At 44.4% G+C, this 144,179-nt stretch overlaps 2 protein-coding genes and 1 pseudogene across 4 annotated transcripts; 1 reads left to right on the top strand and 2 right to left on the bottom strand.

Annotated features, from left to right (window-relative positions):
* Positions 1–84,588: 84,588 nt before the first annotated feature.
* LOC139263539 (U2 spliceosomal RNA) lies at positions 84,589–84,823 on the bottom strand (annotated as a pseudogene).
* A 7,219-nt stretch (positions 84,824–92,042) lies between these two features.
* Positions 92,043–98,478, top strand: cdkn2aipnl (CDKN2A interacting protein N-terminal like). 2 transcript variants are annotated; one of them, XM_070878198.1, is made up of 4 exons: positions 92,043–92,363; positions 93,276–93,375; positions 96,555–96,606; positions 97,113–98,478. In XM_070878198.1, exons 1-3 carry the CDS (start codon positions 92,155–92,157, stop codon positions 96,558–96,560), a joined length of 315 nt encoding a protein of 104 aa, XP_070734299.1. In that variant the 5' UTR covers positions 92,043–92,154; the 3' UTR covers positions 96,561–96,606; positions 97,113–98,478. The 2 variants fall into 2 exon arrangements, with proteins under 2 accessions (XP_070734299.1, XP_070734298.1); XM_070878197.1 differs by lacking the exon at positions 96,555–96,606 and having other exon boundaries at positions 92,048–92,363.
* Positions 98,479–113,041: 14,563 nt separating this feature from the next.
* LOC139262912 (ubiquitin-conjugating enzyme E2 A-like) lies at positions 113,042–142,473 on the bottom strand. 2 transcript variants are annotated; one of them, XM_070878195.1, is made up of 6 exons: positions 142,229–142,471; positions 136,509–136,589; positions 130,768–130,793; positions 128,799–128,888; positions 122,433–122,521; positions 113,042–115,781 (listed from the first exon to the last, which is right to left on the bottom strand). In XM_070878195.1, exons 1-6 carry the CDS (start codon positions 142,270–142,272, stop codon positions 115,653–115,655), a joined length of 459 nt encoding a protein of 152 aa, XP_070734296.1. In that variant the 5' UTR covers positions 142,273–142,471; the 3' UTR covers positions 113,042–115,652. The 2 variants fall into 2 exon arrangements, with proteins under 2 accessions (XP_070734296.1, XP_070734297.1); XM_070878196.1 differs by lacking the exon at positions 136,509–136,589 and having other exon boundaries at positions 142,229–142,473.
* Between the last annotated feature and the right edge of the window lie 1,706 nt (positions 142,474–144,179).

Genomic DNA, 144,179 nt, shown 5'->3' with positions numbered 1-144,179 from the left:
CAACTTAGTGTCATCCGCAAATTTGGAGATACTACATTTAATCCCCTCGCCTAAATCATTAATGTACAATGTAAACAGCTGGGGCCCCAGCACAGAACCTTGCGGTACCCCACTAGTCACTGCCTGCCATTCTGAAAAGTACCCATTTACTCCTACTCTTTGCTTCCTGTCTGACAACCAGTTCTCACTCCATGTCAGCACATTACCCCCAATCCCACGTGCTTTAACTTTGCACATTAATCTCTTGTGTGGGACCTTGTCGAAAGCCTTCAGAAAGTCCAAATATACCACATCAACTGGTTCTCTCTTGTCCACTCTACTGAAAACATCCTCAAAAAATTCCAGAAGATTTGTCAAGCATGATTTTCCTTTCACAAATCCATGCTGACTTGGACCTATCATGTCACCTCTTTCCAAATGCGCTGCTATGACATCCTTAATAATTGATTCCATCATTTTACCCACTACTGAGGTCAGGCTGACTGGTCTATAATTCCCTGTTTTCTCTCTCCCTCCTTTTTTAAAAAATGGGGTTACATTGGCTACCCTCCACTCGATAGGAACTGATCCAGAGTCAATGGAATGTTGGAAAATGACTGTCAATGCATCCGCTATTTCCAAGGCCACCTCCTTAAGTACTCTGGGATGCAGTCCATCAGGCCCTGGGGATTTATCGGCCTTCAATCCCATCAATTTCCCCAACACAATTTCCCGACTAATAAGGATTTCCCTCAGTTCCTCCTCCTTACTAGACCCTCTGACCCCTTTTATATCCGGAAGGTTGTTTGTGTCCTCCTTAGTGAATACCGAACCAAAGTACTTGTTCAATTGGTCTGCCATTTCTTTGGCAACGTCCAGTCTAGGATGACCAGCTCTCTCGTTTGTTCCTCGATATATTCCCTTACACACTCCAGGAAATCCTCCTCCACCGTATTGCTACCAGTTTGGTTAGCCCAATCTATATGTAGATTAAAGTCACCCATGATAACTGCACCACATCGCTAATTTCCTGTATGATGCCATCCCCAACCTCACTACTACTGTTTAGTGGTCTGTACACAACTCCCACTAGCGTTTTCTGCCCGTTGGTGTTCCGCAGCTCTACCCATACAGATTCCACATCATCGAAGCTAATGTCCTTCCTTACTATTGCGTTAATCTCCTCTTTAACTAGCAACTCTACCGCACCTCCTTTTCCTTTCTGTCTATCCTTCCTGAATATTGAATACCCCTGGAGGTTGAGTTCCCAGCCTTGGTCACCCTGGAGCCATGCCTCCATAATCCCAATTACATCATATCCATTAACAACTATCTGTGCAGTTACTTCATCCACAATATTATGAATGCTCCTCGCATTGAGACACAGAGTATTCAGGCTTGTTTTTTTAACACTCTTTGTCCTTTTAGAATTATGTTGCACTGTGGCCCATTTTGATTTTTGCCTTTGATTTCTCTTCCCTCCACTTTTCCTTATCTCCTTTCTACCTTTTGCTTCCGCCCCCATTTTACTTCCCTCTGTCTCCCGCCATAGATTCCCATCCCCCTGTCATATTAGTTTAAACCCTCCCCAACAGCACTAGCAAACACTCCCCCTCGGACATTGGTTCCAGTTCTGCCCAGGTGCAGATCGTCTGGTTTGTATTGGTCCCACTATTGTGTTCCTAACACAGATGAGACTACACACAGGGAGGTTGGCGTAACAGTGACCTCAGTCTTTATTAAGACACTCCAGAGTGAGGAACAGGCCTTAGGATCGGCTTATATTCAGTGCTCCCAAGGGATGCTGGGATCCCTTGGGACTTCAGGGGATGCACTCCCTGGTGGCGGAACATGGGAGTGCATGCTTTATAGATACACAACATCACTCCCCCACAAAGTCAAAGTGAAAACTATTTACAAGGTGAGGCGGTCGGGAGCCATTCTTTCCCTGGTGGACCGCCTCGGTACAAATGTCTGTTCTGGTGTGTTGGCTGTGCCCTCGCTGGGCTGGCGTGTTGTTGGCCCTGCAGGGCTGCTGGGTGAACCTGGCCATGCTGGGCTGTTGGGCGTGATGGGTTCAATTTCTTGGTCCAGGATGGTGTCGTTGATCCTTTGGGTGTGTGTTGTGGGCTCGAAAAAGGTGGTGTCTGCTGTGGGTTGTTCAGGGCAGTCTGTGAACCGCAGCCTTGTTTGGTCCAGGTGCTTCCTGCAAATTTGTCCATTGTCTAGTTTAACTACAAACACCCTATTCCCTTCTTTAGCTATCACCGTGCCCGTGATCCACTTGGGACCATGTCCATGAGTGGGGTCTCGTGCAGTAGCTGAGCAGTACTCGGGACAGGCGGGTTTGGAGTGAGCCTTCTGTGACTCGTTTAAGGCTCTGTTTGATGGTTTGTACTGCCCGCTCTGCCCGCCCATTGGAGGCTGGTTTAAACGGGGCCGAGGTGACATGTTTGATCCCATTGCGGGTCATGAATTCTTTAAATTCGGCACTGGTGAAACATGGCCCGTTGTCACTGACCAGTATGTCAGGCAGGCCATGGGTGGCAATCATGGCCCTCAAGCTTTCAATGGTGGCGGTGGTGGTGCTTCCCGACATTATTTCACATTCAATCCATTTTGAAAAAGCAACCACCACCACCAGGAACATTTTACCGAGAAACGGGCCCGCATAGTCGACATGGATCCTCGACCATGGTCTGGAGGGCCAGGACCACAACCTTAGTGGTGCCTCTCTGGGTGCGTTGCTCAACTGAGCATACACGCGGCATTGCCATACACAGGACTCTAAGTTAGAGTCGATACCGGGCCACCACATGTGGGATCTGCCTATCGCTTTCACCATTACTATACCTGGGTGTGTGCTGTGGAGATCCGAGGTGAACGTCTTCCTGACCTTTTTGGATAGCACTACGCGGTTACCCCACAACAGGCAGTCTGCCTGAATGGACAGCTCGTCCTTTCACTGCTGGAACGGCTTGATTAGCTCTTGCATTTCAACGGGGATGCTGGCCCAGCTCCCATGCAGTACACAGTTTTTTACTCAGGACAGCAGAGGATCTTGGCTGGTCCAAGTTCTAATCTGGCGGGCCGTGACAGGTGATTTATCATTTTCAAACGCTTTCATGACCATCAACAAGTCTGCGGGCTGCGCCACCATCAACAAGTTTGCAGGCTGCGCCATTTCCACCCCCGTGGTGGGCAATGGTAGCCGACTGAGAGCATCCGCACAGTTCTCGGTGCCTGGCCTGTGGCGGATGGTATAGTTATATGCTGATAGCGCGAGTGCCCACCTTTGTATGTGGGCTGAGGCATTAGTATTTATCCCCTTGTTTTGAGCGAACAGGGATATGAGGGGCTTGTGATCGGTTTCCAGCTCAAATTTGAGGCCAAACAGGTACTGATGCATTTTCTTTACCCCGAACACACGCTAATGCCTCTTTCTCAATCATGCTGTTGGCCCTCTCGGCCTTAGACAAGCTCCTGGAGGCATAGGCGACAGGTTGCAACTTCCCCGCAACGTTAGCTTGTTATAATACACACCCGACTCTGTACGACGATGCATCACGTGCTAGCACAAGTCTTTTACACGGGTTATACAATACAAGCAGCTTGTTGGAGCATAAAATGTTTCTGGCTTTCTCAAAAGCAATTACTTGGTTTTTTTCCACATACCCGGTTCTCACCTTTACGCAATAACACATGTAGGGGCTTTAAGAGGGTGCTTAACCCTGTTAGGAAGTTACCAAAATAGTTGAGGAGTCCCAGGAACAACCGCAGCTCCGTGACATTCTGTGGCCTGGGCGCGTTTCTGATAGCCTCTGTCTTGGCTTCTGTGGGCCGAATGCCGTCCGCCACGATCTTTCTCCCCTAAAACTGCACTTCTGTTGCCATGAAGATGCATTTCGACCTCTTCAGCCGCAGCCCTACACGATCCAGTCACTGGAGGACCTCCTCCAGGTTTTGTAGGTGCTCGACGGTGTCCCGACCTGTGACCAATATGTCATCCTGAAAAACCACCGTGCGTGGTACCGACTTGAGTAGGCTCTCCATGTTTTTCTTTAAGATCGCTGCAGCCGACCGAATTCCAAACGGGCATCTGTTGTAGATGAACAGTCCCTTGTGCATGTTGATGCAGGTGAGGCCCTTCGAAGACTCTTCCAGCTCCTGCATCATGTAGGCCGAAGTCAGGTCGAGCTTGGTGAACGTATTGCCTCCTGCCAGCGTCGCAGTTAGGTCGTCTGCCTTAGGTAGCCGGTATTAGTCCTGTAGCGAGAAATGATTAACAGTTACTTTATAATCACTGCAAATCCTGACCGTGCCATCACTTTTGAGTACTGGAACAATCGGGCTGGCCCACTCGCTGAATTCCACTGGGGAGATGATGCCCTCGCATTGCAGTCTGTCCAGCTCCATTTCCGTGCTCTCCCTCAATCATGTGAGGTACCGCTCGCGCCTTTGTGGTGAATGGGTCGTGCCTCTGGGACCAAGTGGATCCGCACCTTCGCCCCGAAAAGTTTCCAATGCCTGGCTCAAAAAGGGAAGGAAATTTGTTGAGAACCTGGGTACATGAGGCTTGATCGACATGTAATAGCGCTCGGATGTCATCCCAGTTCCAGCGGATTTTGCCCAGCTAGCTCCTTCCAAGCAGTCTGGGGCCATTGCCCGGGACAATCCAGAGTGGCAGTTCGTGCACCATGCCCTCGTAGGTGACCTTGACCATGGCGCTGCCGAGGACAGTGATGAGCTCTTTGGTGTGGTTTTCAGTTTCGTGTGGATGGGGCTCAGGGCTGGCCTGATTGCCTTGTTGCACCACAGTCTCTCAAACATCTTTTTACTCATGATGGATTGGCTACGGGTAAGCCATTCAATTTTACATTTAGCATTATAGGTGGACATTTCGTCGAAAATGTGCGAACCCCGTGTACTTCAGCATCTACCTCCTCTCTCTGAGGCTTGAAATTGCTTTGATCCATCATGGACCGATCTTCCTCTGCCACGTGGTGGTTAGCAGGTTTTGCAGAGCTTGCAGACAATCGTTGGAGGTGCCCCATTGTTCCACAGCTCTTGCAAACATACCCTTTGAAGTGGCATGAATAGGCTGAATGGAAGCCTCCACAACGCCAACAAACTCGCGGTTTCTGCCCTGTACATTTCTGCTCGCAAACACAGTTCCAGTTCATTTATGAACATTGCTAGCACTTGTGTGCTGAGAGATTTATTTGGTGTTGTCACTGGTGGACATAAACGCCTGTGCTATCGCAATGGCCTTACTGAGGGTCGGTGTCTCTAAAGTCAAAAGTTTTCATAGGATGGTCTCGTGGCCAATGCCCAGTACAAAAAAGTCTCTGAGCATCTGCTCCAGGTCGCCATCAAACTCACATTGTCCTGCATGTTGCCTTAGCTTGGCAACGTAGCTTGCCACTTCCTGACCTTCAGATCGCTGGCACGTGTCAAACCGATACCTCGCCATCAGCACGCTCTCCCTCGGGATAAGATGCTCCCGAACCAGTGTACACAACTCCTCATATGACTTATCTGTGGGTTTCACCGGAGCCAGAAGATTCTTCATGAGGCTATAGGTCAGTGCTCCGCAGACCGTGAGGAGGACCGCTCTCCTTTTTGCAGCGCTTCCTTCTCCGTCCAGCTCGTTGGCTACAATGTACTGGTCTAGCCATTCGACATAGTCTTCCCAGTCCTCACCCTCCGAGAACTTCTCCAGGATGCCCACAGTTTGCTGCATCTTTGCGTTGGATTCGTATACTCGTCGCCAGTTATTGTGTTCCTAACACAGATGAGACTGCATACAGGGAAGTAGGAGTAACAGTGACCTCAGTCTTTATTAAGACAATCAAGAGTGAGGAACAGGCCTTAGGGGCCGGCTTATATACAGTGCTCCCAAGGGATGCTGAGATCCCTTGGGACTTCAGGGGATGAGCTCCCTGGTGGCAGAACATGGGAGTGCATGCTTTACAGATACACAACACCCACCTCCCCCAGAACTGGTTCCAATGTCCCAGGAATTTGAATCCCTCCCTTTTACATTACATGACATTACATGACTGCAACACAGACCAGGGATTGTACTGAACTCCATGCGCCACTGATGAGCTGCTATTGCAGATGTCTTCTTCTGCAGAAATGAAAGTAAATGAAAGTAAAAATCTTCAATCCATTTAACATCGCACATACACAGATTCTCACACACACACACACACACAAACACACACACATCAAAACACTAGTCCTTATTTTATTCTACCATTAATGTCCAAGCAATGTACAATGAAGCCTCATATGGTTTGTGAGGCAAAACCCCAACCTGCTTAAGCAAAAATATATCGCCGTAACCTTGGGATAATTAACATCATCCATGTGACACTTAACCTATATTTACATGGTACATGGCACATGGGAGGAGCATAAATAAAATCATTACTTACTCTTGCTACCCTCACCAGGTTGTTCCACCTCTTACGACACCTTTCTCCAGTGCATACCACAGTACTTGTGGAGGAGACAGCCTCCCCGATCTCGTCCCATGTTTTGTTATACAGCTTTGGGGCGGGCTTTCCACGACTACCCTTGATTAAGTCAGAGTATCTCACCATGATGGTCGCCAGCAGGGCAGGTAGCTCCATTTCATTGAAGGCGGGCACCCTCAACCTCCCGTCCTTCTCGATATTCCGGCGCATAGACTTCTTTTTAAGTATTTCCACTGAGTATTGAGTATTTATTATATTTATAATATTATTTGTTATTTATTAAATATGTATTATTATTATTGATATTCTTATATTATTTGTTACTAATATTATTTGATTATGGAATTTCTGATGAAAACAACTAACCCTCGAATACTTTGCTGCTCCTTCTCACTCTCCTGCCCTCCACTCTGACTCTCTGCACGTGCACAGGTGATCCCTGACCTCCGAAACCGTGGGGGAAAAGGAGCTGTAAAAACAATGGCAAAAAAATTTGCGCATGCGCAGTAATGTAGTACAGTGCTGTGCCATCCTTCGAGAACAAAGTCAATTTTGATCGACTATAATGCTGAATACCACCCACTGCACACCGCTCGCATACTGCCGAAAAAAATATGATGAAACTAGTGGACTTTGATCTCGGTGGTATTCTGACAGTTCTAAACCTTGCACCGCCGGAATACCACCGAGAAGTGAGTGGACCTTAAGTCTTGATGAATTTCTCCCCCATAGCACTGGAGAAATTAATAGGACTAAGTGGCAACAAATCCTCTGGACTTGACGACCTGCATCTTGGAGTTTTAAAAGAGGTAGCTGCAGAGACAGTGGATGCTTTCGTATTAATTTTCCAGAATTCCCTCAATTCTAGAACAATCCCCAAGGATTGCAAGGTAGAAAACATAACTTTAAAAAAGAAGGAAGAGAAAAAAACAGGGAACTATAGGCCAGTTAGCCTGACATTGGTAATAGGCAAAATGTTGCAATCTATTATTAGGGACGTGGTAACAGTGCACTTAGAAAATCGTAATATGATTAGGCAGAGTCAACATGGTTTTATGAAAAGGAAATAGTGTTTAACAAATATGTTAGAATTTTTTGAAGATGTAATTAGTAGGATGGATAAGGGAGAACCAGTGGATGTAGTGTATTTGGATTTTCAAAAAGCATTCGATAAGGTGCTACACAAGAGGTTATTACACAAAATTAGGATTCATGGGATTGGGGGTTATATATTGGCAAGGATTGAGAATTGGTTAATGGACAAAAAACAGAGAGTAGGAATAAACAGGACTTTTTCTGGTTGGCATCTGGTAACTAGCGGGGTACAACAAGGATCAGTGCTTGGGCCTCAGCTATTTGCAATTTTTGTAATATGAAGGGATTGAGTGTAATGTATCCAAGTTTGCTGATGATACAAAGTTAGATGGGTAAGTAATCTGTGAAGAGGACGCAAAGAGGCTGCAGAGAAATATAGACAGGTCTACTGAGTGGGCATGAACATGACAAATGGAATACAATGTGGGGAAGTGTGAAATTATCCACTTTGGTAGGAAAACCAAAAAGCAGAATATTTTTTGAATGGTGAGATACTGGGAAATGTTTGCATTCAGAGGGACCTGGGTGTTGTTGTACATGAATCACAGAAAGTTAACATGCAGGTACAGCAAACCATTAAGAAAGCAAATGATATGTTAACTTTTGTTACAAAGGGATTAGAGTATAAGAGTAAAGAAGTATTACTACAATTATACAGGGCATAGGTGAGGACACACCAAGAGTACTGTGCACAGTTCTGGTCTCCTTACCTAAGGAAAGACATACTTGCCTCAGAGGGAGTGCAACAAAGGTTCACTAGACTGGTCCCTAGGATGAGGGGATTGCCGATGAGGAGAGATTGAATAGACTAGGCCTATATTTCCTAGAGTTTAGAAGAATGAGAAGTGATCTATTTGAAATAAGAACATAAGAAATAGGAGCAGGAGTAGGCCATTTGGCCCCTCGAGCCTGCTCCGCCATTCAATAAGATCATGGCTGATTTGATCTTGGCCTCAACTCCACTTCCCTGCCCGCTCCCCATAACCCTTGACTCCCTTATCGTTCAAAAATATGTCTATCTCCGCCTTAAATATATTCAATGACCCAGCCTCCACAGCTCTCTGAGGTAGAGAATTCCATAGATTTACGACCCTCTGAGAGAAGAAATTCCCCCTCATCTCTGTTTTAAATGGGCAAACCCTTAATCTGAAAGTATGTCCCTTAGTTTTAGATTCCCCCATGAGGGGAAACATCCTCTCTACATCTACCCTGTCAAACCCCCTCAGAATCTTACACGTTTCAATAAGATCATCTCTCATTCTTCTAAACTCCAATGAGTATAGACCCAACCTGCTCAACCTTATTTCATAAGAAAACCCCTTCATCTCAGGAATCAATCTCATGAGCCTTCTCTGAACTGCCTCCAATGCAAGTATATCTTTCCTTAAATAAGACCAAAACTATACGTGGCGTTGGTGACACCACACCTGGAGTACTGCCACTTTTATACTCCATCCCCCTTGCAATAAAGGCCATATAATTATATGAAATTCTTAAGGAAACATTTAAATTCTTAAGGGGCTTGACAGGGTTAATGCTGGAAAAATGTTTCCCCTGGCTGGGGAATCTAGAACACAGGGTCACAGTCTCAGAATAAGGGGTAGCTCATTTAGGACTGAGCTGAGGAGAAATTTCTTCACTCAAAGTGTTGTAAAACTTTGGAATTCTCTACCTCAGAGAGTTGTGGATGCTCAGTCGTTGAGTATATTCAAGACAGAGATCAATAAATTTTTGAGAGCTAAGAGAATGAAGAGATATAGGGTTAATGCGGGAAAGTGGAGTTGAGGTAGATCAGCCGTGATCTTGTTAAATGGCGGAGCAGACTCGAAGGGCCATATGGCCTACTCCAGCTCCTATTTCTTACATTCTTATGAAGTTTTTAATTCAATGTGTGGAAAGACCTTGTTATTTTAGAGAATGAATACTTTCACTGGGATAATTACTGTGATATTATTTGTGAATTCTCTTGGACTAGACTTGGTGCAATTAGATATTCCAAACCTTGGACTGCATTCACGGCTTTATTAGCTCTTTGTAACATCTTGACTGTCTCTTTTGTTAGATTACTGTTTGTATATGATGAGTTGTACTGCTTTCATTAATCCAAACAGATTACAAATATTACAAAGTTATGTAGCTTGTATTCTGTTCAACAAGGATTTGCCATTCTCGACCTAAGAAATGTATCAATAAATTAAATTGTCAACAGTTTCAAATTGAGTGTAGCACCATCAGTGATGTGGAAAGCAGAAAAATGCCACACTGGTGCAGTAGGGTGTCTTCTTCTGAATTGGGTCTGAAGCTCTTCATCTCACTGTGCCTATACCTGACCTTGGAATACTTGATGCTGAGATTAGAACAGCAAAAATGGAAAATGTTCCATACCACAGCACTTAACTCCTGCAGTTTGATGAGCACAAAATCACAAATTAAAAAATAAACAATTTGCGGTCTCACAACTGGGAAAGAGGGTGCAATCGTTTTATCTGTGCAATGCATCCAAGGCTGCGTGTATAGTGGCAGTGAAATTGTTTTCTGTAACTGCACTGTAAATTTTTGGGAGAATTTTGTCTCCTTGGGAGAGACAGTAAGTTATGCAGATGAAAGCAGGAAGTTGCAAAGGGACATCGACAGATTAAGTGAGTGGGCAAAAGTATGGCAGATGGAGTTTAATGTAGATAAGTGTGAGGTTGTCCACTTTGGATCGAAGGAAGACAACTCAGAGTATTTTCTAAATGATGAGATACTAGGAACTGTAGAGGAGCAAAGCAATTTTGGAGTCCTAGTACTGTACACAAATCATTTAAAGCTAGTAGACAGGTACAAAAAGCAATCAAAAAGGCTAATGGACTATTGACCTATATCTCAAGGGGGCTGTATTACAAAGTTGTACTTTGGTTTTATCGAGCCTTGATCAGAGCCCATCCGGAGCACTGCATTCAGTTTTGGGCACCACATCTCCCTATCTCTGTAACCTCCTACAGCCCTACAATCCTCCGAGATATCTGCGCTCCTCCAATTCTGCCCTCTTGAGCATCCCTGATTACAATCACTCAACCATTGGTGGCCGTGCCTTCAGTTGCCGAGGACCTAAGTGCTGGAATTCTTTCCCTAAAACTCTCCACCTCTGTACCTCTCTTTCCTCCTTTAAGACACTCCTTAAAACCTAACTCTTTGATCAAGCTTTTTGTCATCTGTCCTAATATCTGTTTATGTGGCTCGGTGTCAATGTTTATTTTATAACGTGCCTGTGAAATGCCGTGGGATATTTTACTATGTTAAAGGTGCTATATAAATGCAAGTTGTTGTTGTTATTATATTGGTTTGGAAGGGGTGCAGCGCAAATTCACCAGAATAATATCAGGGCTTAGAGGGGTCGATTATGAGAAAAGGTTGCATAAACTTGGCTTGCATTCCCTTGAGTATAGTAAATTGAGGGGTGATCTGATTGAGCTATTTAAAATATTAAAAGGATCCAATAGGGTAGAAAGACAGAAACTATTTTCTCTGATGGGGTAATCAAGAACGAGGGGACAAAGGGCTCAATTTTCCCCAGTTATCTGCGCCGTTTTTTTGGCGTGCATCGTTTTTTTTGGAGTAAATTTAAATCTCCAAGTTTCCCCAAAGTTTCTGTGCTTGCGTAATTCACTTAGGTAGGATTTTTTTAGGCTACGATTTTTTTACCTCATTGGGGCGTAACCTGCCACCTGTGCCAATTCTGGCCATTTAACCAAGTGTGGCCAGCTCTGATTTACTCCAATTTTTCTTAAGACGGCGTATGTGACCACTCTGGAAAAACCTTCTTGGCAGTTAACAAAATCGGCACAGGTAAGAGAATCAGCACAGCAGATGCAGTTTCACGGCCTGGACAGCAGCGGCAGAGAGGGACAGAGAGGGGGAGAGGAGAGAGGGAAAAGGTGGGGAGAGGAGAGAGAGGCGAGAGGAGAGAGGGGGGAGAGGAGAGAGGGAGGAGAGGAGAGAGGGAGAGAGAGGGGGAGAGGAGAGAGGGGCGAGAGGAGAGAGGATAGAGGGGGAAAGGCCTTTAGGCCAGGGCTATCAGCGGCAACCGGCACTGGGAGGAGGGAGGCCTTTCGGCCAGGGCTGGCAACCGGCACCAGCAGGAGGAGGCCTTTTGGCCAGGGTTAGGAGCGGCAACCGGCACTGGCAGGAGTGGGGAGGGAGGCCTTTTGGCCACGGTTAAGAGCAGCATGGCTCCGGGAAGAGAGGGCCTTTCGGCCGGGGTTAGGAGTGGCACCGTCCCCGAGGGTGTGTTTGGGGGGGTGGGGGCAGAATAGATTTTTGGCATAAACTCTTTAATAATTTTATGCTGGTAAGCTACTGCAATGTGCAAGGTGCTTGTGCAGGTTGCTATGAGCTGGCCAGAATGTGTTGTATGTTTCACTTTCCAGCCTTAGCCCGCAGTGTGTCCCTCATTACCCTGGCAACCCGATCTTTTTGATGCAGATCTTAGGCTCCATCCCAAAAGCTAAAGGACAGGCTATGTGGCGCCAAAATCAACAATTCAAACGGGGAAAGTTGGATGATTTTTTTTTTGCGTAGTTGGGCCCCCAAAAAATTGGTATAACTCTTCAAATACGCCAAAAAACGGCATTGGGGAAAATTGAGCCCATAATCTTCACATTAGAACTAGGCCATTTAGGAGGAAAATCAGGAAGCACTATTTCACACAAAGGATAGTAAAAATCTTGAATTCTCTCCATTAAAAGGATGTGGATGCTGAGACAATTGGAGCTTTCAAGATTGAGATCGGTAGCTGTTTGTTGGGTAAGGGTATCAAGGTCTATGGAGCTGAGGTGGGTAAACTGGAGTTGAGGTACAGATCAGCCATGATCAAATTGAATGGTCAAGCAGGTTCGAGGGGCTGAATGACCGGTCTACTCCTGTTCCTATAATCACAACATGTTTTTCTTTTTCTGCATGTTTTTCTTTTAAATAAACCAAAATTATGCAGAAAGCTTTACAGTAACAAGTGTCAAACACAGGCTGCAACAGTGGTGTTATCGTTTAATAATATACTACAGAAAGGAGCAACAATGGTGTTACCCTGGAGATTAAACTATTTTGTTATAGCACAGCAGCACTTTAGCAAAAACACTCAGCAGAAGATTTTGTTTTTGAGTATACTACTGAAATGTATTATTTTAAAACTGTTGTATTTGGAGAAATAATACTTGCATCACATCTTATTTCATCAAAACATCTCAAAGTGTTTCACATAATAAATTACTTTTGGATTGCACTTGGAAAAAGTGTTTGCTCAACAACTTTTATTTTAATAGCACTTTTAATATGGAAAAACAAAGTTCCATGGCTCTTTACAGAAGAATAAAAACAAATTAATAACAGAGCATAAATGGGGGAGTTAAAAGAGGAGACCAAAAGCAACGTTTGGAGAAGGCATTTAAAAGCAGGAAGTGAGGAAGTGAAGCAGAGTGTTTTGGGAAAGAATTCCAAACAGTAGGATAGGGCCAAGACAGATAAAAATTCAGCCACCACTAGTGTAATGGAGGGAACTGGGGTGCACAGAAGGTCAGGGTTAGAAGAATCAAGCTTTTTGTCATCTGCCCTAATATCTGCTTATGTGGCTTGGTGTCAATGTTTATTTTATAACGTGCATGTGAAACTACGTTAAAGGTACTATATAAATGCAAGTTGTTGTTGTTATTATATTGGTTTGGAAGGGGTGCACCGCAGATTCACCAGAATAATATCAGGGCTTAGAGGGGTAGATTATGAGAAAAGGTTGCATAAACTTGGTTTGTATTCCCTTGAGTATAGTAGATTGAGAGTAGAGTGGGAGAGGCCTTTTGATCAGGGCTAGCAGCGGCAACCGGCACTGGGTGAAATAATTCACTGAGGTCGTTTGGATCAAAGTTTACAGATGATGAGGATGATTTTTAGAATTATGCGTTGGGGACAAGGACCAGGAATTTGTACAATGGGCAAATAGGACTTAATGTGGGACAGGATATGGGCAACAGAAGTTTGGACCAGTTGAGTGGCATTTGGGAAGCCAGTGTGGAGGTCATTGCAGAAAACAAATATGGAATTGAGAACAATGTGGATTAGGGTTTCAATTGTGGATAGATGTAAGATAGGGGTAGAAGCAGATAATGTTCCAGATGTTCCTCTGTGACACTCTGGTCCACACCTTCATCACCCTAACAACTGCTCTCCTTCAGCCTGCACCTTTCCATGCAAGTGCAGGATATGCAACATCTGCCGTTTTACTTCCTCCCTTGCCATCGTCCAGGCCCCAAACATTCCTTCTGGGTGAGACAGCTTCTGTGTTCTTCCAGCCCAGTATACTTTATTCGCTGCTTACAATTTGGTCTCCTCTACATTGGGGAGACCAAACGCAGATGGGTGATTGTTTCACTGAACAGTTCTGCTCTGTCCGCAAGTATGACTCTGACCAGCTTATTTTTCTACTAGACACTTTACAGCCTTCCAGCCTCAACATATAATTTAGCATCTTCAAACCTTAACCATAGCTCCTGTTTTCTCTCCTACAGCAGTCGCTGCTAATGTAGGATTGGCGCACCAGAGTTATTGGGTATGTGGGAGATGTGGGCTGATGCTTGGAATGGAGATTCCTTATTGGTACACAGCCTACAGGATGGTCCGCACTGTCTACCTGCCTTTCCTCCACAATATACCTGTGCTACAGGAGCTTTCTTCACTGATATGTCCTTAATATACAGTATAAATGCACACGAGGCCCATACTTGAGAGAAGGTCATTCTGTGACCAGTTACCTTTATCACCAAGACCTCAAGTGATGAAGGTGGGTGGAGCTTCCCCTTTTATACCTGAAAGTCCAGGTTAGGAGTGTCTCCCACAAGTTCACCCCCTTGTGGTCAATGTTCTCAAGGTGTACAACTTAGGTCAGTTTATACATGGGTTACAATGATAGTTGAATACATGACATCACCTCCCCCCCAAAGTCTTATTGGGATCACAGGTTAAGTCTCTCTGGTGGTTTACGCTCCCTTGTAGAGCGCCTGAGTTGGGGCTCCGGTTGTTGGGCGCTGGCCTGAATGTCTGCTTTTTGCAGTGCCTCAGGCCTGTCCGGACTGCCCACAGTGACTGGGCTCTCCTCCACTTGGTTCCGGTATTCGGTCACCTGTGGTGGAGTAAACTCGACATCGTGTTCTTCCTCTGCATCTTCTATGGGGTTGCTGAACCTCCTTTTAGTTTGATCCACGTGTTTGCGGCAGATTTGTCCATTGGTAATTTTAACTACCAAACCCTATTCCCCTCTTTGGCAATCACAGTGCCTGCAAGCCATTTGGGCCCTGCAGCGTAATTAAGGACAAAAACAGGGTCATTGACATCAATACATTGCGCCCTCGCATTCCTGTCATGGTAGTCACATTGTGATTGACGCCGGCTCTCAACAATTTCTTTCATAGTAATGTGTATAAGGGATAACCTGGTTTTGAGCGTCCTTTTCATTAGAAGCTCTGCAGGTGGAACCCCTGTGAGTGAGTGTGGTCGGGATCTATTGACCAACAGAAGGCGTGATGAGTGGCTTTGTAGGGAACCCCCTTGGATTCTGAGCATCCCGTGTTTGATTATCTGCACCGCTTGTTCTGCCTGGCCGTTTGAGGCCGGCTTGAATGGTGACATGGTTGATTCCATTGCCTGCCATGAAGTCCTGGAATTCAGTGCTTGTGAAGCATGGGCCATTGTCGCTGACCAAGACATCCGGTAGACCATGGGCGGCGAACATTACCCGTAGACTTTCTACCATGGCAGAGGATGTGCTTGAATTTAAAATGGCACACTCAATCCATTTGGAGTAGACATCTACTACAACCAAAAACATTTTTCCCATGAAAGGACCTGCGTAGTCCACATGGATGCGTGACCATGGCTTGGTGGGCCAGGACCAGGGGCTAAGGGGGGCTTCTCTGGATGCGTTGCCCAGCTGAGCACACGTGTTGCACCTGCGAACACAAAGTTCCAGGTCTGCTTCTATCCTTGGCCACCAAACGTGTGACCTGGCAATTGCCTTCATCATGACAATGCCCGGGTGCTCATTGTGAAGTTCTCTGATAAACACCTCTCTGCCCCTCTGGGGCATGACTACTCGGTTTCCCCACAGTAGGCAATCGGCCTGAATCGTGAGTTCATCCTTGCGCCTATGAAACGGTTTAAATTCCTCAGGGCAAGCCCCGTACATGGCTGCCCAGTCCCCATTCAGGACACATTTCTTAACTAAAGACAGTAACGGGTCTTTATTTGTCCAGACTTTCAGTATCATGCTCAGTTGTCCCCTCAGTGGTGGCGAGTGGGAGCTTGCTGAGTGCATCGGTGCAGTTTTCAGTGCCCGGTCTATGCTGAATTGTGTAGTCATAGGCGGCTAACGTAAGTGCCCACCTCTGTATGGGGGCCGATGCTTTCGCATTTATGGCCTTGTTGTCGGCCAAAAGAGACGTTAGGGGTTTGTGATCTGTCTCCAGCTCAAATTTCTTGCCAAACAGGTGCATTTTTTTACTGCATATACACATGCTAGCGCTTCCTTTTCTACCATCCCGTAGCCCCTTTCTGCCTGGGACAGACTTCTGGAAGCATAAGCTACCGGCTGTAACTGACCATTGGCATTCACATGCTGCAACACACACCCGACCCCATAGGACAACGCATCGTACGTTAGAACAAGTTTCTTACACAGGTCATATAACGTTAACAGTTTGTTGGAGCATAACAAGTTGCATGTTCTATCAAAAGCCCTTTCCTGGCTGTCCCCCCAGACCCAATCACAACCTTTGCGTAGGAGCACGTGTAGCGGCTCTAACAGCGTGCTCAATTTGGGAAGAAAGTTACCAAAATAGTTCAGGAGCCCCAGGAATGAACGCAGCTCTGTCATGTTATGGGGTCTGGGTGCTCTCTGGATCGCTTCCGTTTTGGACGCAGTGGGTCTGATCCCATCTGCTGCTACCCACCTCCCCAGGAATTCTACCTCTGGAGCTAAGAAGACGCACTTCGCCTTTTTCAGTCACAGCCGTACCCGGTCCAGTCTGCCTAGCACCTCTTCCAAGTAATGGAGGTGTTCTTCAGTATCGCGACCCGTGATGAGGATGTCGTCTTGAAAAACCACCGTGCTTGGAATCGACTTGAGGAGGCTTTCCATATTTTGCTGAAAGATCGCGGCGGCCGAACGAATCCAGAACGGACATCTGTTATACTCAAACAACCCCTTGTGTGTCATGATTGTGGTCAGCTTCTTCGAATCACGCGCCAGCTCTTGGGTCATGTAAGCTGAGGTCAGATCCAATTTTGAAAAAAGTTTGCCACCGGATAGCGTCGCAAAGAGGTCCTCCGCTCTCGGTAGCGGGTACTGATCTTGAAGTGACACCCGATTGATGGTGGCCTTGTAATCGCCACATATCCTGACCGACCCATCCACCTTGAGCACCAGTCACTGAATTCGACTGGCGAGATGATGCCTTCCCTCAGCAGGCAGTCCAATTCGCATTCTATTTTTTCCCGCATCACGTACGGCACCGCTCTGGCCCTGTGGTGTACTGGCCTGGCATCCGGATTTATGTGAATCACTACCTTGGCCCCCATGAAAGTGCCGATGCCGGGTTGAAATAATAAGTCAAATTTGTCCAGGACCTGTAAGCATGATACTCACTCGACAGAAGAAATTGCATTAACATTGCCCCATTTTCAGTTCATGACAGCAAGCCAACTCCTCCCCAGTAATGCGGGACCGTCCCCCGGGACAATCCAGAGTGGCAACCTGTTCTCCGAATCTTTGTGGGTCACGACTACCGTGGCGCTGCCTAGCACCAGAATGATCTCCTTTGTATATGTCCGTAGCTGTGCGTCAATCGGCAATAATTTTGGCCTCCTGGCCTTGAACACTCACAACCTTTCGAACTGTTTGATACTCATCAGGGATTGGCTGGCCCCCGTGTCTACTCCATTAATACTGGGATGCCATTGAGGAGCACTTTCATCATTATCGGTGGCGTCCTGGTATATGAACTGTATATGTGCTCCACATGAACTCGCTGAACTTCAGCTTCCAGCGATTTTCCCCAGTGTTCATTTGGCTTCGTAGGGCTTACATCGGGCCCGTCCTCCTCGTACAGCAACCTGGCTGCAGGCTTCCTGCACATACGCGCCAAGTGACCGCTGACGTTGCAGTTTCTACAGGTATATTGCTGATACCTGCAAGCTCTGGCTGGGTGTTTGCCTCCACACCTCCAGCATGAGCTGGAGGCCCCGTTGTTGGAAACAAAAGGTCCATTACCAGTCGATCGTCTCTGACTGTCTCTGTAACTGTCCTTAAGCGCACCATTAACAGGTGTTGATGGCTCCATTACTGGCCGCATTGTCCATTGTGATGGCATGAATCGCCGTTCAGCTAGCCGTTGCCTCTGTTGAATTCCCCCTTTGGGTTTGACTGCATGCTGGGGCATGTCCGATTGCCCTTGTCTGCCTAGAGAACTGTGTGCTGCGTTAACAATGTTGACTCCCTGGTCGTTTGCCGCATTTGAGCCAAGATTTTTGTCATACATCATTCTGGTCTCTTCCTCCCCTGAGATAAATGTCTGGGCTATCAGAGCCGCCGCTTCCAAGGTCAAGTCTTTGGTCTCAATCAGTTTCCTGAAAACCCCAGCGTGCCCGATGCCCTCAATAAAAAAGTCTCGCAGCATCTCTGCTCTGCATGCATCTGGGAACTTACATAGGCTCGCCAGTCGTCGGAGATCTGCCACGAAGTCAGGAACAGTTTGCCCTTATCGCCGCTGGTGCGTGTAAACCGGTGTTTCGCCATGTGCATGCTGCTCGCAGGTTTAAGGCATTCCAGATCAACTTACTGAGCTCTTCGAACATCTTGTTCGTCGGCTTCTCTGGCGCTCGAAGGTCCTTCATCAGGGAATATGTTCTGGATCCACAAACCGTCAGGAGATGAGCCCTGCATTTGTCAGCTGAATCCTGTCCCAACCATTCCTTAGTGACAAAACTTTGCTGTAGTCTCTCAATAAAGTCTGTTTCTCTCTCCACTGATGCTGCCTGACCTGCTGAGTGTTTCTAGCATTTTCAGTTTTTATTTCTTGTCATGTATCCTACAGGGCTAATGTTGGTACTAAGGTGTGCCACCAGAGGGCACAGCAGTGAGAGACTCGTAGGTTACCTGTACAGGTGCGCCTGGCCTAGTATAAAAGGCAGGCCACCAGGTGTGATCCTCACTCTGGAGTTAACTAATAGAGGACTAAGGTCACTACAATTCAAGTACAACACACTGCCTCATGGAGTCATTGTTAGAGCATCTCAGGACATAACAACTGGCGACGAGATTACGAACTTTCACGTAGAAATGGCCACCCTTGGTATGTTGCAGCAGTTCGCTGATGGTGATGATTGGGACGCCTTTGTGGAGAGGCTAGAACACTTTTTTACAGCAAACGACCTGGCAGGAGATGGCCCGGCCACACTGGCTGATAAGCACCGCGCTATCCTGCTAACCAGTTGTGGGCCCAACGTCTATGACCTCGTCAGGGACTTGCTGGCACCAGCGAAGACAGCGACCAAGTCGTACAAGGAGCTCGTAACCCTGATCTAGGAGCAACTCAAACCTAAGGAGAGCATCCTCACAGCCAGACACTGGTTCTATACCCACCGACGGCCCACAGACCAGGAAGTTGCGAAGTATGCCGCAGACCTCAGGAGGCTGGTGGCACCGTGCGAGTTCGGCAACCACCTCAACGAAGCGCTGTGGGACATTTTTGTCATTGGAACTGGCCATGAGGGCCTTCTTCACAAGCTATTGTCCGGGGATACCACAGTCACACTGCAGAAGGCCATCTCTGTGAGCCAGTCATTCATGACCTCGACCTGCGGCTCTAGATGTCTCACCCTCAGCATTCAAACCCGGCAGGTACTGTGCACAGTGTGGCGCCGTTTAGGAGCTGGACTTTAGAGCGTGAATCCTCTCAGGGAAGAGAGAACAGGCCCCCAAGTCCCTTAACTCAGAGGCTGCCGAGGGGGGCTAATCGAGTAGCACCATGCTGGTGTTGCGGAGGGAATCACAGGGCTCACCAGTGCCGTTTTAAAGACTATATTTGTAAAGGCTGAAGTATAAAGGGCCACCTCCAGCGAATGTATAACAGAAATAGGACTCACTGTGTCGATGAGGAGTCGCAGATGGCCATGAATCCAGCGTGGATTATGAATTGTTCGACAGAGAGGCAGCCCAGTCCCACGGGAAGGTACAGCATGTTTACCTGCACCACCGAGTGCTCCCCGCTGAAGATGGAAGTCATGATAGAGGGAAGTCCAGTCTTTATGGAAGTGGACACGGGGGCGAGCCAGTCAGTGATGAATCAAGGAGTCTTTGAGAGCCTATGGGACAATCCGGCTGATGACCCGAGTTGGCCCCGGTTCAGGCAAAGCTGCGCACCTACACTAATGAAATCATCCCAGTCGTTGGTAGTGTGAATGTAAAGGTACTCTATGATGGCGCGGTGCACAAGTTACCTCTGTGGATAGCTGCAGGTGATGGACCAACGCTGCTCGGCAGAAGATGGATGGAGAAGATCCATTGAAAGTGGGAAGACTTCACCCCTCCAGCGATCGAAGCCCTCTGCGCTCAGAGGCAAAGCAAGCCCTCACCTGAGGGTGGACCCAGCACCGGTGAGCTGACCAGCACGGCACCCGAGACACAGACCACTCAGCACAACTGCGTGAAAATGATCCAGCTGAGACGGCCTGAACGCACGTTCCAGGCTCCAGTGGCAGGACTCAGGAGGGAGAAAATCGGATCCAGCAGCGACTTCCTAACTGCGGAGACAGAACCCGGGGAGAAGGGGATCACCGCAGTCGACATCGTCAATGAAGAAAAGATGGCGCCCAAACCACGAGGTGATGCACTGAAGACAAAGATGGCCTTGGGTAGACCACGAGATGCAGCACTGATGGAGCAACACGTGGCAGCAAACGGAGAAGCGGATTGGGGTAAAGCAAGCAAGGCTCTCTTAAAGGAGGCCTGCAACCCACTACAATTAAAGGGACAGTTCCACACATTTAAGCAATGTAACAGTAATTGTAAGTTAGAGACTAAAGGTGTAACGGATTATGTAAAGCGTGTAACTGACCATGTAAAATGTATAACTGATAATCGGAATTGTATACATGCAACCAGCGAGGAAAAGTCGCGTGATTATGTACAATGTGTAATTGATGATCTGAACTGTGCATATGCAACCAGCGAGGAAAAAAAGTCGCGCGTTCGTGATCGGAACTCCAGAATGTCCATCATACGTAAGGAAAAGCTGTGCGATGCAGGATTCCCACTGCACGCAGCCAATGCAGCGGGCAGACACCCATTGGGTGCACACAGGTCCAGCGAGCTACCCAATGCTGTAGCCAGCATCCCGGATCCCGGGGACCAGAATCATGCATCACGAAGTGTGGCCACAAGCAGCCAACACACACGAGCTGCGAAGCAAGCCACCTCAGCAGGGCAATGGCAACGGTAGTGATACCATGCCCTGGGTCGGCTCCATCTCTCAGGCAACTAATGGCACCAACGGCCACGAGCCTGAAGGAGCAGACTGCACCCTAGATGTAGGGTCACCTGCCATGTTCCCCCAGAGGAAACAAGCACCAGCCAGGATCCCAAACTAAGCGACGCTCAGGCCAGCGAGTCAGCAGTTCCCTGTGCACTCCTTAGAGAGCAGCTGGGACCCACGATGTAAAGGAAGGACGGGGGAGGGGGGTCACAGACATCTGTAAACCTGTCTGACCCTTGGGACCACGGCAACAGCCTCAAGAGCAGGCTACGCGAGCCAACTGGCTCCCCACTGTCAGCACCGGGCACTGAGCTACCACCAGACTGCAGGGACACCGTCCAGCAGCTCCGGAACTAGCTCGTCCTCATGCACCGGTTACCGCATTGACAAGGCACTTAATGCTCTTGTCGCACCACGGAACCACAAAAAACCCCGCAAAAACCACTTACCTGAACTTGAATGTACATGAATGTTAGGAGCCCCCGCCACACCAATATGGGAAGGAAGGGAGAATGGAGTGGTCAGGAACACACACACACACACACAAACAACAACCACCATCACGCTACTCCACGCACTACCCACCCAAGGTTGAGCTGGCCCACCAGAGATCTACCAGACAAAACCCATATAGAGCTAAGCCCAGAGCACAGTTAATGCAAGGGCGATTTGCACTGAGGGTTCAGGGGGGAGTGATGTCATGTATCCTACATGGCTACTGTTAGTACTATCTTAAGGTGTGCCACCAGAGGGCACAGCAGTGGGAGACTTGTAGGTTACCTGTACAGCTGTGCCTGGCCTAGTATAAAAGGCAGGCCACCAGGTGTGATCCTCACTCTGGAGTTAACTAATAAAGGACTAAGGTCACTACAGTTCAAGTACAACACACTGCCTCGTGGAGTCATTGTTAGAGTATCTAAGGACACAACAGACAGAATGGTAGATTTTGTGTTGTATTAAATTCAGTTCTGCTCCCTGTAGGGTATATTTAGCACTAGGCCTGCCCACATGCATAACTTTATATTTGTCTCAGTTAAATATTATTTACCAAATGCAGGCCCATTTTTCTAACATATCTAGATCTGCTTGCAGTAATTTGGTCTCCTCCAGTGTTAGTATTGGCACATATCTTGATCTCATCTGCAAACTTGTAGATCATTCCTCCAGCACTTACATCTAAGTTATTAATAAAGATAGTAAACAGCAAACGCCCTAACACTGATCCCTGCGGGACACCACTGATAACTGGTCTCCAAACAGATCCACAACCATTGACAACAACTTTCTGCCGACAGGCATGCAGCCAATTCTTGATCCATTGTTGTAGCTTCCCAGCAATTCCACAATATTTTACGTTTTAGAGTAATCTATTTTGAGATATCTTATCAAAGGCTTTCTAAAAGTCATGTAGACAATGCCTACTGAGTTACCGTCATCTGCTAACCTAGTGACCTTCAAAAAATTAAATCAAATTCACAAGACTCAATCTTCCTTTCTAATAGCCGTATTGAGTGTCCCTGATTACTCCTCAATGTAGGTTAGCATCTGTTATGATCCCTTTGATCATCTTATCTATTACTGAAGTCAAACTAATGGGCGTTTGGTTCCCTGGTTCTGCCTTGTCACCTTTTTTTTAAATTTGAATTACATAGGTATTTTTCTAATCTGTCAATGTTGAACAGTTTAGTTTCTAATTTCATCAAAAGTATCTTGTTATAGAAACCCAAATAACCGTATAGACTCAGCCACCCCTTTTTTCAGATCACCTACCACCATTTCTGTCATGTATGTAGACCATGTATACTAACTGTATAGTCACATAATGTGTGCCACCAGAGGGCATTGTGGTGGGAGACCTGAGGGTCACCTGCATAGGTGTGCAGGTCTCAGTATAAAAGGCTACCCACCATGCTTGTGCCTCACTCTGGAGTTACAAATAATTGGACTTAAGGTCACAACAGCTCAAGTACAATACTAGAACTCATGGAGTCATTCATAAGGGTATTAAAGACATAACAACTGGCGACGAGATTACGAACTTTCACGCAAAAATGACTAACGTTGGTGCATTAGAAAAGTTCTCAGAGGGTGAAGATTGGGAAGCCTTTACGGAGCGGCTTGACCATATTTCATAGCAAATGACCTGGTAGGCGATGATCCAGCCACACCGGCAGATAAGTGCAGAGCTATCCTGTTGACCAGTTGTGGGCCCGCAGTCTACGGCCTCGTCAGGGACTTGCTTGCACCAGAGAAAACAATGGCTAAGTCATACGAGGAGCTGAAAGTGCTAATTCGGGACCAACTCAAACCGAAGGAGAGCATCCTCACGGCCAGGCATCGATTTTATACACACCGCTGTCCCGAGGGCCAGGAAATCGCGAAGTATGCTGCCGACCTCAGGAGGGTGGCAGGACCGTATGAATTCAGCGCATCCCTCGCCGATGCGTTGCGGGATGTCTTCGTAATTAGCATCGGTCATGAGGCCCTTCTTCACAGGCTACTGCCTGCCGAAACCACCGTCACTCTGCAGAAGGCCATCAGCATCAGCCAGGTGTCCATAACCTCAAGCTAAAGCTCCAAGCTGATGATGACTCACTCTCGGGACTCAAACCCGCAAGTACTGTAAATAGAATGGCGCCTTTCACAGGCAGAACTGTTGAACGTGAATCTGCCCAGGGCAGATTGTACAGGCCCCCGAGTCCTTTAACTCAGAGTCCGCCGAGGGGTGCAAACGTAAGTTGAGTAGCACCATGCTGGGTTTGTGGAGGTAATCACAGGGCTCATCAGTGTCGGTTCAGAGACTATGTGTGCAAAAGTTGCAGCACAAAGGCCACCTCCAGCGAATGTGCAAAAGAGCTGTGACTCACCACGTGGAGGAAGAGTCAACAGATGGTTGTGAATCCAGCGCGGATTACGAGGAGATGGCTAGAGAGGCAGCTCAGTCCCAGGACGAAGTGTATGGAGTATATACCTGCACCACAGATTGTCCTCCAGTGATAATGGAAGTCGAGATAAATGGCGTTCCAGTCTTCATGGAAGTGGACACGGGGGCGAGTCAGTCAGTAATGAGCCAGGAAGCCTTTGAGAGGATATGGAACGATCAAGCTGAACGACCCAAGCTGGTCCCGGTTCAGGCAAAGCTGCGCACCTACACCAAGGAACTGCTATCAGTTGTTGGTAATGCAGATGTAAGTATATCCCATGATGGTGCAGTGCACAATTTACCATTGTGGATTGTTTCAAGTGATGGACCAACGCTACTTGGAAGAAGATGGATGGGGAAGATTCATTGGAACTGGGAAGACTTCATCCCTCCAGCGATCGACGTCCCCCGTGCTCAGACGCAGAGCAAGCCCCCACCTTCGGTTGGACCAGGCATCGGAGAGCAGTTCCGTGCAGCTCCTGAGGTACAGACCGCTCATCATGACTGCGTGGCGATGATCTGGCCGAGACGACCCGAATGCGCCTTCCCAGTTTCAGTGGCAGGACTCCTGGGGAGGAAGATTGGATCCGAGGGCACCTTCCCAGCTTCAATGGCAGAATCCCTGGGAAAAAAGATCGCGGCAGTTGACATCATGGACAGGGAAAAGATGACATCCAAACCACGAGGTGCAGCGCTAATGGGGCAATGACACATGGTTCCACGCAAGGAAGATGATTGGGGTAAAAGTAGTAAGGACATTTTAAAGGAGGCCAGCAACCCGCCATTTTTGAATGAACTGCTTGAAATTGGTAACCAATGTAAAAGTCCAGCTGTAACGAGCAAAATGTTGTTGACCGATGTCGGGTGCAAAATTGCAATCAGCCAATGTAGCGGGCGAACACCTAACGGTCGTATACAGGTCCAGCAGGCTACCCAATGCTGTAGCCTGCATCCCCGGGACCAGAACGATGTATCATAAAATGTCCCCACAGCTGACAGAAGTAGACAAGCTGCAGAGTAAACGATCCCCGGAGAGCAGAGGCACCGGTAGCGATACACTGCCTCAGATTGGTTTAACATTGCAGGCGCCCGATGGCATGAACCGCCATGGGCCAGAAACAGTAAACTGCGCCTATGCTCGCAGTCGGCTACCGTTGCCCACCACCCGGGTGGAAACAGCGCAGCCCACAAACCCACTCGCCACCACGGCAAAGCCCACGAGCGAAGGGTCACCCGCAACGGCTCCTCCGAATGGGACCTGAACCAGCCAGGATCCCAAACTAGAGAGTGCTCACAATGGTGCCCTCAAGGAAAGCGAGTCAGCAGTCCCCTGCGAACTGCTAGACAAGATGAGGCAGCCCCACCGTCGCTCAGACGAAACGCTCACTCGCTCAGACCGCTTCCCAGGGAGCAGCAGCAACACTGTGCAAACGAAAAGGACAGGGAGGTCACAGACATATCAGCTGTCTTTGGGCTTGCCCGACACTAGGAGTAACAGCAAGAGCCCTGAGCTCCGGCAACTCGAGCAAAATGAGCTCGCCTCGCCCACAGACCCATGAGCATGGGGCGCTGCGCCGCCACCAGACGACCCCGATCTCATCTGGCCGTGCAGGAACTAGACTGTCCTTATGTACCTATACTGATATACTGTACTGATCATGTGAATGTACCACACAAAAAGAAACGCAACTGTAATCCACCCAACAAATGTACCAAGATGTAAATGTAAAACCCATGTGATGAACTTGAATGCAACTTGCATGTAACGGGCCATTAGCATGATCTCTGTGTAGGGGGTGGAGAATGGAGTCGTCATGGACTCACAACCAGAAACCACAGGGACCTCCACTGGCAACAAATCTCACTACCAACCAACCCAAGCTAGAAGCGACCCTCCAATGGTCAACCAGGAAGAGCAAAGCCCAGGCCACCGTCAATGTACGAGTCAATGTGCATTAAAGACTTGGGGGGAAGTGGTGTCATGTATGTAGACCATGTATACTAACTGTATAGTCACATAAGGTGTGCCACCAGAGGGCACTGCGGTGGGAGACCTGAGGGTCACCTGCATAGGTGTGCAGGGCCCAGTATAAAAGGCTACCCTCCATGCTTGTGCCTCACTCTGGAGTTACAATAAATGGGACTAAGGTCACAACAGCTCAGGTACAATACTAAACCTCGTGGAGTCATTCATTATTAAAGACATAACAATTTCTTTAGAGTAGAATAGGGGCCTAGATAGCATGGACAGGAAGGACCTATTTCCCTCATAAGAACATAAGAACATAAGAATTAGGAACAAGAGTAGGCCATCTAGCCCCTCGAGCCTGCTCCGCCATTCAACAAGATCATGGCTGATCTGGCCATGGACTCAGCTCCACTTACCTGCCCGCTCCTCATAACCCTTAATTCCCTTATTCGTTAAAAATCTATCTATCTGTGATTTGAATATATTCAATGAGCCAGCCTCAACTGCTTCCTTGGGCAGAGAATTCCACAGATTCACAACCCTCTGGGAGAAGAAATTCCTTCTCAACTCGGTTTTAAATTGGCTCCCCCGTATTTTGAGGCTGTGCCCCCTAGTTCTAGTTTCCTCGACCAGTGGAAACAACCGCTCTGCCTCTATCCTGTCTATCCCTTTCATTATTTTAAATGTTTCTGTAAGATCACCCCTCATCCTTCTGAACTCCAACGAGTAAAGACCCAGTCTACTCAATCTATCATCATAAGGTAACCCCCTCATCTCCGGAATCAGCCTAGTGAATCGTCTCTGTACCCCCTCCAAAGCTAGTATATCCTTCCTTAAGTAAGGTGACCAAAACTGCACGCAGTACTCCAGGTGCGGCCTCACCAATACCCTGTTCAGTTGCAGCAGGACCTCTCTGCTTTTGTACTCCATCCCTCTCGCAATGAAGGCCAACATTCCATTCGCCTTCCTGATTACCTGCTGCACCTGCAAACTAACTTTTTGGGATTCATGCACAAGGAACTCAAAAGAGTTTTATGCACAAGGAACTCAAAAGAGTTTCATGCACAAGGACCCTCAGGTCCTTCTGCACCGCATCATGTTGTAATTTCTCCCCATTCAAATAATATTCCCTTTTACTGTTTTTTTTCCCAAGGTGGATGACCTCACATTTTCCGACATTGTATTCCATCTACCAAACCTTAGCCCATTCGCTTAACCTATCTAAATCTCTTTGCAGCCTCTCTGTGTCCTCTACACAACCCGCTTTCCCACTAATCTTTGTGTCATCTGCAAATTTTGTTACAGTACACTCTGTCCCCTCTTCCAGGTCATCTATGTATATTGTAAGCAGTTGTGGTCCCAGCACCGATCCCTGTGGCACACCACTAACCACCGATTTCCAACCCGAAAAGGACCCATTTATCCCGACTCACTGCTTTCTGTTAGCCAGCCAATTCTCTATCCATGCTAATACATTTTCTCTGACTCCGCGTACCTTTATCTTCTACAGTAGCCTTTTGTGTGGCACCTTATCGAATGCCTTTTGGAAATCTAAATACACCACATCCATCGGTACACCTCTATCCACCATGCTCGTCATGTCCTCAAAGAATTGCAGTAAATTAGTTACATATGATTTCCCCTTCATGAATCCATGTTGCGTCTGCTTGATTGCACTATTTCTATCTAGATGTCCCGCTATTTCTTCCTTAATGATAGCTTCAAGCATTTTCCCCACTACAGATTTTAAACTAACCGGCCTACAGTTACCTGCCTTTTGTCTGCCCCCTTTTTTAAACAGAGGCGTTACATTAGCTGCTTTCCAACCCGCTGGTACCTCCCCAGAGTCCAGAGAACTTTGGTAGATTATAACGAATGCATCTGCTATAACTTCCGCCATCTCTTTTAATACCCTGGGATGCATTTCATCAGGACCAGGGGACTTGTCTACCTTGAGTCCCATTAGCCTATCCAGCACTACCCACCTAGTGATAGTGATTATCTCAAGGTCCTCCCTTCCCACATTCCCGTGACCAGCAATTTTTGGCATGGTTTTTGAGTCATCCACTGTGAAGACTGAAGCAAAATAATTGTTTAAGGTCTCAGCCATTTCCACATTTCCCATTATTAAATCCCCCTTCTCATCTTCGAAGGGACCAACATTTACTTTAGTCACTCTTTTCCGTTTTATATATCGGTAAAAGCTTTTACTATCTGTTTTTATGTTTTGCGCAAGTTTACTTTCGTAATCTATCTTTCCTTTCTTTATTGCTTTCTTAGTCATTCTTTGCTGTCGTTTAAAATTTTCCCAATCTTCTAGTTTCCCACTAACCTTGGCCACCTTATACAGATTGGTTTTTAATTTGATACTCTCCTTTATTTCCTTGGTTATCCACTGCCGGTTATCCCTTCTCTTATCGCCCTTCTTTTTCACTGGAATATATTTTTGTTGAACACTATGAAAGAACTCCTTAAAAGTCCTCCACTGTTCCTCAATTGTGCTACCGTTTAGTCTGTGTTCCCAGTCTACTTTAGCCAACTCTGCCCTCATCCCATTGCAGTCCCCTTTGTTTAAGCATAGTACGCTCGTTTGAGACACTACTTCCTCACCCTCAATCTGTATTACAAATTCAACCATACTGTGATCACTCACTCCGAGAGGATCTTTTACTAGGAGATCGTTTATTATTCCTGTCTCATTACACAGGACCAGATCTAAGATAGCTTGCTCCCTTGTAGGTTCTGTAACATACTGTTCGAAGAAACAATCCCGTATGCATTCTATGAATTCCTCCTCAAGGCTACCCCATGCAATTTGATTTGACCAATCGATATGTAGGTTAAAATCCCCCATGATTACTGCCGTTCCTTTTTCACATGCCTCCATTATTCCCTTGATTATTGTCCGCCCCACCGTGAAGTTATTATTTGGGGGCCTATCAACTACGCCCACCAGTGACTTTTTCTCCTTACTATCTCTAATCTCCACCCACAATGATTCAACATTTTGTTCATTGGAGCCAATATTGTCTCTCATAACTGCCCTGATATCATCCTTCATTAACAGAGCTACCCCACCTCCCTTCCCTTCTTGTCTATCTTTCCGAATTGTCAGATACCCCTGTATGTATAATTCCCAGTCTTGGCCATCCTGCAACCACGTTTCAGTAATGGCCACCAAATCATATCCATTTGTAATGATTTGTGCCGTCAACTCATTTACTTTGTTTCGAATGCTGCGTGCATTTTGGTAAAATATTTTAATACTAGTTTTTAAACCATGATTTTTAGTTTTGACCCCTCCTGCAGCCCCTTTATATTCATACATATTGTCCCTTCCTATCACCTTGTGGTTTACACTTACCCCAGTGCTACTCTGCTCTGTTGCCTCCTGCCTTTTGCATTCTTTCTTGGGGTTCTGTTCATCTGAGCTCTCATCCACCCTCACTAGCTCAGAGCCCTCTCCTGGGTTCCCATCCCCCTGCCAAGCTAGTTTAAAGCCCTCAGCAGGGGGGTCAACAACCAGGCGGCAAAGATTTAATGTAATTGGTAGGAGGTTTAGAGGGGATTTGAGGGGAAATCTTTTCACCCAGAGGTTGGTGACGGTCTGGAACTCACTGTCTGAAAGGGTGGTAGAGGCAGAAACCCTCACTATATTTAAAAAGTACTTGGATGTGCCCTTGAGGTGCTGTAACCAACAGGGCTACGGACCAAAAACTGGAAAGTGGGATTAGGCTGGATGGCTCTTTGTCGGCCGGTGCGTACATGATGGGCCGAAATGGCCTCCTTCTGTGTTGTAAATTTCTATGATTCTATGATTCTAGACTAGCTGGTACACCTCAACTTTTTGCCAGCCTTCTATTATATTTTACTTAAATATAAAATATTTATGTTCATTATTTCTATCTATTGTATTACATTTTACTTTCTGGTTCAATGTTCTCACATTCTATGTTGCAATTTTTAATCAATCTCAAGAGTTTTCAGAGACTTAATCTACATTACTTTCCACATGAGAAACTGTGTGTGGAGACTGAGGGAGGGATGGGTAGGGGAGGGGAAGGGAGCGATTGCGGGGGGACAGTGTTCCTCGGATCGTTATCAGAATTATTAATTTGTGATTTTTACATGGTGTCTACTCTGGTTGACGAGGGAGAAATACTGAGTAAGTTCCCTTATTCTCCTTCTACAGAGCCCTGAAATATTTACAGAACTAAAACAATTAACATTGATAGATCCAGTCAGAATGCTTCAGTCCCCATGTCATTTTAACTGTATATTAATCCAATCTCACCAATTCCTCATTATAGATGCTTGTCGGGTTACCCATGTCTGTCCTATACATTCTCACATTCAAGAAAATTCTAGAACTCTTGTGATCTGTGAAATCCTATTGCTGTATTGAATACGATGTCTTTTTTCTTTGTGGTGGAAATATGAGGTTCTTCCCACCTCCATTAGTGCCAATGCTGGCAGCAAGCAGTGCTCAACCACAAATATTGAAAGTACTGACTGGGTTACTCATACAGTTTGTTTGGACTTAACACTAAACCTTACATGGTGAAGGAGCTCACATAGTGAATGCCAACGAGCCAGATGGCAGGTCCTGTTGATCAGACTACTTTCAGAGCACGGTCTTGTGAGGGTACGGCAAAAAAACAAATGTGAGATAGACAAGAGCAAAGGATGGCAGAGGTGGAAACATTTAAACTTTAAACTTTTGAAAGAATAATTTTAAAAAGAAAACCTTTTTTTATAGCTTTTCAGCTATCATGTCACTGAATTCTAGAATTCTAAATCCATCGCATTGTTCCATCAATACAGGCCAGAAAGGTTCTCGATTCAATCCTTGGTCTCTGTTGATTTAGATCATTCCAGCTCGGATAGCGATGATGGCAGAACATAAGTTTTAGTTTGCTTGGGCGAGAGATAGAACAAAATGACAGTCAGGATTCTTGTTCCTGTTCATTAGAATAAGGTCAGGATCTTGTGTGGCTATAATAGAACATAAGAACTTAAGAAATAGGAGCAGGAGTAGGCCATAAGGCCCCTCGAGCCTGCTCCGCCATTCAATAAGATCATGGCTGATCTGATCATGGACTCAGCTCCACTTCCCCGCCCACTCCCCATAACCCCTTATCCCCTTATCATTTAAGAAACTGTCTATTTCTGTCTTAAATTTATTTAATGTCCCAGCTTCCACAACTCTCTGAGGCAGCGAATTCCATAGATTCACAACTCTCTGAGAGAAGAAATTTCTCCTCATCTCAGTTCTAAATGGGCGGCCCCTTATCCTAAGATCATGTGCTCTAGTTCTAGTCTCCCCCACCAGTGGAAACATCCTCTCTGCATCCACCTTGTCAAGCCCCCTCACAATCTTATATGTTTCGATAAGATTACCTTTCATTCTTCTGAATTCCAATGAGTAGAGGCGTAACCTACTCAACCTTTCCTCATAAGTCAACCCACTCAGCCCCGGGATCAACCTAGTGAACCTTCTCTGAACTGCCTCCACAGCAAGTATATCCTTTCGTAAATATGGAAACCAAAACTGCATGCAGTATTCTAGGTGTGGCCTCACCAATACCCTGTACAGCTGTAACAAGACTTCCCTACTTTTATACTCCATCCCCTTTGCAATAAAGGCCAAGATTCCATTGACCTTCCTGATCACTTGCTGTAGCTGCATACTATCCTTTTGTGTTTCATGCATAAGTACCCCTAGGTCCCGCTGTACTGCAGCACTTTGCAATCTTTCTCCATTTAAATAATAACTTGCTCTTTGATTTTTTTTCTGCCAAAGTGCATGACCTTACATTTTCTAACATTATACTCCATCTGCCAAATTCTTGCCCACTCACTTAGCCTGTCTGTGTCCTCCTGCAGCCTCTGTATGTCCTCCTCACACATTACCCTTCCTCCCATCTTTGTATCATCAGCAAACTTGGCTACGTTACACTCAGTCCCCTCTTCCAAGTCGTTAATGTCATGTATTCAACCAGCATTGTAACCCATGTATAATCTGACCTTTGGCATTGACATGCTGCAACACACACCTGACACCATAGGACGACGCATCGCACGTTAACACAAGTTTCTTACATGGGTCATATAGCGTTAACAGATTGTTGGAACATAACAAATTGCGTGCTCTATTAAAAGCCCTTTCTTGGTGTATGAACTGTATACATGTTCCACATGAACTCGCTGAACTTCAGCTTCCAGCGATTTCCCCCAGCGTTCATTTCTGCAATTTCTGCAGGTATTTTGCTCATCTCTGCAAACTCCGAGTGAGTGTGTGCCTCCACGCCTCCAACATGAGCTGTTGTTGGAAACAAAAGGTCCCTTGCCAGTCGATCGTCCCTGACTGTCCCTGTTACCGTCCTTGAGTGCGCCATTAACAGGTGTTGATGGCCCCATTACTGGCCGCATTGTCCCTTGCAATGGCATGAATCGCTGTTCAGCTTGCCATTGTCTCTGTCGAACTCCCCCTCTGGGTTCGACTACAGGTTGGGGCATGCCCGATTGCCCTTGTCTGCCTGGAGAACTGTGTGCTGCTTTAACAATGTTGAATCTCTGTCCCAACCATTCCTTAACACAGTACCTCTCGTCTGTTCTGCTAGTGGCTATGCTCGCGTGGTTTAAATCCCAGTTTCTTGTCGCCATTGATATCTTCTTACTATACAGTATAAATGCACATGAGGCCCATACTTGAGAGAAGGTCAGTCTGTGACCTGTCCTTTATTCCTTAGCACTCAAGTGATGGAAGTGGGTGGAGCTTCCCCTTTTATACCTGAAGGTCCAGGTTAAGAGTGTCTCCCACAAGTTCACCACCTAGTGGTCATTGTTTTCACAGTGTACAACTTAGGTCAGATTATACATGGGTTACAATGCTGGTTGAACACATGACAGTTAATATAGATTGTAAATAGTTGGGCTCCCAGCACTGATCCCTGCGGCACTCCACTCGTTACTGATTGCCAACCAGGGAAGGAACCATTTATCCTGACTCTCTGTTTTCTGTTTGTCAGCCAATCTTCTATCCATGCTAATATATTACTCCCAACCCCATGAACTTTTATCTTGTGCAGCAACTTTTTATGTGACACCTTGTCAAATGCCTTCTGGAAGTCCAAATACACCACATCCACTGGTCCCTCTTTAGCTACCCTATTTGTTACATCCTCAAAGAATTCCAGCAAATTCTTTTGCAGTTAAATACTCTATTGCCTCTTAATGTGTAAGCACACACATGAATATGGCCATTGGGATGAGAAAGCAAAGGATTGCGAACGCTTGTGGAACTGTTCCTCAACACGAGGGGAGGATGAAAAAAAGGGAAAAAAGAGAATTATGGACATCATCAGGACACTGCATGCCTTTAATTTAGATATTTATATGTATAGCATGTATATTGGTGATTTTTTTTCATTCCAAATAAGGAATGTCAGTGCCAGGAATGGAATATATTTTACTTTTTAAAACCCAATGTTAGCATCCAGCTCTTCCAGGACAGGAATATAACAGGCTAGAGTAAAGCAACAATCCAGCTTTTTAAAAAATTGTTCATGGGATGTGGGTGTCGCTGGAAAGACCAGCATTTATTGCCCATCCCTAATTGCCCTTGAGCAGGTGGTGGTGAGCCGCCTTGTTGAAAAACTGCAGTCCGTATGATGAAGGCACTCCCACAGTGTTGTTAGGAAGGGAGTTCCCACATCTTGACCCAGTGATGATGAAGGAATGGCAATATGTTTCCAGGTCAGGATAGTGAGTGACTTGGAGGGGAACTTGTCGGTGATGGTGTTCCCATGTGCCTGTTGCCCTTGTCCTTCTAGGTGGTAGAGGGCGCGGGTTTGGGAGATGCTGCCGAAGAAGCCTTGGTGAGTTGCTGCAGTGCATCTTGTAGATGATTCACACTCCAGCCACGGTGCACCAGAAGTGGAGGAAGTGAATGGGGTGCTAATCAAGCAGATTGCTTTATCCTGGATGGTGACAAGCTTCTTGAGTGTTGTTGGAGCTGCACTCAGCCAGGACAGTGGAGAGTATTCCATCACACTCCTGACTTGTGCCTTGTAGATGGTGGAAAGGCTTTGGGGAGAAAGGAGGTGAGACACTCGCCGCAGAATACCCAGCCGCTGACCTGTTCTTATTTCCACAGTGTTTATGTGGCTGGTCCTGTTAAGTTTTTGGTCAATGGTGACCCCCAGGATGTTGATGGAGGGGGGGGTTCAGCGATGGTAATGCTGCTGAATGTCAACGGGTGGTGCTTGTTGGAGATAGTCATTGCCTGGAACTTGTGTGGCACGAATGTTACTTGCAACTTATCAGCCCAAGCCTGAATGTCATCCAGGTCTTGCTGCATGCGGGCATGGACTGCTTCATTATCTGATGAGTTGCGATTGGAACTGAACTCTATGCAATCATCAGCAAATGTCCCCACTTCTGACCTTATGATTGATGAATGTCATTGATGAAGCAGCTGAAAATGTTTGGCCTAAGGCATTGCCCTGAGGAACTCTTGCAGTGATGGTCTGGGGCTGAGATGGTTGACCTCCAATAACCACACCCATCTTTCTTTGTGCTAGGTATGACTCCAGCCAGTGGAGAGTTTTCCCCCTGATTCCCATTGACTTCAATTTTCCTAGGGCTCCTTGATGCCACACTCAGTCAAATACTGCTTGGATGTCAAGGGCAATAACTCTCACCTCACCTCTGCAATTCAGCCCTTTTGTCCATGTTTGGACCAAGGATGTAATTAGGTCTGGAGCCAAGTGGTCCTGGCAGAACCCAAACTGAGCATCAGTGTGCAGGTTATCGGTAAGTGCCACTTGATAGCACTGTCAACGACACCTTCCATCATTTTGCTGATGATCGAGAGTAGCCTGAAGGGGCGATAATTGGCCGGATTGGATTTGTCCTGTTTTTTGTGGACAGGACATAGCTGGGTAGTTTTCCAAATTGTCGGGTAGATGCCAATGTTGTAGCTGTACTGTTACAGCTTGGCTAGAGGCGCGGCTAGTTCTGGAGCAGAGGTCTTCAGCACAACAGCCGGGATGTTGTAGGGCCCATAGCCTTTGCTGTGTCCAGTGCGCTCAGCAGTCTCTTGATATCACGTGGAGTGAATCGAGTTGGCTGAAGACTGGCTTCTGTGACGGTGGTGAGCTCAAGAGGAGGCCGATATGAATCATCCACTTGGCACTTCTGGTTGAAGATGGTTGCAAATGCTTCAGCATTGTCTTTTGTATTTGCTTGACTCCTAAACTCAGCTAACAACCCCAACTGTAGCCATACCGATTTCCATTTCCCACAGGATGCACTTATGTGGCCTCCCTGAGTGAGATTACCAGTTTAGTGTCATTAAGCGCTAAATTACGGACAGCTTTTTTGATACGATCTTATGCACATAAAAAACAGGGCTCGAACTGCTCCAAACTCATTTCCCTTATGACTATTATAGGAGTTGGGAGGCGTTCATTCTATCAATCTGGGCCGCATTCCTATCAAGCTCTCAAAGGTGAAAAGTCAATGTGCTAACAATGAGCCATGCAGTCTCTGATAAAGGCTGAACTGATGGGACGGGCTCCACCTGAACTGGGATGGGACCCGTGTCCTCGCGGAAAGGGTAAACAGGGAGGTGCCAAAGGCTTTAAACTAGTAAGATGAGGGAAGGTATCTACAAGAAACGTAACCAGCCTAAATATAAACAAACCAGGAAAAGAGAGCATAGGAAAGCATAACATAAGGGAGGATATTGATGGCAAGGGAATAAATAGAGTTATAGAACAGGAGTCTAAAAAGATGGTTAAACATAAAGTGAGAGGAAATCCTATTAAAAATGAGTTAAACTGTCTGTACAGCAATGCACAGTGTCTGAAATAAAACAGGGGAGCTGGAGGCAAACGTGTTGCGAGGAACCAGATATAGTAGGGATTACTATGACATGACTACAGAAATATCAGGACTGGGAATTAAACATTGCAGGGTATAGAAACATAGAAACATAGAAAATAGGTGCAGGAGTAGGCCATTCGGCCCTTCGAGCCTGCACCGCCATTCAATGACTTCATGGCTGAACATGCAACTTCAGTACCCCATTCCTGCTTTCTCGCCATACCCCTTGATCCCCCTAGTAGTAAGGACTACATCTAACTACTTTTTGAATATATTTAGTGAATTGGCCTCAACAACTTTCTGTGGTAGAGAATTCCACAGGTTCACCACTCTCTGGGTGAAGAAGTTTCTCCTCATCTCGGTCCTAAATGGCTTACCCCTTATCCTTAGACTGTGACCCCTGGTTCATATTTAGAAGAGATAGAGAGGGAAAAAGGGGAGGTGGAGTAGCTGTACTTATTAGGGATAACATAATGGCAGTAGAAAAAAGTGACGCGGCCATCAGCAAGACAAAAGCCGAATCCATGTGGATAGAGCGAAAAGATAATAAAGCATCAATCGCACTAATAGGTGTATGATACGCTCGTAATAAAGGATAAAACTGAGTACTGTGAGCAATGAGTAAGTGTGACCTTAGCTCCTTTAATAAGACTCCAGAGTGCAGGTACCTCGTGGGTGGCCTGCTTATACACTGTGCTCCCAAGGGATGCTGGAATCCCTTGGGACTCCAACAGGTGGTGGTGTGATACAGGTTACCAAGGGTAAAATACATGACATCACTCCCTTGTAAAGTCAATAGTACACTTATTTACAGGGTGAGACGATCTGGGGCTTTTTGCTCCCATGTCAATCGTCTCGGTACAAATGCGTGTGTGGGTGAGTTGGTTAGTTCTTCACTGGGCTGTTGGGCAGCCGGCCTTGCCGGGCTGCTGGGGATGGTGAGTTTGGCTTTGTGGTCAACCATGATGTTGGTTGCTACATGTGTGTGTGTTGGAGGGTCAAAGTTGGTGGTGTCTTCTTCCGGTTGTTCGTAGCTGTTGGTGAACCGCAATTTGATTTGGTCCAAATGTTTTCTGCATGTTAGTCCATTGGCCAATTTGACCTGAAACACCCTACTCCCTTCTTTGGCTATGGCCGTGCCAGCGAGCCATTTGGGACCATGTCCATGATTGAATAAAAACACAGGATCATTGACCTCAATATCATGTGACAAATTTGCGCGGCCATAATACATACTTTGTTGATGCTGCCTGCCCTCCACGTGATCATGGAGATCAGGGTGGACAAGCGAGAGCCTTGTTTTGAGTGCCCTTTTCATGAGCAGCTCGGCTGAGCGAGTGGGGTCTGGTGCAGTAGCTGAGTAGCACTCGGGACAGCCGGGTCTGCAGGTAGCCTTCTGACACGCGTTTAAAGCTTTGCTTGATGGTCAGAACTGCCAGTTCTGCCTAGCTGTTGGATGCGGGCTTGTACAGGGCAGATGTGACGTGCTTGATCCCATTGCGGGTCATGAGTTCCTTTTCAGCACTGGTGAAACACGGGCCATTGTCGCTGACTAGGACATCAGGTAGGCCGTGTGTGGCAAACATAGCTTGTAGACTTTCGATTGTGGCCATGGACGTGCTTACAGATATTATTACACATTCAATTCATTTTGAATAAGCATCCATAACCACCAAGAACATTTTGCCCAGAAATGGGCCCGCATCGTCCATGTGGATCCTCGACCACGGTTTGGAGGGCCATGACCACAAATTTAGCGGTGCCTCTCTGGGTGCATTGCTCAGCTGAGAGCAAGTGTTGCACTGGCGCATGCATAACTCTAAATCTAAGTCGATGCCGGGTCACCACACATGGGATCTGGCAATGGCTTTCATCATTACAATACCTGGGTGGGTGCTGTGTCGGTCACAAATAAACGTTTCTCCGCCCTTCTTGGGCAAGACCACGCGATTACCCACAACAGACAGTCCGTCTGCAAGGACAATTCGTCTTTGCGGCTGTGGAATGGCTTAATCGCCTCCTGCATCTTCGCTGGACGCTGGACCAGTTCCCATGGAGGGCACAGTTTTTTTACCAAGGACAGTAAAGGATCCTGGCTGGTTCAGGTCCTGATCTGGCGGCCGTAACGGGTGACTTTTCATTTTCGAATGCATCCATTACCATGAGCAAGTCCACAGGCTGTGCCATTTCCACCCCGATGGTGGGCAATGGTAGCCGACTAAGAGCATCAGCGCAGTTCTCTGTGCCCGGTCTGTGGCGGATTACATAGTTGTATGCCGACAGCGTGAGCACCCATCTTTGGATGCGGGCAGAGGCATTGGTGTTAACCCCTTTGCTCTCAGAGAATAGTGATATGAGCGGCTTGTGGTCAGTTTCAAGCTCAAACTTGAGGCCAAACAAGTATTGGTGCATTTTTTTCACCCCGTAAACACACACCAGAGCCTCTTTTTCAATCATGCTGTAGCCCCTTTCGGCATTGGACAGACTCCTGGATGCATAAGCGACCAGTTGCAAAATCCCCGATTCATTAGCCTGTTGTAACACACACCCGACCCCCGTATAACGACGCATCGCAAGCTAGCACTAATCGTTTACATGGGTTATACAGAACAAGCAGTTTGTTTGAACACAACAGATTTCTGGCCTTCTCAAAGGCAGCCTCTTGTGATTTCCCCCATACCCAGTCGTCTCCCTTGCGCAGTAGCACATGTAGGAGTTCTAGCAAGGTGCTTAACCCGGGTAGGAAATTACCGAAATAGTTGAGGAGTTCCAGGAACGACCGTAGCTCCGTCAAGTTCTGTGGTCTTGGCGCGTTCTTGATAGCCTCTGTCTTGGCATCGGTGGGTCTGATGCCATCTGCTGCGATTCTTCTTCCCAGGAACTCGACTTCCTGTGTCAGGAAAACACACTTCGAGCGTTTCAACCTGAGTCCCATGCGATCCAACTGACTAAGAACTTCTTCCAGATTCTTCAAGTGCTCAATGGTGTCACAACCTGTAACCAGTATGTCGTCCTGGAAAACCACGGTGCGAGGGACCGACTTTAGCAGACTCTTCATGTTCCGTTGGAAGATTGCTGCGGCCGACCGAATTCCGAACGGGTATCTGTTTAGATGAACAGACCTTAGTGCGTGTTGATGCAAGTGAGGCCTTTCGAAGATTCCTCCAGCTCCTGCGTCATGTAGGCCGAGGTCAGGTCCAACTTCGTGAATGTCTTCCCTCCAGCCAGGGTCGCAATTAGGTCATCTGCCTTGGGTAGCGGGTACTGGTCCTGTAGTGAAAAACGGTTAATCGTTACTTTATAGTCCCCACAAATTCTGACCGTGCTGTCACCTTTAAGTACCGGGACAATCGGACTGGCCCACTCGTTGAATTCCACCAGTGCGAAGATACCTTCTCGCTGCAGCCTGTCCAGCTCAATTTCCACTTTCTCACGCATCATATACGGTACCGCCTATGCCTTGTGGTGGATGGGTTGCGTACCGGGAACCAAATGGATCTGCACTTTCACCCCCGAGAAGCTTCCAATGCCTGGCTCGAACAACGATGGAAATCTGCTCAGAACCTGGGCACATGAGGTGTTGTCGACGGACGAAAGCGCTCGGATGTCGTCCCAGCTCCAGCGGATTTTTCCCAGCCAGCTTCTGCCAAACAATGTGGGGCCATCCCCGGCACAACCCACAGTGGGAGTTCATGCACTGCTCCATCATAGGAGACTTTGACTTCTGCACTGCCAATTACAGGGACCAGTTCTTTGGTGTATGGGGTTGAGCTTGGGCTTGGATGTCTTGTTGCACCACAGCCTGTCGAAGGTCTTTTTGCTCATTGTGGACTACACTCGCACCCATGTCCAATTCCATGAATACTGGAATTCCATTCAGTTCAACTTTCAACATTATTGGTGGACATTTTGTGGTGAAGGTGTGTACCCTGTACACTTCGGCCTCCTCGGTTCGAGTCTCCAATGCAACCTGATCCACAGTGGATCGATCTTCCTCTGCAACATGGTGGTTTGCAGGGTTTGCAGGGTTTCGGGGTTTGCAGCTCACCTGCACACTTGCTGGAGGTGTCCCATTGTTCTGCAGCCGTTACACGCATAGTGCTTGAAGCGGCATTGATGGGTGCGATGATCACCTCCACAACGCCAACAGCGTGTTAACTGCCTCGCATTAACGATTGATGGTGGACTCTGGGTCATCTGAGGTCGTACAGCAGCCGGTGTGTATGTTCTGCCATGTATATTCCTGCTTGATAACGACGTTACTTTATGCACAGTACTGGCCGAAACCTCTTTATGCTGCAAAATTTGTTTGGTGTTGTCGCTGGTGGATATAAATGCCTGGGCTATCGTTATGGCTTTGCTCAGGTTCGGAGTTCCAGCAGTCAATAGTTTGCAAAGGATTACCTGATGGCCAATGCCAAGCATAAAAAAGTCTCTCAGCATTTGTGCTCGGAATCCCTCAAATTCGCAATGTCCTGCGAGGCGCCTTAGTTCGGCGACATAGCTCGCCACTTCCTGGCCCTCCGACCGTTGACACGTGTAGAACTGATACCTCACCATTAAAACGCTTTCTTTAGGATTTAGGTGCTCCCGGACCAGCGTACACAATTCTTCAAAGGATTTAGTTGTTGGTTTTACCGGAGCTAGAAGATTCTTCATGAGGCCATAGGTTGTTGCCCCACAGACGGTAAGGAACATCGCCCTTCGTTTGGCAGTGTCCTCATCCCTTTCCAGTTCGTTGGCTACGAATTATTGGTCGAGTCTCTCCACGAAGGCCTCCCAATCGTCCCCTTCTGAGAACTTCTCCAGGATAAGAACATAAGAATTAGGAACAGGAGTAGGCCATCTAGCCCCTCGAGCCTGCCCCGCCATTCAATAAGATCATGGCTGATCTGGTCGTGGACTCAGCTCCACTTACCCGCCCTCTCCCCGTAACCCTTAATTCCCTTATTGGTTAAAAATCTATCTATCTTTGACTTGAAAACATTCAATGAGCTAGCCTCAACTGCTTCCTTGGGCAGAGAATTCCACAGATTCACAACCCTCTGGGAGAAGAAATTTTTTCTCAACTCGGTTTTAAATTGGCTCCTCCGTATTTTGAGGCTGTGCCCCCTAGTTCAAGTCTCCCCCACCAATGGAAAGAACCTCTCTGCCTCTATCTTGTCTATCCCTTTCATGATTTTAAATGTTTCTATAAGATCACCCCTCATCCTTCTGAACTCCAAGGAGTAAAGACCCAGTCTACTCAATCTATCATCATAAGGTAACCCCCTCATTTCTGGAATCAGCCTCGTGAATCGTTTCTGTACCCCTTCCAAAGCTAGTATATCCTTCCTTAAGTAAAGTGACCAAAACTGCACGCAGTACTCCAGGTGCGGCCTTACCTATACCTTATGCAGCAAGACCTCCCTGCTTTTGTACTCCATCCCTTTCGCAATGAAGGCCAATATTCCATTTGCTTTCCTGATTACCTGCTGCACCTGCAAACTAACCTTTTGGGATTCATGCACAAGGACCCACAGGTCCCTTTGCACCACAGCATGTTGTAATTTCTCCCCATTCAAATAATATTCCCTTTTACTGTTTTTTTTCCCAAGGTGGATGACCTCACACTTTCCGACATTGTATTCCATCTGCCAAACCTTAGCCCATTCGCTTAACCTATCCAAATCTCCTTGCAGTCTCTCTGAGTCCTCTACACAACCCGCTTTCCCACTAATCTTTGTGTCATCTGCAAATTTTGTTGCACTACACTCTGTCCCCTCTTCTAGGTCATCTATGTATATTGTAAACAGTTGTGGTCCCAGCACTGATCCCTGTGGCACACCACTAACCACTGATTTCCAACCGGAAAAGGACCCATTTATCCCGACTCTCTGCTTTCTATTCGTCAGCCAATTCTCTATCCATGCTAATACATTTCCTCTGACTCCGCGTACCTTTATCTTTTGTAGTAACCTTTTGTGTGGCACCTTATCGAATGCCTTTTAGAAATCTAAATACACCACATCCATCGGTACACCTCTATCCACCATGCTCGTTATATCCTCAAAGAATTCCAGTAAGTTAGTTAAACATGATTTCCCCTTCATGAATCCATGCTGCGTCTGCTTGATTGCACTATTCCTATCCAGATGTCCCGCTATTTCTTCCTTAATGATAGTTTCAAGTATTTTCCCCACTACAGATGTTAAACTAACCGGCCTATAGTTACCTGCCTTTTGCCTGTCCCCTTTTTTAAACAGAGGCGTTACATTAGCTGCTCTCCAATCCGCTGGTACCTCCCCAGAGTCCAGAGAATTTTGGTAGATTATAACGAATGCATCTGCTATAACTTCAGCCATCTCTTTTAATACCCTGGGATGTACTTCATCAGGACCAGGGGACTTGTCTACCTTCAGTCCCATTAGCCTGTCCAGCACTACTCCCCTAGTGATAGTGATTGTCTCAAGGTCCTCCCTTCCCACATTCCTGTGGCCTGAAAATTTTGGCATTGCTTTTGTGTCTTCCACTGTGAAGACGGAAGCAAAATAATTGTTTAAGGTCTCAGCCATTTCCACATTTCCTATTATTAACCAACTGTTCTTTGCATTTTTACGCGGTTGTTTGTTATATCGTCGCCAATTGATACGCTCGTAATAAAGGATGAAACTGAGTTCTGTGAGCAATGAGTAAGTGTGACCTTAGCTCCTTTAATAAGATTCCAGAGTGCAGGTACCTCGTGGGTGGTCTACTTATATACTGTGCTCCCAAGGGATGCTGGGATCCCTTGGGACTCCAACAGGTAGGCCCTCTGGTGGTGGTGTGATACAGGTTACCAAGGGCTAAATACATAACAGTGTAGTCTGTAGACCATTAATAGTGGAATGGAGTTGGAGGAAGAAATATGCAAACAAATGAGGAAAATGAGTAAAAAGCATAGAATAATAATCATGGGGGATTTCAACTACTCCGATATTAATTGGACAGAAGAGGGAGGTAAAGGGGATAAGGAATAGAGTTCCTACAATATGTACAGGACTCCTTTCGAACCCAATATATATTAAAAAAAACAAGGGATGATTCGCTATTGGATCTAGTAATGGGGAATGAACCACAGCAGATAAGAGAAGTAAAAGTAGGGAACTATCTAGGCAATAGTGACCATAATATAATATGCTTTAAGATGATAATTGAGAAGGACATAAGTACAGTATGACGAAAACCAGGTTATTAGATTGGAGAAAAGTTGATTTTCAGGGGCTGAGAATACAACTTGGGGAAATAAAATGGGCAACAATATTGGCAAACGATGACGTAGAACAGCAATGGAAAACATTTAAAATGGTGTTCAACAGAGTGCAATAAAAATATATTCCGCTAAAAGGAAAGAACAAACTAAACACTAATGAGACTCCATGGATGAATAAAGCCATAAAAGGACAATTGACGGTAAGGAAAGAGGCATACATTATGTACATAGACAGCAGGGAAAATGCATGGTAAGGGAGAATACGAAGAGATTAGGAGAGAAGTCAGAAAGGCAAAGAGGAACTATGAAATTCAATTATCAAGGATCATAAAACAAAATAGTAAAATATTTTACAGGCACATCAATAAAAAAAGGAAGGTTGGGGTGAAAATAGGGATAAGGGATATACAGGATAATACCACAGGTAATGACAGCGAGATGGCAAAAATATTAAATAATTATTTCGTTTCAGTATTTACCAGGGAATAAGAACAGGTGGACATGACATTGGATGATGAGATTAGTAATGAGATAAGTGCATTTAAAATAGGTGATATATTAAATCAACAAATCAAACTCAAAGAGGATAAAACCCCTGATCTGTATGGATTGCATCCACACATTTTAAAAGAATCTAGGGAAGAGATAGCAGAGGCATTATTACACATATTGAATCACTTGTTAGAAACATAGAAACATCGAAAATAGGTGCAGGAGTAGGCCATTCAGCCCTTCGAGCCTGCACCATCATTCAATATGATCATGGCTGATCATGCAACTTCAGTACCCCATTCCTGCTTTTTCTCCATACCCCTTGATCCCTTTAGCCGTAAGGGCCACAACTAACTCCCTTTTGAATATATCTATCGAGCTGGCCTCAACAACTTTCTGTGGTAGAGAATTCCACAGGTTCACAATTCTCTGAGTGAAGAAGTTTCTCCTCATCTCGGTCCTAAATGGCCTACCCCTTATCCTTAGACTGTGACCCCTAGTTCTGGACTTCCCCAACAACGGAAACATTCTTCCTGCATCTAACCTGTCCAATCCCGTCAGAATTTTATATGTTTCTATGAGATCCCCTCTCATTCTTCTAAATTCCAATGAATATAAGCCTAATCGATCCAGTCTTTCTTCATATGTCAGTCCTGCCATCCGGGAATCATTCTGCACTCCCTCAATAGCAAGAATGTCCTTCCTCAGATTAGAAAAAGGTGTAGTGCCAGAGGACTGGTGGATAGCTAACGTAATACCTGCATTTAAGAAGGGGGGTAGAACATATCCAGGGAATTATAGACCAGTCAGCTCAACATCGGTGGCAAGAAAAATAATGGAAGCTCTACTAAAGGAGAAATAGAGGAACATCTAGAAAACAAAAATGTAATAATGAATAATCAGCATGGATTTCAAAATAAAAATTCTTGCTTGACCATCCTATTGAATTTTCTGAAGAGGTAACAGAGAGAGTAGACAATGGTAATGCAGTAGATGTAATTTCTCTAAATTTTCAAAAGAGCTTCGATAAGGTACCCCATAATAGACTGATGAACAAGGTTAGAGAATGCGGAGTCAGGGGACAAGTAGCAGATTGGATAGCTAGCTGGCTTCAAGATAGAAAGCAGAGAATAGGGATAAAGGATAGCTATTCAAAGTGGCAGAAGATGGTAGTGGTGTTCCACAAGGATCAGTGCTGGGATCATTGTTATTCACAATGTATATTAACGATTTAGACTTTGGAATCAAAAACACAATTTCTAACTTTGCGGATGACATCAAATTGGGGGGGATAATCAATACTGAGGACGACTGCAACAAATTACAGGAGGACATTAATAAACTGACAGAATGGGCATATAATTGGCAAATGAAGTTCAACACAGATAAATGTGAGGTATTACATTTTGGTGGGAAGAATAGGAAGGTCACTTATTATTTGGAGGGTGCGAGTCTGGGTGGAGTCCAGGAACCAAGGGATCTCGGAGTACAGATACACAAATCACTAAAAGTTGTGACACAGGTTAGCAAGGCCATAAAAAAAACAAACCAAGCACTAGAGTTTTTTTCTAAAGGTATAGAATTGAAAAGTAGGGAAGTTATGCTAAACCTGTATCGAGCTTTGGTTAAACCACACTTAAAATACTGGTCGCTATATTATAAAAAGGATATAGAGGCACTGGAGAGGGAGCAGAGAAGATTTACAAGGATGATACCAGAAATGCGAGGCTATACATATCAGGAAAGGATGAACAGGCTGGGGCTCTTTTCTCTTGAAAAAAGAAGGATGAGGGATGACCTACTAGAGGTCTTTAAAATTCTGAAAGGTTTTGATAGAGTGGATACAGAGAGAATGTTTCCACTTGTGGGGAAGAGCATAAATAGAGGCCATTAACATAAGATAGTCACCAAGAAAACCATTAGGGAATTCAGAAGAAACTTCTTTACTCAAAAAGTGGTGAGAATGTGGAACTCGCTACTACATGAAGTGGTTGAAGTGAATAGTGTAGATGCACTTAAGGGGAGGCTAGACAAGCATATGAGGGAGAAAGGTGTTATACTCATAATAAATGGTCAGACCGAGTACTGTGTGCAATGAGCAAGTGTGACCTTAGCTCCTTTATTGTAGTTTCAGAGTGCAGGTACCTTGTGGGTGGCCTGCTTATATACTGTACTCCCAAGGGATGCTGGGATCTCTTGGGACTCCAACCGGTAGGCTCTCTGGTGGACAGATGTGATGCAGGTTACACGGTTACAAAGGGTTAAATACATAACATCACTCCCCCGTGAAGTCAACAATGCACTTATTTACAAGGTGAGATGATCTGGGGCTCTGCGCTCCATCAATCATCTCGGTACAAATGTTGGTGTGGTTGGGTTGGTCAGTTCTTCATTGGGCTGTTGGGCAGCCAGCCTTGCCAGGCTGCTGGGGATGATGAGTTCTGTTTCGTGGTCAAACACCCTACTCCCCTCTTTGGCTGTGACTGTGCTAGCAAGTTTTTTGGGACCATGTCCATAATTGAGCACAAACACAGGATCATTGATCTCAATATCACGTGATAAGTTTGAGCGGTCATGGTACATACTCTGTTGATGCCACTTGTCCTCCATGTAATCATGTATATCAGGGTGGACCAGAGAGAGCCTTGTTTTAAGCGCCCTTTTCATCCCTGTGAGTGAGTGGGGTCTGGTGCGGTAGCTGAGCAGTACTCGGGACCACCGGGTCTGCAGGGAGCCTTCCGACACACGTTTCAAGCTTTGCTTGATGGTCTGGACTGCCCGTTCTGCCTGGCCATTGGATGCGGGCTTGAACGGTGCAGATGTGACATGTTTGATTCCGTTGCGGGTCATGAATTCTTTGATTTCGGCACTTGGGAAGCACGACCCATTGTCACTGACTAGGACATCGGGCAGGCCATGCGTGGTAAACATAGCTCTTAGACTTTCAATGGTGGCCCTGGATGTGCTTACAGACATTATTGCACATTCAATCCATTTTGAGTAAGCATCCATGACAACCAATAACATTTTGCCTAGAAATGGGCCTGCTTAGTCTACATGGATCCTCGTCCATGGTTTGGATGGCAAGGACCATAAACTTAGCGGTGCCTCTCTGGGCGCATTGCTCAACTGAGAGCAAGCATTGCACTGGCGTACACATGACTCTAAATCTGAGTCAATGCCTGACCACCACACGTGGGATCTGGCTATGGCTTTCATCATAACGATGCCTGGGTGGTTGTTGTGTAGTCCCCAATAAATGTGTCTCTGCCTTTCTTGGGCAAGACCACACGATTGCCCCACAAGAGACAGTCCGCCTGCAGGGACAATTCATCTTTGCACCTGTGGAATGGCTTAATCACTTCCTGCATCTCCACTGGGACACTGGACCAGCTCCCATGGAGGACACAGGTTTTTACCAGGGCCAGTAAAGGATCCTGGCTGGTCCAGGTCCTGATCTGGCGGGCCGTAACGGGGGATTTCTCGTTCTCAAATGCCTCCATGACCATAAGCAAGTCCGCTGGCTGTGCCATTTCCACCCTGGTGGTGGGCAACGGTAGCCGACTGAGAGCATCGACGCAGTTCTCTGTGCCCGGTCTGTGGCGAATTACATAGTTGTATGCCGACAGAGTGAGCGGCCATCTTTGGATGATGGCAGAAGCATTGGTATTGATCCCTTTGCTCTCCAAGAATAGCAATATGAGCAGCTTGTGGTCTATTTCAAGTTCGAACTTGAGGCCAGACAAGTACTGGTGCATTTTATTTACCACGTAAACGCACGCCAGAGCCTCTTTTTCAACCATGCTGTAGGCCCTTTCGGCCTTGGACAAACTCTTGGATGCATACACAACTGGTTGCAAAATTCCCGATTCATTAACCTATTGTAACACACACCCGACCCCATATGACGACGCATCGCAAGCTAACACTAGTCGTTTACATGGGTTATACAGGACAAGCAGTTTGTTAGAACACAGTAAATTTCTGGCTTTCTTAAAGGCAGTCTCTTGTGAATTCCCCCATACCCAGTCATCTCCCTTGCGCAGTAGCACATGCAGGGGTTCTAGTAGGGCGCTTAACCCAGGTAGGAAATTACCGAAGTCGTTAAGGAATCCCAGAAATGCCCGCAGCTCCATCACGTTTCGTGGTCGCGGCGCATTCTTGATGGCTTCCGTCTTGGCGTCGGTGGGTCTGATGCCGTCTGATGCGATCCTTCTTCCTAAGAATTCGACATCCTGTGCCAGGAAAACACACTTTGAGCATTTCAACCTGATTCAACCGACTAAGAACCTCCTCCAGGTACCTCAAGTGCTCCATGGTGTCCCGACCTGTAACCAATATGTCGTCCTGGAAGGCCACTGTACAAGGAACTGACTTTAACAGGCTTTCCATATTTCGCTGGAAGATCGCTGCAGCCGACCGAATCCCGAACGGGCACCGGTTGTAAATAAGTAGACCTTTGTGCGTGTTGATGCAGGTGAGGCCTTTCGAAGACTCCTCCAGCTCCTGCATCATGTAGGCCGAGGTCAGATCCAGCTTGGTGAACGTCTTCCCTCCAGCCAGGGTCGCAAATACGTCGTCCGCCTTGGGTAGCGGGTATTGGTCCTGCAGCGAAAAATGGTTAATTGTTACTTTATAGTCACCGCAAATTCTAACTGTACCATCCTCCTTGAGTACCGGAACAATCGGACTGGCCCAGTCATTGAACTCCACTGGCGTGATGATGCCTTCTCGCTGCAGCCTGTCTAGCTCGATTTCCACTTTTTCACGCATCATGTACAGTACCGCCCGAACCTTGTAGTGGATGGATCGCGTACCGGGAACCAATGAATCTGCACTTTTGACCCCAAGAAACGTCCAATGCCTGGCTCAAATAACGATGGGAACTTGCTTAGAACCTGGGTGCATGCGGTGTCTTCGACTGACGAGAGCGGGCGGATGTCATCCCAGTTCCAGCGGATTTTCCCCAGCCAGCTTCTGCCAAATAACATGGGGCCATCCCCTGGCACAATCCACAGCGGGAGTTCGTGTACTGCTCCATCATAGGAGACTTTGACATCAGCACTGCCAATTACCGGGATTAGTTCCTTTGTATAAGTCATTAGCTTCATGTGAATGGGGCTGAGCTTGGGCCTGTGTGCCTTCTTCCCCCACAGCTTGTCGAAGGCCGTTTTACTCATTATGGACTGGCGTGCCCCCGTATCCAGCTCCATAGACACCGGAATACCGTTCAATTCAACTTTCAACATTATTGGTGGGCATTTTGTCGTGAATGTGTGTACCTCGTATACCTCTGCCTCCTCCGTATGAGTTTCCAATTCCGTCTGATCCACTATGGACCGATCTTCCTCTGCAACGTGGTGGTTTGCAGGGTTTGCAGGGTTTGCAGTTCGCCTGCATATTCGTTGGAGGTGACCCATTGTTCTGCAGCCATAGCATGCATAGTGCTTAAAACGACATTGATGGGGTCGATGATCACCTCCGCAGCGCCAACAGGGTATTAACTGCCTCCCTGTCTGATGTAAAAATCAAAAAGGGAAGGTGGCTCAACCGTGGCTATCAAGGGAAATCAGGGATAGTATTAAAGCCAAGTAAGTGACATACAAATTGGCCAGAAATAGCAGCGAACCCGGGGACTGGGAGAAATTTAGAACTCAGCAAAGGAGGACAAAGGGTTTGATTAGGGCAGGGAAAATAGAGCACGAGAGGAAGCTTGCAGGGAACATTAAAATGGACTGCGAAAGCTTATATAGAGATGTAAAGAGAAAAAGGTTAGTAAAGGCAAACGTAGGTCCCCTGCAGTCAGAATCAGGGGAAGTCATAACTGGGAACAAAGAAATGGCAGACCAATTAAACAAGTACTTTGGATCGGTATTCACTAAGGAGGACACAAACAACCTTCCGGATATAAAAGGGGTCAGAGGGTCTAGTAAGAAGGAGGAACTGAGCGAAATCCTTATTAGTTGGGAAATTGTGTTGGGGAAATTGATGGGATTGAAGGCCAATAAATCCCAGAATACTTAAGGAAGTGGCCTTGGAAATAGCGGATGCATTGACAGTCATTTTCCATCATTCCATAGATTCTGGATCAGTTCTTATGGAGTGGAGGGTAGCCAATGTAACCCCACTTTTAAAAAAAGGAGGGAGAGAGAAAACAGGGAATTATAGACCGGTCAGCCTGACATCGGTAGTGGGTAAAATGATGGATTCAATTATTAAGGATGTCATAGCAGCGCATTTGGAAAGAGGTGACATGATAGGTCCAAGTCAGCATGGATTTGTGAAAGGGAAATCATGCTTGACAAATCTTCTGGAATTTTTTGAGGATGTTTCCAGTAGAGTGGACAAGGGAGAACCAGTTGATGTGGTGTATTTGGACTTTCAGAAGGCTTTCGACAAGGTCCCACACAAGAGATTAGTGTGCAAAGTTAAAGCACATGGGATTGGGGGTAGTGTGCTGACATGGATTGAGAACTGGTTGTCAGACAGGAAGCAAAGAGTAGGAGTAAATGGGTACTTTTCAGAATGGCAGGCAGTGACTAGTGGGGTACCGCAAGGTTCTGTGCTGGGGCCCCAGCTGTTTACATTGTACATTAATGATTTAGACGAGGGGATTAAATGTAGTATCTCCAAATTTGCGGATGACACTAAGTTGGGTGGCAGTGTGAGCTGCGAGGAGGATGCTATGAGGCTGCAGAGTGACTTGGATAGTTTAGGTGAGTGGGCAAATGCATGGCAGATGAAGTATAATGTGGATAAATGTGAGGTTATCCACTTTGGTGGTAAAAACAGAGAGTCAGACTAATATCTGAATGGTGACAGATTAGGAAAAGGGGAGGTGCAATGAGATCTGGGTGTCATGGTACATCAGTCATTGAAGGTTGGCATGCAGGTACAGCAGGCGGTTAAGAAAGCAAATGGCATGTTGGCCTTCATAGCGAGGGGATTTGAGTACAGGGGCAGGGAGGTGTTCCTACAGTTGTACAGGGCCTTGGTGAGGCCACACCTGGAGTATTGTGTACAGTTTTGGTCTCCTAACTTGAGGAAGGACATTCTTGCTATTGAGGGAGTGCAGCAAAGGTTCACCAGACTGATTCCCGGGATGGCGGGACTGACCTATCAAGAAAGACTGGATCAACTGGGCTTGTATTCACTGGAGTTCAGAAGAATGAGAGGGGACCTCATAGAAACATTTAAAATTCTGATGGGTTCAGACAGGTTAGATGCAGGAAGAATGTTTCCAATGTTGGGGGAGTCCAGAACCAGGGAGCACAGTCTAAGGATAAGGGGTAAGCCATTTAGGACCGAGATGAGGAGAAACTTCTTCACCTAGAGAGTGGTGAAATTGTGGAATTCTCTACCACAGAAAGTTGTTGAGGCCAATTCACTAAATATATTCAAAAAGGAGTTAGATGTAGTCCTTACTAATAGGGGGATGAAGGGGTATGGTGAGAAAGCAGGAATGGGGTACTGAAGTTGCATGTTCAGCCATGAACTCATTGAATGGCGGTGCAGGCTCGAAGGGCCGAATGGCCTACTCCTGCACCTATTTTCTATGTTTCTATGCCTCACATTAACAGACGATGGCAGACTCTGGGTCAATTGAGGTCGGACCACAGCAGCCAGCGTGTACATTCTGCCCTGTACATTTCTGCTCAAAACCGACGTTACTTTATGCACAGTACTGGCCGAAACTTCTTTGTTCTGCAAAATTTGTTTGGTGGTGTCACTGGTGGACAGAAATACTTGGGCTATCGTTATGGCTTTACTCAGATTCGGAGTTTCTACAGTCAACAGTTTGAGAAGGATTGTCTCATGTCCAATGCCCAGTACAAAAAAGTCTCTGAGCATTTGTTCTAGGAATCCCTGAAACTCACGATGTCCTGCAAGGCGCCGAAGTTCAGTGGCGTAGCTCGCCACTTCCTGGCCCTCCGATCATTGACACGTGTCGAGCCGGTATCTCGCCATCAAAATGCTTTCCGTAGGATTTAGGTGCTCCCGGACCAGCATACACAGTTCTTCGTAGGATTTATCTGTTGGTTTAGCCGGGGCCAGGAGATTTTTCATGCGGCCATAGGTAGTGGCCCCACAGATGGTTAAGAGTATCGCCCTTTGTTTGGTCACGTTCCCGTCCCCTTCCAGCTCATTGGCTACGAATTATTGGTCGAGTCTCTGCACGAAGGCATCGCAATCATCCCCCTCCGAGAACTTCTCCAGGATGCCGACTGTTCTTTGCATTTTTGCGCGGTTCGTTACCTTGTCGCCAATTGTTATACTCATAATAAATGATCAGACCCAGTACTGTGTGTAATGAGCAAGTGTGACCTTAGCTCCTTTATTGTAGTTGCAGGTACCTCGTGGGTGGCCTGCTTATATACTGTACTCCCAAGCAATGCTGGGATCCCTTGAGACTCCAACAGGTAGGCTCTCTGGTGGACAGGTGTGATGCAGGTTACAAGGTTACAAGGGGTTAAATACATAACAAAAGGAATACAGGGTTATGTGGATAGAGTTAGATGAGCAAAGACGGGAGGAGGCTCGAAAGGAGCATAAGTGCCGGCATGGACTGGTTGGGCCAAATGGCCTGTTTCTGTGCCATGTATCCTTTGTAATCCTATGTAAAGAGGCCTAGAGGTATTACTCACTGCCCACTTTGATAAGTTAAATTTACAGTGGGCATTGATCACATAATTTCTGACTACAGTATGCATGCAGCAAGACCTGAACGACATTTACTCTTGGGCTAATAAGTCTCAAGTAAAATTCTCGCCACACAAGTGCCGGGCAATGACCATCTCCAACAAGCGAGAGTCTAACCACTGCCCCTTGACATTAAACGGGATTACCATTGCCGAATCCCCCACTATCCTTGGGGTTACCATTGACCAGACACTTAACTGGACCAGCCACATAAATACTGTGGCCACAAGAGCAGGTCAGAGTATGGGTATTCTGCAGCGAGTGTCTCACCTGCTGACTCCCCAAAGCCTTTCCACCATCTACAAAGCACAGTCAGAAGTGTGATGGGATACTCTCCACTTGACTGGATGAGTGCAGCTCTAACAACACTCAAGAACTCGACACCATCTAGGACAAAGCAGCCTGCTTGATTGGCACCCCATCCACCTCCTTAAACATTTACTCCCTCCACCACCAGCGAATCGTGGCTGCAGTGTGTACCATCTACAAGAAGCACTGCAGCAACTTGCCAAGGCTTCTTCGACAGCACTTCCCAAAGCTGCGACCTCCACCACCTAGAAGGACAAGGGCAGCAGACGCATGGGAACACCTCCAAGTTCCCTCCAAGTCATACACCATCCTGACTTCATTGTTGCTGGGTCAAAATCCTGGAGCTCCCTCCTTAACAGCACTGTGGGAGGGTCTTCACCTCACAGACTGCAGTGGTTCAAGAAGGTGGTTCACCACCATCTTTTCAAGGGCAGTTAGAGATGGGCAATAAATACTGGACTTGCCAGCAACGCCCACATCCCATGAATGAATAATAAAAAAAAGTAAGGCCCAGAGGAGGAAATGCGTCATGCTGTGCTGTAGCTCAAGACATTCAGACATCAACCATGAACAGTTGGGTTTTCCTGTGACTAAACTGCTTCCGTATCAGGTAACCACAATGCAACAGCTACAGTTTGGGCTCCGATGAATAACAATACACATCATGACTGCATTCGGCAACTTACGGTGTCACGAGAGGGAGCTACTGTTGCATTATTGACTTTGCACAGAGCACAATGATTCATGAAAATGAATGAAAAGGATATTTTTGAAACAATCACCCATATGATCTCCAGTAAATGTACATTTTTAATATAAAACATTACTGCATGACTTTTTCTTCTTTTTTTTTGTTCACGGTGACAGGGCTTTGTTTTTTATGGCATATTCTTTCAGTTTTGTTCTCTTGCGTCCTATGCATTATCTCTGACCAAGAGGCCAGATGAATGATTTTCTCTCACCCCTCCACCAATGCCACCCTAAAAATATGTTATTCATTGATTTTTCCCCTTGATTTTCTTTTCCTCTGTGGTGTCCCGAGGTGAAGTGCTTCCTTTCACCACAAGGACAGATGGACAACCTGCTCCAAAGCATTTGCCAGTGTTGCTGTTGTCCTAGCCAGTAGGAAGCATAGAAGAGTGGCCTATCGCTTAGATTTTCTTTCCAGTCCTATGAAAAGACCATTGGCTTCCACTCTGCCTTCTAGCAGTAGCTGTGCTGTGATGAAAACCCAGCGAAATGGGGAGGGGGAAGGTGGAAAATCTAGGCTGAATTCACCATTTTGTCAAGTTCAGTGGGGTCAAATGATGGCTGGGTTGATGCAGTCTTTCATTATTCCAAGGTGAATAGAATGAGATGTATGGGGATATCATGAACTCTGCAGTTCCCACAATGTCAGCACTGCACCCAATAAACATTTCTGCTCAGTAGAGACCAATCTCTGATCCCGTGCACTCATGCCACAAAGTTCAAAGCAAGATGGGGAGTACATAGAATATAATAGAATCTTACAGCACAGATGGAGGTCATTCATCCTGTCGTGCCAGTGCCGGCTCTTTGAAAGAGCTGGCCAATTTAGTCCCACATCCCAGCTTTTTCCCCTTAACCCTACAAATGAGTCCTCTTCAAGTACATGTCCAATTGCCTTTTGAAAGTTCCTATGGAATCTGATTTCATCACCCTTTCAGGTACTGTGTTCCAGATCTTAACAACCATCTGTGTGAACAATGCCTCCTCATTTAATCTCTAGTTCTTTTGCCAATTATTTTAAATCTATGACAATGGTTATAGACCCACTTTCCAGAGGAAATCATTTCTCCCGACTTGCTCAATCAAAACCCCTCATAATTTTGAATATTAGGTCTCACTTAAACTTCTCTGCTCTAAGGAAAACAATCCCAGCTTCTCCAATCTCTCCACATAACTGAACTCCCTCATCTTGGTATCATCCTGGTAAACCTTCTCTGTATCCTCTCCAGGGCATTGTCATCCTTCCTGGAGTGGTGCTCCAGCTGAGGTCGAACCAGTGATTTGTAAAGGTTTAGCATGATATACTTGTTTCTTGAAATACAGCAATCAATATTCTAAATGAACTGCGCTTTAATATCTTACTATTGGATTTTTTTGTCTCTTTCTCTTTTGAAATGTATTTTATATTTGGCTTCCCGGCGTGCTTTAACTGTTCACTTGCATCCTGGACCTCTGAACAATATAACACTGCCAACAACATTAAAATGTCACAGAACAAGGGGATGTGCCAATAGCTGGTGTTAATTCGTATTTGGCACTGTTTAGGATTAAAGAATTTAAAGGGGCAATGTCTTACAAACATAGAAACATAGACATTTACAGCGCAGAAGGAGGCCATTCCGGCCCATCGTGTCCGCGCCAGCTGACAAAGAGCCACATGGCCCTTGGTCAGCAGTACTAAAGGTTACATATAAACCTATGAACAATGACAGAAAGGCAAAGAGCACCCAGTCCAACCAATCCGCCTCACCACACCTGCGGCACCCCTTATACTAAAACATTCTACAACTCTTTTGTTATGAACAATTAAATCAAGTGCCCCCTGATTAAAGAGGGGGGTGGGGATGGGGGGGAACACACCAAACACTTTCAAACAAGTGCTCCCTTGTTTGTTTTTGAGGGCACAAAAAAACACAAATTATACAAGTGCCCTCTGGCTAAAAGGGGGTGGGGTGGGGGGAACCACTAAAACCGGCACAATAAACAAATTAAACTTTAGACATTTAAAAGCAAATTAAAATTTAGTTGCCGGGTATGATGATGCACTCCAGTCCCTCCGGTGCCCACCTCTCGCAGAAGGCCACGAGAATACCGGTGGACACCGCATGCTCCATCTCCAGGGACACCCTGGCTCGGATGTAACTAAAACATCTACACTCCACACCAACCGGAGCCATGTGATCTCCTGGGAGAGGCAAAAACCAGATAAAAACCCAGTCCAATTTAGGGAGAAAAAATCTGGGAAAATTCCTCTCTGACCCATCCATGTGATCGAAACTAGTCCAGTTTTGGTCACCTTACTTAAGGAAGGATATACTAGCTTTGGAGGGGGTACAGAGACGATTCACTCGGCTGATTCCGAAGATGAGGGGGTTACCTTATGATGATAGATTGAATAGACTGGGTCTTTACTCGTTGGAGTTCAGAAGGATGAGGGGTGATCTTATAGAAACATTTAAAATAATGAAAGGGATAGACAGGATAGAGGTAGAGAGGTTGTTTCCACTGGTCGGGGAGACTAGAACTAGGGGGCACAGCCTCAAAATAAGGGGGAGCCAATTTAAAACCGAGTTGAGAAGGAATTTCTTCTCCCAGAGGGTTGTGAATCTGTGGAATTATCTGCCCAAGGAAGCAGTTGAGGCTGGCTCATTGAATGTATTCAAATCACAGATAGATATATTTTTAACCAATAAGGGAATTAAGGGTTATGAGGAGCGGGCAGGTAAGTGGAGCTGAGTCCACGGCCAGATCAGCCATGATCTTGTTGAATGGCGGAGCAGGCTCGAGGGGCTAGATGGCCTACTCCTGTTCCTAATTCTTATGTTCTTATGTTCTTATGTAGGACATCACCCTGGCCGTATTCTATTCCCTGCAGTACTTACCATTATATCTGCTCCGTCCAACAAAAGGTCATCCAGTCTAATCCCAATTACCAGCTCTAGGTCCGTAACCCTGCAGTTTGCTGCACTTTAAGTGCCCATCTAACCATCTCTTAAAAGTGGTGAGGGTTTCTGCATCCACCACTCTACCAGGCAGTGAGTTCCAGATCCCCACAACCCTCTGCGTAAAGAAGACCCCCCCACAAATCCCCTCTAAACCTTCCACCAACCACCTTAAAACTATGCCCCCTCATAATAGACCCCTCCACCAATGGAAATAGACCCTTACTATCCACTATGTCCAGGCCCCTCAATATTTTGTACACCTCAAGGAGGTCTCCTCTCAACCTCCTCCAATGAGAACAAACCCAGCCTATCCAATCTGTCCTCATAACTAAGATTCTCCATTCCAGGCAGCATCCTGGTAAGTCTCCTCTGCACCCTCTCTAGTGCAATCACGTCCTTCCTATAATATGGCGACCAGAACTGCACGCAATACTCCAGCTGTGGCCTAACCGAAGTATTATAAAATTTCAGCATAACCTCCCTGCTCTTATATTCCTTGCCTCAGCCAATAAAGGCAAGCATTCCATATGCCTTCTTATCCACCTTATCCACCTGGCCTGCTATTTTCAGGGATCTGTGGACAAGCACTCCAAGGTTCCTTTGTTCATCTACACTATTAAGTGTCCTACTGCTTAATGTGTATACCCTTTTCTTATTAACCCTTCCAAAGTGCATCACCTCACACTTCTCTGGATTAAATTCCATTTGCCGCTGCTCTGCCCACTTGACCAGTAGATTGATATCCTCCTGCAGCCCATGACTTTCCTCTTCATTATCACAGCCAATTTTAGTGTCGTCTACAAACTTCTTAATCATACTCCCTATATTCAAATCTAAATCATTGATATATACCACAAAAAGCAAGGGTCCCAGTACTGAGCCCTGCAGAACCCCACTGGATACATCCTTCCAGTCACAAAAACATCCATCAATCTTTACCCTTTGTTTCCTTCCTCCAAGCCAATTTTGGATCCAACTTGACACTTTGCCCTGTATCCCATGGGCTTTAACCTTCATGACCAGTCTACCATGTGGGACCTTATAAAAGCTTTGATAAAGTCCATATATACGACATCATATGCACCACCCTCATCGACCCTCTTGGTTTCCTCCTCAAAAAATTCAATCAGATTAGTCAGGCACAATCCTCCCTTAACAAATCCGTGCTGACTGTCCCGAATTAATCCTTGCTTTTCCAAATGAAGATTTATCCTGTCTTTCAGGATTTTTTCCAATAATTTTCCCACCACTGAGGTTAGGCTGACAGGCCTGTAATTACTCGGCCTGTCCCTTTCTCCCTTCTTAAACAAGGGTACTACATTAGCAGTCCTCCAATCCTCTGGCACCATGCCCAGATCCAAAGAGGAATGGAAAATGATGGTCAAGGCCTCTGCTATTTCCTCTTTTACTTCGCTCAACAGCCTGGGATGCATTTTATCCGGGCCTAGGGACTTATCTACTTTCAAAGCTGTTAAACCCCTTAATACTTCCTCTCTCATGATATTTATTTCATCCAGAATATCACACTCCTCCTCGATAGCAGTATCTGCATTGCCCCTTTCCTTTGTGAAAACAGATGCAAAGTATTTGCGAAGAACCCTCCCAACATCTTCCGCCTCCACACAAAGATTATCTTCATGGTTTCTAATAGGCCCTACCCTTTCTTTAGTTACCTTCTTACTCTTAATATATTTAAAGAACATCTTAGGGTTTTCCTTAATTTTACTGGCCAAGAATTTCTCGTGCTCTCTCTTAGCATTCCTCATATCCTTTTTAATTTTGCCTCTTAACTTTCTATATTCCTCTAAAGATTCTATAGGATTTAGCCATTGATATATGACATAAGCATCCCTTTTTTTCTTAATCCTCCCCTGTAAGTCCCTCGAGATCCAGGAGGCTCTAGAATTATTTTTCCCAGCCTTTTTCTTTAAGGGCACATGTTTGGCCTGAGCCTTCCGGATCTCCTCCTTAAATGCCTCCCACTGTTCTGACACTGATTTACTCACAAGTAGCTGTTTCCAGTCCACCATGATAAAATCACTCCTTAACTTAGCAAAATTAGTTTTTCCCCAATTCGGAACTTTTATTCCAGGCCTATTCTTGACGTTATCCATAACCAACTTGCATCTGACTGAATTATGGTCACTGGCACTCAAGTGCTCTTCCACTAATACCCCTTCAACCTGCCCAGCTTCATTCCCCAAAACTAAATCCAAGACCGCCCCCTCTCGCTACATACTGACTAAAAAAGTTCTCTTGAATGCATTTCAAGAATCCCGCACCCAGTATACCCTTCAAATTAAATTTGTCCCAATCAATATTTCGATAGTTAAAATCCCCTACTATTACTATCCTATGGTTTTTGGATTTCACAGCAATTTGCCTATATATTTGCTCCTCTATCTCCCTCCCACTGTTTGGGGGTCTATAATATATCACCCCTTTTTTATTTTTCAATTCGACCCACATGGCTTCATTTGATGATCCCTCTAACATATCATCCCTCCTCACCGCTGTAATATTTTCTTTAATCAGAACTGCAAACCACCCCCCCCCCCCCCGACACTTTTTACCCCCCTCTCTATCATGTCTAAAAATCCTGTAGCCAGGAATATTGATTTGCCAAACCTGCCCCTCTTTCAGCCATGTTTCTGTAATGGCTATAATGTCATACTCCCAAGTGTCTACCTGTGCTCTTAGCTCATCCGCCTTATTTGCTATACTCCTTACATTAAAGTATATACCTTTCAGCACAGGAAGACCTCCTCGCTTGCAACATACTAAACCTTGTTTCCTCTGTCTTCATCAAAAAGTGTTTTATTGAGGAAGTGAGTATTTCATATGATGCAATTTGATGGCACAATTTACATCATCACGCAATGCATTTCAAAGGAAGCAATAAAAGGTTTGCCAAACACACTTTTAATGAAAATAGAAACATAGAAACATAGAAAATAGGTGCAGGAGTAGGCCATTCGGCCCTTCGAGCCTGCACCGCTATTCAATGACTTCATGGCTGAACATGCAACTTCAGTACACCATTCCTGCTTTCTCACCATACCCCTTCATCCCCCTAGTAGTAAGGACTACATCTAACTCCTTTTTGAATATATTTAGTGAATTGGCCTCAACAACTTTCTGTGGTAGAGAATTCCACAGGTTCACCACTCTCTGGGTGAAGAAGTTTCTCCTCATCTCGGTCCTAAATGGCTTACCCCTTATCCTTAGACTGCGACCCCTGGTTCTGGACTTCCCCAACATTGGGAACATTCTTCCTGCATCTAACCTGTCTAAACCCGTCAGAATTTTAAACGTTTCTATGAGATCCCCTCACATTCTTCTGAACTCCAGTGAATACAAGCCCAGTTGATCCAGTCTTACTTGATATGTCTGTCCCGCCACCCTGGGAATCAGTCTGGTGAACCTTCGCTGCACTCCCTCAATAGCAAGAATGTCCTTCCTCAAGTTAGGAGACCAAAACTGTACACAATACTCCAGGTGTGGCCTCACCAAGGCCCTGTATACCTGCAGCAACACCTCCCTGCCCGTGTACTCAAATACTCTCGCTATGAAGGCCAACATGCCATTTGCTTTCTTAACTGCCTGCTGTACCTGCATGCCAACCTTCAATGACTGATGTACCATGACACCCAGGTCTCGTTGCACCTCCCTTTTGCCTAATCTGTCACCATTCAGATAATAGTCTGTCTCTCTGTTTTTACCACCAAAGTGGATAACCTCACATTTATCCACATTATACTTCATCTGCCATGCATTTGCCCACTCACCTAACCTATCCAAGTCACTCTGCAGCCTCATAGCATCCTGCTCGTAGCTCACACTGCCACCCAACTTAGTGTCATCCGCAAATTTGGAGATACTACATTTAATCCCCTCATCTAAATCATTAATGTACAATGTAAACAGCTGGGGCCCCAGCACAGAACCTTGCGGTACCCCACTAGTCACTGCCTGCCATTCTGAAAAGTCCCCATTTACTCCTACTCTTTGCTTCCTGTCTGACAACCAGTTCTCAATCCATGTCAGCACACTACCCCCAATCCCATGTGCTTTAACTTTGCACACTAATCTCTTTTGTGGGACCTTGTCGAAAGCCTTCTGAAAGTCCAAATACACCACATCAACTGGTTCTCCCTTGTCCACTCTACTGGAAACATCCTCAAAAAATTCCAGAAGATTTGTCAAGCATGATTTCCCTTTCACAAATCCATGCTGACTTGGACCTATCATGTCACCTCTTTCCAAATGCGCTGCTATGACATCCTTAATAATTGACTCCATCATTTTACCCACTACTGATGTCAGGCTGACCGGTCTATAATTCCCTGTTTTCTCTCTCCCTCCTTTTTTAAAAAGTGGGGTTACATTGGCTACCCTCCACTCCATAGGAACTGATCCAGAGTGTATGGAATGTTGGAAAATGACTGTCAATGCATCCGCTATTTCCAAGGCCACCTCCTTAAGTACTCTGGGATGCAGTCCATCAGGCCCTGGGGATTTATTGGCCTTCAATCCCATCAATTTTCCCAACACAATTTCCCGACTAATAAGGATTTTGCTCAGTTCCTCCTTCTTCTTAGACCCTCTGACCCCTTTTATATCCGGAAGGTTGTTTGTGTCCTCCTTAGTGAATACCGAACCAAAGTACTTGTTCAATTGGTCTGCCATTTCTTTGTTCCCCATTATGACTTCCCCTGATTCTGACTGCAGGGGACCTACATTTGTCTTTACTAACCTTTTTCTCTTTACATATCTGTAGAAACTTTTGCAGTCCGTCTTAATGTTCCCTGCAAGCTTCTTCTCGTACTCTATTTTCCCTGCCCTAATCAAACCCTTTGTCCTCCTCTGCTGAGTTCTAAATTTCTCCCAGTCCCCGGGTTTGCTGCTATTTCTGGCCAATTTGTATGTCACTTCCTTGGCTTTAATACTATCCCTGATTTCCCTTGATAGCCACGGTTGAGCCACCTTCCCTTTTTAATTTTTACGCCAGACAGGGATGTACAATTGTTGTAGTTCATCCATGCGGTCTCTAAATGTCTGCCATTGCCCATCCACAGTCAACCCCTTAAGTATCATTCGCCATTCTATTCTAGCCAATTCATGCCTCATACCTTCAAAGTTACCCTTCTTTAAGTTCTGGACCATGGTCTCAGAATTAACTGTTTCATTCTCCATCCTAATGTACAATTCCACCATATTATGGTCACTCTTCCCCAAGGGGCCTCGCACAACGAGATTGCTAATTAATCCTCTCTCATTACACAACACCCAGTCTAAGATGGCCTCCCCCCTAGTTGGTTCCTCGACATAGTGGTCTAGAAAACCATCCCTTATGCACTCCAGGAAATCCTCCTCCACCGTATTGCTTCCAGTTTGGTTAGCCCAATCTATATGCATATTAAAGTCACCCATGATAACTGCTGCACCTTTATTGCATGCACCCCTAATTTCCTGTTTGATGCCCTCCCCAACATCACTACTACTTTTTGGAGGTCTGTACACAACTCCCACTAACGTTTTTTGCCCTTTGGTGTTCTGCAGCTCTACCTATATAGATTCCACATCATCCAAGCTAATGTCTTTCCTAACTATTTCATTAATCTCCTCTTTAACCATCAATGCTACCCCACCTCCTTTTCCATTGATTCTATCCTTCCTGAATGTTGAATACCCATGGATGTTGAGTTCCCAACCCTGATCACCCTGGAGCCACGTCTCTGTAATCCCAATCACATCATATTCGTTAACATCTATTTGCATAGTTAATTCATCCACCTTATTATGGATGCTCCTTACATTAAGACACAAAGCCTTCAGGCTTGTTTTTTTAACACCCTTTGTCCTTTTAGAATTATGATGCAGTGTGGCCCTTTTTGTTTCTTGCCTTTGTTTACTCGGCCTTCCACTATTGCTTTTTACCTTTCTACCATCTGTTTCTGACTCCATCGTGACCATTCAAGGAAAGAACAAAGAAAATTAAACTGCTCCTTTCAATATTTTTACTGGAAAATGAAGATATCTTGTTTCCGACTCATTGATTTTTTTCACTAAAGTTATTGACAAGAGGAATTTTAACCACCAGTAGCTTAAGTTGGAAGCAGCAACATGTTTATCTTGCACCTGCTGATTGCATGGCCCAACAGAGTCTGACATTTTCACACCTAACGGCTTAGAAATCCCGGTCGGGGTCTTCCCGCGGGCGAGCAACTGAAAAAGGAAAAAAAGATGCGCACTTACCTGTTCCTGTTACGCCCACCAGCGATCCCGATCCTGAGGCCTCAACTAACTGCGTGTCGGAGCGCGTGTGCATCTGGATGTCTGTAAGCTGGAGCTGCGGTCACATGGCTCTGGGCAACTATTCCAGGTACAATATTTTCTCGTTTATAATAATGGGAACTCCGTAAGTAGGAGTTCCCATTATTATGATTGGGAAACAGCCCCCAAACACCCAAACATTAATAGAAAAAATAGAAAAAATACACGACATATTTAAGATTAATTTCAATTAAAGTTATTAATGTCATAAAAATGATATACTTTTCCGATTTTTAAAAAAGTTTTTAAAATTATGGTTTAAAATAAACGTACCATAGTGGGCAGGATTTTTAACAATAAAATGTGTTTTTTAAAATTTTATTTTATTATGTTTTTGTATGTTTTAAAACTCTTACGCCTGTAAAAGTAGGCAATGTGCCTGCTTTTATCAGGTGCAAGAGTTTTCAGGACATCCGCTGGGCAAGATATGGGTAAATACAGCAATCTCGCCCATGCGAATGTCCTGGCTGTGGAGATAGGGAGGATCTGTCAAGCCAGAGCTTGACAGATTGGAAAAGATGGTTTTCAGCACATGTGCATTGCGCACTGAAAACCTGCTTTTGCAGTGCCTTCCCGGGTCCGTACGCTCTCAGTATGGGCCCGGGGGGCCGGGATTTCTAGGCCAACATTTATTATCCTTCATATGTTCCTATTGACATGCAAGTGACATAGTTCTCCCCTAAAGAGGACCATGGCATTGGCTCAGATCAGCATAAAAAGATGACAGACCTAATTGGAGGTGAAACAGACAGTAGGATAAGAGAATTTGAGTATGAGTAAAGATGTCATAATTCAATTATATAGGGCCCTAGTGAGACCAAACCCAGGGCTAGAAATTAGCCAGCTGAACATAAGAACATAAGTGTTAGAAATGTAAACTTGTATTTACTCTGTACAGCCACCAGAGGGCTCATCCCCTGGAGTCCCAAGGGATCCCATAATCCCTTGGGAGCACAGGTATTTAAGGAGGATTCACAAGTTGGAGAGGCACTCTGGAGACTAAAAAGACTAAGGTCACACTTTACTTTGAGCTCACAGTGTTCAGTGTGACTCTTTCTCCATACACAACAACTGGCGACGAGATACAGATAGCAAACCCAAAGATGCAAAGAACAGTGGGCATCCTGGAGAAATTCTCGGAGGGAGATGATTGGGAAACTTTTGTGGAGCGACTCGACCAATACTTCATGGCCAATGAGCTAGATGGGGAAGAGAGCACTGTCAAACGAAGGGCAATCCTCCTCACCGTCTGTGGGGCACCAACGTATGGCCTGATGAAGAATATGTTCACTCCAGCGAAACCCACGGAGAAATTGTATGATGATTTTTGCACACTGGTCCGAGAGCATTTGAACCCAAAGGAAAGCGTTCTGATGGCGAGGTACCGGTTCTACACCTACAAAAGGTCTGAAGGCCAGGAAGTGATGAGTTATGTCGCCGAGCTAAGACGCCTTGCAGGACATTGTGAATTTGAAGGACATTTGGAGCACATGCTCAGAGACTTTTTCGTACTTGGCATTGGCCATGAAACCATACTTCGCAAACTATTGACTGTAGAGACCCCAACCTTGAGTAAGGCCACAGTGCTAGCCCATGCTTTCATTGCCACCAGTGACAATATGAAGCAAATCTCTCAGCACCCAAGTGTTGGTACAAGGTGATGTTGTTTTCGAATCGTAATGTACAGGGCAGGTCACACATACCAGCAGCTACACGTCCGCAGATGTCTCAGAGTCCACCATCAAGGGTGATGAATGCAAGGCCATTAACACCTTGTTGGTGCTGCGGAGGTGATCATTGTTTCCATTCATGCCGATTCAAAGACTACGTTTGCAAGGGCTGTGGAACAATGGGACACCTCCAACAAGTGCGCAGGCGAGCTGCAAGGCCTGGTAAACCTGCAAACTACTAGGTTGCAGAAGTGGACAGATCCACGGAGGTTCACAATGAACCAGAGCCTCAGATCAAGGAGGCAGAGCGGAGATGCTGCGAGACTTTTTTATTGAGGGCATTGGGCACGCTGGGGTTTTCAGGAAACTGATTGAGACCAAAGACTTGACCTTGGAAGCGGCTGCTATGATAGCCCAGACAATGATCTCAGGGGAGGAAGAGACCAGAATGATTTATGGCAAAGATCTTGGCTTAAAAGCGGCAAACGACCAGGGAGTCAACATTGTTAACACGGCACACAGTTCTCTAGGCAGATAAGGGCAATCGGACATGGCCCAGCATGCAATCGAACCAAAGGGGTAATTCAACAGAGACAATGGCTAGCTGAACGGCGATTCATGCCACAGCAATTTACCTGCAGAAACTGCAATGTCAGCGGTCACTTGCCGCGTATGTGCAGGAAGCCTGCAGCCAGGTTGATGTACGAGGAGGACAGGCCCAATGTAAGCCCGACGAGGCCAAATGAATACTGGGGGAATTCGCTGGAAGCTGAAGTTCAGTAAGTTCATGTGGAGCACATATACAGTTCATATACCAGGACGCCACCGATAATGATGAAAGTGCTCCTCAATGGCATCCCAGTATTAATGGAGCGAGACACGGGGTCCAGCCAATCCCTGATGAGTATCAAAAAGTTCAAAAGGTTGTGCGTGTCCAAGGTCAAGAGGCAAAAATTATTGCCGATTGATGCACTGCTACGGACATATACAAAGGAGATCATTCCGGTGCTAGGCAGCGCCATGGTAGTCACAAAGATTCAGAGAACAGGTTGCCACTCTGGATTGTCCCGGGGGACGGTCCCGCACTACTGGGGAGGAGTTGGCTTGCTGTCATGAACTGGAAATGGGGCGATATTAATGCAATTTCTTCTGTCCAGTGAGTATCATGCTCACAGGTCCTGGACAAATTTGACTCATTATTTCAATCCAGCATCGGCACTTTCATGGGGACCAAGGTAGTGATTCACATAAACCCGGACGCCAGGCCAGTACATCACAAGGCCAGAGTGGTGCCGTACATGATGCGGGAAAAGATAGAATGCGAATTGGACCGCTTGCTGAGGGAAGGCATCATCTCGCCAGTCGAATTCAGTGCCTGGGCGAGCCCGATCGTGCCGGTGCTCAAGGCGGATGGGTCGGTCAGGATATGTGGTAATTACAAGGCCACTATCAATCGGGTGTCACTCCAAGACCAGTACCCACTACTGAGAGCGGAGGACCTCTTTGCGACGCTATCAGGTGGCAAACATTTTTCAAAATTGGACCTGACCTCAGCTTACATGACCCAGGAGCTGGCGAGTGAGTCAAAGAAGCTGACCACCATCACGACACACAAGGGGTTGTTTGAGTATAACAGATGTCTGTTCAGGATTCGTTCGGCCGCCGCGATCTTTCAGCGAAATATGGAAAGCCTCCTCAAGTCGATTCCAAGGACGGTGGTTTTTCAAGACAACATCTTCATCATGGGTCGCGATACTGAAGAACACCTCCACAACCTGGAGGAGGTGCTAGGCAGACTGGACCGGGTAGGGCTGCGACTGAAAAAGGCGAAGTGCGTCTTCTTAGCTCCAGAGGTAGAATTCCTGGGTAGCAGCAGACGGGATCAGACCGACTGCGTCCAAAACGGAAGCGATCCAGAGAGCACCCAGACCTTGTAACACGACGGAGCTGCGTTTGTTCCTGGGGCTCCTGAACTATTTTGGCAACTTTCTTCCCAAATTGAGCACGCTGTTAGAGCCGCTACACGTTCTTCTACGCAAAGGTCTTGATTGGGTCTGGGGGGACAGCCAGGAAGGAGCCTTTGATCGAACACGCAATTTGTTATGATCCAACAAACTGTTAACGTTATATGACCCGTGTAAGAAACTAGTTTTAACGTGTGATGCGTCGTCCTATGGGGTCGGGTGTGTGTTACAGCATGTGAATGCCAATGGTCAGTTTCAGCCGGTAGCTTATGCCTCGAGAAGTCTGTCCCGGGCAGAAAGGGGCTACTGGATGGTAGAAAAGGAAATGCTAGCATGTGTATATGTAGTAAAAAAAATGCACCAGTACCTGTTTGGCAGGAAATTTGAGCTAGTGACAGATCACAAATCCCTAACGTCCCTTTTGGCCGACAACAAGGCCATAAATGCGAATGCATCGGCCCGCATAAAAAGGTGGGCACTTATGTTAGCCGCCTATGACTACACAATTCGGCACAGACTGAAAACTGTGCCGATGCACTCAGCAGGCTACCACTAGTCACCACTGAGGGGGCAGCTGAGCATGATGCTGAGATGGTCATGGCTGTTGAAGCTTTCGAAAGCGAAGGCACACCTGTGACAGCCCGTCAGATTAAAGTCTGGACAAATAAAGACCCACTACTGTCTTGAGTTAAGAAATGTGTCCTGAATGGGGACTGGGCAATCACGTACGGGGCATGCCCTGAGGAGTTTAAACCGTTTCATAGGCGCAAGGATGAACTCTCGATTCAAGCCGATTGCCTACTGTGGGGAAACCGAGTAGTCAAGCCCCAGAAGGGCAGAGAGGTGTTTATCAGAGAACTTCACAATGAGCACAAGGGCATTGTCATGATGAAGGCAATTGCCAGGTCACACGTTTGGTGGCCAGGGATAGACCTGGAACTTTGTGTTCGCAGGTGCAACACGTGTGCTCAGCTGCGCAACGCACCCAGGGAAGCCCCCCTTAGCCCCTGGTCCTGGCGCGCCAAGCCATGGTGACGCATCCATGTGGACTACGCAGGTCCTTTCATGGGAAAAATATTTTTGGTTGTAGTAGACGCTTACTCCAAATGGATTGAGTGTGCCATTTTGAATTCAAGCACATCCTCTGCCACGGTAGAAAGTCTACGGGCAATGTTCGCCGCCCATGGTCTACCTGATGTCTTGGTCAGCGACAATGGCCGGTGCTTCACAAGCACTGAATTCCAGGACTTCATGGCAGGCAATGGAATCAACAATGTCAGAACGGCACCGTTCAAGCCGGCCTCAAACAGCCAGGCGGAACAAGCAGTGCAGATAATCAAACAGGGGATGCTCAGAATCCAAGGGGGTTCCCGACAAAGCCGCTTATCACGCCTCCTGTTGGCCAATAGATCCCGACCACATTCGCTCACAGGGGCTCCACCCGCAGAGCTGCTAATGAAAAGGATGCTCAATAACAGGTTATCCCTTATAAGAACATAAGAACACAAGAATTAGGAACAGGAGTAGGCCATCTAGCCCTTCGAGCCTGCTCCACCATTCAACAAGATCATGGCTGATCTGGCCGTGGACTCAGCTCCACTTACCAGCCCGCTCCCCGTAACTAAAGTAAATATTGGTCCCTTAGAAGATGATAAGGGGATTTAATAATGGGAAATGTGGAAATGGCTGAGACCTTAAACAATTATTTTGCTTCGGTCTTCACACTGGAAGACACAGAAATCATGCCAGAAATTGCTGGTCACAAGAATGTGGGAAGGGAAGACGTGGAGACAATCACTATCACTAGGGGGTAGTGCTGGACAGGCTAATGGGACTCAAGGTAGACAAGTCCCCTGGTCCTGATGAAATGCATCCCAGGGTATTAAAATAGATGGCGGAAGTTATAGCAGATGCATTCGTTATAATCTACCAAAATTCTCTGGACTCTGGGGAGGTACCAGTGGATTGGAAAGCAGCTAATGTAACGCCTGTTTAAAAAAAGGGGCAGACAAAAGGCAGGTAACTATAGGCTGGTTAGTTTAACATCTGTAGTGGGGAAAATGCTTGAAACTATCATTAAGGAAGAAATAGCGGGACATCTCGATAGGAATAGTGCAATCAAGCAGACGCAGCATGGATTCATGAAGGGAAAATCATGTTTAACTAATTTACTGGAATTCTTTGAGGATATAATGAGCATGGTGGATAGAGGTGTACCGATGAATGTGGTATATTTAGATTTTCAAAAGGCATTCGATAAGGTGCCACCCAAAAGGTTACTGCAGAAGATAAAGGTACGCGGGGTCAGTGGAATTGTATTAGCATGGATAGAGAATTGGCTGGCTAACAGAAAGCAGAGAGTCGGGATAAATGGGTCCTTTTCGGGTTGGAAATCAGTGGTTAGTGGTGTGCCACAGGGATCGGTGCTGGGACCACAACTGTTTATAATATGCATAGATGACCTGGAAGAGGGGACAGAGTGTAGTGTAACAAAATTTGCAGATGACACAAAGATTAGTGGGAAAGCGGGTTGTGTAGAGGACACAGAGAGGCTGCAAAGAGATTTAGATAGGTCAAGCGAATGGGCTAAGGTTTGGCAGATGGAATACAATGTCGGAAAGTGTGAGGTCATCCACCTTGGGAAAAAAAACAAAAAAAGGGAATACTATTTGAATGGGGAGAAATTACAACATGCTGCGGTGCAGAGGGACCTGGGGGTCCTTGTGCATGAATCCCAAAAAGTTAGTTTGCACGTGCAGCAGGTAATCAGGAAGGCAAATGGAATGTTGGCCTTCATTGCGAGAGGGATGGAGTACAAAAGCAGGAAGGTCCTTCTGCAACTATATAGGGTATTGGTGAGGCCGCACCTGGAGTACTGCGTGCAGTTTTGGTCGCCTTACTTAAGGAATGATATGGCTTTGGAGGGGGTACCGAGACGATTCACTAGGCTGATTCCAGAGATGAGGGGGTTACCTTATGATGATAGATTGAGTAGACTGGGTCTTTACTCGTTGGAGTTCAGAAGGATGAGGGGTGATCTTATAGAAACATTTAAAATAATGAAAGGGATAGACAAGATAGAGGCAGCGAGGTTGTTTCCACTGGTCGGGGAGACTAGAACTAGGGGGCACAGCCTCAAAATATGAGGGAGCCAATTTAAAACCGAGTTGAGAAGAATTTCTTCTCCCAGAGGGTTATGAATCTGTGGAATTCTCTGCCCAAGAAAGCAGTTGAGGCGAGCTCATTAAATGTATTCAAGTCGCAGATGGGTAGATTTTTAACCAATAAGGGAATTAAGGGTTATGGGGAGCGGGCGGGTAAGTGGAGCTGAGTCCACGGCCAGATCAGCCATAATCTTGTTGAATGGCGGAGCAGGCTTGAGGGGCTAGAGGGCCTACTCCTGTTCCTAATTCTTATGTTCTTATGTTAACCCTTAATTGGTTAAAAATCTATCTATCTATGATTTGAATACATTCAATGAGCTAGCCTCAACTGCTTCCTTGGGCAGAGAATTCCACAGATTCACAACCCTCTGGGAGAAGAAATTCCTTCTCAACTCGGTTTTAAATAGGCTCCCCCTTACTTTGAGGCTGTGCCCCCTAGTTCTAGTCTGCCCGACCAGTGGAAACAACCTCTCTGCCACTATCTTGTGTATCCCTTTCATTATTTTAAATGTTTCTATAAGATCACCCCTCATCCTTCTGAACTCCAACGAGTAACGACCCAGTCTACTCAATCTATCATCATAAGGTAACCCCCTCATCTCCGGAATCAGCCTAGTGAATCATCTCTGTACCCCATCCAAAGCTAGTATATCCTTCCTTAAGTAAGGTGACCAAAACTGCACGCAGTACTCCAGGTGCGGCCTCACCAATACCCTGTACAGTTGCAGCACGACCTCCCTGCTTTTGTACTCCATCCCTCTCGCAATGAAGGGCAACATTCCAGTTGCCTTCCTGATTACCTGCTGCACCTGCAAACTAACTTTTTGGGATTCATGCACAAGGACCCCCAGGTCCCTCTGCACCGCAGCATGTTGTAATTTCTCCCCATTTGAATAATATTCCCTTTTACTGTTTTTTTTCGAAGGTGAATGACTTCACATTTTCCAAACCTCAGCCCATTCGCTTAACCTATCTAAATCTCTTTGCAGCCGCTCTGTGTCCTCTACACAACCCGCTTTCCCACTAATCTTTGTGTCATCTGCAAATTTTGTTACACTACACTCTGTCCCCTCTTCCAGGTCATCTTAGTATATTGTAAACAGTTGTGGTCTCAGCACCGATCCCTGTGGCACACCACTAACCACCGATTTCCAACCCGAAAAGGACCCATTTATTCCGACTCTCTGCTTTCTGTTAGCCAGCCAATTCTCTATCCATGCCAATACATTTCCTCTGACTCCGCGTCCCTTTATCTTCTGCAGTAACCTTTTGTGTGGCACCTTATCGAATGCCTTTTGGAAATCCAAATACACCACATCCATCGGTACACCTCTATCCACCATGCTCGTTATATCCTGAAAGAATTCCAGTAAATTAGTCAAACATGATTTCCCCTTCATGAATCCATGTTGCGTCTGCTTGATTGCACTATTCCTATTCTTCCTTAATGGTAGCTTCAAGCATTTTCCCCACTACAGATGTTAAACTAACCGTCCTATAGTTACCTGCCTTTTGTCTGCCCCCTTTTTTAAACTGAGGTGTTACATTAGCTGCTTTCCAATCCGCTGGTACCGCCCCAGAACCCAGAGAATTTTGGTCGATTATAACGAATGCATCTGCTATAACTTCCGCCATCTCTTTTAATACCCTGGGATGCATTTCATCCGGACCAGGGGACTTGTCTACCTTGAGTCCGATTAGTCTGTCCACCACTACCTCCCTAGTGATAGTGATTGTCTCAAGGTCCTCCCTTCCCACATTCCTGTGACCAGCAATTTTTGGCATGGTTTTTGTGTCTTCCACTGTGAAGACCGAAGCAAAATAATTGTTTAAGGTCTCAGCCATTTCCACATTTCCCATTATTAAATCCCCCTTCTCATCTTCTAAGGGACCAACATTTACTTTAATCACTCTTTTCCGTTTTATATATATGTAAAAGCCTACTATGAAAGAAATGATTGAGAGCAGGCATCAGTCACAATGTGACTACCATGACAGGAATGCAAGGGCGCGATGTATTGATGTCAATGACCCTGTTTTTGTCCTTAATTATGCTGCAGGGCCCAAATGGCTTACAGGCACTGTGAATGCCAAAGCGAGGAATAGGGTTTTGGTAGTTAAACTTACCAATGGACAAATCTGCCGCAAACACACGGATCAAACTAAAAGGAGGTTCAGCAACCCCATAGAAGAAGCAGAAAAGAACACGATGTAGAGTTTACTCCACCACAGGTGACCGAACACCAGAACCAAGTAGAGGAGAGCCCAGTCACTGTGGGCAGTCCGGACAGGCCTGAGGCACCGCAAACAGCAGACACTCAGGCCAGTGCCCAACAACTGGAGCCCCAACTCAGGCGCTCTATAAGGGAACGTAAACCACCAGAGAGACTTAACCTGTGATCCCACTAAGACTTTGTGGGGGAGGTGGTGTCATGTATTCAACTATCATTGTAACCCATGTATAAGCTGACCTAAGTTGTATACCTTGATAACACTGACCACAGGGGGCGAACTTGTGGGAGACACTCCTAATCTGGACTTTCCGGTATAAAAGAGGAAGCTCCACCCACCGTCTGCCTCTTGCTAATAAAGGTAACTGGTCACAGAGTGATCTTTTCTCAAGTATGGGCCTCGTTTGCATTTATACTGTATAGTAAGGAAATATTAAGCCCCACTTCTGACATGATGGAGGGAAGGTAATTGATGAAGCAGTTGAAAATGGTTGGGGCTAGGACACTGCCCTGAGGAACTACTGCACCAATGTCCTGGGGCTAAGATGATTGCCCTTCCAACATCCACAACCATCTTCCTTTGTGCTGGGTCTGACTTCAACCAGTGGAGAATCTTTCTCCTGATTCCCATTAACTTCAATTTTACTAGGGCTCCTTGGTGCCACACTTGGTCAAATGCTGCCTTGATTTCAAGGACAGTCACTCTCACCTCACCTCTGCAATTCAACTCTTGTGTCCATGTTTGATCCAAAGCTGTAATGAGGTCTGAAGCCGAGTGGTCCTGGCGGAAACCAAACTGAGCATCGGTGATTAAGTGCCACTTGATAGCAGCGTCGACGACACCTTCCATCATTTTGTTGATGATTAAGAATAGACTGATGGGGTGGTAATTGGCCAGATTGGATTTGTCCTGCTTTTTGTGGACAGGACTTGCCTGGACAGTTTTCCACATTGTCGGGTAGATACCAGTGTTGTAGCTATACTGGAACAGCTTGGTTAGTTCTCAAGCACAAGACTTCAGCACGACAGCCGGGATATTGTCGTGGCCCATAGCCTTTGCTGTATCCAGTGCGCTCAGCCATTTCTTGATATCATGTGGAGTGAATTGAATTGGCTGAAAACTGGCTGCTGTGATGGTGGGGACCTCAGGAAGAAGTCAAGATAGATCATCCACTCGGCACTTCCGGCTGAAGATAATATAATAATAATAACTTTTATTTATATAGCACCTTTAACATAGTAAAACGTCCCAAGGCACTTCACAATAGTGTTACAAACAGATAAATTTGACACCGAGCCACAGAAGCTTGTTTAAAGTGGTAGGTTTTAACGAGCGTCTTAAAGGAGGAAAGAGAGGTAGAGAGTCGCAGAGGTTTAGGGAGGAAGTTCCAGAGCTTAGGGCCCAGGCCACCGATGGTTGAGCAGTTATAATGGGGGATGGTTCAAGAGGCCAGAATTTGAGGAGCGCAGACAGCTTGTGGGATTGTGAGGCTGAAAAAGATTACAGAGATAGGGAGGGGGAAGTCCATAGAATGATTTGTAAACAAGAATGAGAATTTTGAAATCGAAGCATGGTTTAACTGGGAGCCAATGTAGGTCAGAAAGCACAGAGGTGATGGGTGATCTTGACTTGGTGTGGGTTAGTACATGGGCTGCTGAGTTTTGGATGACTTCAAGTTTACGCAGTGTGGAATGTGGAAGTGCGGCCAGGAGTGAGTTGGAGTAGTCAAGTCTAGAGGTAACAAAGGCATGAACAAGGGTTTCAGCAGCAGAAGAGCTGAGGCAGGAGCGGAGGCGGGCAATGTTACGGAGGTGGAAAAGGGCGGTTTTAGTTATGCCGCGGATATGTGGCTGTAAACCCATTTTAGAGTCAAATATGACACCTAGGTTGCGAACAGTCTTGTTCACCCTCACATTGATACTAGGGAGCGGGATTGAGTCAGTGGTTAAGAAATGCAGTTTGTGGCGGGGACGAAAGATAATGGCTTCGGTCTTCCCAATATTTAATTGGAGAAAATTTCTGCTCTTTCAGTACTGGATGTTGGACAAGCAATCTGACAATTTAGATACCAAGCAGGGGTCGACAGAAGTGGTGGAGAGGTAGAGCTGGGTGTCGTCTCCGTACATGTGGAAAGTGACTCCGTGTTTTCGGATGATATCACCAAGGGGCAGCATATAGATGAGAAATAAGAGGGGACCAAGGACAGATCCTTGGGGAACACCAGAGGTAACGATGCAGGAGTGGGAAGTGAAACCATTGCTGGATATTTTCTGGCTACGATTAGATAGATAAGATGGTTGCAAACATTTCAGCCTTGTCTTTTGCACCGCCATCATTGAGGATGGGATATTCATGGAGCCTCCTCCTCTCGTCAGTTGTTTATTGGTCCACCACCACTCATGACTGGATGTAGCAGGATTGCAGAGCTTTGAACTGATCCGTTGATTGTGGGATCACTTAGCCCTGTCTATAGCATGCTACTTCTGTTGTTTAGCATGCATGTAGTCCTGTGTTGTAGTTTCCCCAAGTTGTACCTCATTTTTAGGTACACCTGGTGCTGCTCGTGGCATGCTTTTCTACACTCCTCATTGAACCACGGTTGGTCACCTGACTTGATGGTAATAATAGAGTGAGGGATATAATTCTGCTGCTGCTGATGGCCCACAGTGCCTCATGGATGCCCAGTTTTGAGCTGCTAGATCTATTCTGAATCTTAGAAGGGTCATTGACCTGAAACATTGACTCTGTTTCTCTCCACAGATGCTGCCTGACCCGCTGAGATTTCCAGCATTTTCTGTTTTTGTTACAACTGAGTGGCTTTATCTCTGATTTTTCTTTCCTATCGGGCGGAGGCATCCTGGCAACACAGATCACTTTGGCAACTCACGGACAATTATAGACACAGGCTTACATCTAAGCATTCAGTGTTCCAGAGTGTCTGGTGTTAAACTGACACTAGCTTTTTATTCCAGATGTATTTAATTATACTAATTAAATTATATAAAAATACTAGGGGACCGAGGGTCGAGTGAGAAGGGGGAACTGAGGGAAATCCTTATCAGTCAGGAAATGGTGTTAGGGAAATTGAAGGGACTGAAGGCTGATAAATCCCCAGGGCCTGATAGTCTGCATCACAGAGTACTTAAGGAAGTGGCTCTAGAAATAGTGGATGCATTGGTGATCATTTTCCAACATTCCATGGACTCTGGATCAGTTCCTATGGATTGGAGGGTAGCTAATGTAACCTCACTCTTTAAAAAAGGAGGGAGAGAGAAAACAGGGAATTATAGACTGGTTAGCCTGACATCGGTAGTGGGGAAAATGCTGGAATCAATTATTAAAGATGGAATAACAGCGCATCTGGAAAGCAGTGACATGATCGGTCCAAGTCAGCATGGATTTATGAACGGGAAATCATGCTTGACAAATCTTCTAGAGTTTTTTTGAGGATGTAACGAGTAGAGTGGATAAGGGAGAACCAGTGGATGTGGTGTATTTGGACTTTCAAAAGGCTTTTGACAAGGTCCCACACAAGAGATTAGTGTGCAAAATGAAGGCACAAGTTATTGGGGGTAATGTATTGACGTGCATAGAGAACTGGTTGGCAGACAGGAAGCAAAGAGTGGGAATAAACGGGTCCTTTTCAGAATGGTAGGTAGTGACTAGTGGGGTACCGCAGGGTTCAGTGCTGGGACCCCAGCTATTTACAATATACATTAATGATTTAGACAAAGGAATTGAAGGTAATATCTCCAAGTTTGCAGATGACACTAAGCTGGGTAGCATGTGAGCTGCGAGGAGGATGCTAAGAGGCTGCAGGGGGACTTGGACTGGTTAGGTGAATGGGCAAATGCATGGCAGATGCAGTATAATGTGGATAAATGTGAGGTTATCCAATTTGGTGGCAAAAACAGGAAGGCAGATTATTATCTGAATGTTGATAGATTAGTAAAAGGGGAGATACAAAGAGACCTGGATGTCATGGTACATCAGTCATTGAAGGTAGGCATGCAGGTACAGCAGGCAGTAAAGAAAGCAAATGGCATGCTGGCCTTCATAGCGAGAGGATTTGAGTATAGGACAGGAAGGTCTTACTGCAGTTGTACAGGGCCTTGGTGAGACCACACCTTGAGTATTGTGTGCAGTTTTGTTTTCGTAATCTGAGGAAGGAGGTGCTTGCTATTGAGGAAGTACAGCGAAGGTTCACCAGACTGATTCCTGTGATGGCAGGACTGACATTTGAGGAAAGACTGGATCGGCTAGGCTTATACTCACTGGAATTTAGAAGAATGAGAGGGGATCTCATAAAAACTTATAAAATTCTGACGGGACTGGACAGGTTCGATGCAGATAGAATGTTCCTGATGTTGAGGACGTCCAGAACCAGGGGTCACAGTCTAAAGATAAGGGGTAAGCCTATAGATGAGGAGAAACTTTTTCACCCAGAGAGTTGTGAACCTGTGGAATTCTCTGCCACAGAAAGTTGTTGAATCTAGTTCGTTGGACATATTCAAAAGGGAGTTAGATGTGGCCCTTATGGCTAAAGGGATCAGGGGGTATGGAGAGAAGGCAGGGTTGGGGTACTGAGGTTGCATGATCAGCCATGATCATATTGAATGGCGGTGCAGGCTCAAAGGGCCGAATGGCCTGCTCCTGCACCAATTTTCTATGTTTCTATATGAATTTAAATTCCACAGCTGTTGTGGTGGGATTTGAACTCATGTCTTCAGATTACTACTTATGCTACCGTTCCCTTTTGGCCGGGGGAGGGGGGGGGGGTGGGTTTCGTGGCCGAGTCTCAGGACCCATTCAGTTTTCTGGCCCAGCAGGCTGATCCCGGAATTGTGGTGGGAGTGTGCCAGAAGGGCTGATTATTTTTGGCCCTGATACATTTTTTCCCTAATTCGTATTGGTGCAGATAACAAGATAATCTAAAATTTAGTCACTAGTCCCCAAAATTTGTTTATGGGATGTGGGCATCGCTGGCAAAGGTGGCTTTATTGCCCATCCCTAATTGCCCTTGTGAAGGTGGTGGTGAGCCGCCTTCTTGAACCGTAAAGGACAGTTAAGAGTCAACCACATTGCTGTGGATCTGGAGTCACATATAGGCCAGACCAGGTAAGGGCAGCAGATTTCCTTCCCTAAAAGTCATTAGTGAACCAAATGGGTTTTTACGACAATCCGGTAGTTTCACGGTCACCATTACTGATACGAGCTTTTCATTCCAGATTTATTTAATTATCTGAATTTAAATTCTCCAACTGCCGTAAGTGGGATTTGAACTCGTGTCTCTGGATCATTAGTCCAGGCCTCTGGATTACTAGATCAATAAAATAACCACTATGCTCGGGACTTATATTAAGGATGCTTACCTGATCACTTGCAAGATGCAGACCTAGGTGCAAGTTATCCCCTTGTAAGGTTTCCGCTGTTAATTCTGTCCTCTCCTGCTTGTATGATCAAGCCAGACTATTTCAGATTATGTCTTCCCTGGAATGTCAATTTCTCTTCCTTAATTTCTAATTCTCAAGAACATATATAGATACTTCTCCTCTTCTGTTTTCTCTATCCTTGCACAACATCTTATACACCCGAATATTGAATTAATTTCCATCTGTGTAACCTCACCTCCTGCTATATATGCATCTAACGCGAGCATTTTATTCTGAATGCTTTCAGTATCTAAATATAAACACTTAAGCTGAGATTTTCTGATCAACGTCATTTTAATGCCAGTGGTAACTCACTTAAAATCAATGGGTTACACAACAGTATCAAAACAATACCAATCGGAAATTCCAGGCCTAAACTGTAGTGTTTGTCCTATTATTGGGCTCAATTTTCCCCAGTTTTTTTTTGACGCGCACTGCTTTTTTTGGCGTAAGTTAAAAAATTAACATTTCCCCAATGAATGTGCACCAGCGTAACTCAGTTAGTTACGATTTTTTTAAGTGCGTTTTTTTTGCGTCATGTGTGCGCCAGTTTTTCTTAATTCTGTAAGTTTGCCCCCAAAAAATTTCTCCTAGGTCGGCGTACGTGACCACTCCCGATAAATCTTCTGGTGAGTTAAGAAAAATTGGCGCATAAAGACACCATTATTTTTCAGCGAAGTTTTGGAGGGAGCAAAGAACACTTAAACATGCATAATAAAGGTTATTTTTTTTATCTTAAAATGCAGTAAATGGAGGTTTGATGGAATTCTGTAAGTTTTCAGATTTTTTTAAACTGACACGCCACCACCGAACGTCTGCAAACAGGGCTCGAGTGTTGGAGTGTCGGCCGGCATAATCTGATACTTGCCTGGACATAGGGGCTTGGCTTCAAAAGAAGCCCGAGGAGGGGTGGGGGCCTGTGGAAGGCATACAGAAGGCATCATAAGCCTGCACTACCCATCAAATGTAGCCCGGGCGGGGTGCGAGGGGGAGGTTCCAATCACTGCACCTGCTCAGACCTGGGTGTGGTCCATATAGATCTTGTGGGGAGAGAGAATAAAGAATCTTGTCCTGCCTGTCTGCATTTTGAGCATCTTGCAAAGGTAAAATGTAATCATGGGGGCAATACTGACAATGCCATACCTTGTGCAAGCCTTCTGCATGATGATGCTGCAGAGGAGACAATTCATTCAACGTCATTGCATGAGGAACCTCAGAGCACGTAGGATGATGGGCAAGACGCCTTACCCACATCGCCTTGCAAGCACCTTTGGAGGATTCCGAGATGTGCAGGAACAGAAAAGGCTTCCGCTCCGTTAATGTGCCACTCGTGTGTGACAACATGCATCGCATCATGTCGGTTGATGCAAGATACCCTGGGAGCACCCATGATGCGTTCATCCTATGCGAGAGCATTATATCTGCCATGTTTAAGCAGCAGGCAGAAGGGCAGAGCTGGCTACTAGGAGACAAAGGGTACGGCCTCGCCACCTGGCTCATGATGCCCCTATGCGTAACCCAGATGGAAGCTGACCAGGAATACAACATGTCGCACATTGCGACGCACAGCATAATAGAGAGGACCCTTGGCATCTTGAAACAGCGTTTCCGATGCCTGGACCATTCTGGAGGCTATTTGCAATACTTGCTTGAGATTGTCGGTCAGTTCACTGTTGTGTGCTGCATGCTGCATAACGTAGCCATCATGAGGCGGCAGCAGCAGCTGGTAGTAGAAGACCCACCTGAGTTGAGAGTGGCTGACGATAATGATGAGAAAGATGCAGATGATGAGGAGGAGGAGGAGGAAGTCATACCTGAACCCGGAGCACGACGGCGGAGGATTGCTCGAGCCTTGCACCAGCACCTCACCCGTGAAGGCTCAGCGGCAGCTATTCCAAATGGACCATGTTTACTGTTTCGACCTGTTCCATAATTTTGTGTTGTGTTAATGGAACAAATGATGGAAATGATTCTTGTTCACTTCAAAAAGTTGTGTTAATAATCAAACAAATAATGGAAATGATTTTTCAAGTTCCAAAAGTTGTGTTAATAATGGAACAAATAATGTCAATGATTCAGTTATAATTTAAAATATATTTTATTCAAAAGTTTAACGAACATTTGTTCGTACTCAACTTAACGTCAATAAAAATTATTCTTGTATCAAACTTTAAAGTTTTCACTTAAGATCACTTACAAACTTTAAGATCATTTACTAACTTTTAAAATTGTAAATTTACATAACTTACAAAAAACTTTTAATTTGAGAACAGTTACAACAGTAACAACAACAATAATAACAACAACAGCAGCAGCAAAAAAAGGCTGCACCCATCTCTCCTCCACCTTATTCTAAGACTGCCCACTGCGCTTGGTCTTGGTGACTCCATCACCCCTGCCACAGGCGGTGGCGCAGTTTCTTGGGTTGGTACCAAGCTTATTGTTTCGAACATCTTGGGTAATGCACACTTCTTGATGGCGGGGAGGGGGCGGCAGCCAGTAATGTGGAAGGCCCGGCTTGGGCCTCTTCAGAGGCTGGTTTGGGGATTGGAGTGGGAGTGGCAGTTGATTCTGTCAATGGGCGCGGGGTCTGGGCATGTTCCCTTATTGCAGCAGCTAACTCCGACATTCCCTCCCTCATGTGCCCTGACAGTGTCTCAACTACCTCTAACATTCCCTCCTTCATGTTCGCTGACAGTGTCTCACCTGTCTGTGACATGCCCTCCCTCATGTTGAGCAACAATGTGTCAACTACCTGCAACATTCCCTCCCTCATGTTCACTGACAGCGCTTGAACTACCTGCGACATTCCCTCATGTGCACCGACATTGTTTCTGCTGACAGAGATATTCCCTCCTTCATGTTCCCAGAAAACGTTACCATTTCTCGTGAGAGTGTTGTTACTTCTCCCGACAGTCCCGATACCTCATCACCCACTCCAATGATGGTGTCCAGGAGTGATCAGGTACGGTCAATACTATCCGCACTCATTGCCATCATGTGAACCACATCTATTAGATCCTGTATCTCAGGAGAGCATGGTCGAGCTCTCCTTCCCTCCTCACCCTGAGTGTGCCTTGCTGCAGTCCACTGGCATCCGCTGCCTGGGATGGTGGGGCCCTGGATGTGCCTCGCTGCACCCCACTGGAATCCTCAACCTTGGACGGTGGGAAACCATGGAATGTCCCACCAACACTCAAACCACTACTCAGGGAAAGGGCAGGCACCTCAATAGTCAGCACCTGCACCTCCTCCAAAGTGAGTACAACAGTGGGGGCTTCATCCATTCCCTCCCCCTCACCCCCATGCTCTTGGTCTAGAAGGTGGGATTGGAAAATGTTCTCCTCTTCAGGCTGGTCCTCATTTGAATCTTCTTTTGCATCATCAGGGTTGGCCTCAAGTTCTGAAAAATATAACACAATAGACAAATGATTAGCAACAGAGGAGGGGGCAGGGTGGGTGGCATGAGTAGGCTCACTCAGCGCAGGCTGATTTGAAGGACCATGATGAATGATAGCACATTGCATCAACCGAAACGTAGCTGACGGAGACATCCCCATGAACTGAAGCATGGCTAGCCCGTGCAGTACTTAACATTCAGGAAAGCCAGACTGTGGAATTTGCAGGACTTACCCTCTCCCTCAAGTGTGGGCCCAGCTTGTGCAGTGGTGGTTGCTTTTCTCCAGGCAGGTCCCATCAAAGCAGCGGCCCTCTCTTCCAAGGGTGTCAGTGGGTGCAGATTTGCCTGGCCTCCTCCTTTTCGAGTTCTTTCTTCTTTGTTGTGTGCCACTTTCCTCTGCAAAGATGAAAATATAACTTTTTAGAGAGGGTGTCTTTTTGCTGGGTGAAACATATACAGATTATCACATTTACAATTGCAATTCCATTGCAAAGTGAAAATATTACTTACACTAACTACTTGACCAAGTTCCTGCCACTTCTTTTTGCACTGGCCTCCAGACATCAGGGTGGTCACCATTGCACAGTAATCTTTTGCAAGTTGGTTCTTCATTTCTTTGGGTGGAACTTTTATGCGACCTCTGCTGGTGTCCAGCTCCTGCCGTCTGCCTTCAATCACAGTAACAAGTGCCTCCACTTCATCCTGTAAGAAATTCTTGGTCCTTGCGCCGTGTTGCATCTTGTATTGTAGCTCCGATTTTTCCAATGATAATTAAAGTTCTCACACAGCATTCAACGTTCTCACACACAACTGGCTCTTTAAAAACGGCCGATTGCAGACCAGGAGCTGTACTGTGCATGTGCACCCATGGGAATCACGTCAAAAACGTCCTTTTTTTCGCACATGCACAGAAGGGGCGGCATCATTTTTTCAGCGCAGACATTAGGCTCCACTTCCCGAGGCTACAGGACAGGCTGCGCGGCGTCAGTTTCAAAAAATAGAACGGGAAAACTTGGCACATTTATTTGTGGCCTAGAAAAATGGGTGTAACTCTGGCAATACGCTAAAAAACGGCTTTAGGGAAAATTGAGCCCTTGGAGTTATTTGCTGCAGATGCCCATGTATCGATGAACAGATAAATTGACTGACCCTTTCCCCAGTGTAGCTGGAGGATCCTTTATGACTTGCCAGAGTCAGAATGCTGTAGGGCATTGCGTATTCAGAGAGAATAATAGTTGAACCAGGAGAACTTCGTGTGCATATCTGGACACCTATTCGCCAGGTGCAAGGCTAAATTTACAACATTTTAAAGCGGTCAATTATTTGTACAGCCTTTTTAAATTTTATGTGCTATAATATTTCCATTTTTATAATTTTGGTTGTTATATACATGTAACTGCTGTTGTAAAATTTTGAAAAATGTCAAATCATGATTTAGTGAGTAAATGCACTGCTTAAAATCTGGTAGTTTGCCAAACAGATTATGAAGGTCCCTAGTTAAACTGTTGATCTGTAATATGTACTAATGTAGCTGATCTCAACATAAAAAGACTGTGTAACCCCAATTAACCTTGGTGATCCTGAACAGGAAAAGGGAAATACAGCTGGGGTTCCTGGTCCTGATCACAATCAGTGGACCTTGCTGAAAAATGTACATTTGGTTAATGATATTGGGATCAGCTGTGATGTCTTCCACAGTCAAATATCATGGTATAGACAGGAAGAATGGCTACTTATATGATGTATCAGTGAGTTGTGTGCATCTCTGGAGCCGTATCACAACAAGACACAATGATTTCTAGAGAGAAGGGAAGAAAATTGGGTGGGAAGAAAGGGAATCTCATCCTCATAAAATAAAACAAGAAAGGGGAGATGAAAAAGAATGATTTTAATATTTAAGGAACAAATTTTGAGAAAATTAATGCATACATTTATGTGTGTTAACTTGTACAAATACTTTCAGTTATATTAACAACTACTGTGAAAATTTAAATGTTCCTCACAGAGATTTCTTGTGAAAAATCACACTGAGAAGCAAACCTATCACCACAGAGAATGAAAAGCACTTAAATCATTTTGCTAACATATGTCTTCTTTATACCCAATTCCCAGTGTATTGAAAGCCACAATATGTGATTCAGCAACACGACCTTACTCGCAGTGCTGATGCCGGGTCTGTAGATAAACATATAAGTATTACAAAAGCAAAATACTGCAGATGCTGGAAATCTGACAGAAAATGCTAGAAATAATCAACATGTCACGCAGCATTGGTGGAGAGAGAAACAAAGTTAACATTTCAGGTCGATAACATTTCATCAGAACTGGAAAAGGTTAGAGATGCAACAGGTTTTAAACAAGTACAGGGGCAGGGAAAGGGGGAGGGGGGAAAGAACAAAAGGGAAGGTCTGTGATAGGGTGGAAGCCAGGAGAGATTAAGTGACAAAAGGGATGATGGTGCAAGGCAAAAGGAAATGGTAATGGGACAAGTAAAGAAATAAAAGGTAGGTCTAGAGTAGGTGTAAATGGGATTATATTATTAATATTTAAGTATTGTAAAAAAAAGAAAGAAATTGCATTTATATAGCAGCTGCCACAACCTCAGGACGTCCCAAAGCATTTTACAGCCAATGAAGTAAATTTCAGTTAATTTATTTTAATGGAAAGGACATCTACTCACTGGTAATAACTGATCCCTGGTCATTCTGTCAACTATTTTTATATTACCTATTGCAAACTTACCTTTTTACAATCGTATGTGTGCAGATTTTACACCAGATTACGTAGGTACTACGTAGTATTTAGTATCAATGCCTAATAAAATGTAGGGGCATCAAACCAAACCTTTACATGAGGCCTTCGTAAGGCAAACACTGCTCCTGAGAATTGGTCATGAAACCATGGCTAATTTTCCATTAGCTGGCAATGAATGCCAAGTAAATTGTACTACTTCAGGACAGTAAGATCACTTAAGCACAGACCAAGGATCAAACCTAGGGTTTTCCTGGCCTATCCAACTCAGTAATACACATGTGGTGCATACACACATCAGGAGCCCCTAGTATGTAGGATCTTGGTTACAATTTCACGTAGAAATTCGTGAATACCGACAAAGAAAACTGAAACTACATTCATCACCTATATTATTTGATTCTTATCAGTAAATATGCTCAATACATCTAAAAGAGACTTGTCTAATTGGTTTGTTTGTTTAACCTCGTGTGAACAGTTTCCAGTTATCTGGTTCTGTATTGAACTGTTCAATATCTCACCCATAATATTAGTCCTGTAAATAACTCTTTTTGTGAATAGTCCTGTTTAATAGCAAATCAATAAGATATAAAATGCTAAAATTATTTTTATTTTCATTCTTTTTTCTGAGCTCTGTCTGTACCACACACCTTCTCCAGGCAATGGGATAAACTGTTTTGCTGCTCCTAGCCTTCTGCCAATGTCATATTATTCGCATGCCCGACAAAAGACTCCCAAAGCAAGCGCTCTACTCGGAACTCCTACTTGGTAAGCGAGCCCCAGGTGGGCAGTGGAAACGTTTCAAGGACACCCTCAAAGCCTCCTTGATGAAATGCAACACCCCATCGACACCTGGGAGTCCCTGGCCAAAGACCACCCTAAGTGGAGGAAGAGCATCCGGGAGGGCGCTGAGCACCTCGCATCTTGTCGCCGAGAGCATGCAGAAATCAAGCGCAAGCAGCAGAAGGAGCGTGTGGCAAACCAGACTCCCCACCCACCCTTTCCTTCAACGACTGTCTGTCCCACCTGTGACAGAGACTGTAATTCCCGTATTGGACTGTTCAGTCACCTAAGAACTCACTTTTAGAGTGGAAACAAGTCTTTCTCGATTTCGAGGGACTGCCTTTGATGATAATTATAGCCAGTTGTTCAGAGTTGCAAGACAGAGTAGATCCTGTAGGTGACTATATCTCCCATTTTTTTTTTTTTTAATTCGTAGCCAATCGTTCCAATTCTTTGTCAAATCACAAACGCCAGAGGTCACCTTGCACATGCCAAGGATCACTCTGCGCCAATGCTCTTAGCCAAAAGGCCTAGAGCCACTGCACCGTTCCTGGAAGTACTGCAATACCAGGTTCGTGCCATGGAGGTGGATGGGTCAGGTCCCCCACACACCTCCGTGGAGGTGGATGGGTCAACCCTCCCCACCCACCTCCTGTTTCCAAAAATGCAAGCATATACCTTCCTGACCAGGGAGAAACCACCCGGAGGTCATGGTGGCTGGTCAGAAACGGTACTACACTTGATCTTAGCCAAAAGGCCGAGAAGCGATGACTATATCTCCCATTTTTTTTTTTTTTTTTTTAAATAAATTCGTAGCCAATCGTTTCCAATTCTTTGTCAAGTCACAAACGCCAGAGGTCACCCTGCACCAGTCAAGGATCACTCTGCGCCAATGCTCTTAGCCAAAAGGCCTAGAGCCACTGCACCGTTCCTGGAAGTACTGCAATACCAGGTTCGTGCCATGGAGGTGGATGGGTCAGGTCCCCCACACACCTCCGTGGAGGTGGATGGGTCACCAATCCCACCCACCTCCTGTTTACAAAAATGTAAGCATATACCTTCCTGACCAGGGAGAAACCACCCGGAAGTCATGGTGGCTGGTCAGGTTGGTTATGCAGATCTTAGCCAAAAGGCCGCTCCCATTGCTCCTCTCATCCTGTGAAAGCTACTTGGCCTCCACTCAGACCTCCCCACAGAAGCACATTTGGGATCAACAACTCAGCATGTGGGAGATGGTGGCTATGAACCACCACTCGATGGCATATTGTAAGGCTCTAAACTGCCAAGCTGTGCTGCCTTGATCAAAATGATTTTGAAACGGTAAAGCTTCAAGAAAAAAGTGTTTTGTTTAAAATATTAATGCATGGTTAAAACTGTGGTGAGGTTTCATTTATGAGTCAACTTATCATGGCATCCTCACGGATCACAATTCTGACTTTACATCAGAACTGGTAGATCACGAGCAACCAAAAGTGTTACTTTGTGGTTTTGAAGCTCTTGAGGTTGAGCATTCTATCTGGGTCAGGGTGACCTAAGTTAAATACAATTCCTCTGAGTATTTAGCCCGAGGAATTCCCAAGTCAGTTGGAGTGCCAGAAAGTAGTAAATTACCTATCTGACACACTTGATGACTTTGATTTCAAGTTTAAAGTTACACCAGACTGAAATGATCTCCTGCTCTCTGGCCTTAACAGCTCTGAAGGTAAATTGTGGGAGCTTTTACTTTGAAAAATGATACAGGCGGGAGTAGCAAAACATTGTGTGCTGTTCATACCCAAAACCTAATTGTTGTTAATTGAACAGAGCCTTAGGTCAATTATAGTTTAATGGTTGTTTGATGAAGGATTGTAAATTGCTTGCAACTTTCAGGCATCGGGACAGTAGTATTAGTAGCTGACTTTTTTCCTTATATTTCAAAAATTGTTTTGTATGTGCAACAAAGTGTAATACTTTGAAGTGTGATATCTGGAGTATGACATATTTGCACTAGGCTCAAAACTTTTCTGTCTACTTGTAAACCTTTTGTGGCATTGATCATGATGAGAGGTTATCCTGTTCCAAGGAGAGAGTGCAAGTGGGGTAGGGTGCACAATTGAAGTGAAAACATTTAGAAAGTAGTTTGTGTGAGTTTTGTCCCTAGACAGTGAAACAAGTGGTTTTGATTGTACCAGAGAAGTTTGCATCACAGAAAGACCATTGTATCTATGCCAGTTCTTTCCTGGAGCAATCCAAAACTAATCGCACTACCCCACACTCTCCCAATAACTGTGTATCTTCCTCTGGTTTAAATATTTATCCAATTTTCTTTTAAAAGGTACAATGGGCTCTGCCTCAACCACATTCTGTGGCAAAGCATTCGATGCTCCAATAACCCTCTGTCCTCACTTACTTAGTGACAATTTTAAATCAATGACTTCTGATCACTAAGTTCTAATTTGAGAAAATTGTCATTCCCTATTCACTCTATCAAAATGCTTCATCATTTTTAAAACCTCAATTTTAATTTTCTCTTAGCCTTCCCTGCTCCAGTGGAAATCGTCGCTGTTTCTCTGGTCTGTCCTTAGAACTTTAGTTCCCATCCTTGGCATCATGCTGGTAAATCTATATTGTATGTTTTCTATGGTTTTAATGTCCTCTCTATAATAAGGCACCCAAAACTGCATGGCGGACAATAACTATGGCCAAACCAATGTTTGAAAAACATCATCATTGCTCCTTTAATCTTGTATTCTTGGGCTCAATTTTAACCCACCCTGACGGGAGGTGTAGATTGTGTAAGGTTACAAATCTTCAGAAAAGCACAGAAGGAGACCATGAACTAAAAATTGATGAATACAAGCTTTTGGAATTTAATACACGTTTTTGGACAATGGGAGCAAAAAGGCGCCAGCCTGAGGGCAGGTGGTGACTCACCCCAATTAAGGACACTCTGTGGTCAGGGACCAGACTGACTTTATGCATAACAACAATGGAGTTGTTACATTTTTAAGTTATTTGATGAGGCCCTGAACTTGATTGGCCAGGGTGGGGGTGACAAGCTCGCTGGAGACACCAAGTTTGCAAGAAGACCATACAACAAAGGAATCACCCCAGGCGCACATTTTTGGGGAACGGGGTGTTAAGATGGGGAGTCATCTTGAGCCTCACAGACTCCGTGTGAAAACTGGGAACAGTCTAGTCCATTATTGCAGTCAATCAACCAAGATCGCCACAAAACAACGTATCGATGCAAACACATTATCAGAAACCGCAGTGGTGGAAGAACAGTCATAATGTGGATATAAATATGCGATCTAGAAGCAGCTCAGGGTACATGAACCCGTACACGTACACACCACCAGTCGTCCATCATTGTTTGGCGGGGAAACAGAAGAGTGGTACCGAAGCGAGGTATGGAACGTATACAGAAGGAACAGCACTGCAGAGAACGGCCAGAAGAATCAACCGGTCATTGAATCAATGACCACGAACCTACAATAGCTACAATCTGGAAGAGTGATTGTATGTCTTCAGTCAATTTCTCTCAGGAGTCTAGTTTTGTATTTTAGTTAGTTTTTGAGTAATAAAACTGATGCTGGGTTAAGCCTAAATTTTGTGCCACGTGTTGTTCTTTTCCCCTATAAGTCCCGAGGTCAAAGAATCAAGGGAGAGTGTGAAACAAACACACCCTACAGTAGGGCAAAGCGTTAAAATTGCACAAGTGCAGTTCCTGGCTCCAACCCTCTGCATTCCCATTCGGTGATAGTTTAATTATGGCGACTTGTTGCAGCAATGAGGCTCTCGTTGCAGAGAGTGGAGAGCCTGATGAATAACATGTAAGTCGGAGTCCTATGATGCAATGTTATCTTAACTGCAGCTGCACGGGAAACACGCAGGATGGCAGCATCGCTCGGGGTATCCTGGCGGGATTGGATCGGCACTGTTGAATGTGATGGATATAAAATGACCACAATGTGAATAAAGCTGGAACATATTAGGCTCAATCCATATGCAGATCAGGGGTCGAAAATCCTGTTTCAGGCCCCTTAGAAATGTGTCTGCAATTGATCACAGCATGCGCCGTGCAAGCTGCAGTCAGTTTTTTTTCCAGGTGCTCAGCATCCAAACTAGCTGTCCTTAAAGGGACCACTGGAGGCTGCCACCCAAAAGGTAAGTAAAACACATGTTTGTTACTGCCTTATTATGGAGTCAAGAGGAGCAAAAGCTTAAAGGTGTGGATTTATGATCAAAAAGAGAGAATAATCAAAAATCCATTTTAACATATGGAACTATTTAATTTTTAAGAGGAGGATTAGCCTTATTGATAAGATACTATTAGAGTATTAATAAGAGAGGGTAGAGGTAAGGGAAAGCAATCAGTGGAGACTCGATGGTTAGAATTGAGGAATAAGAGAGGATTTAAAACTGTAATCAGAGTTGTTGACAGTCCTCTTGATAGCAAGCACTGAAGTTGCAGAATTTATTAAGTTCAGAGACTTCAGAGGCTTGTAGGTTTAATGGGAGACTTTAATTTTCATATAGATTGGGAAGAGCAGAGTAGCTCCAGTCAGAAAGGTAGTGATTTCTTGACTTCATTCAAGACAGTTTTATGTTTTAGAACCAACGAGAGGGCAGGTCATACTAGATTTAGTAATGAGTAAAGAGCCAGACTTAGTTCATAATCTAAAATTAAGAGAACATTTATCTAACAGTGATCATAATACGATTGAATTCAATGTTAAGTTTGAAAAGGAGAAACTTAACACAGTTACTAAGATTCTTGATTTTGGTAAGACGATCTTTAACAGGATGAGACAGAGATTGACGGCAGGTCAAAGCTGTTATCGGGTAAAACTACCAATTCAGCTTAATACAGAACCAGTATATACCACGAAAGGCGAAAGAGCTCTACTTATTGAATTAAATAACCATGGTCAGTGAAAGATAAGAGAAAACTAAAGGGAAGAGCTTATAAAAGTACAAAGAATATTATAACTCCAAGGAACTGGGTGCGATATAAAGAACAGCAAAGAAGTCAAAAAAGAATATGAAAAGAACATTGTGAAGGATATCAATATTAACACACAAATTTTTTACAATTATATTAGAAGAAAAAGGGTAGTCAAGGTCATGTGGGCCCTTTAAAAACAGATGCGAGTAATATTGCAAATGAAAATAAAGAAATGGCAGACTTGTTGAATAATGACTGTTGTCAGTCTTCACTGTAGAGGAAGAGGATAATATACCTGACGTTCCAGGGAAATTAATGATGAATCAAGGACTGGAACTCACTAAAGTTAACTTAAGCAAGGAGACAGTATTAGAAAAAAATAATGGAACTAAATACTGACAAATCCCCAGGACCTGATGGTTTCCACCCCAGAGATTTAAAGGATGTAGGTGAGGAAATTGCAGATGCTTTAGCCATGATCTTCCAAAGCTTTCTCCTGAATTGTCCCTGTAGATTGGGAAATTGCAAATGTAACTCCATTATTTAAGGAAGGTGAGAGAAACCAGGATATTATAGACCTGTTAGAGAAATTTGAGCTGATTAGAGAGAACTAACATGGATTGGTCAAGGATAGGTCATATCTAACAAACCTAATTGAAAATTTTGAGGAAGTAACTAAAGTAGAAGACATGGATATAGTTTAAATGGACTTCCAAAAGGCATTCGATAAGCTTCCACATAAGAGACTGTTAGCTAAAATTAAGACTCATGGAACTGAGGGCAAATTATTGACCTGGTTAGTAGATTGGTTAGGCAGTAGAAGACAGAGAGTAGGGATAATGGGTATGTACTCGAATTGGAAGAACGTGATTAGTAGTGTCTCACAAGGATCTGTGCTGGGGTTTCAACTATTCATTATACTTATTAATGACTTCGATAACACAATAGAGAGGCATATATCCAAATTTGTTAATGACACAAAGATTGGTGGCATAGTAACTAGTGTAGACAGGAGCATAAAATTATAAAGAGACAATAATATATTAAGTGAGTGGGTAAAACTGTGGCTGATGGATTCCAACGCAGGTTAAGTGTGAGGTCATCCATTTTGGCCCAAAAAAGGATAGATGCATGTATTAATTAAATGGTGAAAAGCTAGGGACGGTGGAGGTGCAAAGAGATTTAGAGGTTCATGTACATAGATCACTAAAATGTAATAGATACAAAAAATTATCAATAAGGCTAATGGAATGTTAGCCTATATAACTAGAGGGCTTAAAATATAAAGGGAAATTTTGCCACAGCTATACAAAGCCCTGGTTAGACCACATCTGGAATACTGACAAATGCTGACACAGTGTCAGCTGTGGCTCAGTGGGTAGTACACTTGCCTCTGAGTTGGAAGGTTGTGGGTTCAAGTCCCACTCCAGGGACTTGAGCACATAAATCTAGGCTGACACTCCAGTGCAGTTCTACACTATCAGGGGTGCTGTCTTTCAGATGAGGTGTTAAACTGAGGCCCTGCTTGCCTTCTCAGGTGGATGTAAAAGATCCCATGGCACTATTTTGAAGAACAGGGGAGTTATCCCTGGTGTTCCGGACAATATTTATCCCAATATTAACAAAAAAATAGATGATCTGGCTGTGGGATTTGCTGTGTGCAAATTGGCTGCTGCGTTTCCCACATTACAACAGTGACTACACTCCAAAAGTACTTTATTGGCTGTAAGTGCTTTGAGACATCTGATGGCTGTGAAAGCCGCTATATAAATGCCAGTCTTTCTTTTTTATTGTGTAAAGTACCTTAGAAAGGAAATGTTGACCTTGGAAGGAGTGCAGTGCAGTGCAGATTCACCAGAATGTTACCAGGGCTCCAAGGGTTAGATTATAAGGAGAGATTGCATAAACTAGGTTGTATTTCCTGGAATATAGAAGGCTATGAGGTGATTTGATGAGGGAATTGATAGAGAAACTTTTTCTGCTGGTGGTGGGGGGAGTCTAGGACAAGTGGAATTAAAATTAGACCCAGGCCATTCAGGAGAGGTGTTAGGAAACACTTCTTCACGCAAAAGGTGGAAAGCAGTAAAAAGCAGTAAATGCTAGCTCAATTAGTAATTTTAAATCTCAGATCGATAGATTTTTGCTAGACAAGGGTATAAAAATATATGGAGCCAAGGCAGGTGGATGGAGTTAAAATACAGATCAGCCATAATCTTATTGAATGGCATAACAGGCTGAATGGCCTATTCGTGTTCCTAAGAGTGAGATGTATCAAAGTGAGTTACAGTTCTTCCAGTGCCTTACTAACATGCATCCCTCAACCAACATCAGATTATCTAGTCATTTACTTCAGGTTGTTTGCAGTCCTGCTTGCCTACAAAATAAGGGTTTATTTTGAGAGATAGATTTGAAAAGTAGAGAAGTTATGCTAAACTGATAGCGAACCTTAGACTACACTTGCGGAGTGTAGTTTTGGTCGCCATGTTATAAATAGGATATAGAAGTACTGGAGAGGGTGCAAAAAAGATTAAAGGATTGGTACCAGAACTGTGAATGGGTGGGTCTCTTTTCTCTTGAGACGAGGCTGAGGGGTGATTTAACAAAGGTCTTTAAAAATTATGAAAGGGTCTGACAGAGTAGACAGAGAGTGTATCCAGTAAAATGAGAGGCTGTCAAAAGATATTAAGAAATCAAATAGGGAATTCAGAAGAAACTTCTGTGGTGAGAATGTGGAACTTACTACCATGGGGAGTGGTTGAGGCAAATAGTACAGATAAATTTAAGGGGAAGCTCAATAAGCATATAATGGAGAAGGGACTAGAGGGTTGTGCTGGTCGAGTTAGATGAGGAAGGATGGCAGGAGGCTCGAGTGGAGCAGAAACATGGGTTGGGGGCGAATGGCCTGTTTCTGTGCCGTATATCCTAAGTAACAGTAACTAGATTGGGACTTCCTGGGGGCGGGGTGAAAGGTGTTAAACAGATGCAAGTGCTTTCTCATTGCTAACATAAATGTATGACTACGTATAAAATATTGCTGAAAAATAAGAGTGAAGAGCAAACCGTGCTGCGTGTGTGTAAAGGAGGAGCAGAGACAGCCTGGGCTCAGCGAGCTGCCGCCCTGTGCGCGGAGCCTGCCGGGAAGGCGCGGGCCGGGCAGTGACGGTTGCAAGATGGCGGACGACCTGGAGGATTTCCTGAAGCAGAACCGGGAGATCGCGGACACGGTGGAGGGGTTGCGGGGCCGGTCGGAGAGCGACAAGCACTGGAGGGCGCGCCGGGAGTTTCTGGTCAGGAATCTGTCCGACTACCCGCCGGATCGCATAGATTACCTGGTCGCGCTCTCCGTGGCCTGGTCCAACCACATCTTCATGGGCTGCCGGTGAGAGGGCGAGGGGGTCCGGGGGCGGGTGAGAGGGCGAGGGGGGCCGGGGACGGGTGAGGGGGCGAGGGGGGCCGGGGACGGGTGAGGGGGCCCGGGTGAGGGGGCGAGGGGATCCGGGGCCGGGTGAGAGGGCGAGGGGGTCCGGGTGAGGGGGCGAGGGGGTCCGGGTGAGGGGGCGAGGGGGTCCGGGTGAGAGGGCGAGGGGGGCCGGGGCTGGGCGAGAGGGCGAGGGGGTCCGGGGCTGGGCGAGAGGACGAGGGGGGCCGGGCGAGAGGACGAGGGGGTCCGGGGCCGGGCGAGAGGACGAGGGGGGCCGGGCGAGAGGACGAGGGGGGCCGGGGCTGGGTGAGAGTTGCCTGACTTCTCTCCTTCCCGAGTACAACCAGTTGCTGACGGAAAGCACTATCCGGGTGTCGCCGTGATTCCCTGGGCAGATTGGATTTTTATACCGGTTGGTCTTGCTTGAGGTTCTCTGCACAGCGAGGCCGAGTGCTGGCCTTGTAGAGCGGGCTCTTCCCGACTTGTGTACTGAGCAGTAACTCGGGTTTATGAACCTGAAGGGCCAGAAAGGAGTCGGTGCATAATCCACTGCCCCCTTCACAGTATCACTGAGGCAAATATTCACACATCAAGGGAGATAATGGATAAAATTCCACACTCATAGTGTGACATGAATCCGAGATTTGTACGAAATGTGTTGGCTTCAGGGCGTTTCTTCCCTGAGGGATAAAACAAGCCAGGATGGGGTGACTCAAATGCTGGTGCAGTACAAATGTACTTGTAAAATGATGATTGTGGGGGTGGGGGGGAGATTCAATAGAATATAGTTCCCTTTTAAAAATAATTTGATTCACAGGTGTAATTGGTGGAATGACCTCCTGGAATGTAATTTCTATTTATTGTTTTTAGTTATAGTGAGAAGCTTATGGAGAAGGTGTTTGAAATGGCAGTGGGAGTTGATGTTGAAGATGCACCACATTTCACTACAAGAGATGAGATAATGAAACAGGTACTGTACAATAAGGACATTGTTTAAAGGTGAATAACAACAAACTGTTTGACCCTTGTACAACAAAAGTGATGTATTGGACAGGGCATAGTAAAGAGTAAGAAAGAACCCAGGTGTAAAGGGGATGAGCTTAAGGAAAAATTAAAGAAACAACATATTTAAACCATGGAGGTTTGCATGGTTGGGCAAATGAATGGAGGACAGTGATTATAGGAAAATACTGTAGAGGTTGAACCTCTCTGGTCCAGAAACATCTGTACTCCGCATCTGTGGCAGAACCGCTGCTTTCCTGGGCTTGGAGCTCACTGTTAACATAGAAACATAGAAAATAGGTGCAGGAGCAGGCCATTCGTCCCTTCGCGTCTGCACCACCATTCAATATGATCATGGCTGATCATGCAACTTCAGTACCTGACTCCTGCCTTCTCTCCATACCCCCTGATCCCTTTAGCTGTAAGGGCCACATCTAGCTCCCTTTTGAATATATCCAATGAACTAGACTCAGCAATTTTCTGTGATAGAGAATTCCATAGGTTCACAATTCCCTGGGTGAAAAAGTTTCTCCTCATCTTGGTCCTATATGGCTTACCCCTTATCCTTAGACTGTGTCCCCTGGTTCTGGACTTCACCAACATCGGGAACATTCTTCCTGCATCTAACCTGTCCAATCCTGTCAGAATTTTATATGCTTCTATGAGATCCCTTCTCATTCTTCTAAATTCCAGTGAATATAAGCCTAGTCGATACAGTCTTTCTTCATATGTCAGTTCTGCCATCCCGGGAATCAGTCTGGTGAACCTTTGCTGCACTCCCTCAGTAGCAAGAATGTCCTTCCTCAGATTAGGAGTTCTCCGAGCTCGCTCACTGTGGGACTTGACGGCACAGTGAAGGGGCGTCAGACCTGAGGCAGGCAGAGAAATGACCAATCACCAACATTCCCCGCCTCTCCTCCCTCACTCAGCGATCACCAGCACTGACCTCCCGTGGTTTGGGAAATTCTCTATTTCGGCTCCGGTCAGGTCCCGAAGGTGCCGGACCAGGGAGGTTCAACCTGTATAAAGTTTGTGATTCATACTATCGTGGACATCTAACTTCTCCATCACTGGCTAAGCTTTGCCTGAGGCACATATGTCAAGATGGGCATGCACAATTTAACTATATTGTTAATAGAACGGCATTATTGAGCTCATGGTCTCAGGGCTGTACTAATGCCCGTCCTCCTGTATAGACCATATACAGTAGACACCTCAAATCGCTGGAGAAATACCATCAATGATGTCTCCACAAGATCCTGCAAATCCCCTGGGAGAACAGATGTACCAACGTTAGCGTCCTCGACCAGGCCAACATCCCCAGCATTGAAGCACTGACCACACTCGGATCAGCTCCGGGGCAGTCCACGTTGTTTGCATGCCTGACACAAGACTCCCAAAGCAAGCGCTCTACTTGGAACTCCTTTACAGCAAACGAGCCAAAAGTGGGCAGAGGAAACGTTTCAAGGACACCCTCAAAGCCTCCTTGATAAAATGCAACATCCCCACCGACACCTGGGAGTCCCTGGCCAAAGACCATCCTAAATGGAGGAAGTGCATCCGAGAGGGCGCTGAGAGCATGCAGAAACCAAGCACATGCGGCAAACCCTTTCCCTCAACGACTGTCTCACCTGTGCCAGGGACTGTGGTTCTTGTATTGGACGTTCAGTCACCTAAGAACTCTTTTTTTTTTTAGAGTGGCAGCAAGTCTTCCTCGATTCCGAGGGGCTGCCTATGATGATGATTGAGGCAAAGTTTCTTGGTTAAAATCAAGTGTACCATGTTATAGTTTGGTGAAGATAGCATTCGGGGGGAAATAAAGGAAATGCATAGTAAACAGCAGAACAAATTATTGATGGTAACCAGCTGCAAAGCAGACCACCGTCTTCTGTTTTCCCCACACAAATACATTGTGAACCATGTGTCTTTTTTAAAAAAAAGACTTCAAAGTTGGGAAGAAAAAAGTGAATAACTTAATCAGATAAATTCCTTTTTCATAAGAACATAAATAGGAGCAGGAGTAGGCCATTTGTTCCCTCGAGCCTGCTCCGCCATTCAATTGGATCATGACTGATCTACCTCAATTCCACTTGCCTGCACTATCCCCATATCCTTTGAATCCCTCCGTGGGCTACATCCATCCACCAACAGTGATCAGCCTCTGTGGATGCTGTTGTAGACTGGTCGTTTTCACATCGTGCCGTACCTATGATTGTAACCTTAGTGGGGTAGTTATTGAAAGGCTGCATTAGAGGTAGCAGCGTGCGGCAGCCTGGCCCGGAAATCGGCGTGGTCCCGGCCTGCAAGACCATCAGAGAGAACAGTGTGCGGCGGCATACCACTGCAGGAGGGCGACGGCTGCAAAATCAGGTCGCTGATTGTAGTGCGGGAGGGGCGAAGAAGCAAGAGTTTGAAGAAGGAAGTGACCGGGGCCCAAGAGAGGCATGAGTCTGAGGCCCAGAAGAGGCGAGGGCCCAGGGGCAGCACGAGCCAGCCCACACTGCTATATGTGTGCATGCTCAGTCCATTCAGCAGAGCTGGTCGCCGGTCATCTTGGGTAATCCTTGCCACTGGACCAAGACCTAGCTCTGTCAAGCTGGTGTGCAACAGCCACCACACGTTTTAAAAAAAAAAAAATCCAAACACAGGCATCTTCCACCCTCCAAAATGTAGGTTGGGATCTGGAATATTAGGTCCTTCATTGAAACACCTGTGAACTCATTCTTTTTTAGCGTGGAAGCAAGTCATCCTCGCTTCGAGGGATTGCCTATGATGATGAGTTAATTCTGCATCCTACCACTCTGGCGCTGTCTGGAAAATCTTATTTAAATTTAAGTGTTGTTTCTGCACTCTTTATTCCTGTGGTTAAAATGGCATTGTCCCCTGGAACTGGGTTATAAGTGAGCCCTTGTTTCACTATAGCATTATTGGCTGTTTTACAAGTAAACAATTTTACCCTCCAACTTTTTTTAGCTGGTGAGTACTGAGCATTTCTTTGAGTTGTAAGAATTATTGAGTCGGGTGTAAGGAAGCATATTTGATCTTGTTAAAAACACGTCTTTTTTTTTCCACAGTCTTGAAGTTTTAATTTGGCTACAGCTGTGTATAATTGTTTGGCATCTGCTTGATACTTTTCACATCTTACAGGATTGAGATCAAGAGCTCAGTATGGCAAGAGGAGGAAGAAAGGGAATTCGAGGTTTGCAGATCCCTCAATTTTTTTTCATTTTTGAATAGTTTTGAGAACATGTGCTATTGAGAATTCTAGAGCTTTCCCTCACATTGACAACCACATGTTATTATCTAAATTATACATTTCAAATAATGGGAGTCTTGTGATGAGATGGATAAAGTGGAAAGTTCTACAGGCTCTGGAAATGAAAAAAATTGGTGTAAAATCCATTGCACTGTTGATTTGAGACAGCAAAGCTTCCTGAGGGACTATAATGGCCATGTGGTGCTGATCAGGTTTTTAATATTGAGTGGATCTTTGTAAAATGAATAGGGATCAAATATTTTGATATATTTAGGGATGTTTTCTCTGTTTTGAGATGTCCCAAGTGGTGAATGATAATACAGGATGACAACATTACCATGATGGGATCTGATGATGTAATTCTACTCTCGCTTGAGTGGAATAGATGAAGAAAAAATAGCATTGATTTTGTATTAATAAATCTAAAAACTACTACTTTTCTCTTTCAGAGACAGTAAAAGAGCACACCAGAACAGAGGTCTTTTGAGGGAACTGCAGTTTCTGTTGAAGTTTCCCAGGAGTGAGCGATGCAAGTTTGGGGGGTGGGGGGGGGGGGAGATGGCGGATTGAGTGCGTTGAGACTATAGTCTCCAATGCAACAAAGAATCAAATTCATTACGGATGTCTAACCTGAATCTATGGCAAGATGTTATTTAATCTGGTTACATTGTTAACTATAAAAATTACAGAAGAATTGTGTAGTTCTCATACATTTGTAACTGGGAATTGGTAATAGAACTTGTTAGGGAGAGGCAAGAGCAGTGCAGAATATCTTCAGTCACAGATCAAAATTTTAAATGATTTCAAAATTGTTAAGAAATGTTAGCTTTTTTAATGCATCAGTTAAATTGGTGACCGAGCGACACTTTTTTTTCCTGTGCTAAAATCAAGTAACTGGTAATGACATGATGCTGCTTTATTGCGGATATTGCAGAAGGAAAAAGAATGCTTGTTTTTTTTTAACTGCCTGGTGCAGTACTTTTTTAAACTTGGGAAAGGAATATTTTAATGGAATTAACTTTAGCTGCATTTAACAATTAAACTAGATTATGTGAGGCTGTTTGGTTTTTTAAAAAGGGGTCCAAAGATCTTGTTTGTGGCCTTGCTGCCCCAGATTACAGTTTGTGGGTTGAATGACTCCTCAGCATAAAGAAGCAAACAGATTTTGTATATTTTCTGAGCTTTGCTGGATTTCCATTTCCTCACTGTGTTGTGGCCAAAGTGTGTGTTTGGATATCTATTTTTGGGCTGGGGGATAGTTTGATAATTAAAACACTAGTTTAAAGATGCACCGGTTGGGTTCCTCCTAAATATTAAATGCGATGCATTTGTGTTCTTGGCCAGAATTGAGTGCTTGTTATCCATTGTAATGTTTTTTGATGTGATAAAGTCCAAGATTACAAATATCTAGAGACTTGGATACAGAACTAAACACCCTTGCGACTGAAATGAAATGCCTTTGTGACTGAAATTATCTTGGATTTATTACATGGTACTGGTACTGTTGTATTTGTAGAACACAACAGAAATTAATGTGTACTGTGATTAAGGATGATCTGCAAATGGAGGATTAGATCATATTGGATCTGCTATTTTTAACAATGGGGTTGGAAATACATTTGTGTGGTACACCTTGCCTTGTTATAGTTTCAATTTTGATCCTGTACAGCCATGAAGTAGATTGTTTTTTGATGTAGATAGTATCTACTTTTGTCTGGTTGTTTTAACAACATTTTTACTGTTTTTTATTAGACATCAGTCTGAACAGGATCTTAACATAATTGTCAAATGCAATAAATTGACCGCTTGAACACATTCTGTTTTTGTCTGTATTTTTCATAGAAAGGATTTGAAATTTGTGCTTTAGTTTCAACTTCTTTTGACTCCACAGGGCTCTGCTTGTTTGATTACTTCAAATGTTGGTCTGAATAGAACTTTTAAAAATGCTTACTTGTCAATTGCAGCAATCCAAGGGCATTGTTGATGTTTGAACAGCCAGTCTAGTTTACTAATGGAACCTGCAAAGGTAGACCTCTTACTAAGAGCTGGAATTCTTCCCATTCAGCATTAGATAACCCTGTGAGGAGAGTGTAGTTCTCTGGTAAGTTGTGCAATTTTGACTGGTTAAATGAAAGCAGTACCCACCCCTGTGCATAGTTGGGGGATCCTTAAATTTTGGCTGTGTCATCCTGAACCTAAGCTCTCTGAACTTGGGTAAATGGGTTATGGAGAATGTGCACTCTGCATTGAGTTTTTAAAAAAACTCAAATTACTCGTGGTCAGTATCAAAGACCACTCTAAGTGAGCCCTAGCTTCATTGAAGTTGGGTGTACCTTGATGAGACCAATATCTGATACTTTAACAAATTATATGAGAAACTGGTGAATGGGAGCATGATCCCAGAGATATACTTCAGTACCTTTTCTGAAATTTAACCAGGAGAAAAGAAAATACAAAAAAAATCCACAATTGCATTAGTAATAGGAAAGATGCTTGAGGGATGCAATATATGAATGCTTAGCTAAGGAGGGACATTTTGGGGACATTCAACATGACTTTATAAAAAGGTCATATCTTACAAATCGAATTGTATTTTTTTAAGAAATTCTCTTTCTCTCTTGGGCAGTCCCCCGGAGTCGAGGATGACTTGATTCCACACTTACATGCATTCTAGATGGGATTGTTCATGAAGCTCCTGATGTTCCAGGTCCCAAAGTTGGTGAATGAGTGAAGTCCAGTAGACATTATCTACTTAGACTTCCAAAAAGCTTTTGATAAGGTTCCGGACAAGAAGCTTCTCTAAGATCGAAGCCTCTGGTCTTAGTGATAATATATTGAGATGGATTCAGAACTGGCTGGCAGGATGTTGGCAAAAAGTAGTTATAGATGGATTTGGATATGTTTGGACACCGGTCACCAGTATTGTCCTGCGGGGATCGATGTTGGGAATGTTCTTTACTATTTTTATTAATGATTGGGATGTTGGTTTTGGGGGGGCGGTGGGGGTATGATCTACAAATTTGAAGAAAATACCAAGATCTGTGTGAGTTTTGGGACTAGATGATCCTCATCTGCTTCAGGCAAATTTATGATATATTGGGAGATTGGGCTCATGACTGGCAAATTATGTATAACTTGGATAAGTGCAGTGTTCTGTATGTGGGCAGGGCAAATGCTCAGCATTCATACACCCTTCAGGGAGAAGCATTAAAGAAGCGCGAGATAGAAAGAGATCGGAGCATACATCTTTAAAGGTACATGAGCAATGTTGTGAAGTAATAGCTAGAGCAAATAGGGTGTTGGGATGTATCCATCGGATAGTTGAATACAAGATGAGGCATACTATTTTGTCCTTACTCAAGACCTTGGGTCAGGCTACAGTTGGAAACCTGTGTCCAGGTTTGGTCTTCTCACATGGTGTGTGATATTGAGGCTTTGGAAAAGGGTGCAGAGGAGAGCCACTAGACTAATTCCCAGTTAAAATCTTAGTTATCAAGATAGGCTAAAAGAGAAGCATATACTTCGGGGTGCGGGATCTGATTGAGGTTTAAAAGATAATGAAGGGAATAGATTGTGTTCCAGTTGACAGTTAGGGAGGCCCAGGGGTCACAAATGTAAGTAAAATAAGGACAGATCTAGGTTAGATGTCAGTTGGTTCTTTCCCCAGAGAATAGTGAACCTCTGGAACAGGCTACTGTCTCGTGCAATGGATGCTGATTTACTGAATTCTTTTAAGCAAGCGCTGGACCTGTCTCTGGCTGGGGCGAATCACCTCTTACAGGTAGATACTGCAGGGAATTCGGGGCCAAAATGATCTGGAATAGTTTTGATCGTCTAGCTTGGTCGGAGAGAAATTTCCCAGTTTTTCTTTGCTCCCAAATTGGCCTGGGTTTTTGATCTGTTTTTTGCGCCTCCCAGGAGATCGCATGGTTTCTGGTGGGGTGGAGAGTGTATATTGTGCTACACAAGGTATCACAATTGTGTGGGATAGGCTTGATGGACCAGAGGGTCTTTACCTGTCTGTCGCTGTTCATATAAGGCTGTCATGATTTAAAACAGAAGATACTTATTGCCCAGGGTCTATATTTTGTCCTGTTTGAAATTACAAACTGAGATATAGGAAAATAATGGGTAGCATCCATGGTGAAAACCAGTTTATCAATTTAATGCTAAACAACATGTTACCAAGGGCTTTAATTTGATAGATTTTAGGACAAAACCAACAAACTGGTAAATGCTTTCTACTTGCTTTGCAATCAAAACATAGTTGCATACCAGACCATAACTTGCATTCATTGAGCCTGAGGAAAGAAGACATATAACTTAAAATTAAAATGACCAGTCCGTTCAAATAGATACAGATTTCATGATTCAATGTTGTGACAGAACCCCTATTCATCACATAAGAACATAAGAAATAGGAGCAGGAGTAGGCCATTTGGCCCTTCGAGCCTGCTCCGCCATTTAATACAATCATGACTGATCCGATCATGGACTTGGGTCCACTTCCCTGCCTGAGTCACCATAACCCCTTATTCCCTTATCGGTTAAGAAACTGTTTATCACATAAGTCTCTCACCTACCATCGGATAGATTGTTTAACTGCACAGCCGCAACCTATACTTTGCTCACGAGAACTGTACCCAAAGCACTTGGAATGGCTGACCAAGCAGCCTGTGTCTCAGCGTATCTCAGATTGCATGAAAACTTGCCGGAAAGATTAGCCATTGGGTTTATCATTTTTTTTTTCCATGACTTTGTGCATGGCAAAGGCTGCCTGGCTGGTATCGTATTGCATGTTTGCCCCTTGGACAAATGGCCTAACCCAGCCCACTCTGTCCAGTGACAGTACCTGCACATTGTATGCTTTCTCGCTGAACAGTCGCTCCCTCTGAGAAGTTCAATTGGTTCCCAGTTAAGGTATGGATTATGTGAGCACCGAACCCTCCCACAGTGGAGGAAGAGGATAAAATACCAGTGGCACCAGGGAACCTAAATAGTCAAGGGGAGGAACTTGAATTTAATATGAGTAAAAAAATATAGTAAGGCAAAAATAATGGGACTTGGATAGACAAATCTCCACAACCTGATGGGATCCATCCCAGGGTATTAAAATAAATAGTGGAAATTGCAGATGCATTAGTCATAGTTTTTCAGAGGTCTTTTGATCCAGGAACATAGAAACATAGAAAATAGATGCATGGCTGATCATGCCACTTCAGTACCTCACATTTAACTCCCTTTTGAATATATCTAATGAACTGGCCTCAACAACCTTCTGTGGTAGAGAATTCCACAGGTTCATAATTCTCTGGGTGAAGAACTTCCTCCTCACCTTGGTCCTAAATGGCTTATCCTTAAGACTGTGACCCCTGGTTCTGGACTTCCCCACTATCGGGAACATTCTTCCTGCATCTAACCTGTCCAATCCTGTCAGAATTTTATATCTTTCTATGAGATCCCCTCTCATTCTTCTAAATTCCAGTGAATATAAGCTTAGTTGATCCAGTCTTTTGTCATATGTCAGTCCTGCCATCCCAGGAATCAGTCTGGTGAACCTTTGCTGCACTCCCTCAATAGCAAGAATGTCCTTCCTCAGATTAGGAGACCAAAACTGCACACAATACTCAAGGTGTGCCCTTGGATTGGAAAAGTGCAAATGTCACTCCATTATTTAAGAAAGAAACTAGGTAAATAAAGGCCTGTGCATTGAACGTCAATTGTGAAATTACTGGAATCTTCGAGATAGTGACTGGATAAGTGGTTATGTCTGACTAATATAGTTGAATTTTTTGAGGTCAGCAGCATGGTGACATGTTCACATCAGTCAATGCCTGATAGTTGTCCAATTGCTGTATTATTTCTATGTCACAGGTTATATCCAAGTTGAGTTTTATAATCCCTTTATTATTAATAGCTCTTCATTGACAGTACTATCTCTGTGCCAATTTAGTTTTCCTACTGTATGAAACTCAGGCTTTGGCTATGTCTTAGTGAGCTAATTCCCTTTCTGTACATATCCCTCAAGCTCCAGTACCTTGTTTCTCATGATCCTTTAATCAGTGTGAAAGCACTTAAGTTTATCAATATTAATATGCTCCTAATGCCAGGTATTTGATTTTTAGCCTACCAATGCATCACACCTCTCAATCATGCCTGTTCAGCCTATGGCTCTATTTCTTGTCTTTTTCCATTTTTAGTTTAAGTATTTTCTGATTGAAGTAAATTCTAATCCAGTCTTATATCCCTTTTTCTATTTGAATGAAGTCTCTTTTATATTAAAAAAAAATCTCATTTGGCAAGGTTCTCTAATTGTTTTTTTACACTGGCTTTCCAACTGAGCAGTAAATTCAAAAACTGAATAGTAGCGATGCTAATTGAGCTTGCTTGTGCTGTTCCATCCACTAACTCCTCCCAGTATGCACTCTGTCAATAATTGTATCTTTACTAATGTCAACCCAGCTCTTTTATTCAGTTGGAACAGATTAACTTCCCAGCCAATCCTCCATGAGTGACAACCTTCACTGATGGCAGTTCTGTGCTACCTGATTCTGTAACACTTTTCAGCCGTGTTTTGCATGTGTGCAATATTGTGCTGTTGGGTTCAATAACTCCTCACCGTACCTTCGAGTATTTCTGCTCTCTTAGGCTGCTGTGCTAGTAAATTCTTCCAGCCAGTTTCTATTATTGTGCCATAAATGTTTAAATGCAAATATTCTAAACCAGGAAGAAAAAAAAGGATCCATGTGATTTATTTTTCCTTAACCAAGAGCTGACAGAACATACTTGCTCTCATTAATCTATCAAGTCTCGGGCTGCTAGGTTGTGCCTCCTTTCAGTTTTGCAATGTAATGAAAGTTGGAAGTTATTCTTATGGGGAATGTATTCTCCAGTGGGGCGAATTTGCAACTTTCACCCTAAACATCTGCTTTTTTTGTTCTTCCCCAATCAAACCAGGCAGCTGAGAGGGTGGGCCACCCAGCTTGCTCCTAAAATCTCTTGACTGGCTGGCTGCCTGTAGGGATACAAGAGCAGTCCAGTAGAGGCTTGCCATATTTGATTTTCCCTCCCATCCCTATGGGATAATTCCTCATCACCTGTGGCAGTCTGACTGAGGATTTCAGTGGTGTGGAAAAATCAAATCTGTCTCACGTGCTTATAGCACTGTGCTGCCATCCAGTGTTTCATATTACTAGGGTTCTGTATACTCATTGCCATCTCTGCTTTCCAGTGAAATGTCTCCTGTGGTCAACTAAGATTTGGGATGAGGAGCATTAATAAAAATATAGTAGTTAGGAACAGCAGTAAGACATTCTTCCTCTTGAGCTTGTTATGCCATTCTACTAGATAATGGTACTTTGTTTTCTACATTACAAAGGGCCTGCACTTGAAAAGTAATTAATTGGCCGTAAAGCACTCTGGAATGTCATGAGGCCGTGAATGACGTTCTATAAATACGAAATCTTCTTTACTGCAACTTCATTTACACACTTTTTCTCCATAATCCCTTGATACCCTTACCTAAGAAACTGACAAATATGCAGAAATTAACAGGTTTTGTTTTCTCCCATCGAGGTTCTGATTACTGTTGGGCACAGTTTCACAGGCACTGAACATCATCTGGCACCTTGTCCAAGTAGCCATTTTCATGTGTCAACCTTAACAGAGTGTCAACAAGCTATTTGACAGTGGTGGCCATCACAGCTGAGCCCAATCTTTCTGTACCTGGCATTTGTATAGCTGCACTTTCCAGCATGGGTCACTGGATGTAAATAAGGAGCAGGAATCCTGGCTGATTTATTTTCACACAGCCCAGAGACACTGGTGCAAATTGTAGACCAATACTGATGTCTGGCTGATAACTAAATCAATACAGACTGGCTGTATGGCTTAATGTTAGATCATGTGATGTTTTGATCCACAAAGTCAACAGGGGAATTAAAATATGTTTGAGGCAGACTATTAGAGCATCGTCATCACATGAAGCTTCGAGGGTAGTTGGATACAAGTTTAGCACCACTTCCCCCAAATAATTCTAAGTAGAGGCAAAAAGCTGCTCTACAGAGTGAGGAGGGAGAAAAAAAAACAGTAAGAAAGGTGCTATTGTTGACTTCCTAATGGTCAGCTCGTAAGCTTTATAGAATCATAGACATTTACAGCACGGAAGTAAGCCATTTCGGCCCATCGTGTCTGTGCCGGTCAACAAGACAGTAACAGCGTCCTTAGTGCAGTTCCACCTTGGCAGTCTAGCAAATTAACTTTTTAAAAACATTTAGTCATTTAAGTGTAAAGCTTGGTGTTCTATGTTGTTAAAGATAAAATTTCATAAATATAATTTGTTACCAACAACATTCGCATGATTGGATAGGCTGGGGCTGTTTTCTTTGGAACAGAGGATGCTGAGGGGAGACTTGATTGAGGTGTATAAAATTATGAGGGGCTTAGAGTTGATAGGAAGGACCTATTTCCCTAGCAAAGAGGTCAATAACTAGGGGGCATAGATTCAAAGTCATTTGTAGAAGGGTTGGAGGAGAGTTGAGGAGAACTTTTTTCACGCAGCGGGTGGTGGGAGTCTGGAATGCACCGAAAGGGTGGTAGAGGAAGAAATCTTCATCACATTTAAAAAGTACTTGGATATGCACTTGAAGTGCTGTAACCTACAGGGCTACAGACCAAGAGCTGGCAAGTGATCAGATCAGATCAGCCATGATCTTATCTTATAGGCTCGAGGGACTGTATGGCCTACTCCTGATCCTATTTCTTATGGTCTTAAGTGGGATTAGGCTGGATAGCTCTTTTTCGGCCGGCAGAGACATGATGGATCGAATGGCCTCTTTCGGTGCTGTAAATTTCTATTGATTCTATGATGTACCATAATTTCCACTTACCACCAAATCCCTAGGTTTTGGCCCAAATGTTTCTACACTGTCCAATAGTTTATATTTATTTTTCTTCCTTGCCCATTTTACATTCCTCCTTCTGAAGGTGTTGACTCTTCATTGGGGTATATTTCCACGTGCATTGCGTGTCCTCCACTTCTTCCTTTGTGTGGCCATTATTTATATGTGAGCTTTGTCAGCATTTCTCAGCAATCTATTTGGTGTTGTGGGACATCATGTGCTGGACCTGAACCTATCACTGGAGGTAACCAGGAGGGTCGGCGAGGGCAAAGTGTATGATGTAGTGTATGTGGAATTTAGTAACATTTTTGATAAGGTTCCACATGGCAGACTGATCACGAAAGTAAAAACCCATGGGATCAAGGGCAAAGTGGCAAGTTGGATCTAAAATTAGCTCAGAGGCAGGAAGTTGATGAGTGTTTTTGTGACTGGAAGGATATTTCCAGTGGGGTTCCGCAGGGCTCAGAATTAGGTCCCTTGCTTTTTGTGATATACATCAATGATCTAGACTTGAATATAGGGGGTATGATTAAGAAGTTTGCAGATTATACTAAAATCAGCTGTGTGGTTGATAATGAAGAAAGCTGCGGACTGCAGGAAGATATCAATCAACTAGTCAGGTGGGCAGAACAGTGGCAAATGGAATTTAATCCAGAGAAGTATGAGGTAATGCATTTGGGGAGGGCTAACCAGGAAAGGGAATACACATTAAATGATAGGACACAGAAGTGTAGAGGAACAAAGGGACTTTGAAGTGCATGTCCACATATCCCTGAAGGTAGCAGGCCAGGTAGATAAGATGGTTAAGAAGGCATATGGAATGCTTGCCTTTATTAGCTGAGGCATGGAATATAAGAGCAGGAGGGTTATGCTTGAATCGTATAAAACACTGGTTCGACCACAGCTGGAGTACTGCCTGCAGTTCTGGTCACCGCATTACAGGAAGGCCTTCAAATCTGGCACCAAACTTATGGTCTACAGATCTGTAGTGATACCCGCCCTCTTGTATGGTTCAGAGATGTGGACCATGTACAGTAGACACCTCAAATCGCTGGAGAAATACCACCAACGATGTCTCCGCAAGATCCTGCAAATCCCCTGGGAGGATAGACGCACCAATGTCAGTGTTCTCAAGCAGGCCAACATCCCCAGCACCGAAGCACTGACCACACTTGACCAGCTCCGTTGGGCGGGCCATATTGTTCGCACACCCAACACAAATCTCCCAAAGCAAGCGCTCTACTCGGAACTCCTACACGGCAAGCGAGCCCCAGGTGGGCAGAGGAAACGATTCAAGGGCATCCTCAAAGCCTCCTTGATTAAGTGCAACATCCTCACTGTCACCTGGGAGTCCCTGGCCAAAGACTGCCCTAAATGGAGGAACAGCATCCAGGAGGGCGCTGAGCACTTCGAATCTTGTCACCAAGAGCATGCAGAAAACAAGTGCAGGCAGCGGAAGGAGCATGCGGCAAACCAGACTCCCCGCTCACCCTTTCCTCCAACGACTGTCCCACCTGTAACAGAGACTGTAGTTCCCATATTGGACTATTCAGTCACCTGAGAACTCACTTTTAGAGTGGAAGCAAGTCTTCCTTGATTTCGAGGGACTGCCTATGATGATGAACAGGAAGGTCGTGATTGCACTGGAGAGGATACAGAGGTGATTTCCGAGGATGTTTGTCAGGAGTGGAGAATCTTAGCTATGAGGACAGATTGGATAGGCTGGATTTGTTTTCCTTGGAACAGAGGAGGCTGAGGAGAGACCTCATTGAGGTGTATAAAATTATGAGGGGCCTAGATACAGTGGATAGAAAGGGCCTATTTCCCTTAGCAGAGGGGTCAACAACCAGTGGGCATAAATTTTAAAGTAATTGGTAGAAAGTTTAGAGGGGATTTGAGGGGAAATGTTTTCATACAGAGGGTTGTGGGAGTCTGGAACTCACTGCCTGAATATTTGGATGTGCACTTGAAGTGCTGTAACCTGCAGGGTTACAGACCGAGAGCTGGAAAGTGGGATTAGGCTGGATAGCCTCTAAATCAACTCAGAGCAAATAACAATCAGTCCATGTGCTGGGGAGAAATTAGAGGGATCTTCCAAAAAAAGGAAAATCTTGATTTTGAATTTCATTCATCGATGCTGGACGTGGGTGTGATAACATAACATGTGGCTATAGTAGCTGTAGATTCATGCCTGCTATCCTCTGTACAATGAGTTAGTATCTCACCTATATGGGGCTTCCCTACAGGTTTGCAGGGAATATCCACACGGGCTGATCTTGTGTACCTCCAAGAAGACACTTTCAGAATTGCTTGACTGGGTATGATTTGTAGTAGAGGAAGATAAAAGTGAAAAAATATGGGAGCTTAACCTTTATGTATTGTGACAGTACTGGCACTGTATCCCTGGCCCCTCAGTACGCTGTCTCCTGAAACAAGCGCTCTACTTCAAGCTCTGACATGGCAAGCGAGTCCAAGGAGGCAGAGAAAACACTTCAGGGACACCCTCAAATCCTCTTTGAAAAAGAGTAACATTCCCAGCGACTCTTGGGAATCCCTGGCCCAAGACCACTCAAAGTGGAGGAGAAGCATCCGAGAAGGTGCTGAACACTTCGAATCTCTTCGCCGGGAGCACACGGAAGCCAAGCACAAACGGCGGAAGGAGCGCACAACAACCCAAGCACCCTACCCACCTGTCCCTTAAACCCTCACCTGCAACAGACTGTAGATTCTGCATTGGTCTCATCAGTCACCTCAGAACTCCTATTAGTGTGGAAGCAAGTCATCCTCAATTCTGGGGGCCTGCATAAGATTGTGACAGACACAACTATGTGCTGCAAGTCTTTCTATGTTGTATTTGAAACTGAGACTTTTTAAATTGGAGTCATTGTTTCTGCTAAGATTTCCTTTGTCGAGGTCCTGCAAATATATAATGCTAGATAGAGGCAGATCTGAACAAATTGTCTGCAATTGATATATTAAAGGAGGCTACACCAGACAAGAATTCCAAGTTTTTTTCAGGTCTGAACTGACAAAACAATTCATCAGATGGCAAGGGGAAGCTTTCCTCTTCTATCTATTCAAGCAATGGAAATCATTAATTTTGACTATTGACCAATTGTGAAGATGTTTAAGTTTACTTCAAAGAAGCTTGCCACTAGTGAAATGTCTTCGATTTGAGGTGTGATAAGCTGCTGGGATACATAATGCGAGGCTGTCCCTGTTTTTCAGGTAACTTGTTTCATCTGTATGTTATTTTTGCGAGACGGGACTCAATGGCAACAAAGATGTACTCTATGTAGAATTAAAATAATTCAAACATTTATTGCTTTAAATTATTTTCTGAAACCAAAGTAACAGTGAAATTTAAGTACTGTATAGCTCTTCAGCTGATTAATCTTGCATTGTATTTATTGTCCAATATAGATTTATCCAATTTGTAATTTCACCTGAAACCGATGAGAGCTTATTTTAACTACCAACTGCTATCATTTTGCCCAATGCCTTTACAAGATTAAGCTTCAGTTCATAACTGGCTCACTGCAAAAGGTGGCCCATGAAAGTAGCCTTTGCAGTGTGCAACAATAAAGTGTTGATAGCCTACATCATAACAATTGGTAGCCGTTAATAGGGTTTAAAATCAGGCCGTTTAAGAGTTCAATGAACGTATATTACCAGAAGCAGATAGCAGTACGACTAAGTACCAGAGGCCAGAAACTCTTTTAGGACAACTAAGTACCAGAGGCCAGAAAGACCAAAAGTTAGTTTGTCAGCTGAGAAAAGCCAGCACCATCATGAAACTGAAATGTGCAGACTGATAATTTAGGAAAAAGAATGGCAAGGTTTGACTCATAGAAATTTACAGCAGAAAGAGAAGCCATTTCGGCCCATCGTGTCCGCACCGGCCGACCAAGAGCTATCCAGCCTAATCCCAGTTTCCAGCTCTTGGTTCATAGCCCTGTAGGTTACAACACTTTAAGTGCACATCCAAGTATTTTTTTAAAATGTGATGAGGCTTTCTGCCTCTACCACCCTTTCAGGCAGGGAGTTCTAGACCCCCCACCACCCTCGGTGAAGAAATGTCCCCTCATATCTCCTCTAAACCTCCCCCCAATTACTTTAAATCTATGCCACTGCTTGTTGACCCCTCTGCCAAGGGAAACAGGTCCTTCCTTTCCACTCTTTCCAGGCCCTTCATAATTTTATAAACCTCAATCAGGTCTGCCCATAGCCTCCTCTTTTCCAATGAAAACAGACCCAACATCTTCAATCTTTCCTCATAGCCAAAATTCTCCAATCCAGGCAACATACTTGGAAATCTCCTCTGCACCCTTTCCAGTGCAATCACATCTTTCCTAAAAATGTGACGACCAGAACTGCACACAGTACTCCAGCTACGGCCTAACCAGTGTTTTATACAGTTCAAGCATAACCTGCTTGCTCTTGTATTTCATGCCTCGACCAATAAAGGCAAGTATTCCATATGCCTTCTTAACCACCTTATCTACCTGGCCTGCTACCTTCAGGGATCTGTGGACCTGTACTCAAAGATCCCTTTGTTCCTCTACACTTTTCAGTGTCGTACCATTTAATGTGTATGCCCTTGCCTTGTTAGACCTCCCCAAATGCATTACCTCACACTTATCCGGATTGAATTCCATTTGCCACTGTTCTGCCCACCTGACTAGTACATTGATATCTTCCTGCAGTCCACAGCTTTCTTCTTCATTAGCAACCACACAGCCTATTTTAGTGTCATCTGCAAACTTCTTAATCATACCCCCAACATTTAAGTGCAAGTCAATATCACAAAAAGCAAGGGACACAGCACTGAGCCCTGTGGAACCCCACTGGATACAGCCTTCCAGTCACAAAAATGCGCATCAACCATTACCCTTTGCTTCCTGCCTCCGAGCCAATTTTGAATCCAACTTGCCACTTTGCCCTGGATCCCATGGGCTATTACTTTTGTGAGCAGTCTGCCATGTGGGACCTTATCAAAAGCTTTGCTAAAATCCATACACTACATCGACCCTCCTGGTTACCTCCTCTCAAAATTCAATCAAGTTAGTCAGACACGACCTTCCCTTGACAAATCTATGCCAACTGTCCCCGATTAATCCATATCTTTCCCAATGAAGATTTATCCTGTCCCTCAGGATTTTCCCCAATTTTCCCTCCACTGAGGTTAGGCTGACTGGCCTGTAATTACTCGCATTTATCCCTTTCTTCTTTTTGTAAACAAAGATACAACATTAGCAGCCCTCCAGTCCTCTGGTACCATACCTGTAGCCAGAGAGGATTGGAAAATGATGGTCAGAGCCTCTGCTATTTCCTCTTTTGCTTCTCTCAACAGCCTGTGATACCTTTCATCCAGGCCTAGGGATGTATCCACTTTCAAAGCTGCTAAGCCCCTCAATACTTCCTCTCTCACTATGCTTATCTCGTCTAATAGTTTACACTCCTCCCTCATTGCAAAGTCTGCATCACCCCTCTCTTTTGTGAGAACGGATGCAAAGTATTCATTAAGAATCCTACCCACGTCTTCCGTCTCCACAGATTTCCTTTATGGTCCCTAATAGGCCCCACTCTTTCTCTAGTTATTCTCCTGCTCTTAATATATTTATAATATATCTTTTTGTTTTCCCTGATTTTACTTGCCAATATTCTTTCATGCTCTCTTTGCTTTCCTGATATATTTTTTAATTGCACCACTACACTTCTTATACGCCGAGTTTCTGCAGTGTTGAGTTTCGTAAGTTTCCCTTTTTTTCTTGATCTTACTCTGTATGTCCCTTGACATCCAGGGGACTCGAGATTTGTTAGCCCCACCCTTACATTTTTTTTTAATAAAGGAACATACTTGATCCTTACTCTCAGGATCTCCTTGAATGCCTCCCATTGCTCTGACACGGATTTACCATCAAGTAGTCGTTTCCAGTCCACTTTGGCCAAATCCCATCTCAGCTCAGCAAAATTAGCTTTACCCCAATTGAGAACTTTTATTCATGGTACCCAATTGTCCTTTTCCATAACTACCGTGAAGTGGAAAAATATTGCACAAACATAAGATGGAAAGGAATAATAATGCACATAGGAGGCTGAAGAGTCAGTGTCATCACAAAGAAGTCTGCAAACACGAGGCGGAAGCAGCATCATTGACATATGCTTGCACTTGGAGAAAGGCTTATCTGCTGATATCTGTGCAGGATAATTTTGTCATATCTAATCTTATTCCAAACTGTAATGGAAGAACATAGATGGATTCTATGAATGAAAACAAACCACCAATGAAACAAAGGAGTTTGGGCAAAAAGACTGGGATGGGCAGAAAGATCAGTAAAGTGGCTACTAAGTGTAGATCTGACTTACAGTGCAGATCATGATAAAAATAATTCTTGCCACTTGTATTTATGCCCTAAGTAGTTAGGAATAACTAAAATATTATAGAAAATGCCACATGAAAATAAACTCAAAGCTTATGGGTAAACACAGGGAATGGACAAGAAACTGGTTGAAGGGTATAAAAACAAGTCGAGTAGTTAAGTCAGCGTGAGGAGTGAGAAAAGTCCTGAGTGGGATGCCTCAGGGCTCAGCGATGGGACCACTACTGTTTCTAATTTACATATATGACCTCAATACAAATTTACAGATGATGCCAAACAAGGAGGAAATTAAATTGGAAGAGGAATCTCAAACTACAGAATGAGTTGGCAAGATAATTACATGGGCAGAAATGTAATGTTCTAAAAGCAGAAAAGAAAAAATGACATACTCCATGAATGGTCTGGGACTAGCTATAGATGAAAAATCTTAGACTTAATGCTAAATCTCTCCAACCAATACTGAGCAACAATCAACAAAGCCAACAAGATGTTGAATTACATAGCCAAAACAGAGAAATGCAAATCAGAGGAGGTAATGATCAACTTTGTGATGTGGTCAGACTGTACCTTGAATATTACATCCATTTCTGGTCACCAAGAAACAAGAGAGACATTCAAGTGCAAGAGCTAGAAGATCAATCGTCAGGGGTCTGAGTTAGAGGAAAAGACTGGAGAAACTTGGGCTTGTCATCCTGGAAACAAGGCGATTGACAGGTGATCTTAGATACATGAAAAGATGGCTTTCGTATAGAAAAAGTTAACCCAGAATATTACTTTAAACTGCAGGAGTAGAACTTGGACACATACTCAAACAGCAGAAGGGTACTTTTAGGATTGATGTCAGGAAATCTTTCTTCTCACAGGGTGATCAATTTGTGGAATAAACACCCAGATAGGAGTAGTGGAGGGAAAAACCCTGAAATCATTTAAGAAACAATTGGATGCTAAACCAGGGTGATGTTAGGATCTCTCTAGATGGATGAATCAAGATGGCCAAGTGGCCTTCCTTAGTTGGAATTATCTTGTAATTACTTAATGAACGCAAAAAATTATTTACAAGACAATACAAGTTAATTACTACTATTTTCAAAGTGCTTATATTCTCAAAGTAAAGCTTTTATTTAAAAAAAAATCTGAAAAAGTGTTTGCATCAATACATATTGTACAACATACAAGCATCAGGAAACTGGAGAGCCCAGAGGGCTATAAACATTCTCACCAGTGTTACCTTCTAAAAATGCAACACAAGCCCATCAATTGCTCAATTGTTTTTTCAAGTCTCTAAGAGGGAGGCAAGAGTAAAAACAAGGCAAAAGAAAACCTACCTCAATAAACATCATTACAAAGTTGATATCATTAATCACTTCCTGTATAAAACACTTCTTACACTAAGTGAATAAATCATTTTTTTTCTTCAGCAAAATAGATGGCGACCAGTTACTACTTTTGAATTACCCGAACAGAATCATAAATACATTTCCTTCACGGACTTCCTTATAAAAAGCACTGTAGAAGAGAGTACAAAAATGTTTGATGCACCTTAAAGGGGGCTAAGTTTTAAAGAGAAAAAAATACATCTTTACAAAACAAGAAATAAAAGAAATCCTTTATACAGCATTAACAGAAATAATTAATTTTCACAAAAACCATCAGAAAATGTAACCCTTTGAAAAACATTACAACATTCCAGTAGGAGTACAATGGGCAATTACAGCAAAGTTAATTACAGTAAAAGCAGAAAAATAATTACTATTTTCACACTCACATACATCACTAAACCGACCTCCAAAGCTCCTCAAAGGGACCAACTGATCCTCACTGGGCTAACCTACTCACCATGTGGTAGTGGTAAGGCTGTGAGTTTCCTTCCTGGAGAATACACAAAACTGTGGGTACTTCCTACCAAGCATTTACCAATAAAGATAGATGCTTTTAATTTTCTGGCTGTGAAAGGGGCTCAGTAGCCGACTTTCCTTTTTTGATAAGTCTCTTTTCAAGTTTGACTGCCTTTCGCGAAAGCCACCTACCATTATTTTTTTTTTGGGGGGGGGGGGTTGTTCTGCACCAGTGTGGCACAAGAGGCACTAGTGGAGACATTTACAGGCTAACTGCTTGCCCCATCACTTAATTTGGGGGAAAAAAGCTGGGCATACTTTATACATTATATTTTCATACTTGATTTTAGAAATGTCTGAAAACTTTTTTTGCTAGTGTATACAGTTTTGCAGGGCTGAAACAAATGATCTTAAAATAAAACTCCCAGATTTGCACATGCACAATACACAGAGGATCCCCAAGCATAAAGAGTTATTTCTTCAGCACATGAAAAAGCAAATTAGGAATATTGTTCCTTTTAAAAACAAATGAGATTTTTTGCTCTCTCTGGATATAGGATACCCATTATCAGTTGAGCAAAAGAAAATGAAGTGGTATTTAAATTAAAAGCCTCACTTGGATGGGCATCAGGAGATGAGATCAGATTTGGCTTTGAAGCTTTTCATATCAAATAACCTAACACTCTCTGCCTGTCTAAGCGTGTATAAAAAATTGACATGTGGTTTGTCAGCACCTGTGGGATCTTACCCCTCAACATAAATAAATACCTCAAGGAGGGGGAAAGTGAATATTTTGAGATGGGAAAAGGAAGTTTTTTTTTTTACTCGAACAGATTGGTGTGAAAAAAGAACTGAAGATCTCTCCCAAGCCTAACATAATTGACTCTTGGAAGCCGACATGTGTATTGAATATATGCAGGCTGCCAATTTTCCTTGATGCATTTAGTTGTGCTTTGTACAGAGCATCTACAAATGAGACATATATCAAAGCATAGGTAGGCATTAGTCATCCATAACAGGCACAAAGCTATAAATCATTACAGTTTTGTGTGCACCTGAATAATAGAAGCACCTGCCTTTTGCCTGGTTTGCACAATCAAGCTTTCTCTGATTTATGACAAAGTGCTGGCTGTAAACACAGCTGCTTCCAGTCACATTGTGCTAATCAGATTTGACAGATGGTACAGTTTTCCCACGTGATAAACTGATGCATTTCTCCTGCCCCACTCCAAAATAAAATGCAGGATAATGTGGGAAAGTATCCTCCCATTGGGATCTAGTTCAGCTCAGTTGTATTGCAAAATTGTATGAAAAGAAAAAGCCAGCTTACTACAAATCTACAGTGAGACTTGCACAGCTGTAAAAAGCAGTTTTCCATTAAGCCAATGTCACAACAGGATGTTTGCTGTTGCTGAGCAAATTACATTACAATTGCTCTCCTCTTCAAATGTACTTCAGGTGTTACATCTGGTGATCAGGACACCAGCATATAATATTGTACTAGAAGTTTAATTTAATGGATCCCAAAAATCAGGATTTGCCTCAATTGTTCGGACTTTGTCGTTAGCAATTCAACACTTCACTCTCACGCATATCAGTGAGGTGCTATTACACTGGTTGGGTCAGTGATGATGCCGAAAGAAGAAAAGAGACCATAGAGTGTACGTGTTTATCAAATACTGCTTACAAATTCACATCATGCAACAAAAGAACCCTCCAACAGCACAAACGTTAAAGGGTTAAAATTCCTTAAGAATGTCAGCAGAGAACATATACAGACTCTTCTGCCATTCTTATGACACTTTTTTTTTGCTTTTACTCAGGTAAAATAATGCATTGGGCAGTTGGCAGAGGATTGTTGTTGCTGTAGGCTAGCAGTCACTCCAGCTCTGCTCGACAATAGCAGATACCCTCTTCTCATATTCCCGTTTGTTTTCTTGGTAAAGCTGTGCAGCCTGGCTATTTGCTGGACTATTTGGGTTTGGCTCATCGAGTAGGGACTAGACAAGGAGAACAAACAGTCTGGGTTAGATTTTGGCATTTCACCTCTATCACTGCAAGCCCGTGTGGTGGCTGGTGTGCAACGGCCACTTCACATTAAAAGAATTCATGCACAGGCATCTTCCGCCGTTTAAAATGAGTTCATCAGTCACCCGAGTACTCATTTTTAGTGTGGAAGCATGTGATCCTCGACCCCGAGGGACTGCCTATGATGATGATGACTCATTTTGATTTTTTTTAAAAAGTTTTGCAAATAGAAACATAGAAAATAGGTGCAGGAGCAGGCCATTCAGCCCTTCGAGCCTGCATCGCCATTCAATGAGTTCATGGCTGAACATGCAACTTCATTACCCCATTCCTGCTTTCTCATCATACCCCTTGATCCCCCTAGTAGTAAGGACTACATCTAACTCCTTTTTGAATATATTTAGTGAATTGGCCTCAACAACTTTCTGTGGTAGAGAATTCCACAGGTTCACCACTCTCTGGGTGAAGAAGTTTCTCCTCATCTCGGTCCTAAATGGCTTATCCCTTATCCTTAGACTGTGACCACTGGTTCTGGACTGCCCCAACATTGGGAACATTCTTCCTGCATCTAACCTGTCTAAACCCATCAGAATTTTAAACGTTTCTATGAGATCCCCTCTCATTCTTCTGAACTCCAGTGAATACTAGCCCAGTTGACCCAGTCTTTCTTGATATGTCAGTCCCGCCATCCCGGGAATCAGTCTGGTGAACCTTCACTGCACTCCCTCAATAGCAAGAATGTCCTTCCTCAAGTTAGGAGACCAAAACTGTACACCATACTCAAGGTGTGGCCTCACCAAGGCCCTGTACAGCTGTAGTAACACCTCCCTGCCCCTGTACTCAAATCCCCTCGCTATGAAGGCCAACATGCCATTTGCTTTCTTAACCGCCTGCTGTATCTGCATGCCAACCTTCAATGACTGATGTACCATGACACCCAGGTCTCGTTGCACCTCCCCTTTTCCTAATCTGTCACCATTCAGATAATAGTCTTTCTCTCTGTTTTTACCACCAAAGTGGATAACCTCACATTTATCCACATTATACTTCATCTGCCATGCATTTGCCCACTCACCTAACCTATCCAAGTCACTCTGCAGCCTCAGCATCCTCCTCGTAGCTCACACTGCCACCCAACTTAGTGTCATCCGCAAATTTGGAGATACTATATTTAATCCCCTCGTCTAAATCATTAATGTACAATGTAAACAGCTGGGGCCCCAGCACAGAACCTTGTGGTACCCCACTAGTCACTGCCTGCCATTCTGAAATGTACCCATTTACTCCTACTCTTTGCTTCCTGTCTGCCAACCAGTTCTCAATCCACGTCAGCACACTACCGCCAATCCCATGTGCTTTAACTTTGCACATTAATCTCTTGTGTGGGACCTTGTCGAAAGCCTTCTGAAGGTCCAAATGTACCACATCAACTGGTTCTCCCTTGTCCACTCGACTGGAAACATCCTCAAAAAATTCCAGAAGATTTGTGAAGCAATATTTTCCTTTCACAAATCCATGCTAACTTGGACCCATCATGTCACCTCTTTCCAAATGCGCTGCTATGACATCCTTAATAATTGATTCCATCATTTTACCCACTACCGATGTCAGGCTGACCGGTCTATAATTCCTTGTTTTCTCTCTCCCTCCTTTTTAAAAAAAAAAGTGGGGTTACATTGGCTACCCTCCACTCCATAGGAACTGATCCAGAGTCTATGGAATGTTGGAAAATGACTGTCAATGCATCCACTATTTCCAAGGCCACCTCCTTAAGTACTCTGGAATGCAGTCCATCAGGCCCTGGGGATTTATTGGCCTTCAATCCCATCAATTTCCCCAACACAATTTCCCGACTAATAAGGATTTCCCCTCAGTGTCTCCTTCTTACTAGACCCTCTGACCCCTTTTATATCCGGAAGGTTGTTTGTGTCCTCCTTAGTGAATACCGAACCAAAGTACTTGTTCAATTGGTCTGCCATTTCTTTGTTCCCCGTTATGACTTCCCCTGATTCTGACTGCAGAGGACCCAAGTTTGTCTTTACTAACCTTTTCTCTTTACATATCTATAGAAACTTTTGCAGTCCGTTTTAATGTTCCCTGCAAGCTTCCTCTCGTACTCTATTTTCCCTGCCCTAATCAAACTCTTTGTCCTCCTCTGTTGAGTTCTAAATTTCTCCCAGTCCCCGGGTTCACTGCTATTTCTGGCCAATTTGTATGCCACTTCCTTAGCTTTAACACTATCCCTGATTTCCCTTGATAGCCACGGTTGAGCCACCTTCCCTTTTTTATTTTTACGCCAGACAGGGATGTACAGTTGTTGTAGTTCATCCATGCGGTCTCTAAATGTCTGCCATTGCCCATCCACAGTCAACCCCTTAAGTATCATTCGCCAATCTATCCTAGCCAATTCACGCCTCATACCTTCAAAGTTACCCTTCTTTAAGTTCTGGTCCATGGTCTCTGAATTAACGGTTTCATTCTCCATCCTAATGTAGAATTCCACCATATTATGGTCATTCTTCCTCAAGAGGCCTCGCACGAGATTACTAATTAATCCTCTCTCATTACACAACACCCAGTCTAAGATAGCCTCCCCCCCCCTAGTTGGTTCCTCGACATATTGGTCTAGAAAACCATCACTTATGCACTCCAGGAAATCCTCCTCCACTGTATTGCTTCCAGTTTGGTTAGCCCAATCTATATGCATATTAAAGTCACCCATGATAACTGCTGCACCTTTATTGCATGCACCCCTAATTTCCTGCCCTCCCCAACATCACTACCACTGTTTGAAGGTCTGCACACAACTCCCACTAACGTTTTTTGCCCTTTGGTGTTCTGCAGCTCTACCCATATAGATTCCACATCATCCAAGCTAATGTCCTTCCTAACTATTGCATTAATCTCCTCTTTAACCATCAATGCTACCCCACCTCCTTTTCCTTTTATTCTATCCTTCCTGAATGTTGAATACCCTTGGATGTTGAGTTCCCAGCCCTGATCATCCTGGAGCCACGTCTCTGTAATCCCAATCACATCATATCTGTTAACATCTATTTGCACAGTTAATTCATCCACCTTATTATGGATACTCCTTGCATTAAGACACAAAGCCTTCAGGCTTGTTTTTTTAACACCCTTTGTCCTTTTAGAATTATGACGTAGCGTGGCCTTTTTTATTTCTTGCCTTTGTTTACTCTGCCTTCCACTATTGCTTTTTACCATCTGTTTCTGACTCCATATTACTGTGCCCTATCTCGCTTCATAGGTTCCCATCCCCCTGCCATATTAGTTTAAACACTCCCGAACTGCATTAGCAAATGTTACCCCCAGGACATCAGTTTCAGTCCTGCCCAAATGCAGACCGTCCCTTTTGTACAGGTCCCATTTCCCCCAGAACTGGTTCCAATGTTCCAGGAATTTGAATCCCTCCCTCTTGCACCACTGCTGAAGCCACGTATTTATTCTAACTATCCTGCTCCCTCTACTCTGATTAGCACGTGGCACTGGTAGCAATCCAGAGATTACTACCTTTGAGGTCCTACTTTTTAAATTTAACTCCTAGCTCCCTAAATTCAGCTTGTAGGACCTCTTCCTGCTTCTTACCTATATCATTGGTATAGTAAACAAAACTTTTTTAAAAAGTCTCCTTCCCCGCTGAACAATTAGGTGCCCTGCAGCATCCTGCAACTAAAGCAGTGGGTAGTTGATTTTCTTCCAGACCTTTGCCAATAAGAATTTGGAACCAGTTGCTACAAAATCCATGACAACATTCCAGGTGATTTTTCCTCGCTCTTGCACTGTAGTTTCCATTTAGCATCTGCCCTATGGCAGTTGGGATTAGAATTTGCCATGTGGACAATCTTGGGCACAAGTCAACTATGTTGGGAGATAACTTGGGGGGATAATTTTTACTAAAAAAGGTGAGGAATATCAGTGTTGGGTAATGAAAAATTCCCATTTATTTTGACGGCATTATGCAGTAAATAGAAATATTCAAATTAGTTAAGTATGATGTGCTAACTGGGATTAAGGCACCTCATTAAGTCAGAGTAAAGGGATGTGACAAAAGAAGGAATTACTGTACATTTGATATGATTTTAAAACAGGTAAGATTACAATCAAAGCTGCTCTTCCTTCACAATATACAAAATAGGAGTCTTGTGTACTCCCAGGTGAAGTGCAGCACAAGTTAAATGAAGAATAAAGTTTCAACAAATCTGCTTCAACAATGTACCTTAACCCCAATCTCTGAAGAATACTCTATACTGCACCATCCAGCCATTCAAGTAGCGAGACTGAATTTAGAGTTGGACTCTGGGTTGTTTCATGCACTAGGAACTAGGTTGAGCCTGTCACTAACTGTTTTCTTTAGATTGGTGCGAAAGGGGAAAGATGGAGAGGTGAAAAAGATTAAATTAAATTAAAATCAATCTCAAATAAGTCTAGGGTGAATGTGAGAGCCCCCCCTTCTAATCAACGACATTGTATTCAACTTTTTCAATTTCTTCATTTGCTTAAAAAGTATGTGTATAGCTTTTAGTCACAATTTTGTTCTTGAATTATTTTTATGAAGAACTCAGGTGATTAAAACAAGGAGCACAAAAGATCAGCAAATCCATACATTCCTGCTAGGTGTTTAATTCTGAAGCAGAAGAGGTTTTTTTTAGGACAATGGATATACAGCTTAATTTCAGACAACAAAGTACATTTATATCTCAGCGCAAATAGTTGGGGACAATCTTGGCTAAGTTCCTAATGGGTGGATGACTCCACAGAACAAAACTGCCTATCAATCAGCACAATTTTGGTGACACAAAAGAACTTGCATTTATAAAGTGCTTGTGACGACTTCAATATGTCTCAAAGTGCTTCATAACCAATGAAGTAATTTTGAAATGTAGTCACTGTTGTAATGTAGGAAAATGTTGGAGCCAATTTGTGCATGGCAAGGTCCCACAAACAATGAGTTTAATGACCAGGTAATCGGTTTTAGTGATATTGTTTGAGGGAGAGATATTGGCCAGTTTATTGGGAGAACTCCCCTGCTCTGCTTTGAATAGTGCCAAGGATCTTCTACAGCCACCCGAGAAGATTGATGGGGCCACGATTTAACACCTCATCCCTTAGACAATGAGGGCTGGCCATGACTCACCCGCTGCAACAGGGGAAGAGCCTGGTAATCTCCCTGCTCATTTGGCTGCAGCTGAAGGAGGGTTGGATGTGGGTCACATGCCCACATAGTGCAGGAAATAAACAAAATTCAAATTAGTCAAGTATGATGAACCCTTTTACCACTGGAGTTAAGGCACCTAATTAAAACAGGATTAGAGGAGTTGCCTAGTTTGGGAAGCGGGGGAGGAGGAGTCAGAGAATGGGTAATTAACTGAAAAAAGTGCAGAGTGAGAAACTTTTAAATCGATGATTAACATACAAATTATTATTTCCTTAGGTAGAAGCAAGGCTGCAGCGATAGCTGGAATTTCAGAGATGAATAATTATAATTGAAATGAGAGACATGACAAATCTAGGGCTAATACAAAAGAAAAATCAAGCACAGTATAGAAAATAGAAAAGTAAAAATGATTAGAGTAGTATGAAGAAAGGCCAGCAAATAAACAAAAATAGAAAAGATTGTATATAACAAAAAACAGTTACAGAAAGGGTAGGGCCAATTAAGAAATAAAAAAGGAAATTTTCTCATGGAGGATAAAAGGAATACCAATGAATACTTTGCCAGTTTTCACAAAAGAATTGTGACAGTGGAATGAAAGGATACACGAGAATGTGGTGGCACAATTGGATAGTATAACTATAGGTAAGTAGTACTGAAAAAGTTGATGGAACTCAAAAGTATAAAGGCATCAGCTCAGATGGCACACACCAGAGAATGTCAAGGGAGTCAGAGAGAAAATAGCAGAGGCTCTGACCACAGCCATTGAAATATCCTTGGATATGAAGGTTGGAATGTGGGGTTGCCAATGTAACACCTCTGTTCAAGAGGGAGAAAACTACAGACCAGTCACGCTAAATTAGCAGTGGGTAAGATTCTAGAAGCTAAAGCATAGGATGAAATAATTGTTTAGAAAGACATTCTCCCTCTTAAGAACTGCCAGCATGGATTTATAAAAGACAAATCATGTCTTACAAACTTTAAATGGAGTTCTTTGAGGGAATAATGGAGTATATTGATAAAGGGAATACAGCAGATGTTATGCTTGTGGATTTTCAAAAGGCAGTTCATAAGGTGCTGCCCTGGAGGTTTGTTAATAAAATTAAAGCTCACAGTATTAAAGGGAATACGGTATTGTGGATAACAAGTTGGTTTAAAGGGACAGAAGACAAATTAGTGTTTACTGGATGTTTTTTGGACTGGAGGGATGTAAACAGTGATGTTCCACAAGGGTTAGTGTTGGGATCACTGCTCTGTATAGAAATATATTATATAAATAAAATGATCTGATGTGAATTGGCTATGGGGTAACAATATCAATTTGCAAGAGGAATAAAAAAAAAAGAGAACAAAATTAACTATGAAGAAGACTGCAAGTGACTTCAGGGACACGTAGTTTAGTAGATTGGGTGGATAGATCAGAGATAACATTTAATGAGAGAAAAATTACCTGAATAGATGTTAAAATTGATGATACATCATAGGTTGGACTCCAGCGATTCTGTAGAATGTCTAAGCATATACTGCCATCTGCATAAACTGAAAACAGAGAACACTGCAGGGAATTTTGTTTCTCACAGTAAAAAATTGATGACGCTATGCACCAACTGCAGCCAGCTTATTCCATTGCTTTTGGAAAATATTGTACAAGCAAGATGTTGACTATTGCCCAGGCAGCAACTGCAACCAACATTGAAGTGCTAAGAAGCTGGGTTTGTAATAACAGTTTGTTATAGTGAAGGTAATAATTATCAGGGCACGTGTTCCATATAGCTGGAGATGGAACCTTTGGAAGGTGACGGAGTGGGTCCAGAGTTGGAAAATACCACACTGTAGGCTAAAGCTGAGACGCTGGGACTGCATACAAGACCTGAATGGAACATTTTGGAAATAAAAACAGCAGGCCGATCAGCATCTAAAAAGAAGTTAACTTGGATGTAGACCATTTGTCAGAAATTACTGAAAATGGACAGACAGCCATAGGAACAAGCACGATGGGAAGGTGTTGTGGCCAGCCTGGACTAGACTCAAAAGTTGCCTACGCAGCTTTTAAACCAGCCACCAGGAAAAAGCACAGAAGCACACCAGGCATGAGCTCCACTTAGCACTTCTCCACTACAATACAGGTGTGATTGACAATGCAGAAATTGGAGAAGCACAGGTAAAAACATATGCTTGCATTTCACAGCACCAAGTATTGATGCTCCAATGCACTGAATTCTCGTCCAACTCCCTTCAGTAATTAAACATTAGTAAAACTCCCTAATATGCACAAAGATGCACTGATACCAAGCACAAAATAAAATAGGTATAGTATGTGTTCAGGGTTTTAAAAATTGCCATTTCTCTGTGAACCAGACCACAAAAAAGGTTTAAAACCCATTGAGGATGATCGTCAGGGATTGAATGGCTGTCCTGTTCCTCGCATTTAATGTACAGAGTATCATCAGAAAGGACTCAATTGATACCAAACATTGAATGACACATGTCAATCCCCTGCCAGAAAAGCAAAACTCCACATTTATTGCATTCTGTGTGCCCAGAGGAAGGCCAACAGCTCTCTATAGTCAAGCTCACAGAATCACACCTATCAGTCAATGTCCCAGACTCCTCCATCACCATCCCTGGGTATGTCCTGTCCCACTGGCAGGTCAGATCCACTCGAGCTGGTGGCACAGTGGTATATAGTCAGCAGGGAGTGGCCCTGGGAGTCCTCAACATTGACTCCGAACCACATGAAGTCTCATGGCTTCAGGTCAAGCATGGGCAAGGAAACCGCCTGCTGGTTACCACCTACCGTCCTCCCACAGCTGATGAATCAGTATTCCTCCATGTTGAACACCACTTGGAAGAAGCATTGAAGGTAGCAAGGGCACAGAATGTATTCTGGGTGGAGAACTTCAATGTCCATCACCAAGAGTGGCTCAGTAACACCACTACTGACCGAGCCCTGAAGGACATAGCTGCTAGACTGGGTCCGCAGCAGATGGTGAGAAACCAACACCAGGGAAAAACCTACTTGACCTCGTCTTCACCAATCTACCTGTCGCAGGTGCATCTGTTCAGGACAGCATTGGTAGCAATAATCACTGCACAGTCCTTGTGGAGACGAAGTCTCATCTTCATGCTGATGACACCGTGTCCTGCGGCACTACCACTGTACTAAATGTGATAGATTCAGAACAGATCTAGCAGCTCAAAACCAGGCATCAATGAGGCACTATGGACCATCAGCAGCAGCAGAATTGTATTCTGTCACAATCTAACCTCAAGGCCTGGCATATCCCACACTCTACGATTACCATCAAGCCAGGGTACCAACCCTGATTCAATGAGGAGTGCAGAAGAGCATGCCGGGAGCAGCACCAGGCGTACTTAAAAATGAAGTACCAAACTGGGAAAGCTGCAACACTGCATGCTAGACAGCAGAAGCAGCAGGCTATAAACAGAGCTAAGCGATCCCACAATCAAATGATCAGATCAAAGCTCCACAGTCCTGCCACATCCAGTCGTGAATGATGGTGGACAATTAAACAATTAACGGGAAGAGGAGGCTCCATGAATATCCCCACCCTCAATGATGGCCAAGTCCAGCACGCAAATGCAAAAGACAAGGCTGAAGCAACCGTCTTCAGCCAGAATTGCCGTCTGGATAATCCATATCAGCCTCCTCCTGAGGTTACCACCATCACAGAAGCCAATCTTCAGCCAATTCGATTCACTCCATGTGATATCAGGAAATGGCTGAGCGCACTTGACACAGCAAAGGCTATGGGCCATGACAACGTCCCGGCTGTTGTGCTGAAGACTTGAGCTCCAGAACTAGCTGCGCCTCTAGCCAAGCTGTTCCAGTACAGCTACAACACTGGCATCTATCCAACAATGTGGAAAACTGCCCAGTTATGTCCTGTCCACAAAAAGCAGGACAAATCCAATCCGGCCAATTACCGCCCCATAGCCTACTCTCAATCATCAGCAAAGCAATGGAGGTATCATCAACAGTGCTATCAAGCGGCACTTACTCACCAATAACCTGCTCACCGATGCTCAGTTTGGGTTTTGCTAGGACCACGCAGCTCCAGACCTCATTACAACCTTGGTCCAAACATGGACAAAAGAGCTGAATTGCAGTGCTGAGGCGAGAGTGACTGCCCTGGACATCAAGGCAGCATTTGACTGAGTATGGCATCAAGGAACTCTAATAAAGTTGAAGTCAACGAGAATCAGGGGGGGAAACTCTCCACTGGCTGGAGTCATACCAAGCACAAAGGAAGATGGTTGTGGTTGCTGGAGGTCAATCATCACAGCCCCAGGATATCGCTGCAGGAGTTCTTCAGGGCAGTGTCCTAGGCCCAACCATCTTCAGCTGCTTTATCAATGACCTTCCCATCATAAGATCAGAAGTGGGGATGGTCGCTGATGATTGCACAGTGTTCAGTTCCATTTGCAACTCCTCAGAAAATGAAGCAATCCATGCCCGCATGCAGCAAGACCTGGACGACATTCAGCCTTGGGCTAATAAGTGGCAAGTAACATTCACGCCACACAAGTGCCAGGCAATGGCCATCTCCAACAAGCGAGAGTCTAACCATCTCCCCTTGATATTCAACGGCTTTACCATCACCAAATCCCTCACCATCAACAGTCTGGTGGTCACCATTGGCTAGAAACTTAACTGGACCAGCCACATAAATACTGTGGCAACAAGAGCAGGTCAGAGGCTGGGTATTCTGCGACGAGTGTCTCACCTCCTTACTCCCTGAAGCCTTTCCACCATCTACAAAGGCACAAGTTAATAGTGTGATGGAATGAGTTGCCTGGATGAGTACAGCTCCAACAACACTCAAAAAGCTCGACGCCATCCTGGACAAAGCAGCCTGCTTGATTGGCACCCCATCCACCATCTTCAACATTCACTCCATCCACCACCACCAGCGCATCGTGGCTACAGTGTATACCATCTATAAGATGCACTGCAGCAAATCGCCACGGCTTCTTCGGCAGCACCTTCCAAACCTGCGACCTCTACTGCCTAGAAGGACAAGGTGCTCCCCATTCGCCTGCTGCCCATCATCTGCAAGTTCCCCTTCAAGTTACACAGCATCCTGACTTGGAAATATATCGCCGTTCTTTCATTGTCGCTGGGTCAAAATCCTGGAACTCCCTCCCTAACCGCACTGTGGGAGCACCTTCACCACACGGACTGCAACGGTTCAAGGCGGCGGCTCACCACCACCTTCTCAAGGGCAATTAGGGATGGGCAATAAATGCTGGCTTTGCCAGCGATGACCATATTCCAGAACGATTAAAAAAAAAAATCCCATCATCAACAAAGATTTATCCAAAACCTCAAACTTTATTTTTACTAATTGTCAGTGTTTCGCCCCACGTACCTGTCTGAGATGGTACAAAATCAGAGTAGCAGAAACAACAGTTGCAGGCAGAGGAATTAGTATCTAAAACACTAATAAACAGGAAACAAGCATCGCACCACAGTTTCAGGCTGTACAGCAATAAAGATTGAGTTCTAAACTCAAAGAACATTCCCTTTAAAAGCTTCACATCATCATCATAGGCGGTCCCTCGAAACAAGGATGACTTGCTTCCACGGCAAGAAAAAAAGATGAGTTCACAGGTGTTTTGAAAGAAGAACCCGAACTACATCTTCAAGGATGGAAGATAGCTGTGCGTGGATTTTATTAACACCAGCCGTTGCACACCAGCCACTACACGGGCTTGACAGAGCTGGGACTTGGTCCAATGGCAAGGATTATCCAAGGCAACTGGAGACCTGCACTGCTGCACGGACCCAGTGTGCACACAAAGCACAGTGTGGGCTGGCCCATGCTGCCCCTGGGCCCCTGGCCCCGAACTCACACCTCTCCTGGGCCCCAATCACATCCCTCCACAGTCTCTCACAGCTCCTTCGCCCCGATCTTGTCGCTCCTGCTGTACCTGCTCATGCGCCAATCACCGACCTGGACCTTGCTGACGTCACTCTTCGCTGCCGTTGCCCTCCTGCACCAGTTCATGCTGCTCCCTGGAGTTGCATGCTTCCATGCTGTTCCCAGGCCACCGCTTGCTGCTCCTTTTATGGCCCCAACCTGCCGCTGATGGTCTCTCGCAGGTTGTGGCCTCCATGCAGCTTCACGTAGTACCCTTATGGCTGGCAGAAAGGACATTTTCATCCCTTCAGTCTTTGTTGAATTCCAAGTCAAATCCCAGAAGCAAAAGGCTAGCTGCTAATTCAATGAGACATCCAGTCCACTCGCCTTGAGGTTTTATTAATATAAAAAGCCACAAAACTTGTTTCTCTTAGTTGCCATGAAGTGATGCCACGTGGCAAAATCCGGCAACTGTAAAGAAATCCACAGTGATCATGGAAGATAAACTGCCGTGGTCAAAAAACATCAGACACATTACAACAAATAAAAGGCAGTACACTCCATCATGGAGTGTCTGTATGCAAGATTACTCTGAATCCCCAAAGTGAATTCTCAGTCTCACCTTTTCTGCTGTTGGGAGTTGGAAATGCCAATCAGGTTACCCCATAGCAAGAGCAAGGGGGAAAAAAAAATACCACTGCAGAAACAGTCACCCTGAGTCACTTATGCACATTCTGGTGGCTTGTTAGTGTGACCTTAACAAAGCCCTGGGACAGGGAAAACAAAAGAAAGAGAAGGTTGGGAGTATAAACACATGGAATTCAGGCGACTGCATCAATCATTCGGCTTCGCCATAGCTGTTTCACATAATCTAAAATCCTTAAATTGAATCATTCCTTTGTAATTCACCGAGTAGGTACCCTCTATACTTTGCATTAAGTATTCAATGCAATTTTTATCTAAAGCAAAAATTCTATTAAATTAGTCGATGCCACACACCATTCCTAGCGTGGTTGGGGGCAGTGGGTAGCAATGACACTTTTCCTAAACATCAAAAAATGGATAAGCATGGCCTATCACTAAGGAGAAGTGGTTTGCACCTATAGCAGCAGAGGAATCTTGAGGGACAGAGAATAAAACCTGCAAATTTCCACTCAGCTCTACACTGCTCCAATACACATCGTCATCCAGTTATTCTAGCTTTCAATATCCTGCAGAGCAACTCGGTTTAATTATGGTCCAGTCAGAGTAATATTCTGGAGTTTTGCTCAATTATTCTTGGTGGTCAATGAGAAGTTTCAGGGAACTTTATCTTTCTGGAGCGTGATCTGTGGTGGGAAATTGAGTGCATCGGCTAGATACACGATTGGGCAAGTTGTACATGTCTCTGGAAGGAATAGGTTCTCCCTGCATGCATCCTTACACCTTCTTATAACCCAGAAATCCCAAGCGCTTTGCAGGTTTCCTCTTCTCTCATCTGCAAGCTGCTCTGATGGCTCAGTGGTTAAAAACCCACCAGTGTGGTAGTGAACTAGACAAAGAAAGCCTCAGGGTTTGATCCCTGGTCTGTACAGAGTTACGCAAAGTCAGCTGGGACAGTGATGGACGCAGGTTTTTATTTTACAATTGGTTTCAGAATCCTCACATTTGGGGGTGGGGTTATTCAAGAAAGGGAACAAATACCAAGGTTCCCACTAATTTGTATCCAAAGATCCTTACTGGAAAGGTACATAAAGCTACAGGATCAGACTGTTAATGGCTTCCACTGTCAATTATCTAATTCAAACTATCTAGGCTTGCACATGAAGAATGGTCAACTGGGTGAGAAACCAGAAAGCTGTCATGGTCCTATACCCCATTATGAGTCAATGACATCTTAAGAAAAAGATTAATTGACAGTTGTATATTGTACAAGAATTTACAACACTTACCATTTGGATGGAACATTTTTGACACAAATCTAACAGTTGGAGGTTTATTAGGGTATTCTTCTGTAAACTCTATAACCAGTTTGAAAGTACCTGTAAACATTAAAATAATTCTCTATTACACATAACAAAAACCTCAGCTATTAAGCAAGATAATGTTATTTAAAAACAACCTTTGTTGTTCACTTCAGTAACAAAGTAATTTGATGGTTAGAATCACTGGTGGGGGAAACACTGCATTTGGAGGCTTCCTTCAGGCGAACGACTCAGACGTGAATTTTGTTAAATGAAAATATCTGGTGGTCCTGGAGGAACGTAGGATTCCGGTCGGAGGCCTAGTTTCGCAGTCCAGCGTACGGGAACATATTTTCCAGGTACGTATGCGAATCCTGGAATCACGTGGGTCTGGACAACCAATCACTATGTAGTATTCTCATTGATAATAATGGGAACTCCATTTGTACGAGCTTGCCATTACTATCAATGAGAATACCCATCAAAAACAATAAACAACACAATAAAAAAAAAATCACCTCACATATTTAAAATGAATTGAAATTGAATGTAATTAAATGTTTTAGAAAAACAAATAATTTTTTTTGTGTTTTTTTTTAAAATAGGGTTAAAAATAAATTTACTTTAATGGACAGGGGTTTTAATGTAAAAATTAGTGATTAAATTAAATTTTTCTATGTTTTAAAACTCTTATGCTGGCAAAAGTAGACTTTATGTTTGAAGACATAAGAGTTTGAAGGACATGCGCTGGGCAAGAGTCGGGCAAATAGCCCAAATCTCTGCCCCATGGATGTCCTTCTCCCGGGGATGCGTTGGATCTGTCAAAAGAAATTTTGATTGCATCACGCACCGAGAACCAGCATTTGCGAAGCCTCTTTGGGTGCATGCACACATCGTACGCACCCGGCGAGGCCATAATTTTCGGACCATAATTTTTTTACTTCAGCATAAAAAGCAATCTAAAAGCTAAGTATTATTTCTTCAATATATGAAACAATTTACAAGCAGAGTATGGCAGCAGATAGAACATAGGCTGCATTCATCTTCTTGGTCTTTACTAAAAAAAACCTTAGAATAAAACTTCTCAGTATACACTTTTTCTTATCAAAATTGGAACTGGCACTGCCTTATATAGTTGTCTCTGGCCGAATGCAGTCATGCTGATCCATATGCACACAAGTCTACAGTTTTCTACAACTCTCGCACATCAATGCCTTTACTCATCCCGCAAGCTGCAGTGTCTTTGCTGTTGTGACCATAACAGTTATATGGACAGGATTTCAAGTTTCAGCCCCAAGGCCTTACTTCGATCTTGAACACACTGACTGAACATCACCTAAGAAATAGGATCAGGAGTAGGTCATACGGCCCTCGAGCCTGCTCTGCCATTCAATAAGATCATGGTTGATCATCGACCTCAACTCCACTTTCCAGCCCGATCTCCATATCCCTTGATTCCCTGAGGCTCCAAAAATCTATCTATTTCAGCCTTGAATATATTCAGAGACAGCATCCACAACCCTCGAGTGAAGAAATTCCTTCTCATCTCTGCCTTAAATGGCCTCCCCCTTATCCCGAGACTGTGCCCCCTAGTTCTAGAAACTCCTGCCAGGAGAAACAAACTCTCAACATATACCCTGTCAATCCCCTTCAGAATCTTGTATGTTTCAATGAGATCACCTCTCATTCTTCTAAACTGTTGCTAGGGTGATCTGTAACTATCTCCCTCTCAAAGTCATGTATTAGAACTATTATCCTCTCGCTCAATCTCCTGGGTATCTTTACTCGAGGAAAACGTTTTGGAGTTTGCAATAAAATATCTTAGAGTAAATATTCCGAATGACGTGTAGTGCAAGGAACAAAGAAGTTTAATCTTCCCTTTTCCCACTATTTTTCCAAATTAATTAACAAAAAAAAGCATGGAGTGGATTTATTTTGATCAGCAATGTTAACTTACCATCTTCAAAAGGTGTTCCTTCAGGTCTAGGAGTCGATTAAGTCAGGAAGTGAAAGGAAACAAGAATTAGAAATATTAAACACACATTAGGGACCAGTACATGTCACATACACCCTAAGGAGTAGAAAATAATAAGCCGATGGAAGATTTATGCAACATTTTTTAAATAAGTTCAATAACATATTGTTCATAAATTGTGCAAATTAACTATAATTTAAGACTGCTCTGCTGCATGCTGTGTGAGAGCAACTGAGTCATCCACAGATTACCTTGACTACAGACATGTTCATCATAGGCCACATTAACCTCCCATGACTATTCTGAATTGGCTCCAAGTTGTGTCTACCAGGAACAATTATAGTTAAAACATTACTGGAATAAGTTGTAAATATTGCTCCTCTGTTCTAGGTTTCCAATTGCACGTTTACCAGGATTTGTCCTAGTAGCTATCAATGATGGGAGCAACTTAGTAACTGTCATTATTATTTTTCCTTTAATTGTTCTAACCAAAAAAAGTGGAGCATCCCTGTCCAAGGATCCTCACAGTTATTTTTCCAATCTTCTTCCTTCCTTCCTTTCCTGAAACCGTTGAATCATTGTGGGGTACAGAACCATGTAGCAGCAGTATTACCATGCTCCAATGTCCATTTTTCATGTGTAAGTCTGGGCATTGAATGTTGACAGGCTACCCAACCATGTGACCATCACTGCCAAGCCTGATCCAGATCTCACCCAATACACACACATGCACATTTCCCAACAGGAGTCACAGGCTAGCGTCCGATAATGGGAACAATGAGATGAACTGTAGTGCCCCAACACAGCCCAGGGATTGGACATAGGACCGCCCAGTCTGTGTGGTTAACTTCTACACAATTCAATTACCTACAGCTCTGAAAATAATCTTTGAGTCTTCTTTTTTTATTTCAATTGAATTGCTGAATTATCTGGAATTAACAAAAATCAAAGTGGGAAATGATTTACGATAGCTGGTTACTTTAATAATTTGTATATAACAATTACAGGATCTGTGCAACTTTTAAAATAACTACATTACAGTTCTCCCAACATTTGTGAATCAATGGATCAGGTGATGCAATACAGAACAGAGATATTGGCCTGAAATTTGCAATGAGGATAACAGCGAGGCTATCAGCGCTCCACCTTATAATGGAGGAAATCAGACTGGAACTCTGGAGTACACACATGCGCAGTTAAATGTGGAAATTGTTGTCAGAGAGACCCTGCCCTCCTCACGATGCGCTTTTGCAGTCCTCGCTGATAAACTCAGCATTGAAATGATTGAAACGGCATGAACTTGCTGTACTTCCCCACTAAAAACAGCTGGTGAAGTTTGGGCTGGTGCATTCAGGAGTGAGCTTTAAATAGTGTGATAAATACTGAACAACCTCTCTGACCCTAAAAAATTACAAGTGTGGAGTCTCATTCCCTCAAGAAAATTAGTGTTGGAGATTTAAATATATTAATTTTACTTTTTCTCTGTCGTTTATCTCTCTCCCTTAATCCCAACTGTATTTCCCAATCTTTATTTCGCTTTCTGGACACCATTTAAATCTAATTGATATTTCCTGCTTTATACTTCCTGGTTTGTGCACTATGTCTCAGTGAGGATTCTTCGATCTGATTGGTTGAAGAGACTCGCTGTTGCTTTCTGTGTTCACAATCGCCACAGTTGCCCTGTAGAGGGCATATGTTGGAAAATACACCGGATTAGAGGAAATCTCCGCTGACAAGCCTGTCAAAGTCTGTGGCAGCTGTCAGCGAAGTGAACGGCAAGTGCCGTTCCTTCACCGCCGAGAAGAAAATCCAGGCCAAGGTAGTTCCTGGATTACATCTCGACTTGGACCAGAACGAGTTCATTTCGGACAAGCATGTGCTGAGAACACAGCATTCTTAGGCTAGAGAGGGGAAACACGAGAGAGGGGGAAAACAAGAAAGTCAGCTAAAGTTCACAGTCCTCATCACTATCCAATGACTCCAACTGGACTGTGCGTATGACTGGAGATTGGGTGAAGAGTGGACACGATTGAGAATAGCCCTAATATTCCTTGTACGGGCTCACGGGTGAAATTTGGCCATTTGGATAAGGTACATGCATGATTCAACATCTTGAGGAGAAAAGTGGAAATAATCCATGAATATATTGCTCACCATGTCTACAAAAGTGCTTCATGTCTTTTTCACTGTACTCGTTTTGTAATCAATAATGCATTCAGTAAAAATACTTATTTTGGTATTAATGCACTCAAATCTGATCTTTTTTGTGTGATTTTTTAAAGAAAGATGCCTTCCAAGTTGAGAATGATGTGACGGTTCCATTTCACACACCAGCTACCATCAAGACTCCTCTGGGTGGAGCTGCTAAATTTGGTAGCAAATTGTGAGAAGCTTTGTGCTTTGGACTTGCACCTACTTAGATGTCAATTATAACTGCTGTAAACTTATTTCATGTAAGATTCTTACAGGTGGAAGACTCTCAGAGGAAATTAACACAATAGTAAGGAAGGACATAAGCCTGGATGATGTGGAATCTGTATGGGTGGAACTGTGGAATACCAAAGGGCAGAAAACGCTAGTGGGAGTTGTGTACAGACCACCAAACAGTAGTAGTGAGGTTGGGGACAGCATCAAACAAGAAATTAGGGATGCATGCAATAAAGGTACAGCAGTTATCATGGGCGACTTTAATCTACATATAGATTGGACTAACCAAACTGGTAGCCTATACGGTGGAGGAGGATTTCCTGGAGTGCATTAGGGATGGTTTTTTGGACCAATATGTCGAGGAACCAACTAGAGGGCTGGCTATCCTAGACTGGGTGATGTGTAATGAGAAAGGACTAATTAGCAATCTTGTTGTGCGAGACACCTTGGGGAAGAGTGACCATAATATGGTAGAATTCTTCATTAAGATGGAGAGTGACACAGTTAATTGAGACTAGGGTCCTGAACTTAAGGAAAAGTAACTTCGATTGTATGAGACGTGAATTGGCTAGAATAGACTGGCGAATGATACTTAAAGGGTTGACGGTGGATAGGCAATGGCAAACATTTAAAGATCACATAGATGAACTTCAACAATTGTACATCCCTGTCTGGAGTAAAAATAAAACGGGGAAGATGGCTCAACCGTGGCTAACAAGGGAAATTAAGGATAATGTTAAATCCAAGGAAGAGGCATATAAATTGGCCAGAAAAAGCAGCAAACCTGAGGACTGGGAGAAATTTAAAATTCAGCAGAGGAGGACAAAGGGTTTAATTAGGAGGGGGAAAATAGAGTATGAGAGGAAGCTTGCCGGGAACATAAAAACTGACAGCAAAAGCTTCTATAGCTATGTGAAGAGAAAAAGATTAGTGAAGACAAACGTAGGTCCCTTGCAGTCAGAGTGAGGTGAATTTATAATGGGGAACAAAGAAATGGTTGAACAAATACTTTGGTTCTGTCTTCACGAAGGAAGACACAAATAACCTTCCGGAAATACTAGGGGACCGAGGGTCTGGTGAGAAGGAGGAACTGAAGGATATCCTTTAGGCGGGAAATTGATGGGATTGAAGGCCAATAAATCCCCGGGGCCTGATAGCCTGTATCCCAGAGTACTTAAGGAAGTGGCCCTAGAAATAGTGGATGCATTGGTGATCATTTTCCAACAGTTTATCGACTCTGCATCAGTTCCTATGGACTGGAGGGTAGCTAATTAACACCCCTTTTTTAAAAAAGGAGGCAGAGAGAAAATGGGTAATTATAGATCGGTTAGCCTGACATCAATAGTGGGGAAAATGTTGGAATCAATTATTAAAGATGAAATAACAGCGCATTTGGAAAGCAGTAACAGGATCGGTCCGAGTCAACATGGATTTATGAAAGGGAAATCATGCTCGACAAATTTTCTGGAATTTTTTGAGGATGTAACTAGTAGAGTAGAGTAGAGTAGAAGGTAGAACCAGTGGATGTGGTGTGTTATGGCTTTTGACAAGGTCCCACACAAGAGATTAATGTGAAAAATTAAAGCACATGGTATTGGGGGTAATGTACTGACGTGGATAGAGAACGTCAGACAGGAAGCAGAGAGTCGGGATAAAGGGGTCCTTTTCAGAATGGCAGGCAGTGACTAGTGGGGTGACGCAGGGCTCAGTGCTCGGACCCCAGCTATTTACAAAATACATCAATGATTTGGATGAAAGAATTGAGTGTAAAATCTCCAAGTTTGCAGATGACACTAAACTGAGTGGCGGGGTGTGAGCTGTGAGAAGGAGGCCAAGAGGCTGCAGGGTGACTTGGACAGGTTAGGTGAGTGGGCAAATGCATAGCAGATGCAGTATAATGTGAAGTGTGAGGTTATCCACTTTGGGGGCAAAAACAGGAAGGCAGAATATTATCTGAATGGCGGCAGATTAGGAAAAGGGGAGGTGCAACGAGACCTGGGTGTCATGGTACATCAGTCGTTGAAAGTTGGCATGCAGGTACAGCAGGCGGTGAAGGCGGCAAATGGCATGTTGGCCTTCATAGCTAGGGGTTTCGAGTACAGGTGCAGGGAGGTCTTACTGCAGTTGTATAGGACCTTGGTGAGGCCTCACCTGGAATATTGTGTTCAGTTTTGGTCTCCTAATCTGAGGAAGGACGGTCTTGCTATTGAGGGAGTGCAGCGAAGGTTCACCAGACTGATACCCGGGATGGCTGGACTGACATATGAGGAGAGATTGGATCGACTGGGCCTTTACTCACTGGAGTTTAGAAGGATGAAAGGGGATCTCATAGAAACATATAAAATTCTGACGGGACTGGACAGGTTAGATGCGGGAAGAATGTTTCCGATGTTGGGGGAAGTCCAGAACCAGGGGACACAGTCTAAGGATAAGGGGTAAGCCATTTAGGACAGGAATGAGGAGAAACTTCTTCACTCAGAGAGTTGTTACTCTGTGGAATTCCCTACCGCAGAGAGTTGTTGATGCCAGTTCATTGGCTATATTAAAGAGGGAGTTAAATATGGCCCTTACCGGTAAAGGGATCAAGGGGTATGGAGAGAAAGCAGGAAAGGGGTGCTGAGGTGAAAGATCAGCCATGATCTTATTGAATGGTGGTGCAGGCTCGAAGGGCTGAATGGCCTACTCCTGCACCTATTTTCGATGTTTCTATTCCATTAGTCTGAGCGGGATTCTTCCTTAGGGATTTTAACCCAGGTATCAGCAGTGAAACAACAATACCCACTGCACCATCCTTCTGCAAATATATATTTTAAAAGCTTGAAGCGCCTTGGTGTAAAATTATCTATGCTTGGTGTATTTATAGCTGTAATCGTCAAGTATTGCCTTGCTTTGTGCAAAGTCTGTATGATACATATAAAGCTCTTGGTGAAATGAAGGAGCATTTTCTTTTTGCTGATGGTTTACCCCTCTCTCCACAACCCACACAGATCTCAGTAACCCAACTGCAATCACCTATGTTCCAATTCAAAGCACTCACTTAGGGAACATGTTGTTATAGGTGAAAATAAGTCAATGGGTGAATTGAATGGAGACAGGTACTTACCATCAAGTATTTAATCAAACATTCTCCCTCTGTTCCAATGGTAGCAGTTATGAGTCGAGTAAGTGGGTGCTTGAGCTCTGTTCAGTCTTTTCCAGAGAAATGCTGGATGTTTTTGTTTGGCCCCATCCCTTAGTTAACACTAAAAGCAAAGCAAAGTGTACCACCCCCATCCACTCTGCCTCTAATTACTCACCCAAATATAACTGCATTCCAGGACATTATATTATTGTCAGAAGGTGCACCGCTAACACCAGCCGGAGGATCCTCTTGCAGCCTAGTCAGACACAGTACATTTTAAAACGCAAATGTAACATTCTGATTCGTTAATGATAACTTGTAATAAGGCTTAAACAGAATAATAAACAGATAATTACTCCACTCTCAGTGGGTCTTGTTGCACAAGGGGAGCCTTACACACAGATTTCCAGAGGGCATGGCATGCATGCAACTTGTTGATTAAATCGCACCCACTTGAATAAGTATATTTAAAATCACCCATCCACACATGATTCTCTGATCATAAATGTTGTTTTGTCCAAGATTTTTTTAAGATGTGAACCATGCAATTCCACCTCTCCATACCAAAATAGGGAAGGCAGAGCAAAACTTGTTCTCAGGCATCAACACATTATGCTCAAGGCAGCCACTTGGGTGGGTGCCATACAATGTTTTCGCTCTCCAAGAGCAGCAGATCGCCTAAGATTACAGACTTGTCATGCCCTGCCAATTCCTGTGGCAGAACAGTCAACCAATGCTGTGTTTAGCCCCTAACACTGCCCCATATTTTGTCAGTCAGAGAGTTATTTTACAATACTGAGGTATCAGAGCTGAAAATTTTAACTTGCCGCATGATTATAAACCTTCCCCAATTCAGCGAAGTTGTTGCTTAGGCTCACAAAACTTAGGAGCAATGAAAACCAACTCATATCACTACAGGAATTACTGGAACATCCTCCATGTTCATAATAGTCTCAAAAATAGATTTTAAACCAAGTTATTTTTAGAAAATGGACAGTATAAATAGAGGCAGAGCTTAATCACTCATGGGATTAAACACAGTTAAAATCCCATGTCCTCTATTTAAACATGTCAAACAAGACGTTGGTTACTTGATATCATTACGTATTTAGTTTATGCTATCTGTAAATGTCACATTTTTAAAATCGCTTTCACTCAGTTTCACAATACACATGTTACAGAGTGGAAGCAGCAGTATACGAAAAGTACACAAAACATCATTCTGGTTTGGGTTTTGGGGCAAATGAGCATATTTGTTTTGTGAATTATGTTTGATAGTTACATTTTTTTCTACACTGCTCCCATTTCATGAAGTTCACGGGTTAGTAGGTTAGTTTCAGGGCAAGGCTCTCTACTTACATCATTAAGTACTTGCAGGTAGGATACATCACAGCTAGCTTCAAAGTAAAACTCAATCAACTCTGCTCCAACAATGTACCTTAGCTGGATCCCCAGAAGAACCTTGTCTCCTGCAACTTTCTCTCCTCCTACTTCCTTCAACTATTTCTTCTCTACTTGGGACATGTAGCCGTGGGGGGAGGGGGGGGGGGGGAAGGGGGAGCGGCAGGGAAACAGAGTCTAAAAGTCTGCACACCCCAATGGTGTTCAGGGACTGTTTGGTGATAACTTCTTCCTCATATTTCTCCCTCTCAGTAAAAAGACCTGACTCTGTTTATTACCTCCATCTGGCACCACAACAGAGATCAGGAGGCCAAAACAGTTTTGCAAACATGAATCCATATCTCACCAGCCTTGGAGCTGTAGCTTTAACATGGTGGTCCACATTACTGCACTTTCAATAGTTTTATAACTGGCAACTAATCTACAAACAATTACCCCTCTCAAAGAATCAATATATAGGTTCCTCTGATCGTTCAAGACAAGACTCTTTACTTCTAAGCCATACAGATATTAGGTCCCAGGTTCAATCCCTCAGTCTGTGCTAAGTTGAAGTGATGGTAGGTAGGGTCTCAGTACCCATGAGTAAAGAAAAGAAGGGGGGAGGGGGGGGGGGGGGTGAAGGAAAAAAAATTGTCCACGGTTCCCACAGATGGCTCTACATTAACTCCCGCTGGAAGTGCACGTATGGATGTGGCACAGGATCCTATACTGTCCAATAGTTTGTATGCACTCATTCTCACAGATCACATATGAATTATAGTTACTTGGGTGAAGGATCAGAGCCAAGAAAAACAGTCAAAGTCTTGGGAGAGGAAGTTGAAGAGAAGACAATTAAAATGATTTTTAAAATGTCAGACTACATTGTGAGATACAGAAAATAGATTTACAAGACTTAATTCCTGATTCAACAAGGAACATTGGAATACAGGACTGGCACCAAAGGAGATGACAAAATGTTCTGAGCAGTACATGTACCTAAAAAGTGAAACACTTATTTTCCTGGTATCCCTGTGATAAACACAATCTGTAGCCGAGGAAAGATCATTTGTTTCTAGTCCTTCACCACTACTGCTTAAACTGCCCGGGAGGATGCACAGCAGAGATTATGAACTGAAAATGTGTTGCTGGGGAGAAAAACCACTACTGCAAGTCTACATCTCACCAATTTAAAATCCTCATCCTCCTTTATAAATCACTCAGTGGTCTCATCCCACCCGAGCTCCATAATCTCCAGCTTTATATTCCCTATTGTACTCGGAGTTTGGCCTCCTTTACATATGCCCTTCCTCCGCTCCACTATTGGTGACTGAGCCTTCAGCCATCATGACCCCACTCACTGAAAGTCCCACCATCTCACTTCTTTTCTCATGGCCTTTAAAAGCCTAACCAAAAGCCATGTCACTCCTACTTCTCCCCACTGCCCCCCTTCTCGGTGGAGTGCCTTGAGAAGTTTATCTACTTTAATAAAAGTGTTGTGTAAATGTTATTATATTGCAGTTTCTTTAACAAGTTAAGCAAGATGTGGTTGCCAAAGAGGTGGCTCCAAGATGAAAAGTGCAGTGATGTAGGCAAGGAACCAAGTCAATCCTCTGTGGTAGACTCAGTAATCTGATTCCTGAACCAGGGAGGTCCGCAGTACTATTAATGATTGAGCAGCTGACCTCGCTAATGACACCAGTAGTAGCCAGCCTGTCACTAGGGACCAAGATACTTTATACTTGCCTGCAGATAACCATTCAATGCAAACCTTTGATTGGACATCAGCAAGCTTCTAGTAAGCTGCATGGTTTTAATTTTTTTTTTAATTATATGGGAAGGGGGCCCCAAGGCTGCGCTTTGCCAAGCTGTACCTAATCTCTGCCTTGGGTACGTGAGATGTTTGCCCATTCCATATTGGGCAAACATAAATCTTGAGTGCAGATTTCTTAGTATCTTGATTTCACGATCCATGCCAGGCACATTGCTGATTAAAAAAACAGGGCCTACAAAACAGCGACTACAGTTCAAATATAACTGATTTTGAAGAGCTTTGGAATGAACTGAGGATATGAAAGAAACTACATAAATGCAAGTTATTTTTTTTTTTTTAAATATAGTGAACTTCCCAAAGGGTAGTGCGTTTGATGTAGTGTATATGGATTTGAGCAAGGGTTTTGAAAAGGCCCCACATGGCAGACTGGTCACAAAAGTAAAAGCCCATGGGATCCAAGGCAAGTGTCAAGTTGGATTCAAAAATGGCTCAGAGGCAGGAAGCAAAGAGTAATGGTTGATGGGTGTTTTTGTGACTGGAAGGCAGTTTCCAGTGGGGTTCTGCAGGATTCAGTACTGAATGTAGGGGGTATGATCAAAAAGTTTGCAGTTGATACAAAAACTGGCTGTGTGGTTGATAATGAAGAAGAAAGCTGTAGACTGCAGGAAGATATCAATGGAATGGTCAGGTGAGCAAATGGAATTCAATCTGGAGGAGAAGTGTGAGATAATGCATTTGGGGAGGGCTAACAAGACAAAGGAATCCACATTAAATGGTAGGACACAAATGTAGAGGAACAAAGGGACCTTGGAGTGCATGTCCACAGATCCCTGAAGGTAGCAAGCCAGGTAGATAAGGTGGTTAAGGCAGCATACGGAATACTTGCTTTTATTAGCCGAGGCATAGAAACAAGAGCAGGTGGGGGGGGGGGGGGAAGTTATGCTTGAACTGTATAAAACACTAGTTAGGCCACAGCTAGAGTACTGTGTGCAGTTCTGGTCACTACATTACAGGAAAGATGTGATTGCACTCGAGAGGGTAGAGGAGATTTACAAGGATGTTGCCTAAACTGAAGAATTTTAGCTATGAGGAAAGACTGGATAGGCTGGGTTTGTGATCTTTGGGACAGAGGAGGCTGAGGGGAGCATAAAATTGAGGGGTCTGGATAGAGTGGATGGGAAGGATCTATTTCCATTAGCAGAGGGGTCAACAACCAGGGGGCATAGATTTAAAGTAATTGGTAGGAGATTTAGAAGGGATTTGAGGGGAAAGTTTTTCACCCAGAGGGTGGTTGGGGTCTGGAACTCATTGCCTGAAAGGGTGGTAGAGGTAGAAGCCCTCACCACATTTAAAGGGTGCTTGGATGCCGTAATTTACAAGGCTACGCACCAAGAGCTAGAAAGTGGGATTAGGCTGGATAGCTCTGTGTCGGCCGGTGCGGACAGGATGGGCCAAAATGGTCTCCTTCTGTGCTGTAAATTTCTATCATTGTAGGAAACTCGCAGAAGAAATAAAAGTTTCAATGCATTCTGGTAGCACTTGCAACCACTTGTTCCCTTACCATCAACTGCCACTAATTTGGTTCAGTTTTGGTTTGTAGCTTTCGCATATGAAGAGCAACTTAAAAATGCTGATGTTCTAGTTACATCAGTTGACAGGAAAGTGTACTGTGCAAAGAAAATATACAATCATTCCCACATACACACACAAAAGTTCTACATACCCAGCCAGAGATTTATTTTTTAAATCACTATGTTTTTACAAATAGCACATCATGTTCAGTGCTGCCTCAGGACGAAGTAGAAGGATATTTCCGCTATGTCCACTTGAACTGTGAAAACATTCAGCAATGCAATTGGAATTTTTTTATTTCCAAATGCGGCTAGCATCTGGAGGTCATTTTGAATGACATGATACTAGGGTGAAGAACTGGTGGTTACACATTTGGCAGTAGTGTTGCTCTTAACGAGGTGATTTAAGAATCACACCAGATTCATACTCTGATTGTTAATCAGTGAACACATTATCCAGTGTGGCATTGAGCCACAAGGACCAGCAAGGTCCCTGGTGCAATGAACAGTGTTGAATGAACTAATCTCAGCAGTTCAGGCATTTTATTTAGCTTTAAACAATAAGTTTCACTTATATCGCATCCTTAATGATCTCGGTGTCTCAAACCACAACACTCATTTGCTTGTGGCCCTTGCTGTAAAGCGTGAGATAGAATTGCGCCAGCATATATTGTCCAGGCTCACAAAGGACGGATGGCAATCTAGACAAGGCAGTGGAGGGCAGCTGGCATCTGTGGAACCATACATCCAGCAGGAGAGAAAATTGGGTGGAGGGAAAAGTACTGCAAAATGTTGGCATATTTTCCTACAATAATATATAAAATCACATTCATATATGTTGATATTTTCTCCAATTTGAAGGAATCGCAATCAACTTTAAAGTTGCTTTATTAGCTATTTCACGGAACAAAGGGAATGGTAAATCCACACTTGCTAGCAGAAATCTAACCCTTTGGTTGGGTATCCTTTACTGCACCTTCCCAACACCACAGGTCTGGTACAAACCAGCACCCACAGACACGGCACACGCTGAGCTGGAGCAACACGAGAGGCCTGGCTGGCATCGCAGGCCTGGCACACGTCAGTTTAACCAGCATCCCCAGATTGGGCACCCCCCCGGGAGCCGCCCGAAACACTTTACAAACTCCCGTACACGGCCCAATTCGTTTTCACCTTTTAAAGTCCCTCATCAGCCGCCGTCTCGCAGGAGTGGACATAATGTCGACAGTCGAACCGCGGCAAGTCACTATGCGGTTATTTATTTAAATGTTCTCCCAGATTCACAGTAACAAAGAACCCCTAGGTCCGCCCGCTCTGTTCCGGCTTCGGCCCAGCGCCGCTCCCCACCGCCCCGCTTCTGCTCCCAGTAAACAGCAACCTCCTCGGCCGGTAGGGACCGTTCCGTCACGGTTAACCAATCACTACCCGGCACTAACTTACCCAACCAATCACTTTACCGATACAACCACCGCAATGACCAATCAATTTTCAAGACTAATATACCAATCAAAACCAGCCTACGTCCCACCCTATCCAATCATAATTCACCCAATCACTGACGCGCGCACAAATCGAACAGGAAAAGAGGAAAAAGATTATTGCGGCTTGGCCCATTTTAACATGGTGGTGAGGGAATTATTTATCTACGGACATTTGTATTCAACTTTCTTTGTGGTGTCTGTCAGCTTGGATTTTGCACAAAGCCAGATATAAATTTTTAATATAATTATATTAGGAACTAACCTGTTTTCTACTTGTTATCCTTTAATCAGTTCTATGCAGGAAAGAATACTCCCCCCTTCCTGCCGTAGATAAAGCTGTCGCGTCACCAAACACCGGCTCACCCGGCTTCTTACGCAATCGAAGTTTCTGAGAACATCAGGGCGTCACTTGGCAACGGAGGGGTGGCCGTGGGGTGGAGACTTGGCGACAAGCGGCGCTCCCAGGTGGAGGATGTAACCAGCAACTGTGGCGTTGACTTCTCGGAAGCCAAGTGGTTGTTTCCTGGGTGGGGGCGGAAGATGATGAAATATATTCAACCGAGCCTGCTCTCACACTGCGGAATTATTTTGAAGTGGTTATTTGAAGAGGGGAGTCATTCGGGGATAACTCCTTCTGCACTACCCGTCGCTGAATTGGAGTAAATAATGTTATTTTAAATGTAGAACGCAGCAAAGCACGCCCGCTGTACTCTTGGTTCGTTTTAACCTGTCCTCACTAAATATATTCTGCTCCAGAGTTGACACCATTTCAGAAGTGACATTTATGACGAGGAATACAAAAGCAAAATACTGCAGATGCTGGAAATCTGAAATAAAGACAGAAAATGCTGGAAACACTCAGCATCTGTTTAAGGTCGATGATCTTTTGTCAGAACTGGAATAAGTTAGAGATGTAACAGATGGGGAGCAGGTAGGAAAGTGGAGCTGAGCCCAAGACCAGACCAGCCATGATCTTATTGAATGGCGGAGTAGGCTCAAGGGAGCAAATGGCCTACTCCAATTTCTTATGTCCTTATGTAGATTTTCAGCAGGGGCAGGGAAAAGGTGGAGGGAAGGAAAAAAACAAAAGGGAAGGTTTGTGATAGGGTGGAAGGCAGGAGTGATTAAATGGCAAAATGTATGAATTGGACAAGTAAAGAAACAAAGGATGAGTCTAGAAGAAGTGTAAATGGGAATGGCAGAATCATCAACAGCTGCCATGTGAAAAAATAAGGGGCAGAGGTTATGGTCTAAAATTGTTGAACTCGATGTTGAGTCCAGAAGGCTGTAAAGTGCCTAATTGAATAATGAGGTGGTGTTCCTCAAACGTTATGTCGAGCTGCACTGGCGCACTGGAGGCGGTGTTGGATCTCGTCGTCAATGCCTGCTGTTGTTGATAGGAGGCTCCCGAGATATGAGAAGTGGTCCACGTTGTCCAGGGCATGCCGTGGACCTTGATGACTGGGAACGGTGCTGTGCAGTAAGGACAGGCTGCCCAAGTAAAAGAGTATTTGAAGACCAGGCTCTCAAATCTGCCACCAAGCTCATGGTCTACAGGGCTGTAGTAATACCCGCCCTCCTGTATGGCTCCGAAACATGGACCATGTACAGTAGACACCCCAAGTCGCTGGAGAAATACCAAC

The sequence above is a fragment of the Pristiophorus japonicus genome, chromosome 4, assembly GCF_044704955.1.
Source record: "Pristiophorus japonicus isolate sPriJap1 chromosome 4, sPriJap1.hap1, whole genome shotgun sequence".
In the NCBI taxonomy this organism is placed as follows: domain Eukaryota; kingdom Metazoa; phylum Chordata; class Chondrichthyes; family Pristiophoridae; genus Pristiophorus; species Pristiophorus japonicus.
This window is presented reverse-complemented; position numbering and strand designations above follow the sequence as displayed.

Excerpts from the sequence above, each read along its gene's own strand:
- cdkn2aipnl (XM_070878197.1), top strand. The coding sequence starts at position 92,155 with ATGGCGGACGACCTGGAGGATTTCCTGAAGCAGAACCGGGAGATCGCG. Across the intron at positions 92,364-93,275 it reads CACATCTTCATGGGCTGCCG|TTATAGTGAGAAGCTTATGG; the intron begins GTGAGAGGGCGA and ends TATTGTTTTTAG.
- LOC139262912 (XM_070878195.1), bottom strand. The coding sequence starts at position 142,272 with ATGTCCACTCCTGCGAGACGGCGGCTGATGAGGGACTTTAAAAG. Across the intron at positions 136,590-142,228 it reads CTGATGAGGGACTTTAAAAG|GCTGCAAGAGGATCCTCCGG; the intron begins GTGAAAACGAAT and ends GTGTCTGACTAG. Across the intron at positions 115,782-122,432 it reads CAATTTTAACATCTATTCAG|TCCCTACTCGATGAGCCAAA; the intron begins GTAATTTTTCTC and ends CTCCTTGTCTAG.